The sequence below is a fragment of the Eleutherodactylus coqui genome, chromosome 2 (genome assembly GCF_035609145.1).
Source record: "Eleutherodactylus coqui strain aEleCoq1 chromosome 2, aEleCoq1.hap1, whole genome shotgun sequence".
NCBI lineage: Eukaryota > Metazoa > Chordata > Amphibia > Anura > Eleutherodactylidae > Eleutherodactylus > Eleutherodactylus coqui.
In genome coordinates, this window is record NC_089838.1 from 300,639,234 (window position 1) to 300,783,412 (window position 144,179).

The window sequence follows — 144,179 nt, forward strand, 5'->3', positions numbered from 1 at the left end:
AGTGGGGCTCCGACATCTGGGACCCCTATGATAATGAGAAGGAGACGCAGTGCTGGTGTAATGCTGCAGCTTCTTCACTTCTAGGGAGTTGGAAAGGGCAGCAATACCATGTACAGCGGGACGATTGGGCATCAGGCAGGGAAAACAGAGTTGGACCCCCACTGATCCTAGCAATGACATATCTTAATGATAGAAGATAAGAATACCCCTCTAACATCTCAGTTACAAGTGACCATGCTGGCTATATTACAGCACAAGGTTTGCTTCATGCATGTTTGCTCTTCATTTCTTCTTCTTGCTCATATTTTTGTTTGCTGGGCCTCATGCACATGACATGCCCGGATTCCAGCTGCGGAATCCTGCATGAAATCCATCCCTGACTTCGGCTAGCGATGCTGTGTACCTGTCATTCTCCTGCCGCTCTGTACTGCGGAAGGTCCGCATGGCTCGCCGTTGGACATGTACTGTACAGATATATTTTAAACTCATTCTTTTCCCCGGAATCCGCGGCCCATCCGCAATGTCAATTCCAGGCGGGCCGCAGGTCAGACGGTCTCCATTGACATTACTTTTATATAAGACTAGCTGAGTTAATTTGGTACTGGTGTTTATCTGGTGTTCACACAGAAAATCTTATAAAGTCGTGCTTACTTTAGAGATACCGAGGAAAAAAAATATGTTCACCATTTTGCATAGTTCTCTGCGTTACCCAGGAAACACCACGTGGAGGTAACCATGCAACGTTTCCTTTATATAAAATGACATCAGGAAGTGAGAGAATTAGATTCTGTACATAAAATTTGGACGCTAATTCTTTTGTGCTTAGAATTGAATAATCAAGCTGGGACCCATTAACTTTTCCTATTTATGACATAATCTATGCTCGTGCCAAATTTCATGTTTCTATGACATTGGGAAGTGAGAGAATTAGAGTCTGTACGTAAAATTTGGACGCTGATTCTTTTGCGCTAGAATTGAATAATCGAGTTGGCACCCATTAGCTTTTTCTATTTTGGACATAATCTATGCTTGTGCCAAAATTCCTGTTTCTACGACAGAGGGAAGTTGGAGAAATAGTGGCGAGTCAGTCAGTCAGTCAGTCAGTCAGTCAGTCAGTCAGTGAGGGCTTTCGTCTTTATATATATAGATTTAGGGAATGCCAAAGGGGGGAGGAAATCTTTTTAGGGAGCCAATTTATGTGTCCTGTAAGCAGATTAGGACTACAGTGCGGGTATTGTTGAACACAGAAAAACCAGTGGATACAATATGAGGGGCGTCTCCTCAGTTTCCCCTGCTTTATACAAAGTCTTGTACATGTTTGTGAAAAAAAAAAGAAATTATACATGTTTTTACCTGTAATTTGTGCAAAAAACTGTGCGCTCAAAATGCTCAGTACACCCCTAGAAAAATTTGTTAAGGGGTCTAGTTTTCCAAATGGGGGTCATTTGTGGGGTGTTCTATCGTTTTGGCAGCTCGAGTGCTGAAAAGATGTACAATGTGGCCCAAAATTTCTGTTCTGAAAACCACTGGGTGCTCCTTTCTTTTTGGGCCCCATTATGCGTCCAGGTTAGAGATGAGCGAGCGTACTCGGTAAGGGCAGATACTCGAGCGAGTATCGTCCTTAGGGCACATTCAGACGACCGTATATCGGCCAGGTATTCACTCCCAGCCGATATACGGCGTCTCTCTCTGCAGGGGGAGGAGGCTGGAAGAGCCGGGAGCAGTGCTCTGAGCTCCCGCCCCCTCTCCACCTCCTCTCCACCCCCTCTCCGCCCCTCTGCACTATTTACAATGACAGAAGGCAGGACTAAGTGTCAGGAATTAGCTCCGCCCCATCCCACCTCTCCTCATTGAAAATAGTGCAGGGGGGTGGAGATGAGGCAGAGAGAGGGCGGGAGATCAGAGCACTGCTGCTGGCTCTTCCAGCCTCCTCCCCCTGCAGAGAGAGACAACGTATATTGGCCGGTGTGAATACCCGGCCGATATACGGTCGTCTGAATGCACCCCTACCGAGTATCTGCCTGCTCGCCTGCAAAGATTCCAGTGCCGGGGGAGAGCGCGGGGGGGGGGGACTTTAGAGAGTTCTCTCTCTCCCCCCCCCCCCCACTCCCTCCTGCTCACCCAAATCTTTGCGGGCGAGTAGGCAGGTACTTGGTAAGGACGATACTCGCTCAAGTATCTGTCCTTACCGAGTACGCTTGCTCATCTCTAGTCCAGACATAAGAATAGAGTCATGACGGGTACGTTTCTGAACACAGGACAAACGGGCATCCATTTTGGGGCCGGCCTGCGATGAGGTGACCCGGGGACTGCAGGAGACAGGAGAAGATCGGTGAGGAGAAGATGTGGTAAGACTGCCGCAGAAGAATAGGTTAGTATTGATTTTTTATTGCTAATGACAGAACCTCTTTAACTCTTGTAAAGAAAACTGTAGGGTCAAAATACTCCTGACCCCCCCTTAGTGAATACATTAAGGGGTGTAGTTTTTAAAATGGGGTCATCTGTGGGGGTATCTACTATTCTGACACCTATGAGCCTTTGCAATCTTTGCTTGGTGCAGGAAAACAAAGTGTTCCTCAAAATTTGAACAATCAATGTCAAATTTGTACGTCTCCTAAATTGCTCAAAAAAGTAAAAAGTTTTTCAAATGTGCTTCCAGAATAAATGAAACAGATGGAAATATATATCGCATTCAAAATTTGTATAAAAAGTTGGCCCATATTTAATCTACTGCAGTGGAAAATATGGGGAAAAAAATCACAATTTGTAAAACATTATCCACAATTTTGGCATTTTTAATAAATATACACAAATTCTATTGGTCTATTTTCACCACATAAAAGAAGTACAAAATGTGGCGAGAAAACAATGTCAGAATCACTTGGATATGCAAAACCTTTATGGAGTTATTCTATGTTAAAGTGACACATGTCAGATTTCCAAAGTTTGTCATGGTCATTAAGGTCCAAACAGGCTTCGTATATGGTACAAAGTACAAGCTGATTCAAAAGTCAGGGCCACCAGAAATGTCTTCTGAATGAAAAAAGATACAAGTAGAAAGCTTTGTCAAATACTCAGATGTTTGGAGAAACGTGTTTTGGCTCTATGGTGATGTCTACCTTGGTGGCAGTCATCTTAGATTCAGCCCAAAAAGCTCCATCAGGAATGGGGTCATGGAATACATGATTTAGAGTTTCATCAGATATTGATAGCTGTAGTCCTTTTTTCACTACCTGCAACCATTTTCGAGTTATGGGTGATGTCATGTTGATGATCAATAAAGTTGCTATGTTGAATTTTATGGTATGGAACGCAGTAATTGCATGTCTTTACAGATACCAGAAGATGCCATTAACCCTTTCCAATCCACTGTCTGATGTCTTCCAACATTCTGATTGAAGCCTGTGCAGCTCTGATGTCAGAAGACGCCCAACAGGGTATTCTTACTGTCTATTAATGGCCGCTCTGTTGTCGGGGGCCTCTCCATCATGTCACATACTGCAGTACTGGCAGAAACAGAAAGCCCCCTAGGAAACCCCGAATCCAAAATTGGATTGCAAAGGGTTAACAGAACTGAAATCATCCTGGTTGTCAGTAACAGAAGTTGACGTGAGTCGGTCGAGGCTTTCATTCAAGAACCTCCAGGAAGAAGGCAGTTAGGGCATGAACTTTCAGCAAACTGATTGAGAAGTTCAGAGAAACTGGTAGTTTCCTGGACAAACCGAGAACTGGTCATCCAAGTAGTGTTTCAGATCGCCAGGTGTCGACAGCCATTCTAGCCGTTTCCACGAAGAATCCACAGAAGAGCACCAGGAGACTAAGCACTGGAGCCCGGTGTGAGTCAACCAACTGCTAGGATCCTCAAGACACACAAGTGGCCCCCAGAGAGCCGCAGCAGAAGTTGTGTGAAGATGAAGGGTGTGTACGACAGTTGGTTGACCAGTTCTCGGTTTCTCCTGGCACTCCCAGTTTCCCTGAACTTCGTGATCAGTTTCCTGACAGCTGGTGCACTTACTGGCTGTCTCATACTCATCATGTGTCGGCTGCTACTTAAATCTATTATTTCACCCGTTGCATGTTTCCACCATGTGCCCTTCTCATTACGTCCATTTGTAAGCACTAGTCAGGGAAGCAGTTGCCTGCAGCTCTCTGGCTCATGAATTAATTGGATCTGTAGCGGTGAGATAGAGCGGTGGCTTCGGGCGTTGTTCAGTGCTTGCTGCAGCTATTCATCCTCTGCTTTATGTCTTCTGTGGGCTCAGAATGAGCTTCCATCATCTGCCCAGATCCCACTAATGCCCTACAACGTGAGTGCAGGAGGACGGCTGCAGAATCAAAGGTTGCAGTCAACTGTTACTTTACTGTAGTTTAGGCAGCGACAAGTGCAGCAGTGCAACATGCAGGAATATATATATATGTATATGGTTGATGTTTAGTGGTCTCTGAATGTTGTCAGCAAGATCAGCAAAACACTTAACCCTTCCCAATCCACTGTCTGACATCTTCCCACATTCTGATTGAAGCTTGTACAGCTACAATGTCAGAAGACGTCCGACAGGGTATTCTTACCGTCTATTGCCAGCCACTCCGCTGCCGGGCTTGTCTGGCGCACACACACTGGCTTTAGCCAGCAGATGGCACTGTTGTATAACAGCAAAAAGAGAAAGCCTTTTAGGAAACCCTGAATCCAAAATTGGATTGGAAAGGGTTAAAGGAATTGTACCAGAATTGCAAGTTTTCCCCTATCCACAGTAGTAGGGCAGATTCAGGCAAGTGTAGGTGCAACTATATTCGCCGGTACGGAGCATAGTCGCACCTGAACGAGGGGAATTTCTTCCCTTTGCCAGCTTTACAAATTCCACGCCAGAGCGCAGGAGTTTGAAAATAACCGCGGGAAGATAGGTGCCGCCCGATCTTTCCTGCATTAGGTACGGGAAAAATAGGGCAGGTCCTATTTTTTCTCGGCCGTACAATTAACGCCCGAGAAAACACATAACGGGAGAGAGCAGCGCTGTCAGAATCTGCCCTGACGGCGTATTTGAAAGGCGTTTCCGCACATGAATATTTTACCCGCATAGCACGGCAAAGCGATGCCTTTGATTTCAATAGATTTGTTCGCATAAACACGTTTTTTTCTGCGCAATGACAGGTCCTGCTCTATCTTTGTCCGTGTTACACAGAAAGCTGCCGTAGACTTCCATGGCAGTCTAAAAAAGGGAGGGGATAGAGTTACCCTGCGCACAACAGAGAGAAAAGAAGACAGCTGGCCCTGATTAGGCATTTACTAGCCATTCTAATCCACAGGAAGGGTGGAACTCACGAGCGCGTGAACAGGCAATTTGATCGCAAAAAAACGATCGCACTGTTAGCACGGACATATCAGCCGGCTTCTTGCCATCTCACAACTTGGTTCATGCGAAAATATGTTTCATACCGGCAAACGTATTTATGCATACGCTTGTCTGAATAAGGACTTAGGGCGCATTCAGACGATCATATATCGGCTCGGTTTTCACGCCCAGCCGATATACGTCGTCCCTCTCTGCAGGGGGAGGAGGCTGGAAGAGCCGGGAGCAGGAACTGAGCTCCTGCCTCCTCTCCACCCACTCTCCGCCCCTCTGCACTATTTGCAATGGGAAGGGCGGAACGGGGGCGGAGCTATGTCCCGTAACTTTATTTTTTGTGGAAGTGTGAAAAGAACACATCACTCGCATAACATGCGATCTGCATGCGAGTGCAATGTGTTTTTCAAGCATTTTATTATTGGTACCGCATGCCATTTTTTCACACGCATGAAAAACGCAGAATAAAAATATAAATCAAATAAATGTTTTTATTTAAAAAATGCATCGTACGTGCAGGAGAATCGCTGTGAAATCGCAGGTGAAACGGTCAGTCTCTGAGCCCAGTGATTGGCTGCTCAGGTCACATGGATCACTGTATGTCATCAGTGCTGCAAAGTAAAGAAAGCCTGGCAGGGACTCCTGGGGTAGCAGTTTTGAAATGGCTGGGGATTGACTAAATGAGTTACGGTTAGATATTCCCTGCTGTTAGAGAATGTTTTAAAAAAAAATTCTGGACATCCCCTGTAACCCCTTAACACCACAGAATGTAAACAGAAGTGAACCTGCGCAGCGGGAGCCAGCGGGGACTGCCATCCCACTGCAACAGCAGAGATCAGCGAGAACATCGATTCTCGCTCCTAACCCTTTACATGCCACGATCAATATACATTGTGGCATAGGAAGGGCTGACAGAAGGAGATGAAGGCCAATGGGTTGCCCAGACACCTGGACGCCATACACTGGTGTTTGGGACTGCCATGGCCTGTGATTGCTGTTGTGACTGATAATGGATTGCAGTACAGAAGTAGTGCAATGCATTATCATAGAGATCAGGGCTTTTATGAACCTACAGGGACAGAAAAAATGTGAAAAAAATTAAAACACCCCTTTTTTGTGCAGTTTTCCTTTTTGTATATATAAGAAAAAAATAACAAAATCCCACATATTTGGTATCATCGTATCTGTAACGACCTGTACAATAAATTGTACACACTATTTACTTATCCTGCATGGCAAAAAAACGTAAAAAATACCCTTAAAATGAGGCAAAATACTTAGTTTGTTTATTTTGTATCCCAAAAATCACAATAAAAGTGATAAAAAAAAAACTTTAATTCCCCCAAAATGGTACCAATAAAAACTACAGCTCACCGTGCAAAAAACAAGCCCTCACAGAGCTCCGTCCGTGGAAAAATAAAAAAGTTATAGACCTTTGAATGCAGCAATGTAAAAAAAAAAAAAGCCAAAAAGGGTTGTTATTGTGTATACGGCCGTGTCAGCGGAAAAATAATATAGTTACGGCTTTTGAAAAGTGGAGATGAAAATCCCCCAAAAAACTCCACATATACACGGACTGACGCTCTTTTGCCCCCTGTAGTCTCTCCTTTGTGCTTCTCAGTAATGTCGCTGTAACTGGTCGCCTTCTGTTATAGCCCATCTGTGCTCAGGAACAACGAGTTAGTTGGAGCGCAGCGTTGTATTCAGCAGCAATCTCTGTGCAGAGCCTATTCATCAGAAGGATTCTTGCCATCCTCCTCTGACCCCTTTTGATGATGAGTCTTTTACATCCACAGGATCCCCTCCATGATATTTTAGGTAAATGGTCCCCATTCGTTTTGGAAATATGTGCCATCTATATAATGACCAGTAGAGGGTGTTGTCATACAGTTTTCCTCTTTCTTGCTTCGGTAAATTTCCTAAGTTCTACAAGACTGGATATGTAATAGTGAATGTTGCAGAAAAGTCCAATAAAACATTTGCAACGTCAGAGAAGCGGGTCTCGGCCTAAGAGACGGCTGGGATTAGAATCGGCCCTTGTCACCCTACCGTCTCCCAACCGGAGGGTTACTGGAGAGCACATCCCAGGGGCTAAGGGCAGACTATTAAAAATTGGGAGTTTTTGCTAACTTGATTTGTCACGTGTGTCACCACCGTTCCTTCCTCCGCGGTGGAGATGAAGATGGAATAAAGTCCACACACACAGAGAGTAGTTGAACCAACAGTTGCCGGGAGCAGATGACAGCTGTAATTTTACTTGAATAATTACAGTTCCCGGTAGATTGAAGTAAGCTCAGCAAAACACACCGATGCAGGCAAAAATTAGCAATGAGGATCGGGAGGCAGACACAGAATGACACCGGGCCCACAGTCCAAGTTATCTGTGCAGCACTGCTCTTGAAAAATACTCCTTAGAAAATGGATAGCTTTCTGAGCTAACCGGGAATAGTCGGTAATGCCCGTTTACTTAATTCCCACAAATAACAGTAACAGTCCAGAAAAGAACACTTCACACTCTCAGAAGGTGGTGTGACAGGGAGGACACTCGGGGTAATCCAGACACTCCACAGTCTCAGTTATCTGTGACATCCTGCTCCCAGCAAACTCTCTCTTCCTTTCTTACTCTCTACCGGTCATCACATACTCCTCTGGTGTCCTTCTCCTTTTCTCTCAGTGCGGATAGAGGCACTGGCAAATCCTGGGTAGCATAGGCCCAGGCTAAGCTGATGGGTATCTTTCAGTTTCTTCCATTCTGGACCATACAGACCAGACAGTGTCTGTGTGGCTCCCTTGCAAACCTCAAGAACCCACTCTCTCTCTCTGACTTCCTTAGCAACATATATAAAAAACATAGTCACATGACATACAACAAGATACATTTCTCAGACATATCCCAGACGTTAACCAATTCAGTGTTGCAGAGGTGCAATACACAACAAATGCACACAGCACAGAAGACACTGACAATACGATTGCACAGGACAAACACTTAACATTATGGAGGGGCCCCGTTAACTCTGGGGCACTACATATGCACTCATCTAGGACTCGTTCACACCAGCATTGGAGGTTCCTTTTGTTCCTGTCTGTAATATTTCATCCTATCAATTCTAGGAAAATGCTGGCCGGAAATAGAAGGCACCCGATTATAATCAATGGGGTCTATTCAATGCCGTTCGTTCCATCATAAGTCAGATCTATTTGGCCAAGGGGTACGGAGCAGGAAAACGGAGCCCCCGAACACTGATGTGAGCGCGCCCTAATACTGTATGCCCTGCTATAACGCATTATACAGTCTTATCACTCTATTGTTTTATTGTCAACCACCAATTTTCTGCTTCACACACGGCTCTAAAAATCTCTATGGCTTCCTTTACCAAAGACTCATTCGCAGAAGCCAGTAATTGTCACAATTAACTTGATTAACTTGTCTGTGAGGGACCAGAACAATATTTGTCACAGTTTCTTAGTGTTATTCTCATGTGTCAGTGCAAGCTATCATTTTACCAGTACGATCCATTAATGCTGTGTGGAGCAAGTGTTGTGTTGTAACAGGCCATGTGACTATAGTCATATATAGACTCTATAAGAAACAACATTTGCCATATGATTAATCAGTGCCGGCCCTGGGTTTGATGACACCCTGCAGTGTAAGACTGGGGTGCAAAGGGCTCACTAGTAAAATATATTCTGGGGGCCCACTGATTATCTGTATGGGTGTGCTATGATGTCCACCATTTATGTGGGGGGCTGAGGGCCGACTCCTGGCTCAGGGCCTACCGGTGGAATTTATTTGTTCTCCTGTGGGCCAGTTGGAACCTGGCAACCTGGAATTGTTTTTGGTGGCCTCTCCTGCATAAGAACAAAATTATATATATTATATTGAAAGGCACCTCCTTGTGCAGAAAGCAGCATAATAGCAGTATACCTACACCAGAATATGTGAATAATGATATAAATACAGCAAAGAACCAACCTCAGTAACAGTACCACAACCAAGCTCATAACATAAATACAGCTTGGAACCAACTTCAGTACATAGATACAATACCAGAGCCAAGCTCATAACATAACTACAGCATAAAACCCAGCTCAGTACATAGATACAATACCAGAAGCAAGGTCATAACATTAAATACAGCCCCCAAACTAAGCTCACAGCATAAATATAGTCCCCCAACCAACCTCATCACGTAAATACAGCACCAGGAAAACCTCAGTATAAAAATAAAGCACAAGAACCAAGCTCAATAGATAAATAGCCGCAAAACCAAGCTATAACGTAAATGTGGTACTCATAACATAAATACGGCATCACAAAAAAGCTCAATACGTAAATACAGTACCAGAAAAAAAGCTCAATATGTAAATATAGCACCAGATGCCACCTCAGTACATAAATAGAGCACTAAACAACCTCAGTACATAGATGCAATACCAGAACCAAGTTGATAACATAAATACAGCACCAAAGCTAAGCTCAATGAAATACTGTAGCCGAACTAAGCAATTGCATTGCGGGGTTGCCAGTGGCCAATGCAGGGACAGAATTGATATCAATGCTCCTGCCAAATTTCCCGTTTCTATGACACCGGAATGTGTATATATCTATATATATAAAGCTGAAAGCCCTCACTGACTCACTGACTCACTGACTGACTGACTGTTCTCCAACTTCCCGATGTCGTAGAAACATGAAATTTGGCACAAGCATAGATTATCTCCAAAATAGGAAAAGTAATTGGGTCCCAACTCGATGATTCAATTCTAGCGCAAAATAATTGGCGTCAAAATTTAACGTACATAATCTAAATCACTCACTTCCCAATGTCATAGAAACGGGAAATTTGGCACGGGCATTGATTATGTCATAAATAGGAAAAGCTAATGGGTCCCAACTCCATTATTCAATTCTAGCGCAAAAGAATTGGCATCGAAATTTTACGTGCGGAATGTAATTTTCTCACTTTCCGGTGTCATAGAAACGGGAAATTTGGCACGAGCATTGATTATGTCATAAGTAGGAAAAGCTAATGGATCCCACCTCGATTATTCAATTCTATGCGCAAAAGAATTAGCGTCCAAATTTTACATACGGAATCTAATTTTCTCACTTTCTGGTGTCATAGAAACATGAAATTTGGCGTGAGCATTGATTATGTCATCAATAGGAAAAGCTAATGGGTCCCAACTCCATTATTCAATTCTAGCGCAAAAGAGTTAGCGTTGAAATTTTACGTGCGGAATGTAATTTCTTTACTTTCCAGTGTCATAGAAACAGGAAATTTGGCACGAGCATTGATTATGTCATAAATAGGAAAAGCTAATGGGTCCCAACTCGATTATTCAATTCTAGCGCAAAAGAATTGGCGTCGAAATTTTACGTGCGGAATGTAATTTTCTCACTTTCCGGTGTCATAGAAACGGGAAAATTGGCACGAGCATTGATTATGTCCTAAATAGGAAAAGCTAATGGGTCCCAATTCCATTATTCAATTGTAGCACAAAAGAATTGGCGTTGAAATTTTACGTGCGGAATGTAATTTTTTCACTTTCCGGTGTCATAGAAACGGGAGATTTGGCACGAGCATTGATTATGTCATAAATAGGAAAAGCTAATGGGTCCCAACTCAATTATTCAATTCTATGCGCAAAAGAATTAGCGTCCAAATTTTACGTACGGAATGTAATTTCTTCACTTTCCGGTGTCATAGAAACAGGAAATTTGGCACGAGCATTGATTATGTCATAAGTAGGAAAAGTTAATGGGTCCCAACTTGATTATTCAATTCTAGCGCAAAAGAATTGGCGTCGAAATTTTACGTGCGGAAGGTAATTTTTTCACTTTCCGGTGTCATAGAAACGTGAAATTTGGCACGAGCATTGATTATGTCATAAGTAGGAAAAGTTAATGGGTCCCAACTCGATTATTCAATTCTAGCGCAAAAGAATTGGCATCGAAATTTTACGTGCGGAAGGTAAGTTTTTCACTTTCCGGTGTCATAGAAACAGGAAATTTGCCCCAAGCATTGATTATGTCATTAATAGGAAAAGCTAATGGGTCCCAACTCCATTATTCAATTTTATGCGCAAAAGAATTAGCGTCCAAATTTTACGTGCAGAATGTAATTTTTTCACTTTCCGGTGTCATAGAAACGTGAAATTTGGCACGAGCATTGATTATGTCATAAATAGGAAAAGTTCATAGGTCCCAACTCGATTATTCAATTCTAGCGCAAAAGAATTGGCGTCGAAATTTTACGTACGGAATGTAATTTTTTCACTTTCCGGTGTCATAGAAACGGGAAATTTGGCACGAGCATTGATTATGTCAGCTAATATATATATAATGTATATTATGTCTCCTTGTGGCATATGGACAGTGTGACGTCTAGCATTACCTGCACCGCACATTGCCCTACCACTTTGGCATTCCTACGGCAACCTGGTCATATTCTCCCCTGAGCCTAGAAATACTACTGCTTCACAAAGGTTTATTTGCACATAAAACTGTATTTAAATATCATACAAAATCATGCAATACAAATAAGGCAGTTTTTCCCCACTCCCTCATACCTCCCTCTTTATTTTCAGTTGCCGTGCCCAGAAACTAAACCCATATACTTATATAGTATCAAGGACGTGGAATAATGCTATATCAAATTAGCATAGTGTCCAAACAAATAGGCCATATGGCCAATGGTGGAATGGAATAAGATAACAATGTATAGAGTCTATGGGTTACCCTACTGGGTTGAGTTTTCTGCTTTTGAAGAACTCCATAGTCTGCATTTCCTTCTCACTAAGTCACCTGCAAGGACATCAGAGGAGACCAATGTTTCACTAATGACCGCACAACATTGTCATGGGGGGTTTGTATCAGAGGTTAGCACCTATAAAGGGGTGCATCTTCTCTGGCTATGGAGGTGAAGAAGGTTCAGCAACTAGCAGGAACCAGCAGTCCCTTCTACCCTCCTCCCCATGGTTCCACAGTGGAAGAGGCCTCCTCTCAAGAACAGGCAAGGGTGCTGGTCCAACAACCGTAATAGGATCAAGCACATCTGTGGCAGCAGCAGTCAACTCCTTCTCCCAGGGTCCAGGTTTTGATTTGTGCCATCGGGTCTCATAAGGCAGGGTTATTCTTGCAGCCCACCATCCTCACACAATTTGGTATATTCAACCTGTTCTCCAGACTGTAGGCTATGGAATTGCATTGGCACCCCTTTTATTCAAATTTAACCTCAGACTGGAGGTTGCAGCCCTTTCTTAGCCTTAAAGGCCTGCTCCATCGCTGCAGTTCATGTCCACTTCCTTATGTACTTTACAGCCTTTTAGTATATACACAGAGGTCAATTATATTTTCCGCAGTATATACACATAGAGGTGAGGTAGATTCTCCTCAGTATATACACATAGAGGTGAGGTAGATTCCCCTCAGTATATACACATAGAGGTGAGGTAGATTCTCCTCAGTATATACACATAGAGGTGAGGTAGATTCTCCTCAGTATATACACATAAAGGTGAGGTAGATTCTCCTCAGTATATGCACACACAGAGGTCAGTTAGATTGTTGTGCCAAATTTCACGCTTGTACAATACCGGGAAGTTACATTACATAGGGGTGCACTTACTTTTGCAATTAGCATTGAACAATCAAGTTGTGACCCCTCTAATTTTCCTTTTTAGGACCTAAAGAATGCTCCTGCCAAATTTCATGTTTGTACGACACCGGAAAGCTATATTACACAGGGGTGCTAATACTTTTGCAATTAGCATTGAATAATTGAGTTTTGACCCCTTTGCTTTTCCTATTTAGGACCTAAAGAATGCTCCTGCCAAATTTCATGTTTGTATGACACCGCGAAGTTAGAGAATTAGTGGCGAGTCAGTCAGTGAGTTAGTTAGTCAGTGAGGGTCCATTGTCCTCTTCTACAAAACCATATTCATGGAGGACTTCTAACCACGTGACCCTACTGGTATGCATGTGTCCCCTCTTTCACCCAGACATGCACCTGAGGACCACCCTATCCAGGCAAATTTACTTGGCCGCCGACTCTACCATTACTCTACCAATCCTCCTAGTGTTGAGCCAACAGCCAATCACACCTACCTCTTGACTGCCAGAGCCAGAACCTCTTTTCCAGCTGGACCCTCTCTCTGGTCCAATGTTCACCATAACCAAGGTCGCCATCTCTTCCATGAGGTCCTGCTTGCACTCGAGTACTGTCAGTCTACTATAATGTCCCTCAAGTTAATGCAACAATTTAGCCAGACTACTGCAAAACTATTGTGACCTGGTGGTTCCCTGGCTGGACTGCATGGTTGCACAAGTGTAGAGGTGTTCATTGTTCAACACTTGTTTATTATTGAGGACTCTAGTCCTTTAAGGAAAGTTGTACATACTCTGTCATGATGTAATGTCACACAGCAGGGTGCCGTAGCAATGTAAAGGGAAGGGCCAACAGAAGTTGAAAAAACTCTGAAGTGTGTAAAGAGGAGGAGAGAGCGAGGAATCGCTCAAAGGAGCTACGTGTTAGTCAAAGGTGCAGCGACTGAGAGATGCTCTTGTGTGTTCCTGTTACAGAGAGAGGCCAAGTACAAAAAAGAGAGTACGACTGCGGCGGGGAGGTGTCTGGAGCTGCAGCCATTGAGAAACACCAGAGGCAGGTTCGGTGACCAAAGTGAGTGAGCCTTTACGCTGACAAGAGTACGCTGGGATATCAGTTTGAGTAGGGGTGTCCAACCCGTGGGCTGCATGTGGGCCAGGGTGGCTATGGATGTGGGCCACGAGTGGGGGGGGCAAACCGATAGGCTGCATGTGGGCCAGGGTGCCTATGGATGTTTTCCAGGGGGTGTCCAACCTGTGGGCCAGGGTGGCTATGGATGTGCCAATTGGGTGTCCAACCTGTGGGCTGCATGTGGGCCAGGGTGGCCATGGATGTGGTCCACAGGGGTCATTAGCTGTTCACTGCATTGTGAAAATTACTGGTGGGACGGCTGCTGTGCCTCATTATATTCAGGCCTGGCAGCTGTTGTAGTAGCCCAGAACACCATCCTGGTTTCCTCCATAAATGTCATACATGTTTGACCTATGTAGATGCACTGTGCAAAGCTTGTCCTGTCATATCCAGTGTGTGTGGTGCACAGCTGCGACGCTTGAGAGGTTAACAGTAATAAAATCATTGCCTGCATGTAAATGTATCAGTCTGTCATGTCATGGGTGAAGGTATAAATAAAAGTGCTTGAGAGCAGGAAAGGAGTTCCATCTTGTCCACCGGAGAGGGTGCTAACACAGAGCCACATGGAAGCACCTTCAGCTTTCATGTAGGTGAAGATGGAGGGAGAGGAGCACTAGCCTGTGGCGATTGGGGTTTGGATGTGAATGGATTGAGTCCCAAGATCCTAGAGAGAGAAAGCAATTCCAAATAATTCTCTATAGAGGGACCTATCGTACAGGTACCAATTCACACTACAGGCTTTTCCTGTGCGACCGTCCAGAGTCAGGATTACCGCACAGAGGTACACTACTGAGTCACACCCACGCAACTGCCATGCAGGGTGTTATTGTTTAAGCCTTCATGTAAATAATTGTCTGCCAGAGAGTCTGCGGAGTGACCCCTACCTTCTTCCTCCTCTGGACTGCTCCCAGTCCAGGAGCTGTACCGTACAGATAACGTGGACTGTAGGATCAGTTTTCATCCTGTGTTTCCTCCCTGACCTCTGAGCTGTAGTCTACTTTCACTAAAGAGAATTGTACCTAAATTTGCCTTAAATACCTGCTTGTCAAAGTTTATTCTTCAAGTAAAGTTATACCGGGCCCTAACCGTTCCTGGGGACCTGCTGGGTACTATACACAAGTCTCTGTGTTATTTTCTCTGCCGCATAGCATACCGGTGAGTGGGAACGGTGGTGTCACAAGTGATGAGTACCACTACTCCCCCTATCGCCATGCTTGGTGCCAAAAGGACTACGCCCTGGCCTGGCACAAAGTAGCAGGGGGGGGGACTACCCCACTGAATGGACTTGCTGGTGCCCAAAGTGAGAGGAGTTAACTGTGGCTGCAGACTCCTGGGCTCAGAGCATTTTTGGCCAGGCTGATAGAAAAATGGATCCCACCCGCAGAACCTAGAGGCTGCGCCGAGTTACTGTGGTTCCTCGGAGGCCAGTTCCTCGGAGGCTGCAATTATACAAGGAGGAGGACCCACAGATCACTAGGCTGCTCACCTTTCCAACGCCAGAAGACATGGAGAGCACTACAAGGCCTCCACAGACCCAATGCTTCTTCAGGAAGAATGGTGTGACAGCCTAGGCGGGACAGCCGGTTTGGATCCTGATTCACCAGGGCAATAGAGTTGTCTGAGAATATATCCCAGAATTGCTGTGTCCATTTGTGCTCACTTATGGGGACGCTAACTTCAGCTTTCATTTCAGGGGAGAGCGACAGACCCAGGCCCGTTTCCTCCCGCAGACACCGCTGAGCAGACCCATTGTGTCCCCTCTGCTCAGCATGGACACTGCATCTGCTTCTCCTTCTACCAACTCCGCAAGGATGGAGGATGATGAGGAGTCACTGGTAGGTGACGGTGCTGCATCAGCTGCGGCTGACGCAGAGTATAGGGACAATCAGTGGGCAGAGATAGGAAGGCTAATACTACCACAGAATGACTTCCATTTTCCTTGAGACTCTTTGCGTAACAGACAGTTTTCTTTTCCTTCGTTTTCCCTATCATGCCCCAATACAAGAACTGGAAGGTCATTTTCCTCAGTTTTTCACATTGAAGTTATACTAGTTATGCAGTATTGTGTAATGTTTAAGTGTGTGCTGGTTAAAAGTTTATTTGCTCATGCTCTCTAGCGTGATCTTTCATGCTTAAAGTCATTCAGTATTTTCATGCATAATTAACCCCTTCATGACCCGGCCCTTTTTTTTCCCCATTTTCGTTCCCCCCCCCCCCTTCCTTAAAAAAATCATAACTCCTTTATTTATCCATCTACGTCGCTATATGAGGGCTTGTTGTTTTTTGCGGGACGAGTTGCAGTTTTTAATGGTGCTATTTAAAGTACCATATAATGTACTGAAAAACGTAATAAAAATTATAAGTGGGGTAAAATGAAAAAAAAACAACAATATTCTGCCATCTTTCAGTGCGTCTTGTTTTTATGGCGCACAAATTAAAACAAAAGCGACATGATAACTTTATTCCATGGGTCGGTACAATTACTACGATACCAAACTTGTATAGTTTTTTTTTTTACTAAACTACACTTTTTTTTTCAAAGACATTTAATTTTTTTCATTTATTTTCTGCCGTCATCTTATGCGCGCAATAACTTTTTTATTTTTACGTCGACGTAGTTAAGCAAGGGATCATTTTTTGTAGTTTCCGATAGTACCAATTTGGAATATATACGACTTTTTAATTGCTTTTTATTGCATTTTTTCTGGGAGACAGGGCAGCTAAAAAAGTGCATTTCTGGCGTTCTTTATTTTTTTTTCCGGACGACGTTCATCATGCGGAAAAAATAATGCACTACTTTGATAGATCAGACTTTTACGGACGCGACGATACCAAACGTGTATTTTTATTTTATGATTTAGATTTTTTAATAATCGAAATGGCAAAAGGGGGGTGATTCAAACTTTTATAACTTTTTTTTTACAATTAAAAAAACGTTTTTGATTTTTTTTTACTTTACTTTAAAGTCCCCCTGGGGGACTACAACCAGCGATGCTTTGATCGCTCCTGCAGTATGACGTAATGCTTTAGCCTTACGTCATACTGCCATTTGACAGGCAGTCTTTCAAGCCACCCCACGGGGTTGGCTTGATAGGCAGTCTGCTAAGGCAGCCCTGGGGGATTTAAATGCCGCTGTTGATCCTGACAGGTTAATGGCTGTGATCGGATGATCGCGGCTATTGCCCGCGGGTGTCAGCTGTAGTAAACAGCTGACGCCCGCACTGTATGCAGAGAGGTTGCCCCGCGACCTCTCTGCATACATACCCCGACGCTCCAGGACGTAAATGTACGTCCTGGTGCTGGAAAGGGTTAAAGTTTAGTCTTATGTAATCAAGTCATGCTAATTTATGCTAATTTAGTAAGTCACCCTATGTTTGAGACTGCTTGTATGGTATGATTGTTATCTGTGTATGACGGGAGGTCTCTTGTGTACCCCTAGTCCAGTCTTTAGTCTTCAGCAGCCCGTTTCCAGTTTGTTTCAGGGGGCGGGGCCTGTCATTCACCTCATTCTAATCACGGACAGCGGGATTGACTTAAGCTACTGACTGCTCTGATGATATTTTTGTTCTCTTTTTCCTGCCAGTCGCCTTTTCATATTTTTGTGTATGGTACCGTGTGTTTCTCCTCACCGTAAGAAACAGTGATGTTCCTTCCACTGATCTTACTCTACTAGCCTTTGGAGCAAAGTGTTATGTATGACGCTCCATAGCAATACTAGTGCTCTTGGATTCTGTCCAGCCTAGTAGATTTTTCTCTAATGTACTTGCAAGTCATAATCCTTTTCACACTGTCATAAATAGAAGCCACACATAGAAATGACACTTCCTTTAGTCAGAGTACACTGGGGGTGGGTACATCCTTATATATATGTGATATGGCAAGTTGGGGTCACTCGCCTGCAGATCGCTGACCTCTCAGACAGGAAATTGGCGCACCACACGTGTAGAAATGCTTCATGAGACGTGGATTCTCTTTAAGACTAGCACCTGCCAGCATTTATTTCACAGCAAACAGCATACACAAACACAGTCCATGTGCAATCCTGGGTTCACAACCCACAGGGTCCTGTCACTAACCCTTCCTGGGGTGTCTGGAGGGCGTCTTCCTCCATCAGACAGGGTGACAGACCCAACTGGTCCAAAGAAAAGGCCATAAACACCCCATCTGGGTGTGAGGTTAGGGTTGTCGTTCCTCTCAACCTCAGGGCCTTTTCTAATCCTCACTGGACCCCAGCTTGCAGCCTAACCTGCACTGCCAAGCAGTAACTTCCCCTTTGCTTCTGGCAGGAACTGGCTTTTATGCAACCAATTCCTGCTACACCCATCAGGCGTTAACCCTATCTTTTACTTTCCAGGTATCAGACTTGCCTGACTAGCACACTCTGCAGGTCATTCTGATACTGCACCACTACAGTGACCAGAGGTAGGCGTTGTGTTTACAGGTTTTGCCTTGCATACTGTGTGACTGAGCAGTGTGTTCTCCAAGGGGGTGAAAGTCAAACACACAAGATGGCCCGACTCTGGATGTATACACTCTGTTTTAGAGGTGGCCGGAGCAGCTTCATTCTTAAGTAGGGGGGAACTGTAGTGGCCCAATACCCCATCCTGGTGCCCTCCATAAATGTCATACATGTCTGTCCTATGCACTGTGCAAAGCTTGTCCTGTCATATCCAGTGTGTGTGTTGCACAGCTGTGGTGCTTGAGAGGTTAAGAGTAATAAAATCCTTGCCTGCATGTAGATGTAACAGTCTGTCATGTCATGTTGTGTGTCAGAAGGTATAAATGTGAGTGCTTGAGAACGGGAAAAGGTCTTCAATCTGTGTCTTCCATCTTGTCTACTGAGAGCGTTCTAACAGAGCCACATGGAAGCACCTTCAGCTTCCATTTAGGTGAAAATGGAGGAAGAGGAGCGATATGCCATAGTGTGTGAAGTTTGGATGTGAATGGAGTGAGTCCCAAGATCCTAGAGAGAGAGAGAGAGCAATTCTTAATAATTCTGTATAGAGAAACCCACTGTACAGGTACCAATTCACACTACAGACTTTTCCTGTGTGGCCGTCCAGAGTTAGGATCACCGCACAGAGGTACGCTACTGACACAGCCACATGCCTGCCATGCGGGGTGATATTTTTTAAGCCTTCATGTAAATAATTGTCTGCCAGAGAGTCTGCGGAGTGACCCCTACCCCGCTTCCTCCTCTGGAGTGCTCCCAGTCCAGGAGCAGTACTGTAAACTGTCCACTGTACAGATATGTAGACTGTAGAACCGGTTTCATCCTGTGTATCCCCCCTGACCTCTGAGCTCTAGTCTACTTTCACTTAAGAGAATTGTACCTGCATTGCCTTGAATGGCTTTTTTCCCACAGTTTTTGCTGTGGATTTGCATGTGGCTTTAGTCCTGGCAATGAGCAAAATCCAGATGCAGAATTCCAACACATTTCATTAGTGTTTGTGCATTTACTGTGTGGCCCAAGATAACTCTGCCTCTTCCACTGTGGCCCCAATGATGCCAAAAGCTTGGACACCCCTGGGTTAGAGCAAATACAGCAAGAAAGATGGTCACTGGTGTCATGGAGAGAGAATTAGTAACTGGGACAAAAGTGAGGTATCGGTGAGAGCTTGTCAGAGGGACAGCTGGTGGGCCAGAGTGGAGCCGGTGTGAATGCTAAGGGGCTCACCCTAAATATTGCACCCTGATGCTGTCAGGGACAAGATAAAAATCTGAGGTTTGTTGCATTAAGTTAAAGCAAATAATATGGATTATTTAAGACGTATTTTAATTTTAAGATGATTCCAAGGCAGCCAGATTTCTATTCTGGGCCCAATACTAGTCACTGCAGCTGAGGATGGGCCAAATAAAGCTGTGTGAGCCTGAGTGATCATCATCCACTGGTGCGGAGTCTAGTGCCAAAATTGGCCAACTGGGTGAGGACTTGGAGCCGGAGTACATAAGGACTGGATATTTGACGACTTCGACATACTACTCACTTGGCATAGACCACTATCAGCAGCGAAGTAGCTAGGAGATCTCAACACTGTTAAATAGGTGCGAAGCCTAGTGCAGCTCCTGAGATACCAGCCAGCGAAGGCCAGGGAAGTGCCGTTAGTTTGCTTACCCCTGAGCAGTGCCATAATGCCACCCTCGGGTATCACTAAACAATGAAACGAGAAACCTGGGGTTTTCATACATAGTGTGTAAGGCTGAAAAAAAGACTTATGTCCATTCAGTTCAGCCTATTACCCTCCAATGTTGATCCAAAGGAAGGCAAAAAAAACCCCAATGAGGCAGAAGCTAGTTTCCCTCATTTTAGGGGGAAAAATTCCTTCCTGACTCCAATCTTGCAATCAGAATAATCCCCGGATCACCGACCCTTCTGAAGTAATCAGTGATATAACATCTAAAGAAAGATGGCCAGGCTCCTCTTGTACTTTTTTATCAAGTTTGCCATCCCCACGTCCTTAGGCAGAGAGTTCCATAGTCTCACTGCTCTTACAGTAAAGAACCCCCTTCTATGTTGGTGTAGAAACCTTCTTTCTTCTAGACGTAGAGGGCTCCCCCTTCATTTTGAAAAAAAAAACACGGATTTAGAATTTTTGTTGCAGATTTCAGCCCTTGAAATACAAGAGTCAAAATGTGCAGCATTTCTATAAGTAAATCCCCAGTCAGATTGACACTATTTAGGTACGGATTTGGTCACTACATATTTGAGTTTTTCGCTATTGATAGCTGGCAGCAGATATATGTTGTGTGAAGGTGACCTCAGGGTGTATTTAGACCGATATCACACTCTTAAACCTGCAGTTGCGATTTTTATGTGCGTGAAAATCACGTTTTATTCATTAGTAAAAGCGAAGTCGTGCCTATGAGCGCAAAAAAAAGCATGTCTGATACAACCAAAGGTTTCCTAACGTGTGTTCACTTGTTCATCTTTTACAGGTGCACAATACTCGCACCTGCAAAAGATAGGACAGTTGCGCGCCGGGAAGGTCCGTGCTGCACGTAAAAAATCCCAGCCGGGAGTCCCCTCATCACTGAACACTGTGACAGCACTGTCACAGTGTTCAGTGACAAGGGGACTCCCCGCGGGGACAAACGAATCCCCTGCCACAGCTCTCACAGCCGTGACAGCTGTGGCAAAGTAACGCAATGTTCTCCCATTGCTTTTAATGGGGCCAGCGCTGCTGCTGCCGGCCCCTTTGAAAGCAATGGCATGCAGGCAACCTCCGCAGTGCTTTTCGGGGAAGGGCTTTACATATAAGCCCTTCCCTGAAAATCATCCCTAGGTGTAGGAAAAAAAACAAAAAACATTACTCACCTAGCAGCGCTATCCGGGCTCCGGCGCATCTTCTCTCTGCAATCCCCGTCACTGATCTAAAGCACTTTCAAGAGGCGGGGATTTAAAATCCCCACCTTTTGAAAGTGCTGGTCTGATTGGTTGAGCGCTCAGCCAATCACAGGCAGCGCTCAGCCATTCATTGAATGACAACTGAGTGCTGCCTCTGATTGGTCACAGCGCTCAGCCAATCAGAGGCAGCACTCAGCCATTTATTGAATTTTTAAAAAAAATGCTCGTCTGACTGAGCCCAAAAGAGAGAAAAATTGAACTCGCGTGAAAGTTGCATTTACATGTGAGCACATGTGATTTTTTTGCCTGCCAAAGAAAATGGAGGGCTCTTCTTAAACAAGAATTGTGCCAGAATAGGACATGCTGCAACATTTCTATCTCGGATAATGGGTCTGAGAGAAAAATCACTCGTATGAAGAAAGAGATTGAAATATATGTGGTCTTTTCATGTACGAGTTCTGTTCATATTGCAATTGGACATAACTTGTGTGAAAATTGCCTGTTTGTGACACTGGCCTAAGGGTGTATTCATCAGCGTAAATGCATTTCCGCAACTGGCATTGTATATTTGCCCGGGCATAAGCCTGTTTTACTCTACCCTTTGCAACGCAAAACAAACAAGTTCCCATGCTCCAATTTATTGTAAGGAGCAACTAAGTTAGTTCTATAAGTGCTATTTTTGTGCCCAAATACTCAGGAAAATAGAGCATGCTGACCAGACTGTTAGGAGGTGCTGGGACCAGTGGATGTGTGAGGCACACAAGGTGACCGGGCTCAGGACCCCCGACAGACCACCAGTGCAGAGGACAGTCTGATCATCCAACAAGTACCAGCAGCTCCAACTGTTTTGTTATTCGCCATCCAGAGACAGGGGGCACCATCGTTACAGGCCCCTGTGTGTATTGGAACAATTTCCAGATGCTTGGCTGAAGGTCAATAGGTCTCATGTAGCCCATTACGTGCAAGGCCTTCGACACAGTGTTCATGTTTGGATACATCGGGGGAAGCGCCTCAATCCTGCCTTTGCTGTGGAGCGGCACACTGCCCCCTGCTGGTGTGATGGCCTGGGAGGCCATCGCATACAACAGTTGCTCCCCCCAGTAGTGGTACAAGGGACAATGACAACTCAGCGATATGCTCAGGACATCCTGCAGCCACATGTGTTCCTCTCATGGTGGCTTCCAGCAGGATAATGCTCGGCCACACACACAAGGGGGTCATAGGAATGTCTCCACAACATTGTCACACTTTCATGGCTGCCCAGTCACCAGACATATCACCAATAGAACATGTATGGGACCATCTTGTATGCCAACCTCAACAGTGTTAGATCCACTGTTTAGACTAACTTCCCTTCTCCTAGTTCTAACAGACGCAGGCGTTGTATTTCTCTCCTTGTCATCTGAGATTATATTTCCTTTTTCTAGCACTTCTATGGTTAATTGCTCCAGAGTTTCCCAGTTCAGCTGTGGGACCTTTGCCAATCACCGCCATATATAGCTGAGCTGGGACTTCCTTTCAGTGCTTCAGTGTTGTTGTGAGTTCTGCTCTTTGACTTCCTCCCTTGTTTCTGCAGTTATTCTGTTAGTATCCAGTGTCATGCACTTTGTTGTTCGTCCGTTCTTCCATCCTTCTGTCTGTGGTCTTTACCTGTTCCTCTGTGTTGTTCTTGTAATCCTGTTTCTCTCTCTGTTTCTTTACCCCTCCAAGTTCTGTTCTGTCTTTTGTTGTATAGGTGTTTTGTCCTGTCAGGGCCAGCTAGTGCCTAGAGGAAGACTGCGGGGTCGTCCTTATCAGGACGTCAGCCCTGCCTATTGGCAGGGCCTTCTTTCTCCTTTGTACTAGCTCACGGCAAGGTACCTTCCCTAGTTCTCATCCCCGGACTAGGTTTCAGCGGTCTGGTATCTTACCTCAGTACAACAGAGGGACTGGAGCATCGCCTACTCAGTAGATTGACACAGTGGATCCATGTCCGCAGTCCTTACAGACTACGAGTTTGCACAATCTAGAGGCTCAGTTACAGCAAACGTGGAGCAATATTCCACAGGAACCTGTATGCCTCCATACGCACCTGTATCACATCTTACATCCAAGCTAGAGGCAGTACAACAGGGTACTAGAGCCTCTATGCCTGTGCGTGTCTCATCCTGTATCCAAGTTAGTGGCGGTACAACAAAGTAGTAGAGCCTCCATGCCCACCTGTATCACATCTTGTATCCAAGCTAGAGGCGGTACAACAGGGTAGTAGAGCCTCCATGCCCGTCTGTATCACATCATGTGTTCAAGCTAGAGGTGGTACAACAGGGTACTAGAGCCTGCATGCCCACTTGTATCACATCTTGTATCCAAGCTAGAGGCGGTACAAAAGGGTACTAGAGCCTCCCTACAAGGGGTCAATTTTCCACAATCAATGATCGTTTTGCTCTGATATTGTAATCACTTACTTATATCAGCATTACAATCACACAGAAAGTTTCCTTCCATTCTGACAACTTCCTCTAGGGGAGGGATTGTTTTGTGACAATGAGTGCATATACTATATATATTCTACGTAACATACCATCGGTCTGCATTACTTCTAATGACTTCAGGTATGTAGGAGCTTCGGCAAGGACTTCAGCACTGAGTTGTCAGCCAGTCCGGTGCCGGTGCTGGTAATTTTCCAGGTACAACCAGAACGTGACTATTGTTAGTGTGTGCTGCAATACCAGGGGACCATCAGATTAAAGAGATTGCACTGTACTATGAAATCAGCACAAAAGTCCAACTGTTGTATCCTTTCCATAGATTATAAACCGACCACGTACAGGGTCATAGGAAGCGTATGATTTATACTCCCTGCCTTGGACAACAGGAGATACGGCTGGCAAATATATTGGGCCTCTTTATGAGTTTATTTTAGGAGGATGCTGAGCTCGGTCTTATTAATCTCCAGCAAACACTATTAAATAGGGCAGGAAATTGGACTGGAGGGACTTACCCATTAACCCCCGTTCCCCATTAAACAAAGACACCATACAACTATATGCTGGCATATTGTGGGTAGGCCACAGCCTTTATTTAACTGTATAAAACCTTTTAACGAATCCTCTATTTTTCTCCTTCCATGCCAAAAAATAAAATGTCCGATTCTAACGTCGTAAAAAACTGAGGCGTAAGAAGGCCCCTCTCGGCCTGAAAAAGCCCTTCCATTTCTTGCTGGCATGGAAGTCCTCAAATTCCGCCTACCGGCTGTGACAACTTCCTGTAACATGCATCCCCCCAATCCCTCTAATAATTCTCTTCATCCCCCCCCCTCAGCTCAGAGGGCGGGTGGGCGGGCGTCTTCACTCTTCTTCTCCCGGTCCAGAATGATCTTCCTCTTCCTTCTTCTTCCTCTAACCCTGCTAACTCCACCCCTACCACTTGGTCACTTCCTTTCTTCCTGACCCCTCCCCTCCAGTCCTCAGCATCTTCGCCAGTAAGCTTTGCTGCTATCTAGACTGGAGGGACTTACCCATTAACCCCCGTTCCCCATTAAACAAAGACACCATACAACTATATGCTGGCATATTGTGGGTAGGCCACAGCCTTTATTTAACTGTATAAAACCTTTTAACGAATCCTCTATTTTTCTCCTTCCATGCCAAAAAATAAAATGTCCGATTCTAACGTCGTAAAAAACTGAGGCGTAAGAAGGCCCCTCTCGGCCTGAAAAAGCCCTTCCATTTCTTGCTGGCATGGAAGTCCTCAAATTCCGCCACGAAGGATGCAGCATATTACTATGCTGCACTCCGCCCCCCACATGCCAGCAAAAGAGCCGACTCTACCCCATCCTGCAACCTAGATAAAAAGGTATCTAGCCCTATGTCGCTAAGGTGCACTCCGTCACCTCGCATCATCCCGCGCTCTCTTCTCTCCAGCTCCCAATGACGTATTGCTATCCCACCTAAAGCTCGCACATGCTTTGATATCCTAAAATTGACAGTCTTCCTCACTCTCTCGATGGCTTCATTATCTCTTGCCTCTCTCCAAATTCTTCTGGCCACGATGTCTGACCAAACGATTATGACCCTCTTAAAAAATTCCTTGAAACGAAAAATATCCGCTTTCATCAATGCTATCAACTCAGCCACCTTTATCTTCCCAAGATCATTTCCTCCAGCGTGAATAACTAATATCACTCTGTCATTCTTCCAGCTGCTGATTTTTAGAACCTCCTGGAGCAGCCTGGGCCATTGTAATCCTCTAATACCAAGCCAACGCACTTGCACATTAAGGCCTAAATTCACTCCAATGGGCCTATTTCTGGCTCTCTTTTCCGCCCAGTATACATAGGAGTGGCCCACCACCCATACTGTCCAATCCGACACTGTGAATAAAATAAAAGAACAAAACCAAAGCAGAAATCGCAACACCATAAACAATATTTATAGAACTCTCAGATTTGGCCGAACATATGACCGATATGCATCTGATTTCCAACGACCCACCTTCTTAACCCCCTCGATACCCATGCCACACGCAAAAGCGGACGTTGCCGCTCCGATCCTAAACGAATGTGATCCGAATTCCGAGGGGTTAAGGCCTAGCCTTCTAATGCTATTCCGCATGACCGCCGTGAATTGGTATTTAGTTAGGGGAAAACCCGACGCATGGCACAAAAACGGACCAGTCCCACAGTGTCTCTTGGCGAACTCCTTTACCAGTAACACCGGGCACCACTTTGTCCCCAATTTTCCCACTCTAATCCATTCTCCCATCCCGTATATGTCTGTCTTCGATCTTCTGACACCTATCTTAATACAGTCTTCGTCAATTACCACGTCTGAGAAAAACAGCCCCCCGGGCTTTGATTTGCACGACGATACTAACTCCCCGATGCGTAACGCGGCAAAAAAGGCGATGGAAAAAGCCGCGCGAAAAAGCTCTGCTTCGGAAGCATCCGTGCAGACCGACTCCACCACGTTGAGGATAGCGTTTAATAACTCGAACGTGATAGGGCGCCTGCCGTCCTTGGTCACCCTGTCCTTCTTCCACCCTTTTATTATTTGCCCAAAAACGAAGTCCTTCGTCACGTCTCTTGACCCGTGTAAGCGCAACAAAAATGCTATAGCCGATAGTCGTTTTTTCGCCGCATCCGCTGATGACCCGCTTTTACGCATCGCGGACAGGACATCTAATGTTACCGCCCTTGCTCTTTCTTCTGTTGGAAAAATTCCACCCGCCGCTGCTAACCATTCTTTCCATACTTTGTTATATCGGTTCCATGTGGTACTTGTTACTGACGCTTTAACGAGAGCTAACAGCTCTCCTCTATCACTTCCCACAAGAAAGCAGGGCAACATACCCCCTCGACCTCCGCCGTCGGGTGCAGCTCCCTGAAATGTGACATCTGAAAACGAGAAAGAGCATCAGCAGTAGCATTCAAATATCCTGGTACATGTCTCGCTTTAAACTTAACATTGTGCTGTAAACACCGTAAGATCAAATGGCGTAATGCTGCCAGCACCAACGTTGAGGATGACGATTGCTTGTTGACTATTTGCACCACCGATTGATTATCTGACCAAAAACAAATATTACCGTTGGCCAACCTCTGGCCCCATATTTCCATTGCCACCACCAAAGGGAAAATCTCCAATAACGCTGTGTTTTTTATCCATTTTCTTTCAATCCATTTTTTCGGCCATGCAGCACAACACCATTGATCACCCAATATTACTCCGAATCCATATGAACCAGCTGCATCCGATACCAAACCGATCTCTTCATTCTGTTTCTCCTCCTCCAGACATATTACTTGACCGTTAAATGAACTCAGAAAAACTCTCCATATGTGCAGGTCTGACCTCATCCCTTTTGTCACCCTGACAAAATGATGGGGTTCCTTTACCCCTTTCGTTGCTAGTGACAACCGCCGGGAAAAAGCTCGCCCCATCGGAATGACCTTGCACGCGAAATTCAACAACCCTAACAATACTTGAAGTTGGTGCAGTGTTACCTTCCGAGAACTGCCCACCAACTCCACAACTTGGCGCAAACGCGCCACTTTTTCATCCGGCAAGTGGAAAGTCATTTCCTCCGTGTCGATTTCTATACCTAAAAAACCGAGCCTCGATGCGGGGCCAACCGTCTTCTCGTCCGACAAGGGGACCCCGGCTTTTTTCATCAAACTACGAAACGACGAAAGTAAAAACTCGCAGGCCGTCGAATTTGCCTGACCAACAAAAAGAAAATCATCCAAATAATGTGATACCGATGAGATGCCCGTCTCCACTCTTAACATCCATTCCAAGAATGAACTAAAAACCTCAAAATAATAACAGGAGATAGAGCAACCCATCGGTAGGCACATGTCAACAAAAAACTGGTCCTCGATGCTGCATCCCAGCAGATGAAAACACTGCGGATGCACCGGCAGGAGCCGGAAAGCCGATTCAATATCGGCCTTTGCCAACCAAGCGCCTTTACCTGCCTGTCTAACTAATGCAACCGCGCAGTCGAAAGACGCATAAGACACCGCCGCTTGCTCTTTTGATATTCCGTCGTTGACTGATTCACCCGACGGATAGGATAGGTGATGGATAAGTCTGAACTTGCCAGCTTCCTTCTTCGGAACCAGTCCCAAAGGGGAAACCCGCAAGTTCACGAAAGGCGGTTCCCGGAACGGGCCCGCCATTCGACCCAATTCTACCTCCTTCAGCAACTTCTCCATCACCAACTGCTTATTATCGCGAGCGGACTTTAAATTCTGGCAAAAAGACGCCGACGAAACTGGGGAATGCGGGATAAAGAAACCTTCAGCAAACCCCGCTCTAAGCAGGTTTGCTTCCAGTCTCCGTGGGTACCGGTCGAGCCACGGCTCCAGGTACTGGACGCTCACCGGCGTTCGCCCCTGTGCCGGGAACTCCCGTCGCTCGTTGGCGTCGGAAACAACGCAACGCCGTGTGCGAACCTCCGCAGACCGAGCATTCGTGCCGAAATTTGCACGATGCGTAAAAACGGCAGTGGCCTTCGTTGAAGGCCCAGCAAGAACCGGACGGTTTTGGGGCCGCAGCAGCCTGCTGTCCGCTGGCTCCTGCGGCCGATCCTTGAAAGCTATGTTTAACAGGTTTCTGCGCCAGGATCAACTGGATCCAAACGTCTGTCGCCTTTGACGCCCAACTGATCTGCTGTGAACCCGAAATTCTGCGACGAAAATCTTCGTCATATCGCCACCAAGCCGATCCCCCGTGCAACTTATATGCACTGTGGATCGTGTTGATGTACACGAGCAATTCCGGGCCCTTCTGCGGCTGCTGCTTGCACACTACATGTGCCAAAATCAAAAAGGCCTGTAGCCAATTCCCAAATGTTTTGGCTACTTTGGGTTTTTTCTCGCTCCCACGTTCAGTGAACCGTTCCCTGTCAACTGACACGTGTTCGACTGATAACAGCGACCAAATATCCACATAGTTACCATTTATAATTTTTGATACCACTTCGTTCTCCAGCCCCGCATCCAACGGGGCTACTCCACAAAACAGCGAGTCTGCTAATTTTAGACCCTCGCTCACCCCTGCCACCGAGGGCAGGCACCTTTGTCCTTGTGCTGGACCACCAACCTCGGGCGAGGCCGCCCTCCCCGGTTTATCATAGGACACTAGAAGCCCTTTATCCATATCATATTTATCCACCAAGGCTCTGAGAGCCACCATAAATTCATCCTTCCGGCTCGTGCCGGACACATTGTCCCAAACTTTATTTAACTGAAACGACTCACCCGCCTCGTTGACCTCCGGCATAGCCAAGGGAACGTTAGGGGCGGGCAGTGATGTTTGTTGGTACTCCCGTGCGTATCGTGCCGTGCCACTTTCTTGGGGGACACGCCGGCTCCTTGGGCTCCTTGACATTGTAGCCCCGCAGGCTGACATCCTGTTACCCGGTCTGCTCCGCTCTCCTTGTCTGATATCTGCAGAAGAAGCCGGTGACCGTGAAAACAAATTCCTCATGACCTGCATCTCCACCTCTCGGTTGCTCTGCCCTTCCCTCCAAGTCACCGCTTCTGCCTGATCACCCCGTATGAATCTGCTCCTCCTCGTCTCCTCTCGTTCTGCTGAAGATGATGAGCAGCTGCGCTCCTCGTGCGCCCTAGCTGTACGCCTGCTCCTTGCCCCCTCTACCTGCCTGCACCTATCCTGCCCTATAATTCTACCGCTGCTATGATGGGGGCGGCTTAAGCTATTGTGCGCTGCGCAATGCTCCGGGGAGTCCCTCTCTACACTGCTGCTGGTAGAAACCCTGAACTCCCTGCGCCTGGCTGAAAACACAGGTGGAGGCCCCCGGCCCCCCCGCGCTATGGCGCGAAAATTCGCCGCCTCTTCTTCGCTGTCTGCCGGCCTGCTGCGCGCTGGTGAGCGAAAATGCGCTGATTTTCCGCTCCCGGCGCCCGCCCCATACCACGCTGTGGTGCGAACTGTCGCTGTTTTTGAGCGATGAAATGATCGCCCCTTCCGCGCTGTAGCGCGAAATTCGTCCGCCTCCTCTATTCTGGTCGCTGCCCCCCCCCTGTCCCCCCCTAAGTGCTGGTGGCGAATATTCTGCCCTCTGTTTGACTGGCCCTTTTCGGTTCCCCTCCCTCCCCCCCCACTCTCCCCCCCGCTACTCGCGGCGCACGATGAGGGAGATGCACTCTCTGGCATCTCCCTCCTAACGGTCGCTGCATCTCCGCGGCCGGATCTATATCCTGTGCGCGGAACCCTACGCGCGCCTGCTGCTGCACGTGGCGATCGCTCCGGGACCTCGCTCCTTGGGACCTCGCTCCTTGTACTGCCGTCAGCCGCGGGGATACCTCCTCCCGTGCTGGACTTACCCGACCTGGACGCTACCGTACCTCCACGGGTAAGTGTTGTCCTCTCCGCTACCTCTGGCTCACCGACTCCCATGCGTTCCGCTGGTTCCGCCTCCTCCCTACCGCGCTGAGACCGCACGGCGCTGTTCCCTCCGAGTCGCTCCGGTCTTGGGCTGCTGTTCCGTCCGCCTCTCTTCGCCACCGGGCTGGGACTTAGTCGCGCTGGCGGGTTTCTCCTCCGGGTTGGTCTTCCACGTGGCTCCTCGCTGCTGGGCAAAACCGGCTGGCTGGTGCTCGCTCCTTCTTCCACCGCTGTCGTCCCCGAAAGGTCTTCAGCCATCTTCACGAGCCAGCTTGTGCCCTGGCTGGCCACCACGTCCTTGATCATCCGCATTAGCTCCTCCATTCTTCAGCTGTTCTGGGTCCGTCTTCACTCTTCTTCTCCCGGTCCAGAATGATCTTCCTCTTCCTTCTTCTTCCTCTAACCCTGCTAACTCCACCCCTACCACTTGGTCACTTCCTTTCTTCCTGACCCCTCCCCTCCAGTCCTCAGCATCTTCGCCAGTAAGCTTTGCTGCTATCTAGAACAGGCTGTAATCTGTAGTAGCGGTGAATTACCTGGAAAACAGACCGCACTGATAAGAGGTCTCCGTCACCGAATGAAATCCTGCTTATTGTATCTAGCATTGTATAGAGGCGCCACATCATGGTCTACCTCCAAGGAACTAGGGGGACTGGGGTCCTCATATGATGCTTTGTCGCTACGCCAATGTATTTTTGGGGTATTTGTCACCAAGACAGGATATCTCACCACAACAACCCCTTCCACGTGCCCTACTAGAGCGTAAGGATATCATAGAATGGGGTCCGTCGCAATGATTTTCAATGGCTTCATTCTCATTTGCGATGTTTTCACTCCTGCGATGCTGCAAAAAAAAAATCGCAGCATGCCCATTCTTTCTGCGATATCGTCCATTGTTTTCAATGGTGCCGGTGGCAGCAGCGCTGGCTCCATTGAAAGCAATAGGAGAACATTACGATCTCCTGCCACTGCTGTGACAGCTGCAGCAGGGGATTCATCTCTGTGACAGCTGCAGCAGGGGATTCCTTCATCCAGGGGTTTCACCTTGGTTTCAGTGGCGCCGGCAGCAGCGCCTGCCCCATTGAAAACATAGTAAGAACATCATCACTGTGACAGCAGCGGCAGGGTGTTCAGTGATGAAGGAATCTCCTCTGCTGACACAGCTGCAGCAGGAGATTGCGATCTTCTTCCTTTGTTTTCAATGGGGCCAACGCTGCTGCTGCTGAAGGGATTCCCTGCAGTGATGTGAGGCTGTTTTCACATGAAAACGCCTCATATCCACGAGTTTTTAGAAGGTTAGCAAGAGTGATTCAAGGGCCTATATCGCTCTCGCAAGTGTGCGGGAGCACTTATTGCGTTTTTTGGGAGGCGAAATAAGCAAAATAAGCATTTTGCCACCGTTTTTTCAGACACTTTGCTGCGCAAGATAAATAGTGTGTTCAATCTATTATACGGGTCTTTACCGATACGCTCATACCAAATATGTGGGACTTTTTGCATTTTAAATTTTTTTTTCTATAAAGAGTGCACAAAAAAGTTACTTTTTTATCAATGTGGTGTTTTTTACACAAATTCAATTCTCTTTTACATTTTTATGTCCCTGCAGGGGACGTGAACTATAAAAGCTCTGATTACTATGATAATGGGTTGCAGCACTTCTGAACTACAGCGCCTTATTTCTTACAATAGCGATCATAGACCATGGCAGGCCGGTACACCAGCGAACCCTTTGCATGCCGCAATGTACATAGATCGAGGCAAGTAAGGGGTTAACTGTGAGAATCACTGTTCTCATTGATTCCAGGTGTTACAGCGGGAGGCACTGCCATCTCCTCTTGCGGATGGCACAGGTTCACTTTGGGCCTGCACCATCGTCAGGACGCAAGTTTACGTCTTGTTGTGTTAACTACCACCCTGCCAGGACATTAAGTTACGTCCTGTAGCATTAAGGGGTTAAACCGAACAATCTAGCAATTTTTTTTTCCAATGATAGTTGCTGTGTGTAAAAGCACTGTAACTTGTACTGCACAGGAAGACCTATTTAACCCCTTAGTGACCGCCCCATAGTCTTTTTATGTCCTGGGTTTGTGAGCTTTAATCCATAGGGCCATAAAAACACACTCGCTCTGGTGATAAAAGCAGTGGGGGCTGTGAACGTGACAGCTCCTTGCTGCTGGAGGTAGCCAACAACCTGAAGTTGCTATGGGGGGCCGCGAAATGCAACCCCCTGTCACCTGATCGTCATTATCCAATGGGTAACGGCGATCACATAAAAGTAAACAAAAAATAAAATAAAGTTAAAGTTTCAGCTGCCCACACTGATCGGATCCATGAGGGGACCTGAAAGTACTAACCCCCGTCCTCCGCAATGTCCTGTGGCGTTCTGATCCTTCCTTGACATCGTCTTCTGTGCATGCGCGCTAGATGTAAAACGTTAGCCACATGTGAAGAAGGCCGGTGAGCCCTGGAAATTTAAAACCACCCTGCTCCTGGCCAGCATGAGTAGCCTAGAGCAGGGAGATGTCACCAGACACCGCTGTATAAGGTTCCTGGTCACTAAATGTAAATCATGGGATGGGTGTGAACCGCTCCAATGTCAAAGGCCCCAAACAGCGAAAAAGTACAGTAAAATGCACAAAAACGATGCACAAGAGTGATATTCATAGCACAAATACTTGACGCTAATGCGTGAGTCTTTGCACATACAGCCATGTGAATCCTGCCTAAGGCCAAGCTTACACGGCATAAGTTTGCCACCTATTTCATGTGTGACCCTTTCACAGTTTAGACAAATCTAAAATGATAATTCTTTATTAATTATATTTAAAAATTACTTAAACGAACACGGGGCACAACACAGAAGCCACTGGGTTGATGGAGATATGAGAGTCTCTTCAAGGACCTAGGTGCCACATCCTAATACTGCTTCCCTCTGTATACAATCATAGCAGAGAGGAAGAGCATGTTATGGGAAGTTGGCAACGTACAGTGGCTTTAATCAACGAACAATTAAAAAGAACTCGGACCAAATTCTATACTAGTGTCCCTCTCTTGTGCTCTTAGTTCACTATCAAAGTAATGAACAACTCAGCTACCATCACTAGATAGACTCAGCAATGAAGCTTGAATAGATGAGCATAGTACAGTTTTAAACAGAGGGAAAATAAGTTTCTAGAGAGCTGTGTTGTAATAAAGGTTGATTGAAGTATATCATGCAGTAGTGCGGATCTTCATATCATTATTCAGAAACCTATATGCCTCTCTAGAAACCCTCTTATGCTTGAATTCATGCGAGCAAAAGAGAAAGGATATAAGGACAAGTTGTGGGCCCAGTATAGATGTCAGTGAGCACACTTCTTCTCCTTCCAGGGCCTGTTTAGTAGTCCTGGATTCTTAATTCATTCAGATTACTAATATCGGCATTGATGCACTCATAGTTAGCTCTCTCAGTACTGTATAATCTCTTTCCATTTATTCTCAACGCGTTTCTCCGCTAATAATGGCCCTGACCTACCACCAAGGCCAGAGGCGCTGCTCTATTCATGCTATACTCTATACCACTATATCTCAGATAGAGACCTATTTAGGGACATGGAGACTCTGCTACAGTGACCCCACTGTGCATATATCTAGCTACTAGATCAGACTCAGGTTTTGCCTATACCATCTTTATTGGCAAACCTGAGCCTTGCACTACTTGACAGGGGTCACTTTTATTTATTTGTTGGCATAAGAGGGCTTATTCTCTAATTTAAAAAAGAGGCTTCCTCTAATATAACTGCCGCTATAGGCAGTATCTGCTCTACTTCGCCCGTTCACAGGCACAGTTAAAGAATTGCTACTGTGCACGCTTTATCCATGTTGGCATAAGAGGGCTTATTCTCTAAGGAGGGCTTATTCTCTAAAGAGGTCTCCTCTAATACAACTGCCGCTACAGACATTATCTGCTCTATATTGCCCGTTCTCAGGCACAGTCAAAGAGTTGCTACTGTGCATACTGAGATGCTGAATCAGACCTAGCTGTTATGTAGACTTTCTTGGACAACAGTCTCGGTCTGGTCAGGGGGCATCCTTTGGCAAAAAGGTCCTTCAAGACCCACTATTAGCCCACATCTCTAATGCCACTTTCATTCTAATACCTCAAAGAGTCTCCCTCTATCTAAACACGAGATATTACCGTTACTTGGCAGTATATACTTGATATTGGTTTGGAGTAAACTCGGAAATACATTATGAACAAGCACCAATGATTCGTGCTTTGTGTACTAATAAACATATAAAATTGATCCTTTAGTACTAAACTCATTGATCTCCTGATGACCCGCCATTATTAGCGGAGAAACGCGTTGAGAATAAATGGAAAGAGATTATACAGTACTGAGAGAGCTAACTATGAGTGCATCAATGCCGATATTAGTAATCTGAATGAATTAAGAATCCAGGACTACTAAACAGGCCCTGGAAGGAGAAGAAGTGTGCTCAGTGACATTTATACTGGGCCCACAACTTGTCCTTATATCCTTTCTCTTTTGCTCGCATGAATTCAAGCATAAGAGGGTTTCTAGAGAGGCATATAGGTTTCTGAATAATGATATGAAGATCCGCACTACTGCATGATATACTTCAATCAACCTTTATTACAACACAGCTCTCTAGAAACTTATTTTCCCTCTGTTTAAAACTGTACTATGCTCATCATCTATTTAAGCTTCATTGCTGAGTCTATCTAGTGATGGTAGCTGAGTTGTTCATTACTTTGATAGTGAACTAAGAGCACAAGAGAGGGACACTAGTATAGAATTTGGTCCGAGTTCTTTTTAATTGTTCGTTGATTAACCCCTTCCCGCTCCTGGACGTACCTGGTACGTCATGGCAGCCTGGTACTTCCCGCAACATGACGTACCTGGTACGTCCTGGAGATAGCGCGGGATCACATAAGATCCCGCGCTATCCCGCAGCGGGAGCCGGCTGTCAGTCACAGCCGGCGTCCCGCTCCAACAGCGGGGGGGCATCGGAGATGCGCCCGCCGCTGTTAACCCCTTCCCTGCCGCGATCTAAGTAGATCGCGGCAGGGAAAGAGTTCACAGAGGGATCGCGATCCCTGTGTGTCTCCGGCCGGAACTCGCGATGTTATCGCGAGAGCCCGGCCTGTCACCATGGCAACAGGACGCCAGACACCGGCGTCCTGTATTGCCTGTGCCTATAATCGCTGTACAAGCGATAAGGCATGGCAGAGCAGTAGCTCTGCCATGCCTTATGACAGCGATCATAGGCACAGTGATGTAAGTCCCTCAGAGGGACTCAAATAGTATAAAAAAAAGAAAAGAAAAGTGTAAAAAAAAGAAAAATGTAAAAAAAAAAATGTAAAAAACCCCTTTTTTTATGCTTTTTCTAATATTAGCATAAAAAAGGGAAAAAAAACTAAAACCCCACATATTTGGTATTGACGCGTCCGTAACGACGTGTACAAAAAGTTGAACACGCTTTCTATTTTGTACGACAAAAAGCGTAAAAAAAACCGCTAAAAAACAGAGGCAAAATGCTAATTTTTAGCATTTTGCCTCACAAAAAATGCAATAAAAGTGATCAAAAAAGCCGTACATTTCCCAAAATGGTACCAATAAAAACTACAGCTCGTCTCGCAAAAAATAAGCCCTCATAGAGCTCCGTACATAGAAAAATAAAAAAGTTACATGACTTTGAATGCAGCTATAGAGAAAAAAAAAAGATTTCCAAAAAAAGGGGGTTTTATTGCAAAAAAGTGTAAAAACCTAAAAAAAATATAACAATTTTGGTATCGTTGTTACCGTACCGACCCGCAGAAAAAATTTAGTGTGTCATTTATGCTGCATGATTAACGCTGTAAAAAAAAAAAAAAAATCTATGGCAGAATTGATGCGTTTTCTCTCCCTGTTATCATTAAAAAAAAAAAAAAAAAATTTACGATATTGTCTATATACCCAAAAGTGGCACCGATAAAAACTACAGATCGCCACGCAAAAAACGAGCCCTTATACGGCCGCGTCGACGGAAAAATAAAAAAGTTATGGCTTTTGAAAAATGGAGATGGAAAAATACCAAAAAATCGCTTGGTCCTCAACGCCAAAATAGGCCATGTCATTAAGGGGTTAAAGCCACTGTACGTTGCCAACTTCCCATAACATGCTCTTCCTCTCTGATATGATTGTATACAGAGGGAAGCAGTATTAGGATGTGGCACCTAGGTCCTTGAATAGACTCTCATATCTCCATCAACCCAGTGGCTTCTGTGTTGTGCCCCGTGTTCGTTTAAGTAATTTTTAAATATAATTAATAAAGAATTATCATTTTAGATTTGTCTAAACTGTGAAAGGGCTTTATTACTAATAATTTAAACGTTAATCTGCTTCTGTGACGGCTATTTCATGTGTGATATGCGGTGATCCCAGGGCAGTCAAGTACATTGTCTTATGCTGTTTTGCTCACATTTGCGTGTTAGCATTGCGTAATACGCAAGTGCAAAAAAGAACGAAGCATGTTCTATTTTGCCGCGTATTATGTTCGAGAGCCCATTGTTCTCCATAGGTGCTTACCCGATTGTACCGCCTTAAGCTTGGATACAAGATGTGATACAGGTGGCATGGAGGTTCTAGTACCTTATACCGCCTCTAGCTTGGATACAAGATTTGCTACGGGCGAGCATGGTGGCTCTAGTACCCTTTTGTACCTCCTCTAGCTTAGATACAAAGATGAGATATGGGTGGCCATGCAGGCTCTAGAACCCTGTTGTACGCCCTCTAGCTTGGAAACAAGATGTGATACGGGTGGGCATGGAGGCTCTAGTACCCTGTTGTACCCCCTCTAGCTTGGAAACAAGATGTGATACGAGTGGGCATGGAGGCTATAGTACCGTGTTGTACTACTTCTGGCTTGGATATAACGTGATAGAGGTGAGCATGGATGCTCTAGTACAGTGATTTGCAACATTTTGAGCTCGATGTGTCAAAATTCGCCAAAAAACGGAGCATAACTCAGGTGGTGTGTCACTTTGAGAAAAAAATCCATAAATTCGCGATATTTATAGTTTAAATAACAAATATGTATAATTGTAATGTATAACAGGCCCTCGCCTCTCCCAGCCTCCCCCTCCCTTATCTCAGTAATGATGAGCCACTAGCAGTGATAGTGCTCCTCACAGCGGCCCCCAGCAGCGACAGCGCCCCCCACAGCGGCCCCCAGCAGCGACAGCGCCCCCCAGTAGCATCTGCCCCCCACAGCGGCCCCAGCAGTATCTGCCCCCCCACAGAGGCCCCCAGCAGTATCTGCCCTCCACAAAGGGCCCCCAGCATTACCTTCCCCCCACAGCGGCCTCCAGCATTACCTGCCCCCCACAGTGGCCCCCAGCATTACCTGCCCCCCACAGAGGCCCCCCAGCAGTACCTGCCCCACACAGAGGCCCCCCAGCATTACCTGCCCCCTTACAGCGGCCCACGAGCGGTGACTGCCCCCTTACAGTGGGTTCCCCAGCAGTGACTGCCCCCTAACAGCCTGCCCCCCCCCCCCAGTGGTGACTGCCCCCTTACAGCAGGCCCCCCATCGGTGACTGCCCCCTTACAGTGGGCCCCCCCAGCGGTGACTGCCCCCTTACAGTGGGCCCCCCCAGCGGTGACTGCCCCCTTACAGTGGGCCCCCCCAGCAGTGACTGCCCCCTTACAGCGGGCCCCCCCAGCAGTGACTTCCCCCTTACAGCAGGCCCCCCAGCGGTGACTGCCCCCTTACAGCAGGCCTCTAGTGGTGACTGCCCCCCACAAGACCCATGTACTTACCTCGTGGATGCTCTGCTTCTCCTGTGCCCGGCGTGCCGCCAACAGCGATGATCTCCGGCGCACACTGTGACGTCAGTGTGTTGCAGGATGCCTCCTCCCCTGGACGCTCCCGTGGAACCAACAGGTAAGAGACGTCGGGGGATGGGGGGAGGAGGATCCCGGTGCACACTGACATCACAGCGTGCGCCGGGATCAGAACTGCTAGTAGTGCTGGTTAGTGAATACCAGCAGGGGAGTCACGGCCCCTGCCGGTATTCATTAACGGGGTGAGCGGCCGCGTGTCAGCGACTATGGCTACGTGTGTCATAGGTTCCCCATCACAGCTCTAGTACCCTGTTGTACTGCCTCTATCTTGGATGTAAGATGTGATATGGGCGCACATTGAGACTCTAGTACACTGTTGTACAGCCTCTAGCTTGGATACAATATGTGATATGGGCGTACATGCAGGCTCTAGTACCCTGTTGCACCACCTCTAGCTTGGATACAAGATTTGATAAGGTTGGTCATGGATACTCTAGTAACTGTTGTACCACCTCTACCTTGGATACAAGATGTGATATGGGAGGGCATGGATGCTCTAGTACCCTGTTGTACCACCTCTAGCTTGGATACAAGATGTGATACAGGCAGGCATGTAGGCTCTAGTACCCTGTTGTACCACCTCTAGCTTGGACACATGATGTGATACAGACAGGCATGGAGTCTCTATTACCCTGTTGTACCGCCTCTAGCTTGCATACAAGCTGTGATACGGGTGGGCATGGAGATTCTAGTACCTTGTTGTACCGCCTCTAGCTTTGATACATGATGTGATACAGGCAGGCATGGAGGCTCTAGTACCCTGTTGTACTGGCTCTAGCTTGAATACAAGATATGATACGGGTGGGCATGGAGGCTCTGGTACCTTGTAATACCGCATTTAGCTTGGATACAAAGATGTGATACAGGTGGGCATGCAGGCTCTAGTACCCTATTGTACCACCTCTATCTTGGAAACAAGATGTGATACGAGTGGGCATGGAGGCTCTAGTACCCTGTTGTACTGCTTCTAGCTTGGATACTACATGTGATATAGGTGGGCATGGAGGCTCCAGTACCTGTTGTACCGCCTCTAGCTTGCATACAAAATGTTATACGTGTAGGCATGGAGGCTCTAGTACCCTGTTGTACCGCCTCTAGCTTGGATACAAGATGTGATATGGGCAGTCATGGAGGCTCTAGTACCCTGTTGAACCGCCTCTATTGTGGATACAAGATGTGATACAGGCGGGCATGGAGGCTCTAGTATCCTATTGTACCGCCTCTAGCTTGGATACAAGATGTGATACGGGTGAGCATGAAAGCTCTGGTACCCTGTTGTACAACTTCTAGCTTGGATACAAGATGTGATACGGGCAGGCATGGAGGCTTTAGTACCCTGTTGTACCGCCTCTATTGTGGATACAATATGTGATACGGGCGGTTATGGAGTCTTTAGTACCCTATTGTGCTGCCTCTGGCTTGGAAACATATTGTTATGTGGGTGCACATGGAGGCTCTAGTACCCTGTTGTACCACCTTATAGTCAATAGGGTCCATTTGGCACTGTTAGGTCCCAGCCTGTAACTGAGCCGTTTGGTTGTGGGTATTAGTTGCTTAGTTGCTTTCCTTATCCCAGAGCGGAGCTGGAAAGCGGAACCTGGGTGCAGGTGTGAAACTACCTTTAAGCAAATTAGCCACTAGACATCACTATAAGAGCAAGCTCTACATTAACCCATATGAGTTACAGGCAATGGCTATTGTTTGTAAATTTTCACACATTCCAGCAAGGTAGCCCCCTACATCCTATGTGTCTGGAATGAAGCCGGTGGAGAGGGTGGCCCTGACTCAAGTTGGTCTTTTTTCTTTGGTAGCAACCTGCGCAATATTTCTTGCCTCCTTAGGCATTGGACAGGAAGGGGGAGGACTAGTCCGGGGGTCCTGCCTTTAACTTTAGTTAAAATAGAAGCATTGGGCCCTCCTGTCCCCCAGTTTGATTGTTGCTCATAGCCCCATCCCTTACAACGTCTTCTGATGTCCCGTGACATACACCAGGCTCTTTCCATCTGTCCAAATCGAGACTTCTTTTCTTTTGGTCCCCCTCAGGCACAAAAATCTGAGTACGTCAGTCTTGTCCAGGGAATCATAGGGAAGAGCAAACACTGTTGAGTGACTCACATCCCCCTGTATCTTTGTGAGATGCAGTTGATAAAGGGTGACAGGGAACAGGCGAGACGTGCCTTATTAACCCTCTCTTCCCATGACGCACGCGCTGGCTGCAGGGCAAAATCTGGACCGTTTACAATGAAGTGGCGATTGGATGGAGTCTCTCATCTGGACTGACACAAGAGACAGACTAGCATCTCTCCAGCGACAGGACATTACCTCCAAAGGAGTTCACAAGGTAAGGTCACATCCTTATTGCTCTGCAACAGAAGGGTGGCGGTCGTTGGCTTGGGGGTACATAGAGGAAGCCATCCGATTTTTCCATTAAATGTGCATTTTAGTGGAAAAAGTTGTAAAGGGTGGATATATAGAGATAACTGCACCGGGTACAGATGTAGCAGAGCTGAATTTGTCATTTAATGCTTTAGAATTGAAGACTTTGCTATGTCATTTCTATGTATTACGATAGGACAAGATCAGCTCTGCTACATCTGGGTCTTAATTACTTTATAAACTTCAAATATGGTCTATCTAATCTTTTGCACGCTTTTCCTATGATACAGATGTAGCGGTCGTTAACATGACGGCACATGGATTTACTGTATAGCCTTGTAGTGACCGTGACAAGTTAACGTTTGCTTCATCCGTATATTCGGAGGACAGGTGCTCAGTGAATTAGAATATAGTCATATGCCATACATATGTTGTTTGTTATTAAACAGATGTAGCAGAGCTGAATTTATCATTAACTCTTTAAGCTTTGCATTGTTCGTGCCTTGGGATGAGCAAGAAGTTGTTTTACCTGCAGTCCCATGTAAAACCTTGGAAAGCAGGGGAATTCTGATAGGTACAGATCTTAGTGTTAGGGTCTCACTCTTATATTAGGGGGGCATCCTTTTATCATGCCCAATGCAAATGTCTATGGGGACTGCCGGAGAGTCGCTATGTCAGGGGTCACATTCTTGCGGATGATTGTATTTCACCTCTTTGATCTTACTATGTATATGGATATAAGCAGCGCCATAGGATTTTCGCCGCTGATCATGTCCCCTTTCCGAGTGAACATGCATGCTAACAGTGGGTTTAGGGTATACTCACACCGACAATTGCGAATTTGATTGGTAAAAGCGGTCTGATTTTTTGTGTAATTTTCTGGCGTTTTTATATTTGATATTTATCTATTTTGCGCGGCCTTTCAATGTGTGCAAAAAAAATAGTTTTTTTTTTTTTCATTTATGGTTTCTATGGTAACATTCGTGAAAAACAGATCGCACTTGCATAATGCGATTGCAATCCGTTGGGATTTTTTTAAACACACCCATATAATGGAATGCGCAATTCTTATATGAATATTGCGCCAAAATGTTCATCCAAGTAAGAAGCCCATTCAGGTGAATGCGTTCTATTTCTGAACGATTTCGAATCTTTTTTTTTTCATTCCAACAATTGCGCAGTAAAATCATTCCTGTGAATATACTTTCAGGCTGATCCCATATGAAGAGCTGCTTTAGATCTCTTACAAAACCTGGCGCTTATACAGCTCACCGAGCCCCTAAATGTGACATTACTGAAGATCGTCCTGGGATGAAGCCTTAGATTTGTAGTCGAAGAATCAGAAATAATTCAAGGATGGGATTTTCTTTCGGATTTCGCCAGAGTAGCTGCATAATATTCCATAGAAATCATCAATATTACAAAAACAGATGCAGTTGAGCTGAGTTTGTCATTTAGCACAGCTGATTGATACCTGTAGTTATACACAGGCTTCAATCCACTCTGTTGGTTTAATTTAGGGTTGCCTTTATTCAACTTCAAGAACATGACAAACTCGGCTCTGCTACAGCAGTATACAAGACTGAGAGAAGAAAGATACTTCTGCTAAGATGTGATGTTTCTTCGTGTTCTTCAGTCAATATCTTGCTAATGATCTTCAGTTACTCTTATCATAACCAGTAAGGAAGGCGGAAGGAACATCCATGACCCCTGTAAATGACTTTAAAGACATGTAATGTAATTTGGGCATCCGTTGTCCCCCGCACTGCCTCGTCTTCTGAAAGCTGCTTTGTATAAGGTTGCGATTCAAAAAATCCCCTACTGTTTTATATGTACAGCTCCTACGTGGGCCTACAGGTACAATCCAAATTCTACAATCCCCCCCCCCCCCCCATCCCCATTACAAATTAGGGTTATTTTCCAAATTTACAAACTTTCAGCTGTTTGCAAAAAAATGATTAAACAACAATAATTTAAGTTGCTTAGCACAGGTACAGCTTGTGCAACCCCCCCCCCCCCCCCAAAAAAAAACCCAGCTGTCTGTGTATGGTTCCCCCGAAACAGCTGTCTGTGTTTGGTTATCTGGCTTGGTTTCCTATTCCCAGTCATTGTTTTATAGACTTAAAAGTCTTTTAAAGTTGTACATTGATTTGAAGAAATGCTGCTATCCAATAGGTGGCGCTGCAGAGGTATTGTTCCATCTTCCCTATTTGCATAAATTACCCAAAGGAGCATGCATGGCCTTGTAAGTCTCCTCACTCACCTCTTATGTGTCATCTCACACCCGTTCTGGTTGTAAATGTATGAAAGCAGTCCGGACCGTCTCCCAAAGCTGCATTGTCTGCTATAGAGTTCGCCTCTTCAGCCCCTGTGACGTGGAGGACATAGTTGGTGTCATCAACACACTGCTCTGAAATCTCATGCTTGCTCCCTGCGCATGCGCAGAGCCATCCCATTTGTAGGCCGAGTAGTGTGTCTGTGCATGTGTCGCGACTGCAGTTCAACCCAATTTACTATTCCTCCCACCCTTGTCACAAAGACATGGACCCAGAAAGCTTAGATCTGGGGAGATGCTCATTAGGACCTTCAGGCCGGCCTCACATGACCGGATGTAAATTGTGGAATCCGCGATTGTCACCTGCGCCAATTGAAAATATTCTATTTTCGAGCAGAATCCACGCGGACTACCTCCATTGAAGTCAATGGAAGCCGTCCGACCTACAGCCCATCCGCAATTGACATTGCAGAAAGCTCTCGGGTACGTAGGTCATCGCCTAGTGACGGCGGGGAAAAAACAAACATTTCTTTAAAAAATCTATACTGCACATGGCCAGACGGTGTCCTCCACATTACAGACTTGACAGGTACGTGGGGTCACCGCCCGGGGGTTACAGCCTGGTTCCACTGCAGACTTCTGCATGCGTAATCCGACTCATTCATGTGCAGCTGGCCTCACTCTGGAGCGCAGTCTGATCGCTCGCAGCATCTGGTGATTTCTTTACCTTCAAGGTTGCCCAGTTGTACACTATATTTGACCCATTCTTACAACCTGTTGAGGTCATCAATCAGGTCACCAATTGTCGAGGATTTCAGCTGGCTGCTGCACTTGTGCACAGAGGTGATTTCTGCAGGAAGCAGACAGCACTGTTCTTACTACAGTGGCCAGAATTGGTACTGCAGGTATTGAAATGAATAGGACTTGATCTGCATTACCAATTCTGACCACTGCACTAAGAATAGAGCTGTCTGCTATCTGCATAAATCAGTTCCGTGCAGAATGCAGCAGCCCAGAGAACAGCTAATTGCAAATCCTGGTCCTTTTACACAGAGCGAGAAATCGTTGGATTGAGTGATCGATGACAAAGTTGTTGCTGTAAAATGCCTTTCGTTTACTTGCACAGATAATCGTTTACATTTTTTCGTCATTCACTCGATCGTTGGTCTTTCAGGGTCGGTGCCGGAGAATGGGAATGAATGGACAATTACTGTTTCAGCTTACATATTGAGGAATTGACGGGATGCAGTGATTGGACAAGGCTAACGTCATTTAGTGATGGGCATTCTCTATCCTCTTGGCCCACTGGGACAGACGCTTGCACCTAGGGATGATGCAAGCACAGGAGCTGACACTCTAATGCTACAGCAGGGATTGGAGATAAGCTCTATCACCAGTGTTTAATCCTTCAGATGCGTACGTACTACTTACGGACAGTAGTTAACCCCTTAAGAACACAACCTATTTTACCCATAAGGATGCGACCATAAGCTATAAGTTTTTAATTTTTCCGTCGACACGGTCGTATGAATGCCTGTTTTTTTTTTTGTTTTTTTTTTGCGTGGCGAACTTTAGTTTTTATTGGTATCATTTTTGGATACATATAATGTATTGTAAAACTTTTATTAATTTTTTTGGAGGGCAGGTAAAGAAAACAGCTAATGTCTGCCATTATTTAACATTTGTTACAGCATTAATCATGCAGCATAAATGACATGATTTTTTTTCTGCAGATCGTTACGATAGCAAAAATATAATTTTTTTTTTTTTTAGGTTTTTCCACTTTTGCGCAATAAAAACCCTATTTTAAATTTATTTTTTTACATCGTGACATTCAAAGTCCCATAACTTTTTATATTTTTCCATGGATGCAGCTGTGAGGGCTTGTTTTTTGCGTGACGAGTTGTAGTTTTTATTGGTAGTTTTGGGTTACGTACGACTTTAATGATCACTTTTATGGTGTATTTTGGGAGGCAAAATGAACAAAATAAGTTTTTGGGCTGTTTTTTAATTTAATTTTTTTTTTTAACGGATTTTGACGTGCAGGATAAATAGTGTGTTCAATTTATTGTACAGGTAGTTATGGGTACGATGATGCCAAATATGTGGGTTTTTAAAAAAAAAAATATTTTTTTTAATACAAATGGGAAAGTTTGCAAAAAGAGGGGATTTTTTTTTTTCCCCCATTGCAGTGGGAGGCCAACTATCAATTACAGCCAGCTCCTACTGGGATGTAGCAGTCTCACTTTTCAGCCCGCACCATCCACAGGATATAAGTTTGTCGTGTTGCATTAAATGCACCTGTTTTGGTAGAAATGCAGCCGACTGGGAGTTCGAAGCATTTATAGGTTTCCTGTGCTGTATGCAAATCGTCTGCAATCCACCCAATGGGCAAACTTGCAGCTTATTCTTAGTTCTTAAGGCCCTTTTACACGGGCCCACAGTCTTTTAAATGACTGCACGAGTGCTGATGTCACCACTAAGGTCGTCAGTGCTCGTGTAGAGCATTTAAGCTGAAAGACTTGCCCCTGGATCATGGGCTTCTTGCTCAGCACTTCACCTCCTATGGGAAGTGCTGAGCGGGGAGCATTTACACAGGATGAGAAGCCAACAAGGTTTTTCAATCTGACTGAAAAGTCAGCTTAAACAACCATGAACGACAAGTGAGCGATTCTTTTTTCCGCATTCACACTGAACGATAATTATTGATCAAATTCGTTAATTTGAATGAATTTTGAGCAATAATCATTAGGTGTAAATGGGCCTTTAGTCCTCGGACATAACAAACTGTAAGTCCACCCATCGCACAGATTGCGGAACCTGTAAACACTCCTAACTCCCAGTAGGCTGCATTTCTACAGCAGGAGCAGGTTTAATACTACTTATGACCAGAGCGGCAATATACAGTTAGGAGTAGTCGACTTTCTGGTGACAGACTACTTTTAAATTCTACGGACTTCTTTGCGCTGAATTTTTTGCCTGATTTACTTGCGTCTTAAATGCGAAATTCAGCAACTTGCTAAATATTCTTCATGAAACATTTCCTACCAGTTTTCTGCTGTAGAGTCTGTTTAACTCCTTCACATAGCTGGCTGTGCTGTTGCTTTTGGTATACAATGGATTTAAAAAGTCTACAAAGACAATCACATTTAGGGCAAGAACACATCACTTAGGGCAAGGCTCACCACCATAGAGTGTATTTGCGCATAAACAGGGTTTTTTCTTTTGACTATTTAAACTCTGCGCTATTGCTCAAGTTTGAAAAAAAAAAGCAGGAAGATAAGTCCTATCCTATCTTTCTTGCATATGGAAAAAATGTTAGTAATTATTAGGAAATTATAGTACCAGTGAGCCACTGATATAATAAAGTGAAAGGGGTTGGAGTTGTAAGCACACGGCTGCTGGTTTAGGACCTCTAAGGTGTTTGATAGATAATAGATAGCTCTGCTACACGCATGTTACACACACAGCTCTACTACACGCATGTCACACACAGCTCTGTTACATGCACGTCAAGCCCACGCAGCTCTGCTACACGCATGTCAAGCCCACACAGCTCTGCTACACGCACATCACACACACGGCTCTGCTACATGCATGTCAAGCATATACAGCTCTGCTACATGCACGTCACAGACACCACACTGCTCTGCTACACGCTTGTCTCACACACACACACAGCTCTGCTACACGCATATCAAATACGCACAGCGCTGCTACACGCACGTCACACACGGCTCCGCTATGCACGCGTGTCACACTGACGACTCTGCTTCACACACAAGTGGCTCTACTACGCTCATGCATCACGCACACGGCTCTGCTATGCACGCGTCTCATGCACACATGGCTCTGCTACACGCACGTCACACACATCGCTCTGAGACTCGCACGTGTCTCACACACACTTCTGATACGCATGCGCATCACACACATGGCTCTACAACGTGCATGCATCCCACACACACAGCTCTGCTACACACGTGCTTCACACACACATGGCTCTGCAACGCAGGCGTCACACATACATAGCTCTGCTACGCACGCACATCACACACACACGGTTTTGCTACCCGCGCGCGACACACACATGGCTCAGCTACATGCGCGCGTCATATACACACAGCTTTGCTCCTTACATTTTCCTAGTTGGTCTGTAAAGATCTTACAGCAGAACAAAGAGATCTTATTGTTGGAAGGTGTCAGTCAGGAGAAGTGGGCCAAAACATGTCCAAGACATTACATATACCATGGGACACAGTGAAGACGTCATCAAGAAGAGGATTAAATCTGGCACAACAGTGACATTACTAACAACTGGATGTCTCTCAAAAATTGCTGAAAAGGCCAGAAGAAAATTGGTCCGGGAGGCCAAGAGGCCAACAGCAACATTAAAGGAGCTGCAGAAGTTTCTGGCAAGTACTGGTTGTGTAGTCATGTGACAACCATCTCCTGTCTTCTTCATATGTCTGGGTTGTGGGGGAGGGCGGCAAGATGGAAGCCTTCTCTAACAAAGAAGAACATCCAAGCCTGGCTATGTTTTACCAAAACCTCCATCCAGTCTGCCAGCAGTATGTGGGAGAACATGTTCTGTCTGATGAGACCGAGAGGGAACTTGTTGGCAATAATTCCAAAAGGTATGTTTGGTGTAAACCCAACACTGCGGGTCACCAGAAGACCACCAGACCCACAGTGCAGATAGTGGAGGAAACGTTATGGTTTGGGGCTGTTTTTCTGCTGTTGGAACTGCGGCTTTAGTCAAGATGGAGGGAATTATGAACAGTTCGAAATATCAGTCCATTTCGCCCAAAACCTTCAGGCCTCGGCTAAAAAGCTGAAGATGAAGAGAAATTTCACCTTTCAACACGACAACAACCCAAAGCAGACCTCCAAATCACCATAAGAATGGCCCAGCCAGAGTCCAGATCTGAATCCCATTGAAGATCTGTGGGTGACCTGAAGAGGGCGCTACACAGAAGATGTCCTCACAATCTGACAGATTTGGAGAACTATTGCAAGGAAGAGTGGGTAAAGATTGGCAAAGATTGGTCGCTTCATTTCCAAGAATATTTTTTTTATAAAAAGCAGTAAAAGCCATATATACTCCAATATGGTAACAATAGAAACCACAAGTCGTCCTGCAATAAACGAGCCCGAACACAACCCCGTTGACAAATAGATAAAAAAGATGGAGACAGAACATTTAAAAAAATATATATTTTACTTTTTAAAAGTAGTACAGCAAGAAAAAAACTCTAAATAAATATGATACAGTTGTAATCGCACCAACCCACAGAATAAATATATAACGAATCAAATAGCACCATTTAAAAATACAACTTGTCCCACAAAAACCAAGTCCTCAGACAGAGACGTCGATGCAGAAATAAGAGTTGGAGTGGAGAGGAAAATCAAAAAAATCCAATGAGGTAGAAGCCAAGTGACTATAACATATAACATTGTTACACTCAAGAAAGGCATCCAGGCCGCTCTTGTATTCTTAGTGAGTTCCCCATCATCACATCCTCGGACAGAGAGTTCCATAGTCTCACTGCTCTTACAGTAAAGAACCCCCTTCTATTTTGGTGTAGAAACCTTCTTTCCTCTAGACGTAAAGAGCGCCCCCTTGTTACAGTCACAGTCCTGGGTATAAATAGATGACGGAAGAGATCTCTGTACTGACCCTTAATAAATCTATACATAGTTATTAGGTCGCCCCTCAGACGTCTTATTTCTAAAGACTAAATTTCCAAGGCCTTCTCCATGTCAGTGGTTTGCCATTTAGTGTATAATAGTGCCATGTATTTCCTCTGCCCAGAACCGCAGATTTATCAGTGTTAAGCCTCATTTTCTGTCCCCAACTTATCCAGATCCATTTGCAACCACATTCTGTCCTCTCGTGTTAATAAGTTTACATAGTTTTGTATTATCTGCAAATACTGATATTTTTCTGAACAATCCTTCTAGGTCTTTAATAAATATAGTATAAAGAATAGGGCCCAATACTGCCCCCTGTGGTACCCCACTAGTAACGGTGACCCAATCAGAGTATGTACCATTCATAACCCCCTTCTGCTTTCTATCACCCATTTACACATAAAATTATATTTTACCGCCCCGTTAGAAGAACTTTAGATCTAAATCTTACATGATAATAAAAGGTCATTTTTAGAGATGAGCGAACGTACTCGTCCGAGCTTGATACTCGTTCGAGTATTAGCGTGTTCGAGATGCTCGTTACTAGAGGCGAGTACCACGCGATGTTCGAGTTACTTTCACTTTCATCTCTGAGACGTTAGCGCGCTTTTTTTGGCCAATAGAAAGACAGGGAAGGCATTACAACTTCCCCCTGCGACGTTCAAGCCCTATACCACCCCCCTGCAGTGAGTGGCTGGCGAGATCAGGTGTCACCCGAGTATAAAAATCGGCCCCTCCCGCGGCTCGCCACAGATGCATTCTGACATAGTTCAGGGAAAGTGCTGTCTTGCTGGAGTTGCTATAGGGAGAGTGTTAGGAGTTATTTTAGGCTTCAAGAACCCCAACGGTCCTTCTTAGGGCCACATCTGACCGTGTGCAGTACTGTTGAGGCTGCATTTTGCAGTGTTGAACATTTTTTTTTTGTATATCGGCCGTGCAGAGTATTGCGTCCTCAGTCTGCAGTAATTTTACATAGTATAGGGCCAGTAGTGCTGAGGCAGGGACAGTGAAAAAGGTGAAAGACATATACTGTCTATATAGGCAGTGGGCTTTTCCAAAAAAATTTGGGAAAAAACATTCTATTTGGGCTGCCTGTGACCGTCCTGAGTGTACTGCGTCTCTGCTGGGGGTAGTAGTCCTAATTAATACGCAGCCAGCTAAGTGTTACAGCAGGCTTGCGCAAAATTCTTTCCTGCCTCTGCTGTGCGTTCCATAAGTGAAGTCAGCCTCCAACCACAGGCCAATAAGCGGCACATTTAATTACAGCATTCTGTTTCTGCATTACTGGTAATACACCATGCTGAGGGGTAGGGGTAGGCCTAGAGGACGTGGACGCGGGCGAGGACGCAGAGGCCCAAGTCAGGGTGTGGGCACAGGCCGAGCTCCTGATCCAGGTGTATCGCAGCCGACTGCTGCGGGATTAGGAGAGAGGCACGTTTCTGGCGTCCCCACATTCATCTCACAATTAATGGGTCCACGCGGTAGACCTTTATTAGAAAATGAGCAGTGTGAGCAGGTCCTGTCGTGGATGGCAGAAAGTGCATCCAGCAATCTATCGACCACCCAGAGTTCTGCGCCGTCCACTGCTGCAACTCTGAATCCTCTGGCTGCTGCTCCTCCTTCCTCCCAGCCTCCTCACTCCATTACAATGACACATTCTGAGGAGCAGGCAGACTCCCAGGAACTGTTCTCGGGCCCCTGCCCAGAATGGGCAGCAATGGTCCCGAATCCTCTCCCACTGGAGGAGTTTGTCGTGACCGATGCCCAACCTTTGGAAAGTTCCTGGGGTCCGGGGGATGAGGCTGGGGACTTCCGGCAACTGTCTCAAGAGCTTTCAATGGGTGAGGAGGACGATGACGATGAGACACAGTTGTCTATCACTCAGGTAGTAGTAATTGGAGTAAGTCCGAGGGAGGAGCGCACAGAGGATACGGAGGAAGAGCAGCAGGACGATGAGGTGACTGACCCCACCTGGTTTGCTACGCCTACTGAGGACAGGTCTTCAGAGGGGGAGGCAAGTGCAGCAGCAGGGCAGGTTGGAAGAGGCAGTGCGGTGGCCAGGGGTATAGGCAGGGCCAGACCGAATAATCCACCAACTGTTTCCCAAAGCGCCCCCTCGCGCCATGCCACCCTGCAGAGGCCGAGGTGCTCAAAGGTCTGGCAGTTTTTCACTGAGAGTGCAGACGACCGACGAACAGTGGTGTGCAACCTTTGTTGCGTCAAGATCAGCCGGGGAGCCACCACCACCAGCCTCACCACCATCAGCATGCGCAGACATATGATGGCCAAGCACCCCACAAGGTGGGACGAAGGCCGTTCACCGCCTCCGGTTTGCACCGCTGCCTCTCCCCCTGTGCCCCAACCTGCCACTGAGATCCAACCCCCCTCTCAGGACACAGGCACTACCGTCTCCTGGCCTGCACCCACACCCTCACCTCCGCTGTCCTCGGCCCCATCCACCAATGTCTCTCAGCGCACCGTCCAGCCGTCGCTAGCGCAAGTGTTGGAGCGCAAGCGCAAGTACGCCGCCACACACCCGCACGCTCAAGCGTTAAACGTGCACATAGCCAAATTTATCAGCCTGGAGATGCTGCCGTATAGGGTTGTGGAAACGGAGGCTTTCAAAGGTATGATGGCGGCGGCCCCGCGCTACTCAGTTCCCAGTCGCCACTACTTTTCCCGATGTGCCGTCCCAGCCCTGCACGACCACGTCTCCCGCAACATTGTACGCGCCCTCACCAACGCGGTTACTGCCAAGGTCCACTTAACAACGGACACGTGGGCAAGCACAGGCAGGCAGGGCCACTATATCTCCCTGACGGCACATTGGGTGAATTTAGTGGAGGCTGGGACAGAGTCAGAGCCTGGGACCGCTCACATCCTACCCACCCCCAGAATCGGTGGTGGTATCTGCGGCAGTGTATGCTTCCTCCACTAAACCACCCTCCTACTCCTCCTACGCAACCTCTGTCTCGCAATCAAGATGTGTCAGCAGCAGCACGTCGCCAGCAGTCGGTGTCGCGCGGCACGGCAGCACAGCGGTGGGCAAGCGTCAGCAGGCCGTGCTGAAACTACTCAGCTTAGGAGAGAAGAGGCACACAGCCCACGAACTGCTGCAGGGTCTGACAGAGCAGACCGACCGCTGGCTTGCACCGCTGAGCCTCCAACCGGGCATGGTCGTGTGTGACAACGGCCGTAACCTGGTGGCGGCTCTGCAGCTCGGCAGCCTCACGCACGTGCCGTGCCTGGACCACGTCTTTAATTTGGTGGTTCAGCGCTTTCTGAAAAGCTACCCACGCTTGTCAGACCTGCTCGGAAAGGTGCGCCGGCTCAGCGCACATTTCCGCAAGTCCCACACGGACGCTGCCACCCTGCGCACCCTGCAACATCGGTTTAATCTGCCAGTGCACCGACTGCTGTGCGACGTGCCCACACAGTGGAACTCTACGCTCCACATGTTGGCCAGGCTCTATGAGCAGCGTAGAGCTATAGTGGAATACCAACTCCAACATGGGCGGCGCAGTGGGAGTCAGCCTCCTCAATTCTTTACAGAAGAGTGGGCCTGGTTGGCAGACATCTGCCAGGTCCTTGGAAACTTTGAGGAGTCTACCCAGATGGTGAGCGGCGATGCTGCAATCATTAGCGTCACCATTCTTCTGCTATGCCTCTTGAGAAGTTCCCTGCAAAGCATAAAGGCAGACGCTTTGCGCTCGGAAACGGAGGCGGGGGAAGACAGTATGTCGCTGGATAGTCAGAGCACCCTCCTGTCTATATCTCAGCGCGTTGAGGAGGAGGAGGAGGAGCATGAGGAGGATGAGGAGGAGGGGGAAGAGACAGCTTGGCCCACTGCTGAGGGTACCCATGCTGCTTGCCTGTCATCCTTTCAGCGTGTATTGCCTGAGGAGGAGGAGGATCCTGAAAGTGATCTTCCTAGTGAGGACAGCCATGTGTTGCGTACAGGTACCCTGGCACACATGGCTGACTTCATGTTAGGATGCCTTTCTCGTGACCCTCGCGTTACATGCATTCTGGCCACTACGGATTACTGGGTGTACACACTGCTCGACCCACGGTATAAGCAGAACCTTTCCACTCTCATACCCGAAGAGGAAAGGGGTTCGAGAGTGATGCTATACCACAGGACCCTGGCGGACAAACTGATGGTAAAATTCCCATCTGACAGCGCTAGTGGCTGAAGGCGCAGTTCCGAGGGCCAGGTAGCAGGGGTGGCGCGGAGATCAGGCAGCATGTACAGCACAGGCAGGGGAACACTCTCTAAGGCCTTTGACAGCTTTCTGGCTCCCCAGCAAGACTGTGTCACCGCTCCCCAGTCAAGGCTGAGTCGGCGGGAGCACTGTAAAAGGATGGTGAGGGAGTACCTACCCGATCGCACGACCGTCCTCCGTGACGCCTCTGCCACCTACAACTACTGGGTGTCGAAGCTGGACACGTGGCCTGAACCCGCGCTGTATGCCCTGGAGGTGCTTGCTTGTCCTGCGGCTAGCGTCTTGTCAGAGAGGGTGTTTAGTGCGGCTGGGGAAATCATCACGGATAAGCGTACCCGCCTGTCAACCGACAGTGCCGACAGGCTTACACTCATCAAGATGAACAAAGCCTGGATTTCCCCAGACTTCTCTTCTCCACCAGCGGACAGCAGCGATACCTAAACAATACGTAGGCTGCACCCGCGGATGGAAGCTACGTTCTCTCTCACCATCAAAAACGGGGACCTTTTTGCTTCATCAATCTGTGTATTCTATTCATCCTCCTCCTCCTGCTCCTCCTCCTGAAACCTCACGTAATCACGCCGAACGGGCAATTTTTCTTAGGCCCACAAGGCTCAGTCATATAATTTTTGTAAACAATTTTTATACGTTTCAATGCTCATTAAAGCGTTGAAACTTGCGCCTGAACCAATTTTTATTTTAACTGGGCTGCCTCCAGGCCTAGTTACAAATTAAGCCACATTAACCAAAGCGATTAATGGGTTTCACCTGCCCTCTTGGTTGGGCATGGGCAATTTTTCTGAGGTACATTAGTACTGTTGGTACACCAATTTTTGTGGGCCCTCGCCTACAGTGTAATCCAATTAATTTTTTGCCCACCTGCATTAAAGCTGATGTTACATCAGCTGTGCTGGGCACTGCAATGGGATATATTTATGTACCGCCGATGGCTTCCTGGGACCCACCCATGCTGTAGGTCCACATGGACTTCCCATTAGAGAGATGTACGTGCCTGTGTATACTTATAAAAAACTCGAGCCTGACTGGGGCATGCAGTTTGGGCCGAAGCCCACCTGTATTTAATCAGACGTTAGCTTTGCTGTCCAGGGCACTGCAATGGGATATATTTTTGTACCGCCAGTGGGTTTCAGGGAACCACCCATGCTGTCGGTCCACACGGACTTCACATTAGGGAGTTGTACCTGCCTGTGTCTATGTATTAAAAACCCCGGTCTGACTGGGGCATGCAGTGTGGGCTGAAGCCCACCTGCATTAAACCTGACGTTACCTCAGCTGTGATGGGCAATGCAATGGGATATATTTATGTACCGCCGGTGGCTTCCTGGCACCCACCCATGCTGTCGGTCCACACGGAGTTGTAACTGCATGTGTCTACTTCTAAAGAACCCCAGTCTGACTGGGGCATGCAGTGTGGGCCGAAGCCCACCTGCATTAAACATGACATTACCTCAGCTGTGATGGGCAATGCAATGGGATATATTTATGTACCGCCGGTGGGTTCCAGGGAGCCACCCAAGTTGTACCTGCCTGTGACTATTTATAAAAAACCGCGGTCTGACTGGGGCATGCAGACACCTTGACAGAATGAATAGTGTGTGGCACATAGGTTCCCCATTGCTATGCCCACGTGTGCAGCTCCTGACAAAGGTGGCACAGGATTGGATTTCTCATTGCTTCTGTACAGCATTGTGGGCTATCGCCCCGCCCCTTTTAAAGAGGGTCGCTGCCTAGCCGTGCCAACCCTCTGCAGTGTGTGCCTGCGGTTCCTCCTCATGGCATACGCACTTATAAATAGACATGAGGGTGGTGTGGCATGAGGGCAGCTGAAGGCTGCGCAGGGACACTTTGGTGTGTGCTGTGGACACTGGGTCGTGCGGGGGGAGGGGGGGGGTTGGGCAGCGTGTAACCCAGGAGAAGTGGCAGCGGAGTGTCATGCAGGCAGTGATTGTGCTTTGTTGGAGGTAGTGTGGTGCTTAGCTAAGGTATGCATTGCTAATGAGGGCTTTTCAGAAGTAAAAATTGTTGGGAGGGGGGGGGCACTCTTGCCGCTATTGTGGCTTAATAGTGGGACCTGGGAACTTGAGATGCAGCCCAACATGTAGCCCCTCGCCTGCCCTATCCGTTGCTGTGTTGTTCCCATCACTTTCTTGAATTGCCCAGATTTTCACAAATGGAAACCTTAGCGAGCATCGGCGATATACAAAAATGCTCGAGTCGCCCATTGACTTCAATGGGGTTCGTTATTCGAAACGAACCCTCGAGCATCGCGAAATTTTCGTCCCGAGTAACGAGCACCCGAGCATTTTGGTGCTCGCTAGAGATGAGCGAACGTACTCGTCCGAGCTTGATATTCGTGCGAATATTAGGGTGTTCGGGATGCTCGTTACTCTTAACGAGCACCACGCGGTGTTCGGGTTACTTTCACTTTCCTCTGTGAGACGTTAGCGCGCTTTTCTGGCCAATTGAAAGACAGGGAAGGCATTACAACTTCCCCCTGCAACGTTTAAGCCCTATACCACCCCCCTGCTGTGAGTGGCTGGGGAGATAAGGTGTCACCCGAGTATTGAAATCTGCCCTTCCCGCCGCTCGCTACGGATGTATTCTGACATTAGTTCAGGGAAAGTGGTATCGTGTTGGAGCTGCTATAGGGAGAGTGTTAGGTGTATTGTAGGCTTCAAGAACCCCAACGGTCCTTCTAAAGGCCATAAATCGTCTCTATATGCGCTCAGTGGGGCCGGCGGCAGCAGCGCCGACCCCATTGAGAACATATAGAAGACAAATCCTTCTTTTCTGCCACAGCTGTAACAGCTGTAGCAGAGAAGAACGATGTTTGCCCATTGAATTCAATGGAACCAGCAATACAGCAGGTTCCACTGAATGCAATGGGCTTCCGGCGATCGCAGGATGAATGGTCGGGAAGGGGTTAAATATATAACCCCTTCCCTGCAATTCATCCAGAAATGTGATACACTAAAAATATATACCGGCGTATAAGGCGACGGGGCGTATAAGACGACCCCCCAACTGTCATCTTATACGCCGGCAATACAGTGGAGCAAAGAATAAAAAGCATTACTCACTTCTTCAGACGATCTGCGCCGCTCCTGCAGACTGTCACTCCTTCCTGGTGTTCTGCGGTGCTCCTGCAGGCTCTTGCTCCCTCCTGGTTCCCGGCAGAGCATTGCTTTCTCTACGAAAGGCTTTAAATCCACGCCTCCAGAAACACACGTGCCTTCAGCCAATCACAGCCAATGACAGTGATGTCATTGAATTGCTGTGATTGGCTGTGTTTCTGGAGGCGGGGATTTCAAGCCTTTCATAGAGAAAGCTTTAGTCCGTGGACCAGGAAGGAGTGACAGTCTGCAGGAGCGGCGCAGATCGTCTGAAGAAGTAAGTAATGCTTTTTATTCTTTGCTCCACTGTATTGCCGGCATATAAGGTGACAGTTGGGGGGTTGTCTTATACGCCCCGTCGCCTTATACGCCGGTATATATTTTTAGTGTATCACATTTCTGGATGAATTGCAGGGAAGGGGTTATATATTTAACCCCTTTCCGACCATTCATCCTGCGATCGCCGGCAGCCCATTGCATTCAGTGGAACCTGCTGTATTGCTGGTTCCATTGAATTCAATGGGCTAACATCGTTCTTCTCTGCTACAGCTGTTACAGCTGTGCCAGAGGAGAACGATCTTTACGCTGACAGTGCGGGGGGGGGGCACTCTTGCCGCTATTGTGGCTTAATAGTGGGACCTGTGAACTTGAGATGCAGCCCAACATGTAGCCCCTCGCCTGCCCTATCCGTTGCTGTGTCGTTCCCATCACTTTCTTGAATTGCCCAGATTTTCACACATGAAAACCTTAGCGAGCATCGGCGAAATACAAAAATGCTCGGGTCGCCCATTGACTTCAATGGGGTTCGTTACTCGAAAATTTCGTGCCGAGTAACGAGCACCCGAGCATTTTGGTGCTCGCTCATCTCTAGTCATTTTAAAGAATTATTTATAGGGTTTTTTCAACATCAGACGACACGGACCTCCAAGAATCCCAAGAAAAGTGTCCATTGTCATTTATGGAGCAGTGGCAGCACATGTTGTATAAGTCTGAACTAAAGTCTAAGGCAAGTCGCGCATGAGTGTAGTGTTTCTGCGGACCGAACTATGCTTTCTGGCACGTGCATCGGCTTATTTTACTGTATCTTTTTGGCCTGCAAGACATGCTCATTTGTACACAGCAAACAAAGATGCACCGATTGAAATAGTTAACTAGTCTTAATGAGTCCTAGATGTGTTCTTTTTCCTGCGCAATTACGCAGTGATCCATGCATCACATTGTGGATTGCGAACCCCCATTGACTTCTATGGAGATCTTTGGTGCGCAACTACCATTTCCCCCCGAAAATAAGGCACTGTCTTATATTCATTTTTGTTCCAAAAGAAGCAGTGTCTTATTTTCAGGTGTCTTATACTTATATGGCCCGAACTGGTCTCTGGCGCTGCGGCAGGCTGCCGTGTCCTCAGCATTGACACAGCACTCTCTCTCTGGTGACAGGGCTTTGAATACCCCGCCTCCAGCAAGCAAGTGCTGTGATTGGATCATGAGCGCCGTTGCTCAGCCAATCAGAGGCGGTGCTCGATTATTCAGTGAATGACACCACTGAATAGCTGTGATTGGTTCATCGAGTGCCACCTCTGATTGGCATGCGCAAATACGCCCGCGTGAAGTCGGCTTAGCGGGAACATTGTATGGTGCCTATTTATGTTAGTAGACATGCTGGATCTTCTCGAGTCAGAACACAAGAGAAACAAACTCAATTTAGTGGAAGCAACTCTAACAGATTAAGAATGAATTGTTTTCTTCTCAAAGGGTCTTCCCTCTGGTACCATGATGGAGTGCGCCCCCTGCAGATGGCTGAATGAGAAGAGGGGCTCCAGGAAGCTGGTCCTGGTGGTGGTCTCTGTAGCCCTGTTCCTGGATAACATGCTCTTCACAGTGGTCGGTATGTCCGTCTCTCGAGATGTTACTCATCTTCTTTATCTAGGGCATATATCCATAAACAGACTGTCATCACTTCCATTGCACCCTGTCCCCATGGGGGTTCACAATCTATATTTGCCTATTGGTATATTTTTGGGGTGTGGGAGGAAAGCAGAGTACCCAGAAGAAATCCACACAAATACTGGTAGAATATACAAACTCCATGCAGATGTTGCCCTCGGTCAGATTTGAATCCAAGACCCCAATGCTGCAAGGCAGCCGCTAACTGCTTAGTTACCTGCTATCCCATGTTAATTTAAGGTAGTGATTCTCAACGGGGGTGCTGCAGTTACCAGGCTAGCAATCACTCAGTCAACATTAAATTAGTTTTTTGGGATGTTTTGTAGCCAATGTTTTTCTATGGAGCCTCCTTGTTTATTAAATCGCATCTCATGAACTAGCGATTTTCGTGAGATGTTATGCGATTTCCCACCCCTAAAATAAGACCTAGTTGCATTCCCCCCCAAGAAAGAAATACTTAGCAGGTGCGATCCAGTTCCTCCCGCTGCTCCCCAGAATCCTGCCATGCATCCTGCAGTCCTCGTTTAAGCAAAGAAGATCACTTCCTGGTTGTGGGATTCAGAAATCCCGCCTCCAGGAAGCAATGGCTGTGATTGGTTCATCCAGCGCCACTCAGCCAATCAATGTGGTGCTCGATGAACCAATGCAATTGGTTCATCCAGCTCTGCATTGATTGGCTGAGCAGAGTTTGAAGAACAAATCCCACAACCAGAAAGTGTTCTTCTGTGGGTGAACGGGAACCGCAGGCCGCCCAGTGGAGCTCCGGAGAGCAGCCGCAGGACCCAGACCGAGCCTTTTGGGTAAGTGTTCCCTTTTTTTTCAGGGAATTCATCTAGGGCTTATTTTAGGGGGGGGGGGGCTTAACCTTCTCGCAATAAAATGCTTCACTTGGCACCTGGTGGACTCTAATGAGCGCAGCATTGCTGGTCAGGTGATGCAGAATTGGGCAGCAGTGCTGCGCTTACTAGAGGTTGCAGGGTACCCGATATATCAGAGGTAAAATTATATGTTGTAATAAGCCATGCCCCTGCCCACACACCCATTTTGGTAGGGGTGCACCATGGTAAAGATTTTTTTCTAAGGCTGAAATGGTTAGGAAACACTGATTAAAGGCATATATGTATCCTAAAAGGGTTGTCCCACTTCTAGCTATTTTGCTGCAGGAGGGGTAATTTTTCAGGGAGAGAACCTAGTAGGTGTGAGGAGACTTATAAGGACATTCATGCTCCTCTAGGAAATGTATGCAAATGGGCCAATGAAGTATTGTCTCTATACCTTTTAGAAGGTAGCATTCCTGCAAGTGTGTTAGCAAGCCTTGCAACAATGACTGGGAATATGAGCCAAAGCCAGAGTCTTCTCCAGAAGGAAAAGATAACCCTGTACAGACAGACTGTTTCAGACTGACAGTCTGTACATCGTTATCTAATAGGTGGCACTGTAGAAGCATTGTTACGTCTTCTCATTTGCATAAATTTCCCAGGGGAGCTGGCATGGCCTTATAAGTCTTCTCACACTTACTTGCTGTTCTCCCTAAAGAGAAACTTTACCCCTCTCGAGCTTCTGATTCTTGAGAAATGCTAATTTTGAAAGACTTGTTGCATGTAAACGTTACCTTTGTTTACTTTTCAGCTGAACGATGATCTTTAGGTGAGCTTAAAATCCATCCTTCATATGGAGAGTAGATAGCAGGGACCGCACACTGTGTTCTCCATGGGCGCGCTGATTACATTGTATTCAGCTGACAGCCCATGCGAGAACAAAGGAACTGTGTGCAGAGGTCAGACCACATGCTAAGTTCTGCAAACAACTCCTGGAGGCTCATTTACATGCAAATGAAGATTATAAAGTGCTGATGGACATTAGTGTCTATTAGCACTTTATGCGAAACAATCGCTAAAACTGTCAATCTTTCAGTAATTTGAAAGACTGTCTTTGCGTGCAAATGGGCCTTTAGTTAAGATGTTTCTTTATAAGAATTTTCATCTTCATATTGACCACTCATTGCTTATTCACATATCTAGGTCTAATAAATAATCCTCTCTGTTTAGTTCCCATCATTCCAAGTTTCCTGTACCAAAAAGAACACAAGAATGGAAATGCGTCTGTAGCCCTGATGTCTGCATCTTCTGCTTCCAAAAATTCGTTTTCATCAATTTATTCTTTTTATGACAACGCCACAATCTTAAGTGACCATAACAAGACAAAAAATGACAGCTGCAACAAGGAATCGAGTGTCCTACAAGAAGAGAATGTCCAGATTGGTCTTCTGTTTGCATCCAAGGCAATACTACAACTTCTAGTCAACCCTATAGTAGGACTTATTACCAACAGGTAAGTCGTATGGGTGGGCTGGGGATGTAGAAGCTTCACAAGGCTTTGTTATATATCTGCTTAGTCCTTCCCATCTCTTCTTCTAATGCTCTTATTCTCCCAGGTTTGGATTTGATATGCCAATGTTCTGTGGATTTATCATCCTCTTCTTGTCTACTTTACGTGAGTCATATATTTGTCTATTACATGTTCACAAGCCTTTAAGAAAATAGAAAATTTTGTGAATCAGGAAGATAATTAAGATCAGTTATAACTAGAGATGAGCGAGTATACTCGCTAAGGCACATTACTCGAGCGAGTAGTGCCTCAGCCGAGTATCTCCCCGCTCGTCTCTAAAGATTCGGGGGCCGGCGCGGGTGACAGGTGAGTTGCGGCGGGGAGCGGGGGGAGAGAGGGAAAGAGAGATCTCCCCTCCGTTCCTGCCCGCTCTCCCCGGTCCCCCGCCGGCCCCTGAATCTTTATAGACGAGCCGGGAGATACTCGGCTAAGCCACTACTCGCTCGAGTAATGTGCCTTAGCGAGTATACTCGCTCATCTCTAGTTATAACATGATATTCCATTTCAGCACCATGACATATCGAAGTATTAAATATAATACACTTAAAAATGTCCAGCACCACTTTCCGGATTGCTAGTCCTTCAAACTTCTGCTCACTTCCATAGGATTATAACATTTCGCATTGTCTATAGTGGAGAACAGCTACAAAGAACATCTTTGGAGGACCTGCAATGTCTTTGCACAGCATGGATAGCACATTGATCTTAACAGTAATCATGTAATGCATCATTTCACCTGTGGAGGTGCTGTTGGGAAATTGAACACCTGCTGCTACAGTCCCAGTAGTGGGAAACCTGTGATCAGCTTATCTTTCTTATAAAGATAGACTGTCTAAATTGAAAAATCCCTTTAAGGGTGGTTTCACTCAGTAATTTTTGGAAAAATGCCACTGCAGTTTTTGAAGTAGTTTAAAAACTGCAATAGCTGTTTTCCAAAAAAAAACGCTGTGTGTGAAACCACCATAAGAAATAGTATGAAATAGCTGGAGCCAATAGTGCACAATAGTAGCTGTGTGTGTCACATACATGGGTCCTGAGAGTCACATGTAAAGGCCCATTTACATGCAATGATTATCGCTCAAAATTCGCTCAAACAATGGCATATGAGCGATAATCGTTGTGTGTAAATGCTGCCCTTGTTCCCGCTTCAGCTGAGTGATGATTTTAAGATAACAGGGACCGCACGCTGTGTTCTGCTGACAGCTCGTGCGAGAACAAAGGAGCTGTGTGCAGAGCTCAGACTACATGCTGTACTCTGCAAACAGCTCCTGGAGGGCATTTTACATGCAAATGTAGCTAATAAAGTGTTAATGGACATTAGTGTCCATTAACACTTTATGCAAAATAATCGCTGAAACTGTCAATCTTTCGATTGTTAGAAAGATTGCCTTTGTGTGTAAATGGGCCTTAAACCCCAAGTCACTGGTTAGAGAACACTGCTCTGGAACATCTGCTGTTTTGACCCACAGATTGCCATAATCCTTCGGCAGTTAATTCCCTTTTTTGTCTTCTGTCTCTGTCAGTTTTTGCCTTCTCTGGCTCATACACACTTCTGTTAGTGGCAAGATCGCTGCAGGGAGTTGGATCCTCATTTTCCACGGTTGCAGGTGAGAGTTTAGTACTTATGGACTACGAATGATAACCTTCATTGTGTTGACAGAAGTATTGGGACCCCCCACCAATCTTGTGCTGTCAGACGAAGGGGATATGCACATCAGATGTGTGAGCATTAGGTATAAAAGGAGAGGATCACACAGGCAAATCCCAGTACAAAAACCATCAGAATGTCATGAGATGTAGAGTTGACAATGGGGTATGGTGGTGGGATGTCACCTGAGCAACCAATCACATTGCAGTGCTTTGAGACTTTCCCAAGTCCACTGTTGGCAATGTTATTCGGAACTGGAAAATATCCGTGTGTGTGCAGTGCAGCCATGTTTGGGGATAAGTCTTAACGCACAACCTCTGCTGATGCTCAGGAGGTCTCACGGGCCATTGGAAGATCCATTAGCGCCAAAGCCATATGTAGCGAACTGCATGCGAAGGGTTACCACGAACAAGCGGCTACACACAAGCCCGACATCACAGCAGTGAATGCACAGAGGTGCCTGCGATGGCACTTCGAATGTTGTTCTTGGACTGCAAATGAACGGAAGCAAGTGTTGTGGAAGATGAATCACGGTACACCATCTTCCGAGTGGATGACCGCACTTGGGTGTGGCGGTTGCCTGGAGAGTGGTTTTCATGTGACTGTGAAGTATTGAGGAGGTTCTGTTATAGTGTAGGGATGTTTCTAGTGGTAAGGTCTAGGACCATTGATTATAGTGAAGTCTACCCTCAACGCCAATGGGTACAGAGACATGCCGGACAATGTGGCTTTACCTGCCCTGTGGCAATAATTTGGTCCATGTGTCTACCACATGACCTAGCACCATGTCATGTAGCATGCAGTGTTGAGATTTGCTTTGTGGAGTAGAACGTCTGCAAACTTCATTGACTGACCCAAAGTCCAGATCTGAATTTTTTTTTTAGCAACCATCTTTAGGACACACCCATCATCCCTGCGTCAGTATCTGAAGCTCTCCTTGAGGAATGGAGGCAAATCCCACAACACATATATTGGAATTTACTAGGAAGGTTACTGCAGTCATTGAGGCCAAAGGCAGCCCAACAGCAGATTGAAAAATATGAATAAAATTGAATTTTATCACCTTCTATGCGTGTCCCCATACTTTTCTCAATATAATGTATATCCTAATGTCCATCTATTGGTGCCATTGGTACTGGTGAGGGCTTTAGTTTATAATGTTCCTCTCAAGGCCATATTTCCTGTTGTAGCTGGACACTGAATAAATAATATTGGGAAGTTTAGCCTAGACTATTGGCGTAGCACCGCAGTCAATAGAGGACAATAGGCTACACAAGTAGTGTAAGGTGCCAAAGAAATGTTTGGCAAGTTAGGGTGGCTTCACATCTACGCTGGAACCTCCGGTTCCATCACAGATCCGGCACAATATACTAGAAGAAAAAGCGCTGCATGTCGTAATTTTCTTAGCGAACAGTCCAAATTATAGTCATTGGGGTCTGTGTGGCGCTGTTTGGTTCCATCATAAGATGGAGCCATTCGGCCAGGGAATTACCTTTTCCTGCTCCCTTGAAAGGACTAGGAAACCGGAATCCTGACACAGATGTGAAGCCACCCTTAAATAAATAGATGTGGCACATCGAACAATTATTTGGCGCTTGCCCCATCTGTCTTATGTGCAGAAGCATCAGTTATGATGAAATCCAGTATTTCCAATCCTGATGTGTATGAGGACATCCTCCTCATAGAAACATAAAAATAAGGGGGGTTCAGCCGAATTTGATCCAAAGCATATTGTCAGCTTCAAATTGTAGTAGCTCCAGTGATCAACTAATTGCTGTGGTTCCAGCTGATCAAACCCATCCAAGATGGACTATAATTGCCGGGGGAACGCTGTGCATTCGCTCATTCAAATTATTGAGCAACCATGTAATAAATAGTCATGTTGAGTCACTGGGGTCCAAGAGCCTGGGATCTGGGGAGTGTTTTTGGATCCTCACACTAGTGATAACTGCTGAGTAATCACCAGGGACATTGCTAGACTTGGCCCAGTTCTCTTGCTCAGTGCCTTGATCTGATCCATGAGGGGAGCTAAAAGTACTCACCCTCCGCTATGTCCCGCGATGTTCTGGCCCTTCCAGGACCTTACATCGCCTTCTGCACATGCGTACCAGACGTATGCTCAGAAGGGCTCGTTCCCCGTGAAATTTAAAATCTCCTTGCTCCTGGTTACTAAAGGTAGCCGAGAGCCTGGAGCAATGACCGAAGGCCGCGGTGAGCGGTTTCTGGTCTCGTGAACGCCGTTATCCAATGGATAATGGCGATCAAGTAAAAGCTAAAAAAAGTTGAAGTTTTATGTTCCTTTTGGTTTGGGCCTTGTTGTGCATACTGACATAAGATACAAAGAGTAGCGACGTTTCGGCCTTTATGTCCTTCCTCATGCTAAAGGCCGAAACATCGCTACTTTTTGTAATGGGGCAATAAAGAAGCTTTTGTATCTTTGCCCATCCGCTTATGCTGCCGGTCATCATTCTGTACAGACATTTATTTGGAACCTTTCTGGTTTTTGGCTCCGATCTGGCTTGGCATTTATTGGCCTGACCCTAGGGAGGGTTAAATTTGTGCTGCTGGTGGACTATACTTTTGTACTCTAGTTAAGACCCATCACATGGAGCATGTGTGCTCAGGTTTAGTCTCTTTTTAAGAAAGAGCAACAACAAAGTTAAACTACCGATATATAAGTATTCTCTGCCTACAGTGACTTGCATATGTGTATTTTCAGGTTTGGGAATGCTGGCAAGTGTATACACCGATGACTATGAAAGAGGACAGGCCATGGGCTTTGCATTAGGAGGTCTGGCACTGGGTGTGCTCAGTAAGTACTATCAGTCTCTCAGTTTAGGACTTGTGGATTTTGGCTGGTCTTCCTTAAAGTTTTCCTTATTTAAATTCCCTTCTCTCTGCAGCTGGCGCCCCCTTTGGATCGGTCATGTATGAATTTGTTGGGAAAGCTTCGCCATTCTTGGTGCTAGCCGTGCTGTCTCTGCTAGATGGAGGTATTATACTGGTAATAAAATATTAGGTTTTTTAGTAGGAGCCTTAGATCTTGGCATCATACATCACTGCAAGTGTGCAGAAACCAATAATTAGGATACTGTTTATATATAGATATGATCTACATATGTAGTTGAAAGTCCAAAGTTATGCGGTACTTACTCTGGACTGATCCTCAGTTATACCATTACTTATAGTCCAGAGACAGACACCCCCTTACCCGGTAGTCTGGGAAGACCCCATTATATAACCTCAAAATGCCATAATATTAGTACACAAAATAGGGTGATTATTGTGTGTGTACAGAAGACATGCCCTACAGCCCTTATGCTGCTTTAGCTCCCAGGAGACAGACATTTTTTGTTTTTTCATATTTGTTGTCTCTCCCCACATTTTCAAAAAATTATAACCTTTTTATTTTTCCATTGACATAGCCATGAGGGCTTCAATGGTACCATATAATACATCATATAAACTTCCATTAGGAGACTTGACCTTGTGATCATTTGTTCGCTTATACAATCAACTGCAATACTTCAGTATTACGGTATATTGCACCTTAGCAGGCAACCTATTAGGGAAAAATCCACAGCAGGCCTGGGGGCATTCACAATGCTTCAGGCTGCCATTGCAACTGAACTGCACGTAACAATGTAGTCATTGGGTGGGGTGTTCAGGAAACAGAGGCAATTTAAAGAGTTAACAGCAGGGACCTGACTAATTTCCGATACTGGTCACGCAGGCAGGTGTCAGGGTAAAATTCTAAGTACAGCACCAATCAGGCCCACCCCACTTGCCCCGCTGCCGGCGGTAAAGAAGAAAACACCACACGGAGGTCTGGTATAGTTCCTCACACGGGGACATGACTGCGCTGCGCCCCTTTATTACAGATTACATGAGATCTTATACCCTTTGGTCTCATCACTAGAAATGGGTGATGGGCTCATTGGCTAAAATTCACAGCATAACCATATATGGGAAGTCCGGATTTCCGGCCTGAGACAGTGAAAGTTCAGATGCATAGTTGAACGGTCTTCATCTAGATATGGCGCTTCTGGGAAAACGGCCAAGTACACGCGGCCTTCGTGTCTGGTTATTCTTTGTGTTCAAGATACATTTTGTCTTCGCCTTGCAAGGCCTCTTGGCATATCTGATATAAGGCGAAGTATTAAGTTATTCATAGAGTTAGTACATATGAGAATAAAGTTAGTATGCATATAAAAAGAAAGGCACATAACTATATCTATATAAATGTATATATTCCAGTGTTTTCTTTTCTACCTACAAGGATATATATGTATCCTTCTCAAACCCCCCTAAAAACTTAATACGGACATCAAGCGCCAGGCCTCGCACTCTCCCTCGGTCGCCTCTCCCTTGCGTCAGGGTTTCTCCACTGCCCGTAAGTCCCTACTCCTAGGAGGGGGGATCCCTACCTCACCTCAGAAGGAGGCCATGGATTCCCTGGGCTTATTTCCGGGCATCCATACCCTCTATCTGTACAAGTTAACACCCCACAGGGTGTGCCCTCGCCGGAACCTAAGGTCTTCTGCACTATCCCTAGGCAAATGGGAAGTCCACTGACAGTCCATCTTATGAGACCGGGACAGGCGCAGTACTAGTACATTTCTCCATTCTTCTGATAACATACGTGGTTGGCATTATCGGAACTGGCTCTTCATCTTTTTCAAACAAGGGAAACGTTGGTGTCACATTGTCCAGTCCCTTACTCATACTCTTTTTGATCAAAGGGCTAATATACATACAGGAAATTACATACCCCACCTCTTTCTGCTAAAATCATATCCAGGGCCACTCTAGGGCCATGGATGCAGTGGGCCCTAACTGGTCAGCTAACCCTTGTAAAGCATGCCTGGTGTAGTTTACAAACCTCTGCTGATTGGAATAGATATAATTCATCCAATCTACATTATTATTAACAGTGACAAAAGCAAATAAGGACTCAAAACCTGCTTTAACCTGCTTTCTAGAATTAAATTCATCTGGCACCCCCCTTGGCACTCCTATTACATCTATGTGTACATGTGGATCAAAGTTACCACCTGGAGCGTCAACTTCTCTTTTAGCACAATGCGGTGTTGGATTCTTACCCTCAGTGTAGTCTTCATATTGCACATTTGATTGTATTAATTTGTTCTGATCCCTGATACAGGGTGGCTAGTGTACAGTAGTCAAAGGTGTGTGTTAGAGGAATTGTACCACATTATAGCATGTAAAGGATATGCAAGATCATGAGTTCTTTCAGTGCGAAGTGTGGATCCAAGTGGGCTTTCCTTCAAGCTTGACTGCAGTTGGGGTGGTGAGCAACATCTGGTAAGGACATTCAAACAGGGTTTCTCTCTCAAACTTTTTTACATAGACCCTGTCACCTGGTTTCAGATTGTGACACTCATCTGTAGGACCTTGGAGAAAAGCAGAGACTGCAGAATGCATTATTGACAATTCCTTGGAGAGACCTATGACAACATTAACCCCTTCACGACCAAGGACGTACCGGTACGTCCTGTGGCCGCGGGGTATGAATGAAAAGAGGTTGCGATGCAACCTCTCTTCATACAGTGTGGGCGTCAGCTGTTTATAACAGCTGACACCCGCGGGCAATAGCCGCGAGCGGCCGCGCGGCCGATCGCGGCTATTAACCATTTAAATGCCGCTGTCAATTCTGACAGCGGCATTTAAATCCCCTGAACGATGTTCGGGGGTCCCGCACGGCCCCCCCGCGGTGAGATCGGGGGAGCCGTGCAGGTGTCATGGCAGCCGGGGGCCTAATGAAAGGCCCCAGGGCTGCCTTAACAGACTGCCTATGAAGCCATCCACACAGGGTGGCTTGATAGACTGCCTGTCAAAAAGCAGTATGACGTAATGCTATAGCATTACGTCATACTGCAGGAGCGATCAAAGCATCGCATCTTAAAGTCCCCCAGGGGGACTTCAAAGTAATGTAAAAAAAACAATCAATAGTTTTTTTTAATTAAAAAAAAAAAAAAGTTGTAAAAGTTTAAATCACCCCCCTTTTGTCATATCTATTATTAAAAAATCTAAATAATAAATTAAAAATATGTATTTGGTATCGCCGCGTCCGTAAACGTCCGAACTATCAAAGTAGTGCATTATATTTCCCGCACGGTGAACGTCGTCCGAAAAAAAAATAAAAGAACGCCAGAAATGCACTTTTTTAGTTACCCTGTCTCCCAGAAAAAATGCAACAAAAAGCGATCAAAAAGTCGTATGTATTCCAAAATGGTACCAACGTAAACTACAGGACATCCCGCAAAAAATGAGACCTTGCTCAACTACGTCGACGCAAAAATAAAAAAGTTATTGTGCGCACAAAATGACCGCAGGAAATAATTGAAAAAAATTTAATGTCTTTGAAAAAAAAAAAGAGGAGTATAGTGAAAAAAAAACTATACAAGTTTGGTATCCTAGTAATCGTACCGACCCATAGAATAAAGTTATCATGTCGTTTTTGTTGCCGTTTGTGCGCCGTAAAAACAAGACGCACTAAAAGATGGCGAAATGTCGTTTTTTCCCCATTTTACTCCACTTAGAATTTTTTAAAAGTTTTTCAGTACATTATATGGTACTTTAAATAGCACTATTGAAAAATAAAACTCGTCCCGCAAAAAACAAGCCCTCATACAGCGATGTCGATGGATAAATAAAGGAGTTACGATTTTTTTAAAGGGGGGAGGAAAAAACGAAAATGGAAACAGAAAAATTGCCGTGTCATTAAGGGGTTAACAAGAAAATCATTCCCCAAACTCAGCTACTGTGGCATGTACCCTCCGGAGAAAAAGAAAAACTAATGGAAGACACTCAATTCAAGATTTGCCCATTTCCTCCATTGTCTTTTGTATCTACTTTCCCACAACTCCGTGGATGGTAGGGTGTGTGAAAAGCCTGGAATATACCCAAAGCAGACATGATGTGTTACATTATTTCACCTGTGAAGTGTGTACCTTTGTTTGACTCAATCACTTCCGGTACCCCATATCTGCAGATTACCTCATTCATGAGCTTCTGTGTGGTTACCTGCTTATTTACTTTGGTAACAGGGTAGGTCTCCAACCTGAAAAACATCAACAACAACAAGCACATATTCATGCTTCCCAACAAGTGGGAGCTGAGTGTAGCCAATTTGCAATCCCTGAAATGGGTAGAGTGGTCTAGGCAAGTGTGATGTGGCAAATTTACTTCTGCCCTGTTGCTTTACGGCAAAGATCATGCAAAATTGGACAAATGATGCAGCAGCTACAGAAAACCCAGGAGCAACTCGTCCTCGTTCAAGCATCGACATCATTGCTGCTTTAAGAGGTGCGTCTTTCCGTGCATCAGCAGGGCCATCATGGGGCACAGGGACCGTGGTAGGCAAGTGCTGTTGACTGTTCACCATATGCCGTCCCTTTTTAGTCCATTTTTCCTTTTCTTCCTTGCTGGCTTGTAACTGTAAAGTCCTTAGTATATCAAAGTCCAAGTTTTTATCAAAGTCCAAAGTTTTTATCAAAGTCCAAGTTTTTATCAAAGTCCAAAGTTATTGTTAAATTCTTCTTTTCTTCCACGGCTTGAGGGCCGCTGCCTTTGCTGTGTGGCCTGTGATGGCGTTGCCTCTTGTTTCTCCGGTGTAGGAATTGGTGTGAGCTTTCCACCTTGTCAGGTAGAAGTAGGGCCTCCGTGAGACCCTGCCCGCTGCATCATTCTTAATTGGCTGTCCTGCTGAGGTAAAAAAACTGTCTGGCCTTCCATGTTGGGCCGTAATCATGAGCTATGCCAAATGCATACCGGGAGTCAGTGTAAATGTTTGCCGTCTTACCTTCTACCACTCTACACGCCTCAGTGATGGCCTTTTTAGTTCCACTTCTTGTACTGCGACATGCGGAGGCATTCTGCTTTTAGGACATCTTGTTGTGTAACCACTGCATATCCAGTGTGGAGTCGTCAATCACCCTGGGTACCATCTATAAAAAACAACTCAAAATATGCATTATTAACAAGGGCTTTCAGTAACCTTTTTAAAACTTAAATTTTCTTGTTGCATCAATGCTGGACAATCATGCTGATATTCTATTTGAAAAAGATCAGAACCTTGTTGCAAAAAATTTTAAAAATTTAAAAATGGCTTGCAAAAAATGTAAAAATGGCTGATTTGCAATACCTAGATCACCTATGCCTTCTCCTCCCCCCTTTGAACCAGGGTACTCAATTGGAACAAGAGTACCTGAGTTCAAGGTAGTACAACATTGTAAAAAGATTTGATGGATGCAGATAAGGCCTGTAAGATGTTAGCACCAATAACAGAGACATGAGTTACATCAGGGCAGAATAATCTACAAACGCCTATTAATATTGGAAATGTGATATTCCTTTAAGCAAATTCATTATTAATCTGATCCTGCCTGCAATGTCTTATCAAATTTGAGAGAGAGAAAAAAAAAAAAAAAAAACTTTTACTAGCTGCTCAAGATCCTCACCCCCTCCCTTGTGGACAAGAGGGATGAAACATTACGTACTATTACATCATCTAGCTCCACCCCCTCGATATTGGCTGCGTGCGTCTTTTTTCACAGCTTCATTTCATCTGTACAGTCTAAGCATCCACATCACAACCAAGCAAAGTCCCATGCATGGGTGGGACCTCCATCCCTAGTCAATATCTGCATCACACATCCCACATTCACCACAGCCCGAACACGGGTCACTAACTCTCATCCATCCATGCGCTCAAGTTTGCTCCGTCACCCCCTTTGAAGGTGTACCAGAACATACAGATGCACAGACAAAAAGTGTAACAAACAAACATACATCAGTTGAAAAACATTGAGGTGAGTGCTATAATGTTATAAAGTACATGATTCTATTGAGATGAGATTGTGAATGAGCGCTATTTTTGACAAATTATGTGAAAAAAATTTTGCTGAGTGACTGAGACATTCTATCTTTCTTATTTACTGAAGCTATTATATGCTGTATTAAACACTAAAGTATTTTAGAATCTGTGGGTATCTTTCTGCACCCCTTGTCTTTCTTTCTCTGTATTTGACCCTGAGCTGAGAGTCAAGTCTGAATGCCCCCACCTTTGTAAAACCAACTGAACAGAGTTGTTTTAGTTTAACTATTCCCTGCATTTGAACTCATAAATAACACATATCCTGGGACCTTGCAACATTCATTTTCAACCCCTGTATTCTTAAAAGCCCCCACAGGATGTGAGTGGGATAAACTTCCTTACACCTGTCCAAGACGTGTCCATTTGTGACCTCAGAACCCAGTAAGAATATACCTTAGAAATTGCTATATTTCCTGCCTACTAAGACAGTATAATTAATTAAATTCATTTCAAGCTTCCATTCCATTTAAGCAAGCAAAGATATTTTCCAGGGTTATTATTGCATTTTCTCTGCTTTGTTATCGCTTGACCTTGTAAACAAGACACAGACTGCAGCTTTAGGTAAACAATCTTTCTCATCTAAAAGCAAGCTTAGTTAACTATTTGCACATACAGTATATACATATATACACACATATATATCTATATCTATTATCTATCTTGTATTATACACCTTTTCTTCTTTCTCTCTGCCAACAAATCACATGCATTGTAACTTTCCTCTCGACTTTGCTTGTTCCCCATACTTCTCTCCCTACCTAGCTGCCAATATAACCTTCAATAGACACTCTCCCGACACCCTCTTGATCACTTACTGTACTTTCCAACATTTCACTTACGGATACTTTCTTAATACGTGTACATACTTAACTTTCTCTGACTGTCTCTCTCTCCTCCTCACTCCAGCACTTTCTAGCAAACCTTGGTCTTCCAAGGCACGCTTCTTGGTCCTAAAGACCTCCTCCCAGACACCATACTGTAATCTACCGTGCGGGTCCTTGTTACACATTTTCATAAGTTTTCTTACATTTTACAAATTGGGACTCTCCTCCACCAATTGATCCGCACGGCGGCAGCCCTTGAGGGGCTCTGTCTTCTTTAATAAGATCTTACGCATATTAGAACAACAACAACAATAATAATAATAACACGCTCCATAGAGTGCATCCTTCTGACCCGAATTGTCAGCCCCTTATATATGGCAAAACAACCGAAGGCATCTTCTTCTATGGAACCAGTCCCAAAGAGTGCATCCCTCTCCTTAGCTAAACCATTAACAACTAAAACAACCGAGGGTTCCTTCTTCTGTGAGACCAAATGAAAAAGAAAGAGGAAAAAAAATTCTCCAGATACAACAAACAACCTTCACTTTTGCTAGAACGCTACGGACTTCAACAACAAATAGACTACAGACTAGTTTCTGGGTGAGCGATTGGTGCGCATATCACGGTCAGTGGTCCATGACGGCAAACCCGAAGCCCACACGAGTTACCGTGTAGAACTCTTAACCCAACCCGTCCGGTCACAAAACACAGATAGTCCCTCCTGCTGCAAGACTCGCAGTGTAAAACACAACATAAATATATGCCGGTCTTACCTGGAGTTCTGTGAGTTGATCAGGCTCGGTTTGCAGCAGGACGGCTTCCCCGTGGCGTGGATCCGGGTGGAATGCGTTGTACGGCTCCGGTTTTACCGCCCCACGTTGGGCGCCAAATTGTCAGGGTAAAATTCTAAGTACAGCACCAATCAGGCCCACCCCACTTGCCCCGCTGCCGGCGGTAAAGAAGAAAACACCACACGGAGGTCTGGTATAATTCCTCACACGGGGACATGACTGCGCTGCGCCCCTTTATTACAGATTACATGAGATCTTATACCCTTTGGTCTCATCACTAGAAATGGGTGATGGGCTCATTGGCTAAAATTCACAGCATAACCATATATGGGAAGTCCGGATTTCCGGCCTGAGACAGTGAAAGTTCAGATGCATAGTTGAACGGTCTTCATCTAGATATGGCGCTTCTGGGAAAACGGCCAAGTACACGCGGCCTTCGTGTCTGGTTATTCCTTGTGTTCAAGATACATTTTGTCTTCGCCTTGCAAGGCCTCTTGGCATATCTGATATAAGGCGAAGTATTAAGTTTTTCATAGAGTTAGTACATATGAGAATAAAGTTAGTATACATATAAAAAGAAAGGCACATAACTATATCTATATAAATGTATATATTCCAGTGTTTTCTTTTCTACCTACAAGGATATATATGTATCCTTCTCACAGGTGTCGGCTGTCAGAGTTCAAACACAGCTGACACTTGCCGCATATGGAGTTGGCTCAGCTCCCCGAACCTACTTTATACAAACCCCGTGCACATGTAACTTGTGTGCACATTGGATGTTGCCAAGGAGTTAAAGGGAGCCTGCAGATTCGTGTTGCTCTATTCACGACCAGCATGAAATACTGACAGGCTCACACATAGCAAAGAATTACGTTTTATTCTGAAGTACTGCAGAATACCGTCATATGTTATCTGTAAAGGCTTGGCTTAAAGCTCCTGGGCCCCAATGCAAACTCCATAACAGATCTCCACCCGCCAGTCACCTCACAACAATATTCAGTCTGTCTCTTTCTTCTTATCTTTCCCTCCTCCTTTAAACATGCTGTCATATCCCGATTACTAAAGAAACCAACTGTTCCCAACTGCTAACCCGTCTCTAATGTTCTCTTCATCTCCAAACTTGTGGTCTTCTCTTGACTCGTTACAGTTCTAGTTTTCGTCCTCTATATTCTACAAAAACCATTCTTACCATAAATTATCTTCTAGTGGCCAAATCGAGTGGTGACCACTCTCTACTGATCCTTCTGGATCGGTGTTCAATACTGCAGATCACTACATTCTCCTGAATATGCTCCATGTGCTTTCCTGGTTTTCCTCATACCTTCCTGACCACTCCTCCGCTTGCTGTTGGGGTTCCTCAGGGTTCAGGCCTCAGTCCCTTCCTCTTTTCCACCTAAGTAAAGTCCCCTGGTGCAAGCACCGAGTCATGATTGACTCCTAGGATGACATCACATTGTGATGTTTTCTTGGCAGACTGTTTATGCGGGGTGGTTTGTAGAGATGAGCGAGCACCAAAATGCTTGGGTGCTCGTTACTCGAGTCGGACTTCCCGCGATGCTCGAGGGTTCGTTTCGAGTAACGAACCACATTGAAGTCAATGGGCGACCCGAGCATTTTTGTATATCGCCGATGCTCGCTAAGGTTTTCGTTTGTGAAAATCTGGGCAATTCAAGAAAGTGATGGGAACGACACAGAAACGAATAGGGCAGGCGAGGGGCTACATGTTGGGCTGCATCTCAAGTTCCCAGGTCCCACTATTAAGCCACAATAGCAGCAAAAGTGGGCCCCCCCCCAACAATTTTTACTTCTGAAAAACCCTCATTAGCAAGGCACACCTTAGCTAAGCCCCACACTACCTCCAACTAAGCACAAGCACTGCCTGCATGACACTCCGCTGCCACTTCTCCTGGGTTACATGCTGCCTACCCTCCCCCCCCCCGCACGACCCAGTGTCCACAGCACACACCAAAGTGTCCCTGAGCAGCCTTCAGCTGCCCTCATGCCACACGCTGGCCTCACAGTCACACCACCCTCATGTCTATTTATAAGTGCGTCTGCCATGAGGAGGAACCGGAGGCACACACTGCAGAGGGTAGGCAGGGCCAGGCAGCGACCCTCTTTAAAAGGGGCGGGTGATAGCCCACAATGCTGTACAGAAGCAATGAGAACTCCAATCCTGTGCCACCTCCGTCAGGAGCTGCAAACGTGGGCATAGCAATGGGGAATCCATGTGCCACACAGTATTCATTCTGTCAAGGTGTCGCATAGCTCAATCCACACTGCAAGGGGAAAGCCGTCAGCGCTCTGCCCCCTACCCAAGTCAGTCAGTGCCTTTGTGCCAGACAGGTCAAACACCGCAATGGGAACTAAGTTTGCACCAACAGCATAGGGGGGTCCTAGGAAACCCAAGACGTGAATAAAAAATTGATCTGAGCGGCCAAACATGGCATAGGCCTCGGCCCACAGATTCAGCAATCCTAGGCTGGAAGCGGACTTTCACTGCACCCAGGACATAGGCCTCTGCACAAACCCTCAGCAATCGCGGTCCTACAGCGGACTCCAATGCTAGCGTAGCTGTGCACGTCTCATCAGCGCTGTATTGATCCTGTAGTTTGTCCCAATGCAGTACCCCGGATAGTAGAGCTAACGTCAGATTAAATACAGGTGGACTTCGGCCCACACTGCATGCCCCAGTCAGACTGGGGTTCTTTAAAAGTAGACACAGGCAGGTACAACTCCGTGTGGACCGACAGCATGGGTGGGTCCCAGAAAGCCACCGGCGTTACATAAATAAATCCCATTGCATTGCCCAGCACAGCTGAGGTAACGTCAGATTAAACGCAGGTGGGCTTCGGCCCACACTGCATGCCCCAGTCTGACCGGGGTTTTCAATACATAGACACTGGCAGGTACAAATCCGTAATGTGAAGAGGTTGCGTAGGAGAAGGAGGAGGAGGGTGGTTCAGTGGAGGAAGCATACACCGCCGCAGATACCAGCACCGAGCTGGGGCCCGCAATTCTGGGGGTGGGTAGGACGTGAGCGGTCCCAGGCTCTGACTCGGTCCCAGCCTCCACTAAATTCACCCAATGTGCCGTCAGGGAGATATAGTGGCCCTGCCCGCCTGTGCTTGTCCACGTGTCCGTTGTTAAGTGGACCTTGGCAGTAACCGCGTTGGTGAGGGCGCGTACAATGTTGCGGGAGACGTGGTCGTGCAGGGCTGGGATGGCACATCGGGAAAAGTAGTGGCGACTGGGAACCGAGTAGCGCGGGGCCGCCACCGCCATCATGTTTTTGAAAGCCTCCGTTTCCACAAGCCTATACGGCAGCATCTCCAGGCTGATCAATTTGGCTATGTGCACGTTTAATGCTTGAGCGTGCGGGTGCGTGGCGGCGTACTTGCGCTTGTGCTCCAACACTTGCGCTAGCGACGGCTGGATGCTGCGCTGAGAGACATTGCTGGATGGGGCCGAGGACAGCGGAGGTGAGGGTGTGGGTGCAGGCCGGGAGACGGTCGTGCCTGTGTCCTGAGAGGGGGGTTGGATCTCAGTGGCAGGTTGGGGCACAGGGGGAGAGGCAGTGGTGCAAACCGGAGGCGGTGAACGGCCTTCGTCCCACCTTGTGGGGTGCTTGGCCATCATATGCCTGTGCATGCTGGTGGTGGTGAGGCTGGTGGTGGTGGCTCCCTGGCTGATCTTGGCGCGACAAACCTTGCACAACACAGTTCGTCGGTCATCTGCACTCTCAGTGAAAACTGCCACACCTTTGAGCACCTCGGCCTCTGCAGGGTGGCACGGCGCGAGGGGGCGCTTTGGGAAACAGTTGGTGGATTATTCGGTCTGGCCCTGCCTCTTCTAACCTGCCCTGCTGCTGCACTTGCCTCCCCCTCTGAAGACCTGTCCTCAGTAGGCTTAGCAAACCAGGTGGGGTCAGTCACCTCATCGTCCAGCTGCTCTTCCTCCGAATCCTCTGTGCGCTCCTCCCTCGGACTTACTGCCCTTACTACTACCTCACTGATAGACAACTGTGTCTCATCACTCTCCCTATAGCAGCAGCATCAGCAGCACTTTCCCTGATCTCTCTCAGCGTGCATCTGTGGCAAGCCGCGGGCGGGGCAGATTTAAAGGAGATGTCCCGAGGCAGCAAGTGGGTCTATACACTTCTGTATGGCCATAATAATGCACTTTGTAATATACATTGTGCATTAATTATGAGCCATACAGAAGTTATAAAAAGTTTTTTACTTACCTGCTCCGTTGCTAGCGTCCTCGTCTCCATGGTGCCGACTAATTTTTGGCCTCCGATGGCCAAATTAGCCGCGCTTGCGCAGTCCGGGTCTTCAGCAGTCTTCTATGGAGCCGCTCGTGCCAGAGAGCGGCTCCGTGTAGCTCCGCCCCGTCACGTGCCGATTCCAGCCAATCAGGAGGCTGGAATCGGCAGTGGACCGCACAGAAGAGCTGCGGTCCACGAAGATAGAGGATCCCGGCGGCCATCTTCAGCAGGTGAGTATGAAGACGCCGGACCGCCGGGATTCAGGTAAGCGCTGTGCGGGTGGTTTTTTTAACCCCTGCATCGGGGTTGTCTCGCGCCGAACGGGGGGGGGGTTGAAAAAAAAACAAAACCCGTTTCGGCGCGGGACATCTCCTTTAAATACTCGGGTGCTATCTGATCTCCCCAGCCACTCACTGCAGGGGGGTGGGATAGGGCTGGAATGTCACAGGAGGAAGTTGTAATGCCTTCCCTGTGTTTCTATTGGCCAGAAAAGCGCGCAAATTTCTCAGGGAAGGAAATGTAATGGAGTCGAGCACCGCGTGGTGCTCGTCTCGAGTAACGAGCATCTCGAACACCCTAATACTCGAACAAGCATCAAGCTCGGACGAGTACGCTCGCTCATCTCTAGTGGTTTGCCATCTGGTATATTTATTGTCTGCCTCCAAGGACAGAGCCGACAACAGAAATAGACGAAAACTGCAGAGGGAGTTTAAATGTGCCCTTAGAGTTTGTCTTATCCAGTGTAGCGATACAGGTCATGGTCATCATCATTCTCGTTTGTCCACAGCTCTACAGCTCTGTATTCTGCGACCCGCCAAATTTTCCGCCGAGGTGAGTAAAACTTTATTTTCAAGAAAAAAGCAATAAAATGAGCCTAAAAACTAGATCCGGTGTTACAGGAAGTCATTGTGCTGTTCTTTCATAGAGCATTCCCCCGACACCCTACTTAAAACTCCTCAGTGACCCGTACATTATAGTGGCTGCCGGTAAGTTACAGCTGATCTGTTAATGGCTGTTGTGTAGATTTGTGTTCTGATTATTTAAAATATAAAGAGCTTATTAAAGTCATTGTCCGACCAATTAAAATTGTTTCACAATCTTCCTGGTTGCTGTTGACCAGGACATGTGACTGCTGCAGCCAATCACTAGCTGCAGAAGGTCACTGATGTGGCCAGTGATTGGCTGCAGCAGTCACATGTGCTGATCAAGAGCAACCAGGAAGAACAGAGAGGTTGTAAGGCAATTTTAGGTGGTGGGACAACCCTTTTATGTGTATTAGAGACTGGAAAGCTTATTCCTATAAACTGTATTCTGCCCTTTCCTTTCTAGGGGCTCTTAGCATTGCTAATATGGCTATTGGAGTTATGGAACCCACCCTGCCCATATGGATGATGGAAACTATGTGTTCGCCCGACTGGCAATTAGGTATGTGGGAACACTCAGGCAGGTTGGTTAAGAGGTGGAATGCACTTTGTGAGAAACAGTTACAGTCTTTTCTTGGGCAGCAAAGTGGCAACACAGTTGTCAGAACCGGCAACTCTCGGGGCCGCCGTGCCCGCACCACCGGTCCGGCCACCCGGGGTACAGGAGCGCGGCGCAGAGGTACCCCGGTTCTTGTGATCTCCCCGGGCCGCTGTAAGACTGGTCGCCGCCGGGTTGCTAGGGAGGCAGCTGGTGCTTCTAGTCACTTGACTACCAGGCTGGCTTCCCTAGTAACTGTCTGTACAGCTAGACTGGGGGCGTGCCCCCAGCACCGCCCTGATTAGCCCTGCTGCTGTCAGGCTCCCCGCCCCAATCAGCTTCTGGGGCGGGAGCGCTGACAGCATTTAAATAGGTGTGTTTTCCTCTCAGGCCTTGCCAGTGTTAGTTTGGTCTTCCAGCTGCACCCGCGTATTCTTTGACTCCTGTTTGTGACCCCGGCTTTCCTGACCTCTGCTTTTGGACCTTGACTACGTTTTTGCCTGACCCCCCTGTACTGCGCACCCTCCTGTTGCCGACCCGGATTGTCTGACCATTCTACCGTTGTTTGTCTTCAGTGTCTGTTTGTCTTCCCGTGTCCCGCTTCCCTAGTGAGGGTAGGGACCGCCGCCCAGTTGTCGCCCTGGGGGTTAGCCCAGGGGGGCAAGTAGGCAGGGACAGGGGTTGCGGGATATCTCAGGGACCCCCATATCCCGGACACTGTCCTGACAGTAACACTGGCCGAACGAAGGTCAGACCCTTGCATCCGCCCGGCAACTCTGAACCCCTCGATGGAGGCCATGGCAGCTGTAGCGAACCAGGTCCAGTTCCTTACGAACCTTGCCCAGGACCTAACAGCCCGCTTGCAGCGACAGGAACAAGCGGCAGCTGCAGGTCCCATGCAACCCGCTTCCGCTCCAGGAACAATGACAGAACCTCGAGCCACGCTTCCGGATTGTTTCTCCGGAGAGAGAGGTCAGTTTTTCGCATTTAGAGAGAGCTGCAAGCTCTACTTTGATCTCCGCCCCCACTCCTCTGGTACTGAATACCAGAAAGTGGGAATTGTAATTACCCGCCTGAGGGGAGAGCCCCAAAATTGGGCTTTCTCATTACCTGCTGGCTCTCCCGCCCGACTATCCCCTGACGCCTTTTTTTCCGCCTTGGGTCAAATTTATGACGAACCCGACCGTGCCGGCTACGCAGTCTCCAAGCTTCTGGCCCTGCGCCAGGGTTGCAAGATGGCGGAGGACTACTGTTCCCAATTCCGCCAGCACTGTACAGAATCCGGGTGGAATGATGCCGCCCTAAAAGACCTATTTTTGACCGGTCTGTCTGAGGGTCTGAAGGACCTACTCGTGGCCCACCCGGAGCCAAGAACCCTGGAGCAAGCCATGTCGCTGGCTATTCGGGCTGACCGACGTTTGAGGGCCAGACACGCCGCTCGGACCACTCCACTCCCCACGCCCACTTCTTCTACTGACCCGACTTTTCCACCTCCCACCACCGAGGCCATGGAGCTGGGAGCCCTGAACCCTAAGCAACGACGGGAAAATCGCCTGAAGAAGAACCTCTGCTTCTACTGTGGGGAGCCGGGTCACCGCATTGCTACCTGCGCCAAGAAGCCATGGCAGGGAAAACGTCCGCTCCTAGGCAGTTGTCCGGAGGACTGTCTAGGAGCCAAGGTACTCCCTGTGTTATCCAAAATGTTATTGCCTTGCACCCTAGAATTTCATGCTTTCCACCGTACTGGGCAAGCCTTTGTTGATTCTGGGGCTGCGGCAAATTTCGTTAACTTTAATTTCGTTGCTCAACTGTCCGGGGTTTTTTTACGTTTAGAGACCCCGATTCTGGTTTCAGGAGTGGACTCCACCCCATTGCAAGCAGGGGTGGTTAATCTGGTTACCCCTGAAGTAAGGTTTACTATAGGAGCCTTACACGTGGAAACCTGCACCTTTCTAGTGATGAGAGATTTGTCTGTGGACGTCGTCCTAGGCCTCCCCTGGCTCCGGGAGCACAACCCGGTAGTAAATTGGGACACGTTGGAACTGGTAAAGTGGGGTCCCCGCTGTGCCAACCACCTTTGTGCGGTGAAGATGGGAATCTCCACCTGCGAGGGGACCCCCCTACCAGAATACCTCTCCGAGTTTTCTGACGTGTTCTCCAAACAATTATCTGAAGCTCTGCCCCCTCATAGGGAATGGGACTGTAAAATAGACTTGATTCCTGGGGCCAAACTTCCTAAGGGCCGCATTTATAACGTTACGGTTCCTGAGAGAGAATCCATGAGGGACTATATCCAGGACAGCCTGGCCAAGGGGCACATCCGGCCCTCAGAATCCCCGGTGGGTGCCGGGTTTTTCTTCGTTGAGAAGAAGGATGGGGGTCTCCGGCCCTGTATTGACTATAGAGAGCTAAACAAAATCACAGTCCGAAACCAGTATGCTCTTCCACTCATTCCTGACCTCCTCAACCAGGTCGCTGGTGCCCGATGGTTTTCCAAACTTGATCTCAGGGGAGCATACAACCTCATCCGCATTCGGGAGGGGGATGAGTGGAAAACCGCCTTCAATACGTCCCTCGGGCATTTTGAATACCTAGTTATGCCTTTTGGATTGTGTAACGCCCCCGCCATTTTTCAGGGGTACATGAACTCAGTGTTTCAGGATATCATGGGGGTGTTCGTGGTTGTATATCTAGACGACATTTTGATTTTTTCCTCCGACTTGCCGAGTCACCATACTCACGTTCAGACTGTACTAGCTCGACTCAGACATAACAAGCTGTTTGCTAAACTCGAGAAATGTGTCTTCGGGGTACAAAAGATATCATTTTTGGGGTATATCATCACGCCATGCGACTTCCAGATGGATCCTGAAAAGGTGAAAGCCATCACGGAGTGGGCCCAGCCAGGGTCGTTGAAAGCCCTTCAACGCTTCCTCGGCTTCGCCAACTACTATCGCAAATTCATCAAAGACTTCTCCGTGGTGGCCAAACCTCTAACGGACCTCACCAGAAAGGGGGCAGATGTGAGGACCTGGTCTTCTGAGGCTCTGAGGGCCTTCGATACCCTAAAGGCGGCGTTCTCTTCTGCACCTGTCCTAGTACAACCGGATCTGTCCAGCCCTTTTTTGGTGGAGGTAGATGCCTCTGAGTTTGGTGTGGGAGCGGTACTGTCCCAAGGTCCCTCCACTCTCACCAACCTTAGACCGTGTGCCTATTTTTCTAGGAAGTTTTCTTCCACCGAACGGAACTATGATATAGGCAACCGGGAATTGCTGGCGATTAAGTGGGCTTTCGAAGAGTGGAGGCATTTTTTGGAAGGAGCCCATCACCAGATCACGGTACTCACAGACCATAAAAACCTCACCTATCTAGATTCCGCTAAGAGGTTAAATGCTCGGCAAGCCCGCTGGGCCTTGTTCTTCTCTCGGTTCAATTTTGTTGTTACCTATAGACCCGGTTCTAAGAATGTCAAGGCTGATGCCCTGTCTAGGAGCTTTGGTTCTCCGGAACCTGCCGAGCCGGAGCCTGAGAGCATTCTCTCCCCTGGGGTGGTCCTCGCTGCTGTCTCCTCCGACCTTTCACCTCTCATTCACGCCGCTCAACAATCTGCTCCTGAAGCCCTTCCGGAAGGCAAATTATTTGTCCCGTTGTCACTGAGATTGAAAGTGTTAGAGGAGACACATGCTTCAGTCCTAGCTGGACACCCCGGCATCAGGGGTACGCTGGAGTTAGTGTCCAGACTCTATTGGTGGCCGCACATGGCCAAGGAGGTACGGGGATTTGTGTCCGCGTGCCCGGTTTGCGCAAGGGGGAAGAATCTCAGGAGACGTCCTGAGGGTCCTCTTCTTCCCTTGCCCATTCCGTCCAGGCCATGGTCCCATTTGTCCATGGATTTTATTACTGATCTGCCATCCTCGCTGGGGAATACGGTCATCTGGGTAATAGTAGACCGTTTCTCTAAAATGTCACATTTTGTTCCGCTTTGCAAGTTGCCTAACGCCAAACTTCTGTCGGAAATGTTCATCAAGGAGATTGTTCGGTTACATGGGATCCCCGAGGACATTGTGTCAGATAGAGGGGTTCAGTTCGTCGCTCGCTTCTGGCGAGCCTTCTGTAAAAATCTAAACGTAAATTTGTCCTTCTCCTCCGCTTTCCATCCCGAGAGTAACGGACAAACGGAACGAATGAACCAAGAACTTATCCAGTATCTGCGACTGTTTGTCTCTGATAACCAGTATCAGTGGGTCAACTACTTACCTCTCGCCGAATTTGCTATCAACAACCATGTTAACTCGTCGACCCAAGTGTCACCTTTTTTTTGTAACTATGGGTTTCATCCCCGGTTCTCGCTTTCCACTCCTGTGGTCTCGAACAATCCGGCCGCCGACATATCCTCTGAGGAACTGTGCACAGTTTGGGCCCAGGTTCGTAAGAACCTTCAGGGTTCCCAAGAGAAACTGCGTAAATACGCAAATAAAAGATGTACCATCTCTGTACCTTTTGTAGTCGGGGAGCAAGTTTTGTTGTCATCCAAGAATCTGAGACTCAAGGTTCCCTCCCTGAAACTTGCTCCTCGGTTCATTGGCCCATTTACTGTTTCTCAGGTTATCAACCCGGTGTCATATAAGTTGGCACTTCCTGACCCCTGGAAGGTCCACAAGGTTTTTCACAAAAGCTTACTTAAGAAGTATGTGACTCCAGTTCTACCCACCCAGAACCCGCCTCCTCCTTCTCTGGTACAGGGGGAACTAGAGTATGAAGTAGAAAGGCTGGTGGATGCCCGACGGGTTAGAGGTGTGCTGCAGTACCTGGTCCACTGGAGAGGATTTGGCCCGGAGGATAGGACGTGGGTCCCTGCCAGGGACGTTCATGCGCCACGCCTAGTCCAGGCATTCCACAGGGCTTTCCCGCTTAAGCCCGCACCTGGCCATGGGGGTCCGGTGTCCCCCCGTAGAAGGGGGGGTACTGTCAGAACCGGCAACTCTCGGGGCCGCCGTGCCCGCACCACCGGTCCGGCCACCCGGGGTACAGGAGCGCGGCGCAGAGGTACCCCGGTTCTTGTGATCTCCCCGGGCCGCTGTAAGACTGGTCGCCGCCGGGTTGCTAGGGAGGCAGCTGGTGCTTCTAGTCACTTGACTACCAGGCTGGCTTCCCTAGTAACTGTCTGTACAGCTAGACTGGGGGCGTGCCCCCAGCACCGCCCTGATTAGCCCTGCTGCTGTCAGGCTCCCCGCCCCAATCAGCTTCTGGGGCGGGAGCGCTGACAGCATTTAAATAGGTGTGTTTTCCTCTCAGGCCTTGCCAGTGTTAGTTTGGTCTTCCAGCTGCACCCGCGTATTCTTTGACTCCTGTTTGTGACCCCGGCTTTCCTGACCTCTGCTTTTGGACCTTGACTACGTTTTTGCCTGACCCCCCTGTACTGCGCACCCTCCTGTTGCCGACCCGGATTGTCTGACCATTCTACCGTTGTTTGTCTTCAGTGTCTGTTTGTCTTCCCGTGTCCCGCTTCCCTAGTGAGGGTAGGGACCGCCGCCCAGTTGTCGCCCTGGGGGTTAGCCCAGGGGGGCAAGTAGGCAGGGACAGGGGTTGCGGGATATCTCAGGGACCCCCATATCCCGGACACTGTCCTGACAACAGTCTTTAAATGTGGCAACACAGTCATTGCCCAACAGCCTGCAAGGGATCAAGTTACAGTCTTCTCAGACACACAGAAGGTTTTGTGTGGCTACGGGGTTACAATCATCAATACACCCGGATAATCACTCATAGTATTTTTGGGTAATGAGGCTTCCAGTCTCTCAGCAATGCACTGATTCCACCACCAGGAAGGTCCAGGCTTTTCTGTAGCTCACATTGGTTGCACCCAAACTCTCTCTCAAAGAGGTCTTGTACTTGCTACCGCACTCCACAATGGCTTCTCACATGACCACACTAGGGTGCAAGATCTTGCCATTTGTACTACCAATAGGCTCCTCCCTGCGGGGTTAGTCATGACCTACCATTCGTTGACAAATTTGCATGCCTTGCCCAGTACAGTGACCAGTAATACAAACCTTAAAAATGGCCACTAGACTGGGATCAAGACCATGCACACAGTGTCCACGACACCACGAACGGGTCTGTACATAAACCAGATGAAAACAGTGGCACATGAAACATTAGTGGCCACTACACTCCCCATAAATAAAGAAGGCTAATACTGCACATGTTATGCCAAACTGACTGCCGCGATCTTGGTTAATAAAAGACACTTTATAGCATGCAATAGGATACGTGAATAATTAACAATTAAAGGGTTTGTGGGCAATTCTTAGAAATAATCCACTATGATAAGCTGATCATGGCATGCTAATTTGTTGGGACCTCTAATGATCACCTGCAATCTGTATTCAGTTTCCCTACAGCACCGCTAGAGGTGGAATTAAGTATTACACGGTTGACATTAAAATCAATGGGGTGTCCATGTAATACAAGAATGTGCTAAGTCCACTTTGTTGTGGAAAACCACAGCACTTCCAAAAAAGCTTTGCTCTGGAGCTTCCAGGTAATGGAAATCTCAAAGCAGTCAAGAAGGGTTCGGAGCTTTACTACTGGACTGGAGTGTCCATTAACGTGGGGTATTAGTTTAGGTGGATTTCGGTTTACAGACCTCACCAACCTTATTGCAAGACACGTCAAGACAACTAAAGGTGGAACTTGATATCCTCTTCTTTGACCCATAAGAGCTTCTGGACCCACGCAGTCTGTTGAGTTTCCATCTGAACGATGTACGAGAAGAACAGGAAATTGATGTATTTTTGGACGACTGTCGTACAGAGCGGTGACTGCTCAGTATCACATTAAACGTCTCCTGGAAATCAAACCACTTAATCAAGCTCCAGACTCCACAATCTCATTAGAGAAGCATTAACAACTTAAACCAAGATTTCCTAAGGTCTTGCCTATAATTATATCACTGTACACCCTGTTAGCTGAAAGGATTACACAGAGGCTGGAATATTTAACCATTTCTTCAGTGATGGGTCTAATCAAGAAAAGACGAAGTAGTCACCGTAGTTAAAGGCCCATATGGACATACAGTATATAAGGACTGGAGATGGCTCAATGACGTGGAAAGCCAATGCGGGTCCATACCAAAGGGAAGGACCAGTGATTTTGCGTCATCTGAGTATGATATCCAGCACTTATAATCAAGGCCATTTAGTACCACAGGGGCCCAGTGCACAGGTGTCATCCGTGGGTCCCCTGCCTCTGTCCTCTGCTTCATGTTGTCACCCTCCACCCTGAACTTTCCTGTGCCTTCAAAAAATTATAAAAACATACTGCGACCCTCCATTGAAAGCTAAATCGGTCTCATGTGCTCCTGGCAAAAAGCCCTGCCTCCTGACTCCTTCTTGGAGCCCTGCCATCAATCTTCGCTCTTTGGGGTCTTCTGTTTACAGTCATGGGCAAAAGTTTTGAGACTGACATAAATTTTGGCTTTCACAAAGTTTGCTGCTTCGTTCAGATGTTTCTATGGGTACTGAAGTACAATCATAAGCATTTCATACGCTTTTAAACTTTTATTGACAAGTACATCAGGTTTAGGCAAAGACTCAATATTTACAATGTTGACCGTTTTTTTTTCTCAAGACTTCTGCAGTTCACCCTGGCATGCAGGATATCAGCTTCTAGCCCACACCCTGACTCATGAGAACCCATTCCTGGTAAAGGTAAAGTCCCCTGGTGCAAGCTCTGAGTCATCACTGACTCCTAGGGTGAAGTCACACAGTGACGTTTTCTTGGCAGACTGCTTTTGCGGGGTGGTTTGCCATTGCCTTCCCCAGTCATCTTTTTACCCCCCAGCAAGCTGGGTACTCATTTTACCGACCTCAGAAGTATGGAAGGCTGAGTCAACCTTGAGCCGGCTACCTAAACCAAGCAGAGATTGAACTCGCAAACTTCTGAATTTCTGCTGCCAAAATTGTGAGTGAGCCCACACATGAATGTTCTCTCGATACTGTTCCTTTGACAGGGGGCTTCATCAGAGAAAATACTGTACAGTGATTGGACTGCAGAGGACTGGGGTAAAGTTATTTTCTCGAGTCAAGCTCCTTTGAGGTTGTTTGGAACATCTGGAAAAATGATTGCCCAAAGAAGAAAAGGTGAGCGCTCCCATGAGTCCTGAGTCATGCCAACAGTAAAGCATCCGGAGACCATTCATGTGTGGGGTGACTTTTCATCCATGGGAGTGGGATCACTCACAATTTTGCATAAGAACCCTGCCATGAAGAAAGAATGGGACCTAACAATTCTCCCAAAGCCACTTCTCTCGATCATCCAGGAGCAATCTGGTGATGAACAATGCTTTTTCCAGCATGATGCAGCCCATGTCACAAGGCAAAACTGGTAACTAAGTGGGTCAGTGAACAAAACATTAAAATTCTGTGTCAATAGCCAGGAAACGCCCCAGATCTGTGGTCAATCCTCACAAAAGCAGGTGGACAAACAGAAGCACAGAAGTTGTGATAAACGCCAAGCACTGATTAGGAAGAATGGGCTGTTATTGGTCAGGAATTGGCCCAGAAGCGGATATCCAGCATGGCAGGACGAACTGCAGAAATCTTGAGAAAAAAGTGTCAAAATTGTAAATAAACTTAAAACCTTATGAAATGCTTAGAATTATACTTCAGTAACCAAAGAAACAGAAAGGTCTAAAAACAACTGCGGCAGCAAACTTTGTATAAGCCAAAATCTGTGTCAATCTCAAAATTTTTGGAAGCATCTGTACATGATTGCTGAGCCAATAGATGCAGCTGCATTGATCCCCTTTATTCACTGCATAGCTCTTCTGTCTTTTCCTTGATCTCAGCTGGGCACCCGATCTCCTCCTGCTAGATTGCAGGAGCTTTATGCCATACACTGATCTGATTTCTGCAGGAAGCAGACAGCTCCATTTGCACTGCAGTGGCCAGGCTTGGTATTACAGGCAAAGTTCTCATTCACTCCAATTTGAACTTTGCCTGCAGTGGGAACGGAGCGGTCTACTTGCTACAGAAATCAGCTTAGTGTGTAAGCAAACCAGCCCAGTGATTAGCTGATTCCTGGTGGCCTTCTGCTGATCTGCTATTGGTGGCCTATTATGAGAACAGTGGTTTACAACTGGACAGCCCCTTTAATGTCTTCAACGTATGATAGGCCATCAATGTGTAAACAGTGAGGGTCCAACCACTTTTGATCAACCCTCCACCAATTGATAATTTTTCCTTCTTATCACGACCATGCATGGATGGAGAATTGCTCTTGGGAACGATCATTCCTTATGCCATGTTTAACTTCTGATTATGACTCCATGATATGAACTGCACGTTTACTTTAACAGGTATGGCTTTCCTACCTGCTAGCATTTCGTACCTCCTATGCACCAACCTGTTTGGCACTCTGGCACACAAGATGGGGAGGTGGGTCCATTCCTATTCTACTTTTAGATATTCTGTAGGTCATGGACTGAAGAATCAATCAGCATGTTCTTTGTTTCAGGTGGTTGTGCACGCTGGTCGGAATGATTATTGTGGGAGTCAGTCTTCTCTGTGTGAGTATAGGAAGCTGGGTGTATGGTGAACATGCATGTACCAGTGTCATGGGGACTACTACATGATCTAAAATCCACATGGTTGTCCCTATAGATATCGGATCCCCAACTATTAGTACCTCAAAAATACTCCAATATAAAGATGATGTCATTTGAACTGCACCGTGAATGCCATAACCCCTCCACTCAAAAGAAATGTGGTACACTCAACCCCCCAAATCCAAGATTGCTCAACCGGGAGTTTAATAGTAATGCATTTCAGAGGACTTAATCAGCAAATTGCCTCCTTTTTCAAGCCATTACAAATGATCAATATACACTGGTATAAAGAGAATACATTACTAGTGCATTGCAGCCAACAGGAATACTTCCCCCCCCACCTATTCGGGGCCAAGGTGACTGGAAGTGGGTGTTACCAGCCTTGTAGACACTATGGAGACGATGAGCCAGCGTGAGGCATAGCATGTAGTTACATAATGCATACACATGAGGGCAGAGCTGTTTTGATAACAATCCGTGGCACATCCGGCTCAGGGCTCATTCGCAAGGGTGGAAATATACTCCATATTACGCATGGAATTGAGCAGAAGGTCGGACCTGATGACCTTGGACTTCCCTTCCAATTCTATGAATATGGAGTGAATAGAACCCATTCATTTCAATGGGTTCATTCATATCTGCATATTTTTCATGTTTATTTTGGTCACGTGAAAAAATACTTTGGCGCTGATTAAGAACTAAAATAGCCGATCGAAATCAATGGGTTTGCGTAAATACGCCCGATATGTCCTTATTCACTGCATATTTACACAGGCGGGAAGGAGAAATCTCCAGCACCTTCTTGTTTTTTTTTTTTTTGCGTGATCGGTGCTTATTTACACGTGCAAATAAAAACTAAATACTCAGGGAATACACATAGTTCGGTCAAATAAATACACTGCGCAATTCCGTGAAAAAAAGAACACATTAGGAACTCATTAGGCTAAATAGCCATTTAAATTGGAGTGTGTTTGTCTGACGTGCGCAAATGACGACACCTGCGCAAAATAGATTAGTTCATAGTGCTAATATGCTGTGCTGAGTCGCGCGCAAAAATGCATACGTCCGTGTCAAGCCGCTCTTCAACCAATGTCACACAGGTGTAAGTACATTTGGCCCGCATATTTGCTCAATGGGCGTTCACAAGTAGCTGAATTGGTGCAGACCCGCGGCAGAATTCACCCCTTCAATTCAAAGGGTTAAATTTGTGCTGATCCGTATCAAAAACTGCATCAAAATCCGCCCCAATTCTGCACCGTGTGAACGCACCCGACAGCAGGACGTTATTCATGTGTCTATTGTCCGCTGATGCCCCTCTCTTTCTGTCTAGGTCCCATTAGCTGGCAGCATATACGGGCTTATTGGTCCTAACGCCGGCATTGGCATTGCCCTTGGAATGGTCGATGCATCAATCATGCCCATCATGGGACACTTAGTAGATCTGCGTCACACATCTGTTTACGGAGGGATCTACGCCATCTCCGACATCGCTCTGTGCATGGGATATGCAGTGGGTAAGATTTAGGTTTCTACTTTGTCTATGTAATGTTTAAAGGGAACCTGTCCCTTTAATAATGCCATCCGTTCTGCAGACATCATGTTGTAGAGCCGGAGGAGCCGAGCAGATCGATATCTAGCTTTACAGGGAAACATTCAGTATAACTTGTGTTTTATTCATTTAACCCCTTAAAGACACGGCCTATTAAGGACGCAACGATTTTTGGGGCGTTTGCATCTCCACTTTTCGAAAGCCATAACTTTTTTCCTTTTCCACCGACACGGCTGTATGAGGGCTGGTTTTTGCGTGGCGAGCTGTACTAACGTTTAGTAAAAAAGTAGTAAAGGTTTAAAAAATACCTCCTCAAAAAATACCAAATTCTTATTCATTTTTTTTTATCAGTACATCTAAAAAAAGTCCAGGTTATTAAAATATCACATTATTAATCCTGCACGGTGACCACCATCAGAAAACAACTATACGCAATGCCAGAACTGCGCTTGTTTGGGGGGGGGGGGGGGGGGGGTGTCACAAAATTTGAATAAAAAGTGATTCAAAAGTCGTATGTACCTACGAAAGTAATTAACAAAAACTACAGGTCACCGTGCCTAAAACTAACACAATCTGACAAAAATATAAAAAATTTATCGGAATCAAAAGATGATGAAAAATTATATATTTGTTTTTTTATGTCATACTACATTAAAAAACTATATAAATTTGGCAATCATACTTACGAACCCACAGAATAAAGATTACTGCATCGTGAACGTCATAAAAGCAAACGCTTGCCAAAAGTTGCATTTTTTTCCCATTTCAATCCACTTAGAAACTGTTAAAATGTTTTCAGTACATTATATGGTAGTAGAGCACCTTTTGCTGTTATGTCCGGCTGTAGATGTGATACATCGCCAGACCCTAGCTTCTGACGGCGTTCATGAAGAATCTTACCCATTCCTCATGTACAACCAGAGGCGTAACTTGAAGCTCCCGAGCCCCGATGCAAAACCTGTTACAGGGCCCCCAACTATAATGCTTTATTCATAGTACTGGGTTCCCTATATGGATAAGAGAGGCCTTATGGGCCCCCTAAGGCTCCTGGGCCCGGGTGCAACCGCATCCCCTGCATCCTCTTTAGTTACGCCCCTGTGTACAACAGCCTCCAGTTCACTAATATTCTTGAGTTTGCATACTGCTACTGTCTTCTTCACATCCTACTAGAGATTTTCTATGGGTTTCAAGTTAGGCGACTGTGGTGGCCACTTGACGATCTCCCAGGATTTCTTCTGAATACCAGCCATGGTGGGCTTTGAGGTTTGCTTGGCATCAGTGTCCTGTTAGAAGGTCCAATGACACCCAAGCTTCAGCTTCCTCACAGAAGATATGTTTTCTCCTAGGATTTCTGGATGCTTGATTGAATTCCTCTTGCCCTCCACACACCGAAGATTTCTAGGGCCAGATGAAGCAAAGCAGCCCCTTAGGCATGAGCAAACACTGGCCTCTATCCCTCCACCCAGTAGTTATAATGACTAAACCATGCACAGTTTAACCAGAGTAGTATAAGCCCTGTTTGATTATTCCCTTTATGTCGTCCGTAACAGGGTGAACAAAGACGAGCCCTCTTGATACTTAGAGTCTAATAATGCAGCCTCTTTTAATAGGTTGGGTGCCTACACTACTTGGGAAGCACATTCCAGTACACAGCAGGGTGGATGAAGGCAGCAACAGCTCTATCCTTAGAACAATGGTGGTCTACCACTGAGAAATGAAAGATTGGTCTTAACTATTCCTAAATTTGCACACTGTACTCCTGCCTTAGAGACCGGTCTCTACTTACGCCTGTAAGTTTAGCAGCTGCGCAACCACCAAAGACATCTTCTCTAGTATTTGCAGGTTCCTGTGATGTATGGCATCCCTGCTTCTTTTCTCTCTGACGACACCAAGCCGTCTTGTCTAAAAAGAATGGCAACCTGCTGCTATTGGCTCTCTTACTGAGTGTTTCTTCTCTGCCCTCAACAACTACCTCTCGGCTCAGATAGCTGTCTCCTTCAAACAGCAGAGTAGGCTTGGGGGACCTGCACTCTCTCCTTGTGAGCTACTTACTACAAGACTTACTACATCAGAAGTTCTCTCAGAGTGTGCTCAAAAGTCCCCTTCCTCCCCTTTATTTTTACACATCCCAGTATATGTTCCATTCTTTCTCCTCCATACATACCGCAGATCCATACAGAATAGAATCCTAAATCTTCTGCGGCTTATTTATATGGTTTTCAGCATATTGGAGCCACTGTGTATGCCTTGGAGTTTGGGCATGAAGACCGTTAGCGTTTAGTATGCGCCTTACTGTGCAAAAAGGAACCACAGTGCCTGCTGCCACCACATCATGCTGCAGATCTTTTGCAGTTACTTGAGAGTTTTTGATCCTCTGCCTCCTCAGGAATTTGGTGGCAGTCTTTGATAGCTTCCTCTTTCTGCCATGTTTAAGTGGTGTAGACAGTGTCCCTTTAACTTTAAACTTGTGAACTATGCTTCCAATTGTATTTCTAGGAACATTCGGTGCCTTTGCTATCTTTTTGTATCATTTCCCTTGGTTGTGTAAGGCAATAATCTCTTTGAACTTTTTGGACCACTCTTGACTCAGCCATATATCAAACATCCATTAAACGTCAGTCAACAAAGCCTTGGCCAGTTCAGGTATTTGATGTGTTTTACATCAAGCACACCTGATGCAACTAACGAAGCCTTTGGATAGTTGCATCAGGTGTGCTTGAGGCAACACCTAATTTGCAAATATGTGCTCTTATGAGGGATTATATTCAAGGGGTTGAATAATATTTGCATTTCATGGTGAATTTGGAGGAACCACTTGTTATATTAGTTCTATTGAGCTATTTAAATTGTTATTTAATTTTGTGTTTTTTATTTGCAAACAACTGAAAGTTTGCAAATTTGGCAAATAAACCTGATATGCAACGGGGGATGATACAGTTTGATTGCAACTGTATACGATTTATAAAATAAGACTATTCTCCGGTGTATATGTTGTGCTCATATGCTATACAATAAATGCATTCTGTCATTTCAGGACCTTCCATGGGTGGAGGTATTGCAAAGGTCATTGGCTTCCCTTGGTTAATGGTGATCACTGGACTAATGAACATTGTCTATGCTCCTCTCTGCCTCTTTCTTCGAAGCCCGCCAGCCAGAGAAGAGAAAATGGTGAGCTATTAATCATGATGCAAACCATACGACTCGTACATATCACCTTACTAGACACATCTTCTACAATTTCCATAGATTAATTATTTCTATAAAACCAGAATCCACACTACTGCAGTGATCGGTTTGGGTCTCAGCGAGCATGCTCTACATGTAGCATGTGCATCAAAACATATCCATGGTGACTAGTAAATGTGGCATCATTTCTAAAATACCAAAGTCATCTGAGAAATGAAACATATACATATTTGTATGTCTGTATGTGTGTGTTTTCCTAGAAACATTGGTATCTGTAGGTAAGTATGTTCATTGACTACTATGAAGGTCCGTAGAAAAATTTGTTAAGGGGCGCACCCTATTTTTCAGAAAAAGCTTAGAATTATTTTACTACGCCTAATGTACGGGAAAAATGCACTGTCACAGTGTAGGGGTAAACCATACAATAACATCACCGTGCAGGGATAATGTACACAGTGACGCCACAGTGCAGGGATAATGTACACAGTGACGACACAGTGCAGGGATAATGTACGCAGTGACGTCAGTGCAGGGATAATGTACACAGTGACATCACAGTGCAGGGATAATGTACACAGTGATGTAATAGTGCAGGGATAATGTACACAGTGACGTCACAGTGCAGGGATAATGTACACAGTGACGTCACAGTACAGGGATAATGTACACAGTGATGTAATAGTGCAGGGATAATGTACGCAGTGACGTCAAAGTGCAGGGATAATGTACACAGTGACGTCACAGTGCAGGGATAATGTACACAGTGACGTCACAGTGCAGGGATAATGTACACAGTGACATCACAGTGCAGGGATAATGTACACAGTGACGTCACAGTGCAGGGATAATGTACACAATGACGTCACAGTGCAGGGATAATGTACACAGTGACATCACAGTGCAGGGATAATGTACACAATGACGTCACAGTGCAGGGATAATGTACACAGTGACATCACAGTGCAGGGATAATGTACACAGTGACGTCACAGTGCAGGGATAATGTACACAGTGACGTCACAGTGCAGGGATAATGTACACAGTGACGTCACAGTGCAGGGATAATGTACACAGTGACGTCACAGTGCAGGGATAATGTACACAGTGACGTCACAGTGCAGGGATAATGTACACAATGACGTCACAGTGCAGGGATAATACGTTTTGTTATAATACAATCGTGTGATAACTTGCACAGTGAAGTTGCAGCACAGGGATATTGCATATCGTGATGTCACAGCACAGGAATGGTGCTCAGTGAGCTCACAGTACACAAGTAATGCACATAGTGATGTTACAGCGCATGGATAGCGCACATAGTGATGCCACAGTACAAAGATGATACACCAGTGATGTCACAGTACAGGGATCGTGTACACCCTGATTTCATAGTACAGGAATGGTGCATGTAAAGCAGGTCATCATGTACTCTGACATCACAGCATAGGAAGAAAACAGAATGATGTCACATGCAGTTGCAACCCCAATTTTAAAAAAGTTGGGACACTGTGTAAGATCTAAATAAAAGTAGAGGAAAAAAGTATGCAATGATTTGTAAATCTCCTATAACCATATTTTATACACCATAGAACACATCAGAAGGGGAAAGGGAGACATTTCTCCATTTCATTTTTAAGAAATTAACTAATTTATAAATTAATGGCAGCAACACCTCTAACAAAAGTTGGGCCGGGCCGTGTCTACCATTGTGTAGAATCCCCTCTTGTTCAACAGTCTGTAGACGTCTGAGAAGTGAGGAGACAGATTGCTGGGGTTTTTGTGAGGAATGTTGTCCTATTCTGGTCTGATATAGGAATCTAGATGCTCAACAGTCCTGGGTCGTCCTTGCAGGATTTTTCATTTCATAATGCACCAAATGCTTCCTATTGGTGAAAGGTCTGGACTGCAGGCGGCCAGGTTACCATCCGGACTCTTCTTCTGTGAAGCCATGCTGTTGTGATTGATGCAGTATGTGGTTTAGCATTGTCTTACTGAAATATGCAAGGCCTTCCCTGAAAGAGATGTTGTCTGGGTGGAGCATATGTTGTTCTAATGCCTCTATATACTGCTCAGCATTGATAGTGACTTTCAAGATGTGTAAGCTGCCCATGCCATAGGAACTAATGCAACCCAATACCATTAGAGATGCAGGATTTTGAACGGTGCGCTGATAGCCGGATGGTCCCTCTCCTCTTGAGTCCATAGTTTCCAAAAAGAATGTCAAATTTTGATTCATCCGACTACAGAACAGATTTCTATTTTGAGCTTTGGCCCAGTGAAGACGCCGGCATTTTTGGATTGTGTTGATTAATGGCTTCTTCTTTGTATGATACAGCTGTAACGTACATTTGTGGATTGTACGGAGAACTGTGTTCACAGACAATGATTTCTGGAATATTCCTGAGCCCATGCAGTGATTTGTATTACAGAATCATACCTGTTTTTAATGCAGTGCCGCCTGATGGCCCGTAGATCTTGAGTATCCAATACTGACCGTCAGACTTGCCCCTTGTGCACATGAATTTCTCCAAATTTTCTGAATCTTTTGATGCTATTATGTACTGTAGATGGTGGGATCATCAAAGTCTTCACAATTTTGGATGTTGAGGAACATTTTTTAAAAGTGTTTTGTACTTTTTAGATGCAGTTTTTCACAGATTTGTGAACCTTTGACCATATTTGCTTTTAAGAGACTGCGCCTCTCTAACGCGCTCTTTCATGAACAGTCATGTGGAAAATTGACCCTGCAGCTATTTATCATTAGTAGGACTTACTTGTCCAGCCTTTTGTTAATACTGTCCCAACTTTTGTGAGATGTGTTGTGGCCATCAATTTCTAAATTAGTTCATTTTTTTAAAATGCAATGGAAAAATGTTTCCCGATCACCTTCTGATACGTGTTCTGTTGTTCATAAAATATGGTTATATGGGATTTCCAAATTATAGCAATTCTTTTTCTTAACATTTTGCACAGCATCCCAACTTCTTTGGGTTGTATAATGCACACATTGGCGTCCCAGTATTGGAATATAGCAAAAAGTAATGCCAAAGAAGTGAACTTTGGGGGCTCCAAAGTAAAATTTAGATTGGGGCCACATTGCATTTTCCACACCTTCTTCCATCATTCATAGTTATCATTAACTGCATCTTACAGTATGTCTATGAGGGAAAATTGGACCATTTAATAGTTGAGCCCCATGGCAACTGCTATGCCTGCTACACTGCTAGATTCGCCCATGTTGACTAGTTGACCCAATAAAGAGTACCGTAGTCTTTAAAGCAGCTGTCAATGGTTGCAACTTCCAGTCTTCTAAAACACAAAATGCTGCTCTATCAAGTCTACTTAATAGTATTAGGGTAGGTTCATACGTAGCAGATTTTGGTGTGGATCTGACCAAAATGCGGCTTTGTCTACATTTACAGTGGGCCCGATAAATATCGGATTGGTGGAGATCCTGAGTGTCGGACCCTTTTCTCCATTGATCAATTACCTATCTGGATAGGTCATTAGTAATAAAGTCCCAGAAAACCCTGTTAATGTCTTTGTATAACATCACATTTCTTTTGTTTGTAGGCTATTTTAGCCCAAGAATGCCCGATGGAAACCAAGACCTATATGGCTCAGAGTAATTCCCTAGATCTACCACTCTCTGACCACAGTAGTGAAGAAGACATCAGCGTCCCTAAAAACCGGACCAAGAGGATCCCTCACTGACAGATCACATACAGGAACCTGCAGACTGTTATGTGCCCCGATTTATTAGATTTTTGTGAAAAAAACAAAACATGCTTTGGACTGCATCATATACCATCTGCATAACTAACAGATTCTTTAAGTCTCCATCACTGAAACATCTTCATTTCTTCACTGGCAGTTCTACAATAGCGGCCTGTGAACCCATCAAGCCAAAGCTGTCTAAGGGCACACATAGAGTAAAAGGAGCACCATTGTAGGAATGAAGAGTAGTGTGACCCATTGGACTCATCACCCCCTTGGTTTCTAATGTTGACCTGCTAACAGTGGTCAACATCTGCTGGGCACCCTCTCTAGCTGGACCCTACTCAACTGCAAGACTGCCTTTATGATATAAATGCCCGGTGTTGCCAATGTTATCACCCCACGGCCAGTTATTCCCTCCGTTTGCTAACATTTTTGTGCCTCACTATGTTCTCAGGGAACAAAATGAGGCCAACTTGATCTGTGACACTTTACAGGTCCCATGCCAGCCTTGGTGAACCTTGCACACTAAAGGGGATGTCCATGATTAGAAAGACATGGCTGCATTCTTCCAAAAGTAGTCCCTATCTCTATGTGTTGTGTGTGCTATTGCAGCTCGGCTCCACTGAAGTGGAAATACCTAAGCTGCAATACCACAGACAACCAGCGAACAGTTGTGGCGCTCTTTTTCTAGATACCCGTTTAAAGCTGCTCATACTGGGCCAAAAATGAATATTTTGGTCGCTTTGCTTCACGTGCACAAAAAAGCAGCCATATGGTGCTTAGTGTAGCACATCTGATGAAGAATATGTATAGAATTGAAGGCATATAGAAATACTGTAGTGTTGCTTATTAGGGCTTCCTACAACTTGAAGGTTGTACAGAGTATTCATCAAAGTTCATGAAGCCTTAAAGGGGTTTTCTGAGTAAAAACTATTAATGACCTATCCTCAGGATAGCGTTTCCAATGAAACGCTATTTTTTATATACGCTTACTCTCGGTGGCTCTCCTGAAAGATCGGGATACGAACGGGCTTGGAGGATTTCCACCAATACAAAGCAGACCGGGACTCGAAGTGCTAGTGGGGTGTTCCTAACCAGGAACCGCACTAGGCACCGGGTAAGTCCCCCCACATAATTTCCTGCACATCAATATATGCTAACAGCACAAAATTTAAATTATTACGAAACTATTTTATTCTCCATCCTCAGGATAGGTCATCAGTATTTAATTGCCAGGGACTTGCCACTGTGGATCCTCGGGGATTAGTTGATTGCCTGGCTCGTTGCCAGCACAGTTGTCATAAGTGGCATAGCTGGCTTATCTTCCATTGAAATCAATGGGAGCTGAAGCCGGTTATTTCACATCCCCATCTGACACTGGTGTCAGAGGCAGAAGTCCCGGAAGTGTAATAGCCAACTTTAGTACCCAATAATTTCAATGGGAGTAAACCAGTTATGGCACTTCCATTCCCAACCCCGATGATGATGTCTGACCTGCTCTCAGTGCCAGGCGATCAGCTGATCACTAGGTACCCTAGCCGCTGATCCCCAGCAATCAGCTATTGATGATCTTTCCTGACGATAGGTCATCAATAATGTTTGACTAGAAAACCTCTTTACAGGATTGGAAAATCAAAGTGTTAGCATTTAAAGGGGTATTCTGGGACTAAAGTACTGATGAACTATCCTCAGAATAGGTCATCAATAGTTGATCGGCGATGCGCTGACGCTCGGGATCCCTGCCCAATCAGCTGAAAAGGTTGCGGTACTCATGTGAGCACCGTGGCCTCCTCTCAGGCTTGTGACATCTCGTTCATCAGTCACATGGTCTGAGAGCAGCCCAGTCCCATACCAGGCACTGCCTCTATACAATGCCTGGCGCCGTGCCTGATATGGACTGAAGCGGCTGCAGCGCTCACTTGAGTGCTGTTATCAATTTAATCAGCGGGGATTCTGACCGGTGAACATCCACAGATCAGCAATGGATGTCCTATCCTCAGGATAGGTCAACAGTTTAGTCCCAGAAACCCCCTTTAATTACTATGGCCATCACCACTAGTTTTGAGCAGTTTTTATATACAGTATTTATATACAGCATCTGCTTCACAGTCCAGATAGCAAAAAAGAAATCTCAGCTCCACCGTGCTGCTGAAAATCAAACTCCGTCTTTAAGATTACTATGATTTTACTTGTTTAATGACTTTAACTTAATAAAATAATCTGATACTGCCCAAAAGGCTCCTGTGGTTGTGGGTGCGATGACTGAGAATTCTTGTTTTGCGTGTTAACATTTTATCTCCTTCACCCTACTACTCTTGCGATTTCAAGGCTATATTCATATTCATATTAGTATCCGTATTATGTTGCAACAAGGAACTCGGAATGGGAATAGTGGAGTTCCGATTGGCACACAACCGGGCATGCAGGAAGCTAAGTATGAGCTGCTTTATTGTCCAACGCGTTTCGCTATTGCCCAATATCTTCCTCAGGCCACCTTTCACTATTGTTTCAATACCTTGTCTGGTTGTTGTAAAGATTATACTTCCCTACTTCAGTCCCTGGCTGTGCGCTGATTCGAGCTCCGCTACTCCCATTCTGAGGACTAGACTCCAGTGCTTGCAGGATGTAGCCGCCAGTATATCTAGATATACGGTCAGAGCTGTGTGAGTCACTGCTCGTGCAGGTGAGCAACATCGCTTGTGGAATTTTATTGTATGCCAGACGGGAAAACACACGAGGTTCTCTCTTTTATGTAGTCGCAACAAGGACCTGTTATGGTTCAACAGAGCTAAATGTAGGGGCCAACCACACTGCTGTATTTCGCCTCCATTTTAACATACAGAATATGGAAGTGAGTCCCGGCCTGGCCGCAAATCTACAGATCCAACACTTCCATATTCCGTACGTAAAACAGAGGCAAAATACGGCAGCGCAATTATCCCCTTAGATCACTACAGTATTCAATGGTATTCTAAGTCTACTTCAGTTGACATGCTGGAGCCCTGGGGATTGCCGCCGTGATATGGATGCCAACATTCAGCTGTATTATGACCATGTGAAAGCAACCACAATATTGGAAGGTGGTTATTAGGAATGATTGTTTCAGCTATTCCCCACCTCTGATCCATCAAGGCATGGACTCACAAGACCTCGGAAGGTGTCCTGTGGTATCTGGTATCAAGACATTAGCAGCAGATCCTTTAAGTCCTGTGAGGTGTGGCCTTCATAGGTTGGACTTGCTCTTTTAGCACATCCCACAGATGCTCAATCATACTGTGATCTGAAGAATTTGGAGGAAGTCATTACCGTGTACTCTTTGTCACGTTACTGAAACCATTCCTGAGCAATTTCTGCAGAGTGGCCGGGTGCATTATCCTGCCGAAAGAGGGTACTGCCATTAGGAAATACCACATCACTGGGGATACTTGGTCAATACAATGTCCAGGTAGGTGGTACATGTCAAAGTAGCACTAACATGATGCCAGGACCAAAGTACCCAGCAGAACATTGCCCCAAGCGTCACACTGCCTCCTCTGACAAAAGCCCCGAAATAGTCCATTTGTACATTGCTTATTTTTTTCTTGACCTGTTAGAAGGTTGAATATTGACTTGTAGGGAAGCTGCCGTCCAGTAGGTGGTGCTGTAGAGGAATTGCACCATCTCTCATTTGCATACAAAATTTCCCAGAGGCGCATTGCATGGCCTATAAGTCTCCTCATGCCTACTTGTTGCTTTCAACCAGAAGAAAGCCTACCCCTCCTGATATACATATTAGTACATGCCTCGCAGAGTTGTGTGACTTTTTCGAGCTGTGCAGTGAAAGAGTTACAGCCTCCAGCTATGTGCTTGTCTTGACAATGGGCAGACAAATATTAGATTTAGAGCCTTGTGACAGATAGCTGGCTGGCAGGCAGTGTTCATTATCTGTGATACAGCAATATATCATCTGCTGGGGCAGAGAAGGCTCACGAGTGGCACTAGCGGTCATCTATCCGCTACTTGTCTGTAATTATCACCCATTCTTCAATCATTTCTTGCGCTGTCTCTAAAACCAGGATACGATACTGCTAAAAAAACAAGGGAACACTAGGGCATTACACACACGGACAAATGCAGTTTTCGTCAGTGAAAAACTGATGGATTTCTCTGCGAGTGTATGTGGGTTTTACATCAGTTGTTGCGTTTTTAACATGCGAGTGCAATCCGTTCACGCGTTTGGAAAAATAGATGGAAGGCATCCCAACTAAAATCATTTAAAACTCTTATTGAAGTCAATGGGTGCATGAAAAAACAGGGACCGTACTTGCATGCCAAGCAAGTGCATTCTGCTTTTTTCTAACACACCCACTGATTTGACTGGGCGAGTCTGGTCTGAGAATTGCACCAGAATAGGACATGCTGCAATTTTTTTTACATGAATCATAGGGGAAATGTACTAAAACCAGCATTTTTCCCGTTGCATGATGCAGAGGCTCAGTCCATCACTAGTTATGGAATTATGGCATCTTTCATGTCCTCTAAAACCCGATTCTGTTGCTTCTTCCACTTCAAGTCAATGGTGGGAAAGATATATCAGTGCTGATATTGATAATCTATTCTTTTGGCTATGGGCTACAGACTGAGGATTTAAAAAAAAAATTATTCCGCTTTTTGAAAATTCAGACCGCTACAAAGAATTGAGTAGACTTTATCAATTTTGGGCTGAATCTCTAAAATTGTAAACCTGTGTCCTGCCTGACCGTTCTCCTCGAATGGTAACGTTTGAGTCTTGAAGCTCCTTACTGAATGATTTTACAGTGCAGTCACATCTACTTGCACCTTGGCATTTTATCTTCAATGTCAAGGAGTCCAAACAAGATTCGAACAAGAGAAACTTTCAATCTTGGACCACCTCAAGATATTTTTCTAGGATCTCCCCACATAGAAAAGTATTATTCCATCTGAGGTCACAACTTTTACTCAACTCCAAACTGCTCTCACTCGACATTTTCCAGAAATATGTGCGGTCTTGCATGGAAGCTTCAAAATCTCCATCGTGAATCTTAGGATTCCAAAGATCGGAGAAAGAAGACTCATCGGTCTGTACCTTGATGCCTCTGTAGTGACTTGAGGAAGTATTACAAATGAGAGATCAAAGTGAATGTCTTCATTATTGGTCTTCTGTTGAGAAGATGCTCGTAAAGTTGGAGATGTTCTTCTCTTAGGATATGGTCAACATTGTAATATCTCATCTATTAAAGGGCCTCATGTGGTGTAGAGTATTAAGGCAGCAGTATGCAGTCCTAAGCTCTTGCTCACAACCTGAATGTTGCATGTTCAAACCCTGCATGGGTCAGGTAGCCGGCTCAAGGTTGACATCCTTCTGAGGTCACTAAAATGAGTACCCAGCTTCTGGATGTAGAAATCTGCTTACGATGTAGCTGTAAAGTAGTCAGAACAGATCTAGTACATACAAGTATTTCGGCCATTGGGTCTATCTTCACAAGGTTTTGTCCAGTTTGGAGCAGTCAATATTTGATTCTTTCCAGATGCTCCAGTTGGGCATTTTTTACTGAGAGCCCTGTAAAGAGAATATATACATACAATAGACAAAAAAGGCTCTGACATGTCAAAGCTTCTTAAAACTGAAGTTTGGCCATATTTACATGTTTTTCCTCCAAAAAAACGGATGAAAATGTAGTGTTTAATGGGCCCATTAGCAGTAATGGAGTGAATGCAGTTAAACAATACCGACATTTGACCCCATCTTGCAAGGAATACGTCGCTGTACATTTTTACGCTTTTCTGTCCCGCCAAAAAACAAAATGTGCGCCTTGTTAAACGTACAGATTTTTTTTAACACTACAGCCTATGAACAACTTTTTCACTGCGGCAGTATTTGTCTAAGCCCTTCACGGTTATAGACAACTAGAAGATTCAATCTTTATTAAACAAACGTTAACGTGGACAAACTCACACAAACGCATACACAGGATCCTCAATAACTAAGACAGGCCGATCTAAGTCGACTTATGAGGATTCCGAATGTATTTGAGCTCACCCTGTTCAAAAATTGACTCGATAGCCCAGGTGGCGCAGCAATGGGCTCGCTCCGTCAGGGCAAGCAAATCAAAATTGTTTTTCAAAGTTTTGAGGGGAATGGAGCCCCGAAGTATACGATAACCAGGGGTCTAAATGACTTCTATTATACCGATGAAACGATAGAGTCAATGTCACATCTCCCCCTTAGTATGGCAGTGCATGCAACAAAGGTGGGCACAATCTTTTGATTCAAGACCAACAGCAGTACAGGTTCGACGCGCTTCTCTGTTAGTTAGGTTGCCTGTCCACAGGCGTTGCGATATCTCCGGGAAGCAGGAGCCAACTGACGGATCTCCCTGTTTGACGTGTCCAAGGCATACACATCTTTAACTCCCTCCCGCTCCATGACGTATAGGTACGTCATGGAGCGCCGGGGTATGTATGAAGAGAGGTTGTGGGGCGACCTCTCTTCATACAGTGCGGGCGTTAGCTGTTGAGTACAGCTGACACCCGCGGGCAATAGCCGCTATCGTCCGTTCACGGCTATTAACCATTTAAATCCCTGCCCCCCCCCCCCCCCTGCGGTGAGGAGATCGGGGGAGCCGTGCATTGGTATAATAGAAGTCAATTAGACCCCTGGTTATCGTATGCTTCGGAAAGCGCAGCCCCCTGCCTCAGTGAGTCTATCTGTGCGGAGATCTGTCAGCTGTCTCCTGCTCCGCAGCGGCGGAGAACCGTTAGCTGTCTCCTGCTCTGCAGCGGCGGCGAACCGTCAGCTGTCTCCTGCTCCGCAGCGGCGGAGAACCGTTAGCTGTCTCCTGCTCCCCAGCGGCGGCGAACCGTCAGCTGTCTCCTGCTCCCCAGCGGCGGCGAACCGTTAGCTGTCTCCTGCTCCCCAGCGGCGGAGAACCGTTAGCTGTCTCCTGCTCCCCAGCGGCGGCGAACCGTCAGCTGTCTCCTGCTCCGCAGCGGCGGAGAACCGTTAGCTGTCTCCTGCTCCCCAGCGGCGGAGATCAGTTAGCTGTCTCCTGCTCCGCAGCGGCGGCGAACCGTCAGCTGTCTCCTGCTCCGCAGCGGCAGAGAACCATTAGCTGTCTCCTGCTCCCGGGTGGCGGAGATCTGCAGCGGGATACTGCTACGCCCGTGGACAGGCAGCCTTAGATCGGCCTGTCTTAGTTATTGGGGATCCTATGTATGAGTTTATGTGAGTTTGTCCATGTTAACGTTTGTTAATAAAGATTGAATCTTTTAGTGGTCTCGAACCGTGAAGGGCTTCAGTCTATGGAGATGTACGGCTGTACGTTTCTATACACTTAAGGCCGGGGTCACACAGACGAGATTTGCGTGTTGGGAGACGCACATATCTTGCGCAAATATGAACTCCATACTTTTGAATGAGCTCGTAAACATTTCACGCAATACATTGCACAGTGATGCGGTAAAAAAAACCGTGCCATCTTCTATCTTTGGGCGTCCCTCGCATCACATCACCCGATGGGGTCGGCGGTGCAAGGCGCACGCGGTGCGATGCAAGGTTTCCCGGTAAAAACAATGGGATCGCTACTTCCAAGTGATGCGAGACGGTTTTGATTATATGAAATGACTCACATCTGCGAAGAAATCACGTGATGGCGAGCGCCACGATACCACGCTTGCCCGTGTGACGTTAGTCTACTTTTTTTTGCGTCCGAGAAAACGTAAACTACAAAAGTTTTTTAAATAAAGTTTACAGTGAAAAACACGTAAGTTTTTGGAATTTAAAAAAAGGAACAAAACGGATGAAAAAGGATTAAAACGTTCACCGTGCGTCCGACTTCAACTGAACGGATTGATTCGCGTAAAGTCTCCCCCCTCGTCCCACGGACTGAGAAATGGCTTCCCGCCCTGCGGTTATTGCACAGGAGTGCGACAAGAAATCTGCGCGGTCACACACTTCACATAGCGGCGTCCGTGCGTTGTGAGATGTGCGCACAAATCTCGGGCGCGTATCACAGGGGCCTGTAGAAATACAGCTTAAGGGCCCGTTTACGCCGGCGGCACTTTCATGTTCGTTTCAGGAGTGCGAGAAACGTCCGCAAAAAAAACGTGTAAAAATACTTGCATACGCCTACAATTTAAAAAACGTATATATGTTTTGGTGCATTTTCATCCGTTTTGCAGTCTGTGTCACACGAGCGTGTGCGCAGTTGTGCTGCGTTTTTGCAGAAACGGCGTTGACGTATGTGTGCGTAACGGCACACGCAAATTGTGCATATTTACACCCAAAAAACCCCTCTCAGCCTTTGAAATGGCCAATTAGTGTAATGAGTTCAAGACGTGTTCTTTTCCTGCGCAAATATGGAGGAAAATAGACTATACTGCACCCGTGAAATACACGTTTGTACGCGAAACCGCTAAAATCAATCCGGTATTACGACTCCTACTTTTCTAGGTTCTTCAGAGCGTCCCGAAACCTTGCAGGCCATACAGGTATAACCCCCGGCCTCCTCCATACTGACCTCCTCCTGGGTGCAGGCATAGTCGTGCTGCCACCTGCTGGCTGCACTCATTATGTCTCCTCTCAGAGGATGCACCATTACTATAGCTACACCATACATATATATATATATATATATATATATATATATATATATGCACACACACACATCCCGTTCTCCCAGCTGCACGCTTACACAGCACGTCTCCATACGGCTGTGTACAAAGTAACATTCTCCAAATACAAACTTCAACTTCATTTCTGCCAGTAGATAAAATGGCCGCCGTCGCCGCTGCCAGCAGTTAATATGGCCGCCCAGTTATAACAGCAGTATCCGGAGGCGGGGACTTCCCGGCGTTGGCATGGCAGTCGCCGAGCATCCTCTGGGCCGCGCGCTGTCTGATCTCTGTGTCTGCCTCGGCCGCACTCCCACAGTCCCCAGCACCCCCGCTGGCTGCGCCGAGCTCCTGCAGGCGCTGGTTACCTGGGCGGCGCCCGGTCCGCAGGATGAAAGCGAGGAGAAGGTTCCTGCTAGAGCGGCCACGGCGCTCCGGGCGTCTCTACTGCTCTTGGAGGCTCTGAAGGGAGAAGCGTCACGTGGTGCTCCTGTGAGCGCAGCTGGCGCCGCGAGGGCGGAGCGAGTGGTGACGTCAGAGAACGCGGAGGAGGCTGGGAAGACTGAAGATGTAACAGAAGAAAATGTGGCCCCGCAGGAAGAAGGGGGCCCCGGAAGGAGAGAGGATGAACACGTTGCTTCCATCTTACAAGAAATGAAAGGAGGGGCGATTTTGTCATTGGAAAAGGAAGATGGGGCCCTTGAGTCACCTGGTAACAGTGGAGGAGCAGAGAAGAGTGACGTGGCCCCTGAATCAGCAGCACATGAGCACGGGGCCCCTAATTTGCAGGAATCTGAGATGGCGCCCAATCTAATAGACCCTGAGTGTGTTTTACGCTGTGCCGTGGCCCCGTTGCTGCTGCTCTGCGGGGCCCATATTCACGACACGCCGTGGAGCGACGCACAGATCCGCCGTCTGGCCAAACAGCTGCTGCGGACCCTCCTGGAGGCGTCGAGCTGTACATCGGTGGCCGAACTGCTGAAAGGGCGCCAGGAGCCGCCGTACAGAACCTTCTTGGAGGCCCTGAGGCTGCTGGGGCCGCGGCTCCGCAAGTGAGGATGCTACACAGAGCGGCGGTCTACTGACTGGGGGCCAAGGGGGTGTTAGGGTAATATCCCACATGCCACAGGGGGGCGTTGTCACCTCTGAGTGCTGCAACCGCACTTGTTCCCAGCCTGCTTTACGCGCTGCTGCAAAATTGGCGCGCTACTCGTTCCCTTTTGATTTGGGTGTCTGCTTTTAGTGGGTTCAAACAGCAGAGAAAATCCCCCATGACTCCCTGGAATCACCCTGGGACCCCACTGATCGCAAGAGGGGTCCAAGTGCCCCCTTAGCAGCGCGGGGTTGTCTCTCCGGTCATCCCTACAGGGCAGCTGAGGATCGTCGAGCCCTACATTCAGCCGTAGAGATAAATGGCGTGATACCGCACGTGCCAGCCACTGCTTGTTCATACTAGGGGACCCCATTCTCCTGATTGGTGGAGGTCCCAGTGGCTAGACCCCCACGATCCCGAGAACAGGGGTCCCCTGATCTCGCTGCACCTTCCGCAGTAACATGGACATTAATGGAGCAGCACCGTGCATTGCTCCTTATTCCTGCGAGCTGCGCAGTGAGACCGCAGGGAGGAGAAGAGGGTCGTGGGACCCCAATTTTGTGAATAGTTGATAAAAGTTGACTTAGGAACACCCTGGTAAACACTCCTGCACGCAGGCATTAATATCAGTCCCTGCGTGCCCCCCCCCCCCCAAAAAATGTGGTGTGTTGTGATTTTTTTTTTTTCTTTCTGTACGCGTAAAAGAATGCACATCTGATTATACCGACACAAATCAATGGTGTTGTGTGATGTCCATGCTATGCCAAGTGTAAAACTTGGCACAACCTCTTTAAGGGGCACGCCGCACCCGATTGGTTGACTGCCGGGCACGTTGCACCCACTTGGTTGACGGCCGGGCATGCCGCACCCGATTGGTTGACGTTCGGGGGATTATACAGATTATGTTCGGTTTTCCTGTTCGTATTCCGATCAATGATGGGAAATGTATTTCATTGCAGGGACACGTGGGAGTCGCACCCGGATTCCAAGCTGGTCTTCTCCTGGATGCTGTTCCGGGTGCCCCGGCCGTGGCTGTCTGACTTCCTCAGTAGGGTGATGCCCCCCTCGCTCCTCTTCTCTGATGACTACAAGCCAGAGAATAAAGTGCTTGGCATCCGCTGCCTCCACCATATCATCAACAACGTGGTAAGTCCATCGCTGGTAAGGCTCTTGGCTACTGGAGGGCTACTGGTCAACGGATGTGTCTCAGCTCCTCCGTCTGTGTCCACCTAAACGTGAGCTGGTGCGTGGTTACACTAATGGAGACCTGTCACCTTTGGTCACCATATAGGTTAGGAGGCTGAGGGCTCCTGCACACTTTCGTTTTTCTTGCGCCTTTTTTTAACGCGATTGTCAATGGGACTTTCTAATGTTAAAAACACATCACAGGTCGGTGGTTTGCGATTTTGGTGCCATGCATTTTTAACATTAGAAAGTCCCATTGACGATTGTGTGAAAAAAACACGAAGAAAAACGCAAGTGTGCAGGAGCCCTCAAACATGAGGGAACGGGAAGTCTATGGCGCTATTTCATACCCACGAGTGCTCCGTGCCAGCGCTGTGCGTACAGAGCAGGACCCTCTCAGCTGGCTGTGAGCGCTCTCCCATTCATCTCTATAGCAGAGTGTGCGTACCCAGGAAGCTGTAAAGGCTCGCTTTGTGCGCACAGTGAGTATGAAACTGCTTCCCCTCACCCCGTTCCCCTCACCCCGTTCCCCCTCACCCCGTTCCCCCTCACCCCGTTCCCCCTCACCCCGTTCCCCCTCACCCCGTTCCCCCTCACCCCGTTCCCCCTCACCCCATTCCCCCTCACCCCATTCCCCCTCACCCCGTTCCCCTCACCTTTTTAAGTCCCATAAACTATATAATTAGGCTCAAAATGTGAGGACGGGTTCCCTGTAGTGTAAACCTGTCGCCACCAATGAGAGCCGTAAACTGTTTGCTATTCACAGGGCAGGTGTACTTTTATACCTACCGGGCTCCTCATTACAGTTCTGTCACTGAAGGAAGTCGGTGTGTGGATAGTGCAGCGGGCTCAACGGGGGTTTGTCATTTAAAAAAATAAAAATAAAAAAAATTCTACACTTACCTATCAGTCAACTTTCCAGATCTTCACCTCACCGATCTTCTCCTGTCTCCTGCAGTCCAGGGGGGGTCACCTTCCCTCCAACTGGCTAATTCCTTTCCTTCCTGTGAGGTTGCGTACAATGCTGACAGTCTTCTTCTTGCAACCCAATGTACGTTATGGTACAGGCCAGCAGGGGGAGTGCCTATCTACTTCAGAGGCTGCTCATGCGAGCTGTCTCGGCAATAGATCAGCATTCCTTTCTAGGCAGTGAACGGTACGTCACAGGGATGTGACCTCCACTGACCCAGCCGGAAGAGAATGGGAGGAATGTCCTCTCCATAACAAGCCGGCCGGCGTGCGGTGAGGTGACTCAGGGGACTGGAAAAGCTCAGCAAGGAGATGATGTGCCAAGGAGACTGACGGGGAAATAGCGGAGTATGTGTTTTAATGACCAAACCCCTTTAAATCTGCAGACTGTGCATGCACACTTCCATAGAACTCGATGGGAATGCATGCGCAGCCTGCAGAGAACCTGCCCTCTGAGTAGTATAACTTAGTTTATGATGCTCATAGGGGGAGGTAGGTTCTCTTTATGGGTAGGTACATCCACATCGGATGCATTTTCTGCAGTGGAAAATCCACTATGGAATTTGCTGAGATTCCGCAGTAAAATCCTCATGTGATGCGGTTGGATTTACTGAAAATGATGCTGCGGTTTTCACACTATGCATTACAAGGGGTTAAATCTGCAGTATAACGTGTCACACTGCAGATTAACTGCAGCATCTGGTTGAGATTTGGACCGTTACCGCCTACGAGGCTGTTCGCATGCAGGGTTTTTCATATGGACAGTAGCACAGATCTAATCACACTTCCTTTTGCAGGGGGGTGTACATTGTGAGGATTCCCAGACGTGTACCCCAAACCTTACTATTAGGGCTTTATTTGACTGCGGTTACAAATGTGATAATTTGATCAGGCTTTTTTATGCAGAAAAAGGCGTTTTTGTGTTTTTTGTCACCTTAGGGGACTTGAACCTGCAATACTTCAGTATTGCAGTATATTTTATTTTTCATGTTCACATATTAAGCATCATGGGAGAGCTGACAATTTGTGTCCCATGGTCAGGATTGACTGCGCATGTAAGCTGTCCGACATCTGCGGTGAATGTTGGCTATCAAACAGCCAGCAACTGCGGTCTATGCAGCGGGCTCGGCTTCTGAGCTCATTGCATACCCACGCCACATCTCTGTGATGTACATATACGTCGTCGAAGGGGTTAAAAAGGAAACCAAAAAAGTGTGTGTTCTTCTCTTGGCCTCTATTAGATAATTGAGGCCTATGGATACATTCGTTTTATGTGCAGAGAGTTTTCTGCATTGTGAACGTGGCGCCCAATGGCCATCTTGAATACTGCCGCTCCATGAAGTGATTAGACAATGGGGCAGATCTATAAAAATTGGTACATCCAGTTTTTGGGAGTTTAAAAGTACAGATGAAGTTATAACTTCTGGTCACTATCTTCTAAGTGTTCTCCTCATGGGAGGGGCTATGACTTAAAGGGATATTCCAACTGCAAGCATGGATGGCCTGTCGAAAGGGTATGCCATGAATATCTGATGGGGGTCTGGCAGCTTGTGCCCCCAACACTGGTGGGTTCCTGTGGCTCTTCGCTCATCTACCATGTATACTGACCAGATGCGATATCTAGTATTACAATGGTTAGGAGCATTAATAGATGTGGCTGCGATCGCGAGGACTGATCAGCTAGATTGGCGCTATTCTACCTAGCTTTACTAGAAATGGATTCAGAAGCTATGGGGAACAAATAGTTTGTCCCCATAGAGTTTCATTGCTGTTGGCAGCCCCTCCCCCATTTACATGCAGAGATGTCCTGAAATGAGTTTTTTGCCACCGCATGAAAGATGCGATCACCCAACGAACGAGCAGATTGTGCAAACCTTCTCAGGAGTGTCCTCGCCTGTTTATCAGGCCGTATAAAAGACCCTTAAAGGGCCACATTGATGAAAACCTAATTTTCTTCTCCTCAACTGATTGCCATTCACACTCTTGCAGTCATTTTCTTGAACTGCAGCCTCCTTTCTGATGCTTATCAACCACCATCTAGCGAGTGAGCTTTTTTACATTTCACTCTCAATAACCCCAAGTAGATCGGAGCTGCTCAGAATTGAGATCACATGACCATCTGAGGAATACGAGGCTGGAAGTTTAAGACAGAAAAAAATAACTATGGTAATACAAGGCCACTTATATATATGGGGGGATAGCTACATAATGAATGCATTTTTTTAAATTACTGGAGTGGCCCTTTAAGTATCTATGGGAGTCGGACAGTTCTTGTATAATATACCGACCTCAATGTTTTTCATAGAAATATCCCTTTAAAAGGCTTGTCTGGGACTTTATTATTGATCTGTCCTCAGGATAGATCATCAGTAGTTGATTGGCGGGGGTCTACCCCTCCAGACCCTTACTGATCAGCTGTTTCCTGCTGTCATCGCAGACCGAGATGGAAGTAGACCCCTCTGTCCGTGGGGTAGGCGCAGCTCCCGAGTGGCGAACCCCTTGCGACCAACTACTGATAAGAATAGGTTAGTAGTAAAGTCCCCGAGAAGTGTGTTGGGTCTCATCAGTACTATAAAAGTTAGTTTTCTCTGGAGCTCATCTGTGCACTATTGCTGTAGGTAATGTTTCTGTAGTTGGACACTGGAGATCCGTGATCAGTAGGGGGGGCTGTTCATCTATATAATAAGACTAATAGATCATGTTCTTTCCATTGACAGCCAGCGGCAGAGCTGAGGCAGTATAATCGGGCCTTGGTTGTGTTTCACGCACTTCGCAACCACCTCTATAGTACAGATGTGGAAGTCATTGAGGTAAGGAAGGTCTTGGTGACAGAAAGCTGCTGAGAAGTCTGGATTTCCCTATATGTGTCTCTTATTTACACGCATTTACTGTCCTTTTTGGCGCGAAGTCTGTGCTGTAAATCTGCCGTGTGACTGTAATGTGGGACTCCAGCATGACTGTGACCTGGAGGCAAAAGGCTCCACTATGCAGCTCCCATAATGGTTGTCACTTGGCTTCCTAAGGGCCCATTCAGATGGCCAGATTTTCGTGCCAAGCGCTGTTTGAATATCCTACGGTAAATCACAGCAAAAGAATGTCAGACAAAAAAATCAACCCCTTTAGGCGAATGGCACATGGGTACAACTCTCACCATGGACGCCCATCCATGTGCTGTCCAATATACATGGACAATGCACCTTCGTGTGCGTTGCATCATTGCATGCCCTATTTTTCATCCTTGAATCGGACTGGAATAGGAGGTACTATGAAGGTTTTTTTTTTATAATGCGGACTTTGCTTCAGAGTAAAAAACAAACGTTCATGTGTATACCCCCATAGCACTGAGGCATTATCCTGCCAAAAGTAATTGGACACCTAAACAAGAATCAATATTCTTTATTTCCATATGGTAATACTTAGTGGGGCTCCTTTGGCCCTAATGACATCGGATCCTCTGTGGATACTTTCTACTAACGTCTGATACGTCAGCTGGTATTTCCCTCCATTCATCCTGCAAGTGTTTGACGAGTTCTCTCAAAGAAGATGCATCGGCCCGTCTACAAGAAGTATCGTCATTGGACAGTTGAGCAATAGAAGAACCTTCGATGCAGTGATGAGTTGTGCTTCTCCATCCTCACATCAGTTGGATGGACCTGGGTGTGGGGGATCCTGGGGAACACCTTCTGTCTGACACTGTTGTGCCAACAGGTAAGTACGGTGGCGGTTCTGTTCTAGTCTGGGGATGTTACATTACATGGTCTCGGTCCGTTGATTGTAGTGACAAGAACCATGAACACAGAGGTGACCCTGACATTCTAGACAATAATGTGCTGCTGACAATGTGGTAATACTCTGGGAATGGTCGGCCATACTTCCAAGAAGACAACGAGCCTTGTCAGACATCTAACGTTGTTTTACATTGGTCTGAGGATGTGGATGTTCCATGATTGGATCGGCTGTCCGACCTGAACCCTACTGAACATCGGGTCAGGAAATATGAACAGTGTCCAACTTCTTTGATAGAACTCACCAGATGTTTGCAGGATGATTGGAAGGAAATCCCAGCTGAAGTGTATCAGACATTAGAAGAATGTACACCCTGGAGAGTATTTAATGTCATTAGGGCCAAAGGAGCCCCACTAATATTAACATATGGAAATAAGTACAGTTTAATTCTCACTCAGGTGTCCCATCACTCTTGGTAGGACGGCGTATAATGGGGCTGTGTGCTGTCTATAGAACTGCTTGGACATCAGAGGGCAACAAAACACTCTTGTGGCACCGGCCCTATATCCCCACTCAGGTTCTGGACTTTGATGTCTAGTTTCAGTATGGTCTTTAGTACCAGAGGTATTAGTAGTTTTTCTCATAGCGCTGGGATTTGTCCCTTGGAATATGTTCACATGGCGGATTCTGCATCAAATCTGCGTCATCTAAGTGACCCTTCATTTGAATGGAAATCTGCGCCATAGTCCACTTCAAATCTGTTTGTCAATAAAATAGTGACACAGGGCTTGATGTGGAATTCGCAATGGGAAATCTGCATGTGGCTCGCTCATTGAAAACAGCTAAGTCCGCGTTCTGATCCGCTGTAATCTGAATGGGAAGTCGCTGCTCAGCTGCGGATTTGTGTCATGAATACGAAGCGGAATCCGCCATGTGAATGTGGCTTACGGTCATCTGTTATGATGGCGCCTATGATTGAGACGGGTACGAGCTGAGCCTCTTGTAATCCTCCTGGTTTCCCCCATCAGGTGGTCCTGCCCTGCTTGTTGGATCTGTTTCCTGTCCTCCACAAGCCACCGCCTGCATTGGGCACTTACCAAAAAGACGGAGAGAATCCTTCAGACCAAGTGTTGCAGCTGGTTCTTACACACATGGAGATGGAGCACAAGATCGCCCTCCGTAGACTGTACGCCCGCACGCTGCCCGCTCTCCAGGAGAGGTGAAGGATTTACTGCCGGTCTTCTGTGCTTAGCCGCATGTATTGTAGAGTCTATAGTGAGTGCCAATGGACATCCCAATATTCCGGTCAATCACTGGGGAGGATACTGACACCACCTCAAGGGAAACCCTCTAGCATTACACAGCACATAGGGGGAATACACTATATATGTGGTTGGGCTGAGTCCTCCAGACCCGGAGCCGCTGCTTGCATTAGTAACAGTGGGGGTCTTGAGTACCTTCCTGACCATGTTCCCTAATAACACTTGTGGAAATCTTGAGGAATTTAAAGGGGATCTAAAGCTAGACACATAATGTAACTTTACGCCATGGACATATCCACAGCAAGATCTGCACGTCTGACGATACATGAGGATTTTTGATAGAGCTTTCATTACAAATGGTTAAATACGCAGCACATCCACGTTTAAGGGCCTTTTACACGGAGAGATTATCGTTCAGTGTAAACGCTGCCAACGACCGAACAGCAAACGGTAATTTATTCGGTTTATGCAGGCATAAAAACCTGATTACATTCGGCCCGTGTAAACAGGTAGTTGTTCATCTGACTGCCTGTTCACTCTGAATGGAGGTAGGCGGCCAGAAGAGATCTCCAATGCGCTCCGCTTCCGTCCGCTGAGCTATTATCGCTCCTGAGTGGAAGCACAAGAGTGGTGATTGTTGGGACATCTGTGGGGGGCACTTTAAGCGCTTGACAGTCATCCTGTGTAAAAGGGCTTAAGATGTGCAGATTGTGTCGGATCTATCCATATGGTAATATTACGCCACCTGTGAATCCACCATTATGGTTTTAGCAAGTGACTGTGGTTCATTATACAGTGTACTTTCTATTCCTTTTTCCAAGATCTCTGCTTGCTGGTATTTAACAGGAATCTTCCTGATTTACCCCAATTATGTGCTGGTTAGAGGTTCCTATTAAATGACAGCAAGCAGAGGTGTTTAAAAATTGATACCAAAAGTATTTTATAAACTTGTATAACTTCATTATACAATGAATAACCTTGTTTTGCTAAAACCACGCAGTATAATTCACGTGCGTCGCAGCTTTAACCGGTAAGTAAGAAGTCACCGGAGCGCGGGGATTCAGGTAAGCGCTGTGCTGTTTTTTTTTTAAGTCCCTGCATCGGGGTTGTCTCGCGCCGAAACGGGTTCCCCCCCCCCCCGTTCGGCGCGAGACAACCCCGATGCAGGGACTTAAAAAAAAAAACAGCACAGCGCTTACCTGAATCCCCGCGCTCCGGTGACTTCTTACTTACCGGTTGAAGATGGCCGCCGGGATCTTCTCCCTCCGTGGACCGCAGCTCTTCTGTGCGGTCCATTACCGATTCCAGCTTCCTGATTGGCTGGAATCGGCACGTGACGGGGCGGAGCTACACGGAGCCCCATTGAGAAGATAAGAAGACCCGGACTGCACAAGCGCGTCTAATTTGGCCATTAGACGGCGAAAATTAGACGGCAACCATGGAGACGAGGACGCTAGCAACGGAGCAGGTAAGTGAAAAACTTTTTATAACTTCTGTATGGCTCATAATTAATGCACAATGTACATTACAAAGTGCATTAATATGGCCATACAGAAGTGTATAGACCCACTTGCTGCCGCGGGACAACCCCTTTAAGCCAGACGTATCGCCACAAAGTCTGCTGAAAACTAAGGAAAAACTGTGAGCGTCATGGAAAGTAATTCAGGTTTCCAAGAAACTAAGAATAAACTTTATTTGCTGAATACATCTCTATACATCTTACTCACGTGACCGTTTGGGGCACTTTTGCATGTTTTTTAAAGGTTTTCAATCCTCAGTTGAGCGCTGGGGAGGGCGTACTTGTGGCAGGAAGCTGGTGCACAACGCAGGTTTAAGGATATGATGGAGCAATGGAGTTAACATAACTATACAATGTTTTATATAAGAACACAGATTATACCGGTGTGAGCGTAAGTAGCAACGAGAGTAAAGCCCCATTTACACACGACGATTATCGAACGAACGAAAGACTGAACGAATTAACAACTTTTTTTGCATAGAAATGCTGAGCATTATACAGATAATCGTGAAAACCTCCATTTCCCTCATTGGCTAAAGTAAACTCAGTATATGTTGTTTGCTCAGGTTGGCGTGTGTTTATATGGGGAAGCTCTGGCTGTCAGGGTTTTAATTAGTGTGAAGAAAAGCCATTGTCCTCTGCTGCATGAGTAAACAAGTACCATTGTGTTTTAGCAGAACACAGTCCTTTTAAACAAGATTGATGCTGCACTACTAGCAACACACTATAACTAAACACAGCGTCTGTTTTCCCAGGACGCACGGTGGTGTATTGCATTAGGACAGCGTAACCGGGGAGCGCTGTTGTCTCTTTAACTAGAAGTCACTGCGGCGTTTCCCTATACAACAGGTCTTGTAAAAGCTGCACCAGCAATTGATTTCTACTCTGCAGATCGTGGCTCCTTTGTCTCTTTGGGCTTCCAGTTGGTACAAGGGGGCTCCTGGTGTCTCCCCTTCTATATGTGATGCTCTTCTCTGAGGGATGTGTCCCACGGTGTCCTTAATTCTTGGCAGCGCCTTCTCTTCCAAGACCTGCACCCACACACCGTAACCACAGGAGCACTTCCTGCTGAGCTCTAGAAACTGTAGGACTTGTGAAGGGGACCATCTAACACCCATCCACTATCCCCTGTACATAGAGGCTGCCTGTATTAACCCCGTGTGAGTACCCTCTTACATACACTCTGGTCTGGATGTTGCTGCATCAGCCACTGCTGTTCATTGTGCATGCCACTGCTCAGTCAATCTGCTTCAACAGTTTATATAACGTTCATTGTAGAATCGCTGTAATTGGCTGAGTTGTCACATGTGACTGGAGCAGCTGGACATGAGGGCATCTAACTGCCCATTATGCACTATTTTTTATTTATTTTTTACACGCCCTCCACTTTTTTCCATATGCCAGAAAATACCTTTAAGCTCAAGTCAGCAGTGAATCAAAAACCGCCCCGTGTGACCCTGGACTTGTGTGACCTCATGACAAAACTTTAGTCGTTACGTGCAGCCATAATGACGTTCCTAATCTTCTTCTTTAGGCTTGGAGTTAGGATTGTCCGTCACATGAAGCGGCTGCTACGTGTCATAGTGGGGTATCTGGAGGTCTATGATGGGCCAGAAGAAACGGCCCGCCTCAGCATCCTGGAAACCTTACAGGGAACCATCAAATACGCATGGCCAAGGTGGGACTCGTCAGGCTTAGAACTTCTATATTTTCATGGGTAGGATCAATGCGTCTATACGCTTTCATCAACTGTCAGCCGATCGGTTGTTTGAACATTCGGCTATGTCGAATGCTCTTGTTTAGGGTGTTAAAAGGGTATTCTGGCAATGGGACTTTGTTCTGTTTTCACCCACCCAGTGGTCCCGGCAGTTGGATCCCCACCGATCTATCCCATTGCCGGAATACCCCTTTTAAGCTGCAGCCAGACAGCTCTGGTGGTGGCGGCGGCTTATCTCCCTGACACTATAAGGACCAGGTGTTGATATTTAATGTCCCTGACCTTTCTTTTCCTTGATATCCTCTGTCAGGGAAAAGTTGATCCCCGTACACCCCAGAGTTGTCCGTGGCCGCTGTTATCTGTGGGTTTGGATGAGTATATTGTGTACGGGGGCCTTAAGCCACCAATGTGGGTCCAGTCTTCTCTGTCCTGTTGCTTTGTGTTCTGTGTAATTTTAGTCTCTAATCATTAAAGCTATATATATTTGCTCCAGCGCACAGACCTCATAGTTGTCTACTGTTCTCTTTCCTTCCCTAGGATCCCCCCAAGGCTACCTCTACTCTTAAAAGCTCTTGTAAAGTTGATCTATGAGCTTTCTTCTGAGTCCAATCCGAATTCTGCGCCTGTGACCGAAGCATTACTCAAAGGAGCTACCGAGTGCCTACTGCTCCTAGACAAATGCTCCAAAGGACAAGTCAAAGTGAGTAAAAGACTGAAGGGGGTGGAAGCGGATGCTTTCATAGTGTAACACAGTCATACAGTGTAAAGGGCCACGCAAGAGAAACTTAATAGCCTCTCCAGGGGCATATTAGGGCGATAACTTTGTTGTTTGGATTTCGGCTCGGCTCCCATATAACTCCACAGGGATGGAAGAGAGAGAGGGGAGGATGGGCGTTTGGTAACCTGGTATACCAATTGGGGCATTTAAAGGGTTAACAGCTCCAATCAGCTGATTGTCCCTGTTGTGAACAGGTGTTGCTTGATTGAATGAAATGGGACTGGCTCCTGATCCCGCTCTATACAAACCCCTGAGCTCCCATAATGCAACTGTATGTCCTGTAAAGTTTTCTGCAAGTATACTTTCTAATTAAGAGAGCCTGCTGATTGTGGAACACATCTGTGATTGAGTCTTCTGAGATGGGATTTGCTCCTGTTTTGGGCAAGAAATATGGATTTGGCACATTCCATGAACATGACAATGTGAATAGTCTTAAAGGTGTTTTCTTGGTAACTACTATGGATGATTAGGATAGCTCATTAATAGTTGATAGGCCAGGGTCCCGGATTGGGGCCTCCAGCCAATCAGCTGTTTGGATGCCTGCTGTGTATGGAGTGGAAGCAGATGGCGCTGACCACTGTGTAGTGGGTGGTGCTGGTAATTGCAGGCATAGTTCATTAAAAGTAATGGCCGCTGCGCCTGCAATTACCAGTTCTGGCCACTGCATAGATGTCAGAGCTTTCTGCTTCGTACCACCCATCTGTTGTGGTGCTGACATTCACCGCCTGAACAGCTAATCGACTAGTGTCACTTCTTTGGGGTCTAGTTTAAAAAAAAAAAAAAAAAAATAGATACTGGACAATCCCCTAATTTGGTTAATGGAAGGGGAGGGCAGAGCTGTCAAACCGATTGTTACTGGTATACCTCTTAAGGCTTTGTTCATAAAGTTGTGCCCCTATCCATGGGATAGAGGATAACTGATCAGCTGGTGTTCATCTGCCGGGGTCCCCACCGAACATGAGAACAGAGCGGGTCTCTGTTGACCCCACTGCCGGTCACTTCTGCATCTCAGCTCCGACCTGAGTGATGTCAGTTTGAATGGAGAGTGAGCCGTGCGCTGCTGCTTTACGCATTGCAGTAAGCCTGACGGAAAAAGCCGTGCATAACGCTTGGTTGTTTGTGTCCATTTCATTGGCCCCGTGCATGTGCGGTCAGCTCTCCATTCACTCTGGTTGAAGCAGCGATCCTACTGTGACCAGAAGTGGAGCAAATGGGACCCCCATTCTTGGGATCAGTAGTGGTCCCGGCTGTCTTCACCAATCCACTGGATAGGTGGAGACTTCAACAAACAGCCACTTACTGGCATACCCCTTTGAAGGCAAACACTTCAGTCCATATCCATGTATAGCAGCAGTCCTGAATATTTTTATTTCCGTGTCCTGAGACTTTGGCTACCTGTCCCATGTTGGCTTGATGGATGCCGTGGCTGATGCAGGAAGCCTTGCATATGAACTACGCCTACATGGGAAGGGTTGCTACTCAGGTCATTTGCTGCTAAAGAAACGCCCAGCGGTCACTCAGATTAGTTTGCATTCGGCGTAAGTTGTTTAAAGTACTTTTTATAAGATTTGTTAAATGACACACATGGATGTATTCAGCAATGGCTCCCGAACCCTCTATAGCAGTTGGGGTGTAGAAACTGATTTTCCTTAACCCCATATTTTTGCACAATCCAGTAAGGGATGGAAGATGGTGTATGTGTATCCTTAGACCTGTAATGTCTTCCTCTCTTCTGCAGATGGCGCTGCACGGTCTCCCCTTGGTGAGTGCGGAGCCCCTCCTGCTGGAATGTATTGATACAGTGGTGCAGAATATATGAGCTTCAGCAATGGACCCAAATGAAGTCCTAATAAAATGAGTTTTTCTACAACATCTCCTCGTTCTGACTTCATCCCGGTTAATAACACAGCTAAGAAATCTGTAAAGACTATCGGTGGTGAAACCTTCTAATAGTTTATAAAGAGAATGTGTGACAGGGAGGAACCTGATGTGAGAGCGCTCACTGACTGTAAGGGCTTCTATACACGGAGTACCTGCCGTGTCAGACATGCCAAAGTTTGGAACAGTGGGGGGTCCCACTGCTGAAACCCCCATTGCTTGCTAGGAGGGGCTGCACCGCTCACCTGATTGTGGTGCCCTCTCAGCTACTTTCCACCTCCTCCTGGCAGCTGAAGATGGAAGCATAGAGGTGTGTAGCACTTTCTATAAACCTCTAATTGGGCTGTGAGAAGGAACTGAAAAGCAGTGCAGACAGCTGCGGGGACATAGTGCTGCACATCTCTATGGTAGCAATCAGTGGGGTCTCATCAGCAGGACCCTGCCCTGATCAAAAGGTTTGACATGTCAAAAGTTTCTGAAAAGGCCATAAGGCCGCTCAGACATAAGCATTTTACCATGGCGATTTGAACACCATCCTAATCATGGTACAACTCTCCCAATGATTTCAATGGGGCATCGCAGACCTGCTCTCGCACGTGGTGTTTTCTAACACTGATTTCCCCAGTTGTCTCCATGACAGCACCAATTGAGATTGCCTCCTCCTGATAGGACAGGAACACACTGAGAGGTTAAAAGCTCCCCCCCTTCCCCACTTTCCTCAGTGTCTTCCTGTCCTGCCAGGAGGCAGGATCTCTGAGAGGAGCTGGTGGAGAAGCCAGCCAGGATTACTTACAGGCGGATCGGAGGGCAGTGGCTCAGCCTGTCCTCCCTTCCAAGCCAGACGACTCCCGGGACGCCACATGGGGTAGTAACCCCCGGGCCAGGTTCCTCCCGCGGCGGCCCATGGGGGGTACAAAGCGGGAGCCTCAGTCCCCCTCGTCCTCCCTGCAGAAGTTACAGCGCGGTGCTCCAGGAAGCCCTTTGATGGCGGGGCGCCGCGTCACGTGTCCAGCGCGATGACATCATCGCGTCTGCATCAGGAGCGGAGGGGGCGGGACTTAGCGCAGGAGCGCGAAAATTTAAAAAAACATAGGAACCTGGGAGAAGCCAGAACAGACCAGCACTACAGGTCGCAGGTTGTCTGCAGCACCGGTACAGTAATGAGTGCTCCAGCCCCAGAGACAGCTGAAACCTCAGCGGCCGTAAGTAGCCAGTGCAGCAAAAAATACAATGCAAATATCCAGTATGTTGAGTATGGAAAAATTGCATATTTACCCGCAAAAATGCTTTGTTTGTCAGGGGGATAAAAAAGACATCCCCCCCCCAGAACAAAACTCAGAAAATGCGTGGAGTGCGGGACGAGACTGCCAGCTACGTATCAGAGGCCTCTATGCAAGGCATGCGTAGCTAGGCTAGTCAAAGAGGAATCGGGGGGATTCATGGAGGACGTTAGGAAGCTGGTGAAGGTGGATGTTAGATCAGCCCTAACGTCACAGCTGGCACCGCCAGCGAAACGCCAGAAAAGGCGTATGCTCCCGACGAGCTTTCTGACTCCGAGAGTTCTATCGGGTCGGAGCAAGAGGAACAGGCGGCCGAGGAGTCCTCAGATGATGAGGGCCACAAAAGATACTTATTCCATCAGGACGATTTAACGGAATTGATTAAGTCAGTCAGGGCTACACTAAAAATGGAAGAGCCCAGAGAGCCACGTACTTTACAAGACGAGATATTCGGGGGACTAGGGGAGAGGCGCAAGCATACCTTCCCTGTCCACAAGAATATCACCAAAATAATCCAGAAAGAGTGGAGGAAACCAGACGCAGGCTCCTTCTCCGCTAGAGGGGTAAAAAGAAGGTACCCATTCGAGGAGGAAGTACCTAGGGTAGACGTCCCGGTGGCCAAAGTAGCCAGGAGGACGACCCTGCTGTTTGAGGACGCCGCACAGTTAAAAGATCCCATGGATCACAAGGCGGAGGGCCTTCTAAAGAAATCATGGGAGGCAGCGGCAAACATACTTAGGCCAGGGATCGCAGCCACTTGTGTGGCGCGGACTCTGGGGGTGTGGCTAGAGCAGCTGGAGCTACACCTAACCAATAAGACGCCGAGGGAACAGATCCTAAATTCCCTTCCGATCCTGCGTATGGCAACAAATTTCCTAGCGGACGCCGCGGCCGAAACTGTCAAACTCTCAGCGACAGCTACAGCCCGGTCTAACTCAGCCAGAAGAGAGTTATGGCTGAAATCGTGGTCAGGCGACCTAGCCTCAAAAAATAAGCTATGTGCCCTCCCGTTCTACGGCCAGTTTTTGTTCGGACCGGACTTAGACAAGATTCTAGAGAAGGCGGCCGACAAAAAGAAGGGATTCCCGGAAGAAAAGCCACAGAGAGGGAAGACCTTCTTCCGGACCCCAGTGCAACAGCCCGAGGCCTACCGAGGCAAGGGCAAGACAGGCCGCTGGAGTCACCCCAAGGGGGGCAGAGGAAGGAACATCCTTTTTAACCCCCACCAGGGGGAGCCAAAGCAGAGACCCTGACGCCATCCCCGTAGGGGAAAGGCTAGGGAGCTTTGTAGATCAATGGGCCGCGATTTGCGAAGGCCCATGGATCCCAAAGATCTTACAGCAGGGATACTGGATAGAGCTGGTGTCCCTTCCTAGAAGAAAATTCATTATCACGGGAGGCTCCAAACAACAGTTACACCTACTAAGGCAAAGCGTTCGGGACCTGCAACAACTAAATGCAATATCCCCCGTACCGCAAGACGAGGAAACCCAGGGCCATTATTCCAGGCTCTTCCTAGTAAGAAAACCCTGCGGGAAGCAGCGGATGATAGTAAACCTGAAGCCTCTGAACACCTGCATCAAATACAGAAAATTCAAGATGGAGTCCATCGCCTCAACGATAAAGTTGATTGCCAAAGGAGCCTACATGGCATCTATCGATTGAAAGGATGCTTATTTCCACGTACCGATCCACGAGGGGTCCCGGAAATACCTAAGGTTCGCAGTGGATATGGGCAAGGGAATAGAGCACCATCAATTCAGATGCCTGCCCTTCGGGATCTCCTCAGCACCCAGAATCTTCACCAAAATTATGGCAGAGGTAGCCGCCTACCTGAGGAAGAAGTCGGTCCTAATAGTACCCTACCTGGACGATATTTTAATAGCAGAGTCCAGAGAACTCCTAACGGAACACCTGGGGATAGTGCTAGAACTTCTCCAATCCTTAGGATGGATCATAAACTGGGAAAAATCCAGTCTAGATCCCGACAAACAGAAAACGTTTCTGGGTATAACGCTCAACTCAGAATCGCAATGCTCCTGCCTACCCGAGGAAAAAATACAAAAAATCCGACTGTTAGTCAAGACCTTCCTACGGAGACAATTATGCACAATTCGGGAAGCCATGTCTCTCCTGGGAAGCTTGACGTCATGCATTCCAGGAGTGGCATGGGCCCAGGCTCACACCAGAGCCCTGCAAGCCTCAGTCCTATCCACGTGGCACAAAAAGCAGTCCTCTCTAGGGACAAGAATGTACATTCCAAGCGCGGTGAAAACATGCCTGCGTTGGTGGACATCCCCAGAGAACCTGCGGAGAGGGGTTCATTGGCTACAAAACCCAGCCACTCCCATCACAACGGACGCAAGCGCCTGGGGATGGGGAGCACATGTGGGGAACCAGTTCTTTCAGGGCCCCTGGCCTCAAAGGACGAAAGAACAGTCCTCAAATTACAGGGAACTACAGGCCGTATGGCAGGTCCTACAGCAGTTAGGGAACTCGCTACGGAACCGGCATATAAAGATAGTGTCAGACAATATCACCGAGGGGGCACAAGCTCTCTCACCCTGCAAAACATTGTACAGAAAATCCTTCACTGGGCAGAGGGCCGGATCCTTTCGATCACGGCAACCCACTTAAAGGGGACGCGAAACCAAAAAGCGGACTTTCTGAGCAGGAGGCAAATAGACCCAGGAGAATGGTCTCTCTCCCTGGAGGCGTTCAGAATCCTGACCAACCGGTGGGGGACCCCACAATTGGACCTGTTTGCAACCAGGGAAAATGCCAAAGTAAGCAACTTCTTCTCCCTCCGGCCGGGAGATCGGCCGACAGCAGTAGACGCCCTAGGCCCAGACTGGGGAGAGGGGCTGGCGTACGCCTTTCCTCCGATACCGCTGATCCCCAGATTCTTACATTTCAGAACCCAGGTATGCACACTAATCCTGGTGACCCCCTTCTGGCCCAAGAGAAGCTGGTTCGGTCTTCTAGCAACATTGAGCGTCCAGGACCCAGTCACCTTCCCTACCTGGACAGATCTTCTATCGCAGGGGCCACTGAACCATCCGAGCCTAGACAAGCTCCACTTAACAGCATGGCTCTTGAGGAATCCTCACTAAAAGAGAAGGGATTCTCCGAGAGAGTAGTAGAAACGTTAATGTCCAGCAGAAAAAAAGACTACCCACCTTATCTACCAGAAAGTATGGAGAAGGTTTTCCTCATGGAGACAGGGAAGGGATCCTATCCCGGACATCCCTCTAATCTTAGAGTTCTTGCAGGAGGGCCTAGAGATGGGCCTCTCTCAAAGCACCCTCAAGGTCCAGGTCGCAGCCCTTAGCGCCATATGTGACACAAAGTTCGCAGACAACAGATGGGTCAACAGGTTCCTAGCAGCAGCAACTAGATTAGGGCCTAGACCCATAAATCTTTTTCCAGACTGGAACCTTAAATGGGCCCTAAGGGCCATGATAGCGGTACCATACGAGCCGATCGAAGCACTACCCATAAAAATGCTTACTATCAAGACCATTTTCTTAGTAGCCATCACCTCCGCAAGACGGGTTAGCGAGCTGCAGGCCTTGTCCATTCCTGAAAATCTCGGACACCAAATTAGTATTTAAAACGGACCCGGCGTTTAGGCCAAAAGTGGTATCACATTTTCATAGGTCCCAAGACATAATAATCCCCTCATTTTTTAGTAAACCTAAAAACGAGGAAGAAAAAACCCTAAGCTGCCTGGACGTTAGGAGAGCAGTCCTAGGCTACATAGAGGCGACAAGCCACTGGAGGCGGGACGACAACCTGTTCATCCAGTTCAGTGGCCCAAATAAAGGGAGCAAAGCAGCAAAAAGCTCCATAGCCAGGTGGATCCGCCTGGCCATCATAGAGTCCTATAAGGCCCTCGGGAAGGAAATCCCTTTAGCTCTTAAAGCCCATTCTACAAGGGCAGTGGCATCGTCATGGGCCGAACACAGCTCAGCCTCGGTCGAGCAGATATGCAAAGCCGCAGTCTGGAAGAAACCCCACACGTTCGTTAAACACTATAGGGTAAAAGTGCAGCAGGACGAGGACATGGCCTTTGGCCGCAAAGTCCTCTCGGCAGCAATCCCACCCTAGGGAAACTTTAGTTGGTACGTCTCAATTGGTGCTGGCGTTGAGAGGACTGGGGAAAAAATGGATTATACCTACCTGATAATCGGGTTTCCAGTAGTCTCCACGACAGCACCTGTACCTTCCCCCCCTAAATTGATAGAAAAGAAACTATAGAATATAATATAAAAAAATAAATATATAATATAATTTTATAATCAACAAAACCCCCCAGTTAAGGGAAGAAATTTAAGTTGAGCTCCTACCCCGGCAATTCGTTAGAATCCACTGAGGAAAGTGGGGGGGGGGGCTTTTAACTTCGCAGTGTGTTCGTGTGTTCCTGTCCTATCAGGAGGAGGCAATCTCAATTGGTGCTGTCGTGGAGACGACTGAAAACCCGATTATCGGGTAGGTGTCTATTTTTTTTTTCAAGCGTGGTCTGCTCTATTTTCAGAATGATGGAATGTGTTAAATGCTGTCAAACACTGATAAAAATTGCAGTAAAACACTGCATCTGTAAAATGCTGCGATTCTGATTGCAATGGGTGAGAATGGCCTTATAGTGGTGGGGCAGAATCACTGTTTATAGGGGTGGCTCAACAACCCCCACAAAAGAAGTCAGAGGGGAGCGCTGGGAGGTTTCCACATGGAAAATCTGCAGCATTTACATGGAAAACTCAGCACAGGTTTGACTTATTTTCCCCTTTGAAATTTAACCCTTTCCAATCCAGTTTGTATCCTGGTTTTCCTAGGGGGCTTACTCTTTTTCTGTCATTATACAACGGCGCTATCTGCTGGCTAAAGCCAGTACTACATGAGGTGACACGTTGGATAGGCTCCGACAGCAGAGAGGCTGGCAATATACAGTAAGAGAACCCTGACGGACTTCTTCCAACATTGGAGCTGTACAGCCTTAAATCATAATGTCTTAAGACGTCAGACAGTGGATTGGAAAGGGTTAGATGGTGACAACTGCAGTATTAGGGCTTCACAGGGATGTGGAAAAATCAAGTATAATATGCAGATAGAACCCATTGATTGCATTCTTTTTGCACATGTGGCTCTTATGGGCACAAAAAAAAAAAAAGCTGCTCTATTTTGTGTGCAAAGAGCCCCAGAGCTCTATGGGTACATATATTTGCATGAGCAAAATGCTGCACACACTGGCATCTCCTTTGGCTTAATAGCCCTTTAAGCCCAGGGGAACCTGCACAAATACACACAGTATTGTGCACAAAGTACATTGCAGAAGAAAGCTGCAACGTGCCCGTGTGAAGCCACCCGCAGGTGCAAATTCATCTGTGGATAATCTGCAGTGCGTACATACAGATGTAAATGTTCTGCAAGTAAAATCCACAATGAAGGCTGCAGATGGCGGTGATAGGGCGCATTGCAATGAATGAAATCTGCAAGAGAGTAAGCTGCAGTGGATTGCTTCAGCTGTGAGTGAATGAAGTTTACCCCCACTCCCTACCAGCAGACTGGACTTTATTGTAGTTTTTTACAAATCTGATGTCGGCAGCCAGTCAAACGACTCGCAGCCCATGTAGTATAAGATCAGAACAGATGCTTATTAGCGGGGCTCTGATTGCCAGAAGTAGATGAGCACCTCTTCATCCTCTGGCACTTGGTCATTTATTAATACATTTTTCTGAAAGGCGTTCTCCAACACTCATCAGCGATTGGGGCTCGGCCGCACACAGCGTAAAATCTTAATTGGTTGTGGCTTTACCATCAACTTTAGTAATATTAATGAAGATGAAATAAGGGTGATGGCGTCACCCAGGAAATAGGTTTATTTATAAAAGCAGTCCATGAAGTGGTGTCCTCCTCCATCAAGTGGCTTTGGCCTTGCTCTGTGGCTCAGTCTCTTGTTCGTACTCTATCTCCACATACGCTCTCTTTCTTATAGCTGCTCCTTTCAGGGGGGTCTTGCCCTTGGATTTGCCTTTTGAGGTCTTTGCTTTTTCTACTTCTTCCTCCTCTGAAGACTCCTGTTCACTGGATTCTTTCTCCTCATCGCTGCCCAGTTTATCCATATCCTGCAAAGAAAGAAGGCGGGCAACATCAGAACAAGTGCCCGGCCCCAAAACTGGTGTGACATTAGTGATATGGAGACTGTCCGGAGTAAGGAACCCACATCCGGTATACTGGTGCGCTATACACAAAGTAGATGGCAACTGCCCTTCAGCATATCACTGTCCTAATAGACAAAAATCCAAAGTACCGGAGGTAAGAGCCACCTTTATTCATCTCCATCTTAAAGTCCACGCAGACACAAGGTAAATAACAAGCATTGGGGATTTTTACTTTTTGATACCTCTGGTGCCTTGGATTTTTCTCCATATAAGGTTACATTCACATGGGCAAGCGTGATATCTGGCCAAGAAACTCAGCCGGCTATTGCGCTCTCCACCGGCACTTTGCATTGTGAAGCATTTTTGATTCAAAAATTGCATCGCTTCTGTGAAATTTGCGATCCTATCACACACTTAGGATCAGCGTTTCCCATTGGCTTCAGTGGGAAACAACACACTCACCTGCACATCGTCTGGCAGGTAAGTGCCACGGGATGGCTTTTAGGCTCCTATTGAAAACAATGAGAGAGGCGTTCTGAGAGAACACCCAATGATAGACCGGGCACGGGAATGACTCCAGTCTGTTCAAGAGATTTTATATATTCGGGCAATTTTATTGCGCATCGCCTAAAATGTGAGAATATCACTTGAGTGTATAAGCCCTCATTGGGTATTTGCTGTACGGACCACACCAAGTAGCATGAAGGCGCAGGTGGTGCACAGGGAACACATTGCTGACCGCCCGACTAGAGTTCAGGCTTTGTGCACACTGTCATATAAGTAACGGTGAGGACGATTCCTCTGTGTACCCCGCTGTATAAGCATACGTTGCCCATTGTATACTGCGTGGTATAAGCATACGTTGCCCATTGTATACTGCGTGGTATAAGCATACGTTGCCCATTGTATACTGCGTGGTATAAGCATACGTTGCCCATTGTATACTGCGTGGTATAAGCATATGTTGCCCATTGTATACTGCGTGGTATAGGTCATAGGGTGGCGCTGCACTGGACAAGTAAAGAGTTTTCTTTCTAAGAAACTTACTTCAAAATCACTCAGGTCACTTTCTTCAACCTCTTCGTCTTCTACAAACTCTCGCTTGCCGCTCTCCTGAAAACAAAGACAAACGTTACTCTTGTGATCAATCATGTGACCGGTAGTATGTTACAGCGACTGTATTGTCATCCAGAGCTCCCACAGCCTTAAAGGGATTGTCCAGGGCTTTAAGGCCACCTGTGACCCCCACGTATCTGTTCGGATTCTTCATATTCTGTACTTTGGATGTGCGAGCTGATGCACATGCGCATTACAGATTATGTTGCACCGTTGCTAGGCAATAACGCAGATCCAACGGCCTTTCTGCATTGATAACTGTGGAAGGGCCACAGGACAGGCAGCTTCCATTTACTTCACGGAATCCTCCTAGAAATAGAGCATGCTGTGATTTTCCCCCCATTAGACGAACATCGCAATCCATTTCCGCTCGTAGGCAGGACAAAACGCGTTTCCATAGCATGTCACATATGGCATTTGCTGCGGAATCCCACTCTGGATTCCCCAATGCACATCTGTTCGTGTGCAGCCGGCCTAAGTATTATGACCGATCCGGTCAACATTGCAGGGGCCTGGTCTGGTACTACAGGCACAGCTCCCATTGAAATCAATGTGCCTGCAGTACCAAACTGGTTCGCGGCAATGCAAATGGCGCTATCTGCTTTCTGCACAGTCTGCAATGACAGCTGGCCCAGCAATTAGCTGATCGATGTGGGTCACAAGTGACGGACCCCCACAATCAACTATTGTGAGGTCACCAGAAGAAAAAGTCCTAGACAACATCTTTTACCCCTTAAAAGGGGTTTTCCCAGGGAGAATACTACTGATGACCTATCCTCATCAGAGGTCATCAAGAGTTGTTCCACTGAGGTCTGTCGCTCAGGACCCCCGACTGATCAGCTGAGTGGCAGCATGCTGTCAGTGCTGCAAATACACAGAGGTCGGAGCGACGTCTCGGCGCCGCTCTCAAGTGTAGTGGCCGGAGCTTGTAACTGCAGGCACAGCACTTGTTGATTTCAATGCAGCATTTAAACATTACTGCGGTGTTCTTCAATAAATCGGATGGGCCAATACCAGTGAGTAAGGAGGGGTGCAATATTTTTGTGAAACCAATTGTGATGTCATTTTTCTTGGGGTGTGTTAAGTTAAAAATCACAGAATTTAATGGCCCTGGATGGCCTGTGCGATCCTACAGCAGAAAGGATGACAGGCTGAATATGACTGTCACACATAGAGAGTATCCACATGTCCTACGCGTTTCCATTGGACATAGGGGACAGGCTGCGGATGTGAGAAGCTGACCGCTGCTTTACGTGCAGCGTGGAGGACCAGAAACCAGTCTGGATTTAATAACCCGCTTGTACATACTTCATCTTCCTCCTCCTCTTCTTCAGACTCTGATTCGCTTGCTGCTTCCTGCTGCTCCAGGGCTTTGTCAAAGGCTTGAATAGGGAAGTTGTAGATATCGCCATACTGTGGAGGAACAATACAGAGAGATGACATCTCTGGCCGCTATCCAAAATAAATGACGTCAGCGCCTCTTCCCATCACACATCTTACCGCGCCCTGTTTCAGACGCTCCAGCAGTTCTTTCTCTATCGCGTTGTCCAACTGTGCTGCTATCAGGGCTTTTTCCTGTAATTATAAGGGTAATTCCATCAATCGTATTTATACCAAAAAGTCCTAAAATATAGTAATGTGTGGGGTTCTAGCATAAAAATAACATTTTTATCATTTCCTTTTTCCGTTTAGCCCGCCTTGGTACTGCTGGGGGTGGCCCTGGAGAGAATCAGTCTCCTTCCCCCTCTGGCAGCTGACAACATAGTCCCGTCTTCCCCTGTACAAGGCATCTTCTCAGCTACGCTCCATGTACTGCAGAAGCGGTCACTTCCTGACAAGCAGAAAGCTACTTCTTAAGACTATGATCACTATGCAGAGAGCGACTGACGTGTCCTCCAGCATCATTACGTGGACGCGCACATTGCTATACACAGTGAACACTAGGTGGCGACGTACTATGGAAGTAGCCGTTACAACTCTTTAGTGGATCATTTTACAGCATGTAAATGGCAAATTATACGACGATCTATATAATGAATATGGTATTTAAGGTATAACTGCACTTTCAACTTTTGACATGTCACAGGGACATGGCAAAAGTTTTGATCACTGGGGCTCTGGCTGTTGAGACCCCCACCGACTACGAGAATAAGTCAGCTGAAGTGCTCATCCAATTGAGGTCGCTGCTTGTATGCTGTAGATGGGCTCAAAAGAAAGTCAATGGACCAGTCTACAACTAGAAGGTGGCTCGGTCTAGCGATCGGTGGGGGTCTCGGCACCTGGAATCCCAGCGATCAAAAGTTTAGACATGTCAAAAGTTTATAGAAAGCGCAGTTACACGTTCCCCTTTAAACAATAACTCTGAATACAGAGCCGTGTTGATGAAGGTGAATGTGCATAAGGAACAGTCTGTCGGGGCATCAGCTATGGGCGTGCTGTTTGTACACAGCAGAGCACTGACCTCTCTCCTCTTCTCTCTTCTTTCCACCTTCCTGCTCAGGGGGACCAGTTTACGCCTGCGTGGGGAGACAAAATACACGTTACAGCTGGGAACGGAATTCAATGACCAAAAACTGCAACAATTAATGTATCTGGTTGTATCCATAAGACTGGACAAACCGAAGCCCTCAGTGTGTAATAATGCGTTACTTTGATAGATTGGACTTACGGATGAACTGATACCAAATATGGTTTTTGGTTTTATTATTATGTTTCTTTCATTATACGTATGGCAAAATCTTGTTTTTTTGTTTTTTTTAAATAAAAATGTAAACTAATTTTTACATTATCGGAATTAGAACTTGTGATACTTTGATCGCTCCTGCAGTATAATATAATGCCATTGTATTACATTATACTGCGATCTGACAGGCCACGCCACAGACATGATAGGCAATCTGCAATGGCAGAACTAGGGATTTTCAGAAGGCCCCCCAGCTGCCATGGCAACCCACATTCTTATCGCAGGGGGTGGTGCAGGACCCCTGAACATAGATTGGGGCATTTAAATGCTGCTGTCAACATTTAAAGGGTTAACAGCTACAATGCAAGGTGCTGCTTATCAGAGCTGTTGCGGGTGGGTGCCGGCTGCATGAAACAGCTGGCACCGCAATGTTTGGAGAGGGATCGACCCCCGATCCACCTCCGTATATACTCCGAACCTGCAGGACGTAAATGTACGTCCTGTAACGTTAAGGGGTTAAAGCGACACATTACGGTGGCAATAACTTCGCTCTCCTGCCTGAGCCGCTCTCTAAACCACCCGCACCGCGCACGCCTCATGCACCGGGCTATTCTAACAAGACCCATAATCAAGACTTCTTAGGCGCTGCATGGATGCCACCGTACCGAGCAGCGAGCAGCAGTGTCTCCGATACGCGGGAAGAGACTACAGCGCCAATAATAGGGAAAAATTAAATGGGTTTGACACAAAAGTGTATAATATGCAGAATCCTTCATTATACAATAGGTCAACTGAATGTACAAATAAAAGCCCCAAAACCAGAGAATGAATGACGATTCTCACAGCCGCCGCATGAGCTTACTGCCCCGCACCCGGGACTTACTGTCTCTTGAGCGTCAGCTTGCGGATCCGGATGAGGTACTGCGTGATCTTGGTGAACCTCTGCTTGCACTTGTGTCTGATGAACCGCGGCCAGTAGATCAGGTTTCTGTCGATCTGCTCCAGAGCCTGCTCGTAGTTCTTGCTCAGACGTACCTACCAGGAACAACGCTGGAGGTCAGCAGCATTCACATCCGGAGACAATAAGTACGTTCATGGGGTTTCTTGTATAATCAGGAGTGCATTGCCCTCTGACACACAAAGAACTTATCCCTGTAATGTAAGGAGCTGTAAGACCTGCTCACATGTACGAACCGCGGACAGGATACAGATCCCCAACACACAGCAGGACCATAAGATCCCAGGGGCATTCACATGTACGGACCGCGGACGGGATACGGATCCCCAACACACAGCAGGACCATAAGATCCCAGGGGCATTCACATGTTCCACATCCAATGTTCTGTCCCTGGTCCGCTGCAGTAAATGTCCTATTAGGGGGCTTTATATCGGGGAAACAGGACAAAAACTGAGATCCTGGATGAGATCTCATCGCCACACGATTAAGGAGATAAGGACGGGATTCTCTGTGGCCGAGCATTTCTCTAGTCACGGACACAACATGGAACACGTGAAAGTTATTATATTAAAGGCGATTTCAAATCTCAATGTCATAGAAGAACGTAGGAGTACAAGTTTATAACCATCTTTGACGCTCTCAAGACCGGAATCAACATTGAAAATGGCTTCATACTACAGTGGAGCGTATGAGAAATCTACAGCAGAGATAACACGCTGGCCTGGTGACCCCCTAACACTAATTCAGAGATCATAATACTTTTACATACACACCACTTCTGATCTATTCCATTATGCCTGAGGAAGAACCCAAAGTAGATAGGAAAGCTCGCTAGAACATCATGTCGTCTTGTTAGCCCTTACACTGGATCATATCTACAAGATGACTTGGTTTCTCTTCCCGAGAACAATCCCTCTTTGTGACCCTGTTCACCTGCAATGGAAGGCTTCCAAGCTGATTTCCAGTAGGGAAAAAGAAAATTGCCACCTGAGAAATTGCACACTACTGATTTCCATGCCAATGATCAGCCCAACTGAATGACTAATGTAGTATTACATGCCAGCCATTCAGATGAACGGCCTTCCATGTAACACAAGGCTGGCTTGTACAGAGCACGGCTTACCAACAAGATGGAAGGAGGACTCCGTGACACTTCTAGTGGCGATTTTTGGATTTCAATTTTCCTAAAGGGGTTTTTTAACAACGCCCTCACTTCTGTGGCACACAGACGCCACAAACAGGGGGGTCCAAAGCTGGCCTGTGTATTACACATGGAGAACTACTACAGCTTCACTTGATATCAGCTATTTGTCAAGGAATTTGGAAGCCATACCAGCAGTTATCAGTGGATTACTGGGCCGGCTCCATCCAAAAGTCTTGATAAGTCATCCCCTTATAGGGGTTTTCCAGGTTGAACAAGTCAACACTTTCAGTATGCATTCTTCATGATTTTAGGATCTCTGCTTGCTGTCATCCAGTAGGAACCTTCGCTTACCAGGACTATACTATTGATGATGTATCCTCAGGATAGGTCATCAATAGTTGATCGGTAGGGTCTGCTGCTCGGGATCTGCTGATCAGATGACTGAGGAGGCTGCCATGCTTGGGTGAGCCCTGCGACCTCAGCCATGCGATGTCACGTTCATTGGTTGGAAGTGAATGGAACTCACACAAGCATTGCTGTCACTTCATAGAATCATAGAATGGTAGAGTTGGAAGGGACCCCCAGGGTCATCGGGTCCAACCCCCTGCTCAGTGCAGGATCACTAAATCATCCCAGACAGATGCCTGTCCAGCCTTTGTTTGAAGACTTCCATTGAAGGAGAATTCACCACCTCCTGTGGCAACCTGTTCCACTCATTCATCACCCTCCCTGTCTAATACCTAATTTGTGTCTCCTCCCTTTCAGTTTCATCCCATTGCTTCTAGTCTTTCCTTGTGCAGATGAGAATAGGGCTGATCCCTCTGCACTGTGACAGCCCTTCAGATATTTGTAGACTGCTATTAAGTCTCCTCTCACTTTAATCAGCGGAGATCCCAATTGGCAGAGGCCCGCCGTCTTCAGTAGTTGACTTGCTGTCATGGGAGTAAACAATGAAAATGACAGCAAGCAGAGATATTGAAAATTGTAAGGAATGGGTACTGAAAGTATATTGGAAAACTAACACTTTCCATTATACAAAGAAGGACATTTAACGCTAAGAGCGCTTTTATTGCCAGCTTGGCGTTTTCTGTACTTACCCGCTCCCACATGCGTGCTGGAAATGCCGCCCTCTCGATAACCTTCATGTACAAGTAACAGATACCTGCGGGTAACAGAGAGATAGTTTCATGGATCTCCTTCCCCCATAGGCGGGGTGTAACGTCACAGTGTGTCTCACATTTACCTTTCTCTTCTTTAATGGTGGCGTACTGACTGTTGGCGAGCGGGCAGGACGAGCGGGTACACTGCCCGGTTATGTTGTACTCATTCCGACAGAAGTTCTGAGTCTTCGTCCTGGAGAAATAAAAAGTCAGCCATGGTTATAAAGGACAGCAGCCTCTCAGACAGACAGACACCACCCGACCCGTCTATTAACCCCTCACGCCAATGGACGTAATCATACATCCATGTTATGCCCAGTGGATGGCGCCGGCACAGCTCCCCATCAGTGGTGAGAGCTGGCTGTAAGATACAAATAAAACCCCACAGCGACTTAACCCTTTGCAATCCAATTTTTGATTCAGGGATTCCTAGGGTGCTTTCTCTTTCTGCCATTATACAATGGCGCCATCTGCTGGCTAGAGCCAGGACTGCGGTATAGGACATGCTGGAGAGGCCCCCTGACAACAGAGCGGCCAGTAATCTACAGTAAGAATACCCTGCCGGACGTCTTCCGACATCGGAGCTGTACAGCCTTCAGTCAGAATGTCTTTAGACGTCAGACAATGTTACTGAGCTGCATGAAGGTCATGTGATGTCACGGACCACAGGAGACGATGCGGCACTCGCTTGCCACTCCAAACAGCTGATCAGCCCCGATGATCTTATATCAATGACCTATCCTAAAGATGGGACATCAAATTTTTAAAAAGGGGAGGTCCGGGACTTTTACAATCAGTCGCGATTAGTAGTTGATCAGCAAGGTCGACCGCTTGGGATTCCCGCCAATCAGCTGATCGTCGGGCTTGCTGTCAGTGTGGACAGTGCTGGAAGCAGATAGCACTGTCCATATTGTAGTGGTCCAGGCTGGTACTGCAAGCACAGCTGCCATTAAATTGTCTGCTTCTACACTGTCTGCACTGACAGCAAGCCCAGCGATTAGTGGGGATCCCAAGTGGTGGATCAACTACTGTAATTAACTAATTGTAAAAGTCCTGGACAATGATCGGTGAGGATCCCGAGTGGCGGACACTGATGAGTATTGAGGACCCATCCTGAAAATAGGACATCAACAGATAATCCCTATAAAGGTGGTTTACAACCAAAGACATTAACCCCTTATCCACAGAATGGGGAATAAGGGTCTGATCACTGAGGATCCGTCCAGCTCAAAAGCAGCGCCAGATGTACCTTGCAGCCACTTGTCTCTTAGGCCGGTGACCGATAAGCGTCCATAATACAAACGGTGTCCCGGCCGGACTGCGGGTATCGTGACCCGAACCCAGCGCATCACAGGAGTTTATGATGTTCGTAGTCCGGCTCAGGATATAATCAGACCGGGACACCCGACCGTATCACTCATCCGTCACGGACCTTATAGAAATAATGAAGCAGCGCCAAATAGACTTGGCTGAACATTCAGGACTCATCACCGGAGAAGCTGACACTTACTTCATCTTGAAGGAGCAGAACTGCTGATTCCCCACAATATCCCAGATAACCTGGAAGGAGAGAAACGGATCGTAAGAAATGGAGAGGATACAAACCGGCACTCAAAGGGTGTCCAGGATTAGGAAAACATGGCTACTTTCTTCCAGAAACAGCGCCTCTCCTGTCCGTAGGCTGTGTGTGGTATTGCAGTGAATGGAGCTGTAATACCACATACAACCTGTGGACAGGGGTGGCGCTGTTTCTGGCAGCCATGTTTTTCTAATCCCGGACATCCTTTACTCTAAAGCTTTAGGATGGGGCTACACAGCAACTTTGGCCACTATATTTGTTGTACAGCCAAAAACTGAAGTATTGCCGTGCTTCATGGGAACCGCAAGTAGCAACAACTTCTGTAAGCAGCCCGACAAGTTTAGAGGTCTTCTGATTGTTGGGTTACAGGACCTTGCAATGCGAACACGCTCACTTACATTAGAGGGTCCGCACACGTGTGACCTCCACTTCATTCCTCTGGGGACGGTCAGGACCCCCGTTCTCAGGATCAGTGAGGCTCCCAGCAGCTGGAGCACCACTGATCATAAAGCTATCCTGTCCTGTGGATGGGGAATATCGGTACCTCTCCATGGGAGGACTGTCCGGCACGCAAGCATCCGACAGCCATCGCAGTGCCAACCGCTCACTGAATGGAGACGGAGCGCTCTGGAGATCTCTTCCGGCTGCCCTCTCCATTCACAGTAAAGAGGCAGTTGTTCACAGATGAGACTGCCTGGTTACACGGCCGACAGTCGCGCCCGTTTATAGGTGAGTGATTCATTCTCATTCACTTGCCCTGTTGGGTCCCTCGTCTACACTGGGCGACGGTCGCCCATGATAGCTCTTTTAAGCAATCACTCAGGCGATAAGCGGCCCGTGTAAAAGGAACTTTCTAGCTGGAGTTCAGTTGGATGAGGTCACATTTAACCCCTCGCAGCGCCGTTGTTTCCAGCTTAGCAATAATTAAAAAAAATAAAGGTTGTGAACGTATTAAGAGGATTTGTGCTTGTTATTCAGGGGTTAATACAATTAAGTTCGAAGAAGGTCATACGGCATAAACTGGACTGGACTATCCTTGATGCTGGGGGCCTGAGCATTTCCTGGAGACCGTATTTAGTCATTGTATTCGTTATGCTCATCAATGTAGTTAATGTACGCACTCGTCACATGATATATTCATTCATCAGTACTGAACTGTGGTAATAGTTTGTGTAGGGAGTCGTCCCCTGTGATTGGAGCACCACACACGTCTTTGTTCTACTTCGCACTATTAATAAGATAACACTGAGCTTGTACCTCAGCAGGAGGACAGCAGTGACTTCACTCGCCTCGTTCTTTCCCCAATGATCATCGCTAATTAATTTGGACACATGAGGGAACTCAGATTCTGGTAGCCTAGATGTAAAGGAGTACTCCAACAAGGCTCTATTGTTTTGTGTCTACAGCTGCTACGCATCTCCATGGTAACAGACTGCAAACAAACCTGCGTAGTCTGATCTTGTGGCCATATTTTCTTCTATCGGTTGTCTAGGGCAGTGTTCCCCAACTCCAGTCCTCACGGACCCCAACAGGTCATGTTTTCAGGATTTCCTCAGTATCGCACAGGTGATGTAATTATTGTCAGACATTGCCACAGGTGTTCCTACTATAGGGGATCCTGAAAACATGACCCGTTGGTGGTCCCTGAGGACTGGAGTTGGGGACCCCTGGTCTAGGTCTTCCTTGCCACCAAATGAAAGTCAGCACAGGGTAGAGTATAAAGGCAGGATGAGACTATGCAGGGTTTGTTTGTAGTCTGTTGCCATGGAGAAGCATAGCTCTGCAGAGGAGCTGTAAACACAAAATAATAAGGCATTTTTAATTAACACCTTTCGCAAAGTAATGGCCCTTTTACACGGGCCGACGTTTTTTCGAAAAACTGCATGATCGCCAGCGCCCCCACCTATGGTCATTAGCACTCGTGCCGCTGAACAAACCATAAAAGGTCTTCGTGTCTGCTCTTGTGCTGCCATGGGGAGGCGCTGTACAGAGCCTGTGTGGGACATACAGGAAGAGCGGAGGGCACTCACCTGCCTTAGGGCCCTTCCACAGACCAGACCCCGTTCTCTCCCTCCATGTTTTCACCAATTGGCGTGGTTTACAGTCGTGTGTAAGCGCCCTTGTCAGGACGTCTGCACCGTGGCGGTCCATCACTGAAGACCCCCTTTCATACGGGCAGATTTACACACCACGCAGTGAATAGAACACATTGCTTTCAGCGGGTTCATCACATGCATGTACTTCCCTGCGCGACTCGGTCACCCAAAAAACGCAGCGTGCTGCATTGTCCTACACATCTGCCCACCCAAAGCCCATGGGGATGTGAAGACATGCGCAAAATACGCCAGGAGACGCGTGAAGCCCTGCGGAGTTGTGGAGTATGAAGAACACATCCAGAACTAGTTAGCCACTTCAATCCGTGCGTCTTTGTTTTCCGCGTCCGAACAAATATGTCCAGCGGGCGCAAAAAGTAATGAAAAAAACGCCGACATGTGCAAAAAAGGAGTGTTCAGTCCGCAAATACGAAGCGCTCGCAACTACACCTGCGCTGGTGTGAAGTGGCGGAGGGTCCCTGGAGAGTTCATGCGGATGATGTCATCGTTCGCTCGTCTACACACAGATACAGCGTTGGCTCCTACAGAAATCATTCACGTGCCCCCCTCATTAATGTAGTAGAATGGGCCGAAGAAGCACCGGGGCCGTGACGTCACCCCCTGAGAGACCCTCGCTGAATGATAAAGTATGTGCCCCCCTCCCAGCTCTATACTCACATCGTCGTGCTGCATCTTGGCGGCTTCTCGTTAAATCCTCTCCTCCCTGACTCACACGGTGCACGCGTGTAGTTCTCAGCGAGCCGCCATCTGTAAAGACCGAGTCTCGCGAGATTTCACGGAACTCCCGTCTGAAAACCTGTTCCTCAACCAACATGGCGGACAGCGGCCTGCGATTGGTCAATGTGTTTGCATATATTAGCATATGTAATTTTTCACTTTTAACTCCACTGTATCATATTTGAGTATGTAGTTGACGGTTTAGTAAGTAGCACAACCCAACCTCACTGCACGGCCGGTCAGCTGACGGCGGTATGTGGCAGCTAGGCATGTAGTCGCTATAATACTAATGAGGACCGTCCGCCCCCCGGGTTGTACTGCGCCCGGCAAACCGTTGATCCTTCTGGTTCAGAAGTGTGATGAATGGGTGTTCACACGGCTGTGTGAGATGTGCGGCCCTCTGTTACGACGTGGCACATGACCCTTCTGATCCTGAACCAGGGATGGCATTGTCTGGGGCTGGCTGATCGGAGAGCTGCTCTTGTATTAGGAAACGATAGAAGTTCCAAGTTCATAGCTATGGGCAACTCCTCATCTGCTGTATGGCCGTGTCTGAGGTGATGGGGTTGACTGCTTACGGCTTTTTACCCATGTGTTGGTTTTAGTGTCCTATCTTTCCTTTAGCTACCAAAATGATTTTTGCAGTTTTTTTTTTTTTTTGCCTGAGATCTATTTTCTTATATCTTTCTTCACTATTTTTTTTTTTATTTTTTCTTTAAAAAGGTTTTTTTTTGTAGTGTATTTACGCTATAATTAAGTATGGGAACAGGTTCGTCACTCTGTTTTAGATGACGTTTTTATATATAATATGTAGGGTTTTGGATTAGAGGGTGTAGATGGTGACTTTTGTTTGGTGTCTGTTTTGGGTTATTTAATCCTTTAGTGACGGAGCTTTTTTGCTCTTTTTCCATCTTTGTTTTTTTCCTACTCCCTTTAAAAAAAATCGTAACTCCTTTATTTATCTATCGACGTCGCTGTATGAGGGCTTGTTTTGGCGGGACGAGTTGTAGTTTTCAATGGTGCTATTATGCCATATAATGTACTGAAAAACTTAATCTTTTTTTTTTTTTTTAAGTGGAGAGAAATAGAAAAAAAATGACATTCCACCATCTTTCGTTGCGTCCTGTTTCTACGGCACACAAACTGCAACAAAAACGACCCGATAACTTTATTCTATGTTTCAGTATGATTATTACAATACCAAACTTGTGTAGTTTATTTTTGCTGTTCTTGTACTGCAGGATGTAAAGGGTTAAGTAGCAAGTATTGAAGGATTCTCTGGCCCCGGCTGTTTGAGCAGGTGCCAGGCTGTTATCCAGCAGCCGGGCACTTGCTTCCCTGGCACAGGAGACCTGCATCAGGTTCCTGACAACGCATTAGAATAAAGCCCCTTAGCCGCTGCCATCCATCAAAAGGCGTATGGGCTGTCATTAAGGGGTTAATCCCTTAGCCCTTATTCACATGGACGTGAATATGCTATGTATTACCCATGTGACACGCAATGTATAGAAACCATTGATTTCAACAGGTTCATCTACAGCTGCATATTTTTCATGGGACTTTTGGGGGGGAAAAAACCCTCAGCATGTCCCATCTTATGTATTACACACTGTAATATCCGGCTGAAATCCATGGCCGTGCCTAAATACCCAGGACCCCGGTGGGTTCACTTCGTATTTAATAGAGATGAGCGAGCGTACTCACTAAGGCAAACTACTCAAGCAAGTAGTGCCTTATTCGAGTACCTGCCCGCTCGTCTCTAAAGATTCGGGTGCCGGCGGGGAGGAACGGGGGGGGGGGGGGGGGAGGGAGATCTCTCACTCCCTCTCTTCCTCCCCCCCCCCCCCCCCCCATCCCCCGCTCACTCCCACAACTCGCTGCTCTCCCCCGCCGGCACCCAACTCTTTAGAGATGAGCAGGCAGGTACACGCATAAGGCACTGCTCGCTACAGTAGTTTGCCTTATTGAGTACGCTCGCTCAACTCTAGTATTTTTAAGCATATTTTTTTTCTTTTTTGACTCGCAAATACATGGTGTATTCACACGTGCAAACCCCCCCCCCCCCCCCCCAACCTACAGATGGGCGGCGACATGCTGGATACTAGTGTATTTTGGCCCATCAATATACTGTGTGTTCACAGGCTGAAATATACAAGTGGCCGTGTGAACGCACCCTAAATGATGCAACTTTTTTTAAACTTTTTTTTCTCTGCACTTTCAAAAAATCCTAACTTTAATCCTTCGCTCTGTCTCAGCATCGTTTTCAGTGGTTCTGTAAGGCCTCGTTCACATGGAGCAGACTTTCTGTGCAGACGATAATTTGAGAATCTCGGGCCGACTTCACACGGCTAAGTCGTGAGGTTCGTGCGTTTGCAAGACGCATGCGTATGAACCCCATTCTTCTGAACGGAGTCATGTACATGAGCGTGTCCGGTTTTTGTGTTCTTTGGAACGCATCACATTATTTTCAATGGGACAGTAAGACGCACGGCACGCTGCGCGATGTGAGGGTCCCCATTGGAAACACTTGCCGATCCTCCAACGCGGCTGAAAGCTGAACCGGATGATCTCTACTTTACGGAAGTTATGGGAAATGTGTTTGGCATAAAAACATTGGCGTGAAAACGGACGCTAGTGAGCGGGATACCGGGTTGAGTTTCTTAGCCAGATATCTCGCTCGCCTATGTAATTTAATTCCACAGCGTGTCAATTCTATCGCCGTCTACATGGAAATCTTCTCAATGAGGCCATTTTAATTTTTTTTATAATTTAATTACCTTTTATTTTTTCAAAATTTTTTTTTTTTTTACAACTGAACAGCACCTCACAATCTCATTACAGGGGAAAAGTGGGTATTTGAGACCCCTCAACACCGGTCAGGGCATCTAAGGGGTTAACAGCTGCAATTAGTGTGAATGCTGATTGGGGCAATTGCAGGTGGGTGTCACTTGTCAGACAGCCGGCACCTGCTGTCTATGGAGTGGGATTGACTGCCTTTCCCCTTCATACATTCTAGGCACGCTGGGCTTGTAACTGTATGCCAATGGGGTGTGAATGGGTTAATGATCACAACCAGTGGCATCTGCTAGAATTGTCAGGAGGTCCCACATGTAGATGCTGTAGGTCAGTGCTGCATTCTTTAGCCTCCATGAGATATGGGGGTAGAAGACCCACCAGAGCACCTCACCTGGGCTTGTGAGGGTGATTACTGGATCCTAGAGGTCTGAGCCATGGTACGAATTGTCTTGGGGTGATGGTACGGTACATGTGCGGCATGGACCCCAGTTGTGTACAAGGCACTGTGCAGGCTCGTGGTTGTTCCATACTGGTGTGTGCTGTGTTCTCATGGCATGGGTTGGGTACACAGGTTCTCCTAAACACATTAACCAGTGTCCTGCTGCATTTCACTGCTTGGTGACCATTTGCAGCCCATCATGGACTTCATACACCTCCACAATGATGGGATATTCCAGCAGGATCCCCTTGGGACACCTTGCACGTTTTCAATGGGACCTTTAAAAGCCATCACATGCAAAGGCATAACTTGAAGCTCCTGGGCCCCCATGCAAAACCTGTAACAGGGCCCCCAACTATAATGCTTTATTCATAGTACTGGGCTCCCTATATGAAGAAGCTAGGCCTTATGGGCCCCCTAAGGCTCCTTGGCCCGGGTGCAACCGCAACCCCTGCATCTCCTATAGTTACGCCAGTGATCACATGGCACTCATATGTTGTGCGATGTGATGCTTCCCATTAAAATCAATGGGAAACGCTTGTGATCCTTTGATGCAACATCATGTAACTCCCTTATTGATGCACACTTCAACTTGGAGTCAGATCATGACTGACTTGGAGCTAATGTGTCTGACTTGGAAGTCAGGTCACACTGCAACAACGTGAAATCCCAAGGGATTCCAGAAAGTGAGTCCACCTCTAAACAATATCTACAGAGCCTTATGAAAACATTGCTGCTGGAGTGTCCAGTACAGGACTTTATAGTTGGCCGAGCACACAGACCTCCTCACTGTAAACATCTGGAAGATCATATACCCAGAGATGTTTTGGCCCATATCCACTTCTTCCAAAGCAAATCCTCTACTTGCACCATACTAATCTTTGTCTTTGCGCACTTGTCTGCGACAACCCTGGCTCAGAGCTGACAATTACTCCCAGTTACCAAGGCACTCGGATCACAAAACCCTGTACAGGTGGGGGATTTCGTCTAGGTCTTCTCACCACTAAGGATAACTAAGTGCCTCGTGTGGCGTGGAGTGTTAAGGCAGCAGTATGCAGTCCTAAGCTCTCGCTCACAACCTGAAGGTTGCAGGTTCAATACCCCCATGGTAGCTGGCTCAAGGTTGACTCGGCCTTCAATCCTACTGAGATCTGTAAAATAAGTACCCAGCTTCCTGGGGGTTAATAAATAAATTGCCTGAAAGCACTGCGGAATAAGTTGGCGCTATACAAATAAGTCCCTTTGCCCTTTTTCCTCGTTTGTTACCAAGTCTTTGGAGGATGGAATTGGCCTTTGAAAGCAATAGAACCTAAATGTTTCCTTACCTGTCAAAGACCCTAATCGCCTCCTGCAACACCATGAGATCTCACAAGCAATCACAGCGTTAACCATTTCATATACCATGTTTGTTGCTATAAAAACCAGGAAACATCTGAGAACTTCTACCTTTCCTCTTCCCGTTATATTACAGGTACGTCCATTTGGCACATGGCTGCATGGGAGCGTCCACCAACGTTCCACAACTTGGACTGTATGTATCACTACAAAACTTTGCCTTTTTTACCTGCTAATTATGGTGATTAAAGGGGTTGTCCCGCGCCGAAACGTTTTTTTTTTTTTTTAACCCCCCCCCCCCCCCCCCCGTTCGGCGCGAGACAACCCCGATGCAGGGGTTAAAAAAACAAACCGCTCAGCGCTTACCTGAATCCCGGCGGTCCGGCGTCTTCATACTTACCTGCTGAAGATGGCCGCCGGGGTCTGCTCCCTCCGTGGACCGCAGCTCTTCTGTGCGGTCCATTGCTGATTCCAGCCTCCTGATTGGCTGGAATCGGCACGTGACGGGGCGGAGCTACACGGAGCCGGCATTCTGCACGAGCGGCTCCATTGAAGAGAGCAGAAGACCCGGACTGCGCAAGCGTGGCTAATTTGGCCATCGGAGGGCGAAAATTAGTCGGCTCCATGGGAACGAGGACGACAGCAACGGAGCAGGTAAGTAAAAAACTTTTTATAACTTCTGTATGGCTCATAATTAATGCACAATGTACATTACAAAGTGCATTAATATGGCCATACAGAAGTGTATAGACCCACTTGCTGCCGCGGGACAACCCCTTTAAGACTGTTTTGTTAAAGGGGTTGTCCCGCGAAAGCAAGTGGGGTTCAGCACTTCTGTATGGCCATATTAATGCACTTTGTAATGTACATCGTGCATTAATTATGAGCCATACAGAAGTTATTCACTTACCTGTTCCGTTGCTAGCGTCCTCGTCTCCATGGTGCCGTCTAATTTCAGCGTCTAATCGCCCGATTAGACGCGCTTGCGCAATCCAGTCTTCTCTCTTCTGAATGGGGCCGCTCGTGCCGGAGAGCTGGTCCTCGTAGCTCCGCCCCGTCACGTGTGCCGATTCCAGCCAATCAGGAGGCTGGAATCGGCAATGGAACGCACAGAGCCCACGGTGCACCATGGGAGAAGACCTGCGGTCCACCGTGGGTGAAGATCCCGGCGGCCATCTTCGCAAGGTAAGTAAGAAGTCACCGGAGCGTGGGGATTCGGGTAAGTACTATCTGGTTTTTTTTTTTATCCCTGCATCGGGTTTGTCTCACGCCGAACGGGGGGGGGGGGGGGGGGCTATTGAGAAAAAAAAAACATTTCGGCGCGGGACAACCCCTTTAAATGTTGAAGGGCTGTAGAGCCCATGAACAGTCCTATATCTGAGAGCATGTAAAGTCATTATTTCCAGATACTTTTTGTGCACAGAAGACGCTCATGGCCTCAAAGGACGCCTTTCGCGTAAAACACCCAAGCTATCCTAATATAGGCCAACCTCACTACAATCTAGAGGAGTGAATTGTGATACATCCTGTAGCATTTCAGCTGAATAAAGAGGAACTGGACTCTTGGAAGGGCCATAACCCCCACACCTCTACACTAGCTGCCATTGATGCTCCAAACAATAAACAGGACCTTTACCCAAAACTTCTACACATTGTTTCCAAACTAAAACAAAGCAGATTCTCACTTGCAGAGATCTCAGTACAGTATGAGACCATTGGTCCAGTCCCAACCGCTGAACTGTGT

General features: G+C 46.8%; 4 protein-coding genes and 1 non-coding gene across 8 annotated transcripts; 3 read left to right on the plus strand and 2 right to left on the minus strand.

Moving 5' to 3' along the window:
- The first annotated feature begins 2,330 nt into the window (after window positions 1–2,330).
- On the plus strand, window positions 2,331–98,437 carry LOC136612804 (chromaffin granule amine transporter-like). 2 transcript variants are annotated; one of them, XM_066593493.1, is made up of 18 exons: window positions 2,331–2,371; window positions 3,336–3,437; window positions 13,930–14,026; window positions 15,777–15,918; window positions 57,672–57,804; window positions 59,912–60,194; window positions 60,298–60,356; window positions 61,775–61,858; window positions 64,619–64,711; window positions 64,803–64,892; window positions 77,474–77,517; window positions 77,612–77,672; window positions 78,016–78,111; window positions 87,509–87,587; window positions 87,667–87,718; window positions 89,088–89,271; window positions 92,341–92,474; window positions 96,066–98,437. In XM_066593493.1, the coding sequence occupies exons 4-18, from the start codon at window positions 15,853–15,855 to the stop codon at window positions 96,204–96,206; spliced, it is 1,599 nt and encodes a 532-aa protein (XP_066449590.1). In that variant the 5' UTR covers window positions 2,331–2,371; window positions 3,336–3,437; window positions 13,930–14,026; window positions 15,777–15,852; the 3' UTR covers window positions 96,207–98,437. The 2 variants fall into 2 exon arrangements, with proteins under 2 accessions (XP_066449590.1, XP_066449589.1); XM_066593492.1 differs by lacking the exons at window positions 2,331–2,371; window positions 3,336–3,437; window positions 13,930–14,026; window positions 15,777–15,918 and adding an exon at window positions 40,469–40,552.
- LOC136612803 (uncharacterized) lies at window positions 24,455–30,796 on the minus strand. Of its 3 annotated transcripts, XM_066593491.1 has the most exons (4): window positions 30,283–30,796; window positions 29,173–29,361; window positions 26,758–26,802; window positions 24,455–25,779 (listed from the first exon to the last, which is right to left on the minus strand). In XM_066593491.1, exons 1-4 carry the CDS (start codon window positions 30,644–30,646, stop codon window positions 25,190–25,192), a joined length of 1,188 nt encoding a protein of 395 aa, XP_066449588.1. In that variant the 5' UTR covers window positions 30,647–30,796; the 3' UTR covers window positions 24,455–25,189. The 3 variants fall into 3 exon arrangements, 2 of the variants coding, with proteins under 2 accessions (XP_066449588.1, XP_066449587.1); XR_010790419.1 differs by having other exon boundaries at window positions 26,758–29,361; XM_066593490.1 differs by having other exon boundaries at window positions 24,455–26,802.
- A 6,619-nt stretch (window positions 98,438–105,056) lies between the features above and the next one.
- TTI2 (TELO2 interacting protein 2) lies at window positions 105,057–118,946 on the plus strand. Its single transcript, XM_066593494.1, has 7 exons — window positions 105,057–105,877; window positions 106,878–107,064; window positions 110,790–110,882; window positions 112,827–113,017; window positions 116,114–116,257; window positions 116,834–116,996; window positions 118,813–118,946. The coding sequence occupies exons 1-7, from the start codon at window positions 105,072–105,074 to the stop codon at window positions 118,891–118,893; spliced, it is 1,665 nt and encodes a 554-aa protein (XP_066449591.1). The 5' UTR covers window positions 105,057–105,071; the 3' UTR covers window positions 118,894–118,946.
- Window positions 118,947–125,737: 6,791 nt separating this feature from the next.
- Window positions 125,738–137,916, minus strand: MAK16 (MAK16 homolog). Its single transcript, XM_066593495.1, has 10 exons — window positions 137,806–137,916; window positions 134,966–135,015; window positions 133,539–133,648; window positions 133,393–133,457; window positions 131,076–131,227; window positions 129,971–130,025; window positions 129,010–129,084; window positions 128,818–128,922; window positions 127,441–127,506; window positions 125,738–126,357 (listed from the first exon to the last, which is right to left on the minus strand). The coding sequence occupies exons 1-10, from the start codon at window positions 137,818–137,820 to the stop codon at window positions 126,151–126,153; spliced, it is 900 nt and encodes a 299-aa protein (XP_066449592.1). The 5' UTR covers window positions 137,821–137,916; the 3' UTR covers window positions 125,738–126,150.
- Window positions 137,917–138,202: 286 nt separating this feature from the next.
- On the plus strand, window positions 138,203–138,297 carry LOC136613196 (small nucleolar RNA U13). The gene has a single exon (XR_010790459.1). It is a non-coding gene; the product is annotated as a small nucleolar RNA U13 (small nucleolar RNA).
- The last annotated feature ends 5,882 nt before the right edge of the window (window positions 138,298–144,179 follow it).

Excerpts from the sequence above, each read along its gene's own strand:
- LOC136612803 (XM_066593490.1), bottom strand. The coding sequence starts at position 30,646 with ATGGAGGAGCTAATGCGGATGATCAAGGACGTGGTGGCCAGCCAGGGC. Across the intron at positions 29,362-30,282 it reads GACAACACTTACCCGTGGAG|ATATCAGACAAGGAGAGCGG; the intron begins GTACGGTAGCGT and ends CTTCTTCTGCAG. Across the intron at positions 26,803-29,172 it reads GCCGGAGGTCAACGAGGCGG|ATGTCACATTTCAGGGAGCT; the intron begins GTGAGTCGTTTC and ends TCTCGTTTTCAG.
- LOC136612804 (XM_066593492.1), top strand. The coding sequence starts at position 40,469 with ATGGAGTCTCTCATCTGGACTGACACAAGAGACAGACTAGCATCTCTC. Across the intron at positions 64,893-77,473 it reads GCTGTCTCTGCTAGATGGAG|CTCTACAGCTCTGTATTCTG; the intron begins GTATTATACTGG and ends GTTTGTCCACAG. Across the intron at positions 78,112-87,508 it reads TTCGCCCGACTGGCAATTAG|GTATGGCTTTCCTACCTGCT; the intron begins GTATGTGGGAAC and ends TTACTTTAACAG.
- TTI2 (XM_066593494.1), top strand. The coding sequence starts at position 105,072 with ATGGCAGTCGCCGAGCATCCTCTGGGCCGCGCGCTGTCTGATCTCTGT. Across the intron at positions 105,878-106,877 it reads CTGGGGCCGCGGCTCCGCAA|GGACACGTGGGAGTCGCACC; the intron begins GTGAGGATGCTA and ends ATTTCATTGCAG. Across the intron at positions 116,258-116,833 it reads ATCAAATACGCATGGCCAAG|GATCCCCCCAAGGCTACCTC; the intron begins GTGGGACTCGTC and ends TTCCTTCCCTAG.
- MAK16 (XM_066593495.1), bottom strand. Across the intron at positions 127,507-128,817 it reads AAGAGGAGGAGGAAGATGAA|GAGAGCGGCAAGCGAGAGTT; the intron begins GTATGTACAAGC and ends CTTTGTTTTCAG. Across the intron at positions 126,358-127,440 it reads GTGACCTGAGTGATTTTGAA|GATATGGATAAACTGGGCAG; the intron begins GTAAGTTTCTTA and ends CTTTCTTTGCAG.